The following is a 144,179-nucleotide window of genomic DNA, read 5'->3' on the forward strand; positions in this document are numbered from 1 at the left end:
TAGCGTGGCATCACATACCATCTGTATATTCAACGAGTGATACTGTTTCCTATTGCGGAACACCATCTCAATTGCGCATGGTACTGTCAGCTCAATGTGGGTGCAGTCAACTGCACCTATGCAATTTGGCATGCCTCCTATGGCATGGGAGGCCAACTTGGTGGCAATGACCTCGGGGAGGGTACGGGGTAGGGCTATGTGTTCCGCAACATGGCGCAACAGGGCATCCAGTACCTGTACCAGGATTTCTGAAAAACAGGGTTGTGATATGCCGTGCAGCTCACCGACCGTGTGTTGATAGATGCCAGTGCCAAGGAAATGCAGCACAGACACAACCGTCAGGAGGGGGGGGGGGTGACGGTGGGGGTGTCTATGTGGCTGCTGATGTTGTCCTCAATCATGGCAGTGATGTACAGGATTGTTGGACGGTCCAGCCGGTATAGTGTGTGGATCTGTCCTGGGGTAAGGTTCCAGGGTGAGGCCCTGATGCGTGGTATTGCAGGCTGCCTGCAGGGTTGTGCTGGCTGGACAATGGGGTTTGCCATAGGTGCAGGGTTGGCTGGTTGGCGCCTGCGCCGCCTCCGCCTCCTCCTCTGCACCATTACTGCTATCATGTGCAGTGCTGCCTGTTGGTTGAGTAGGCCCAGTCCAAGTGCTACTAGAGCTGCTGCCTGCATGGTTCTGTGTTGTGTTGGGCTGGGTGTGGCCCTTTTGTAGGCTCCCAGTGTGCTGCTGGGTCCAGCTGGGCTGATTTGGTGCACCTGTGCCCTGATTCAGTTCAGCAGGCACTGTTTAACGTCATGTTCGCGGTGGCGGCGGTACCGCCACCGTGATCACGGTTTTAACGCCATTTTTCTGGCGGTTTCTCCTTGTCTGCGCTAGTTGTGATGCTCGCGGTGTTTCGTATTGCCGGTAACGGAGGGGTTTCCGTGCAGGTGGACTTTACGGGACCCTTAACTCCGCGGTGGCGGTTGGGGGAGATGCTATTTCCAGGGCTGCAGGTCATGATTGTGCGGACGTGGAAACGGTGCCGGTATGGTTTTACCGGCGGCGTTAACTCCAGACCGGTGTACTTGTAATATATGTTTGAATCACTCATTACATAATACATACTGGCTTGTTACTCATTATATTTTCACAGTACCTAACATGACATAAACACGTTGCAGCTATCAGCCATATATATTCTTTTGAACAACCTAACGATTTGGAATTGATGCTAAAAGCATTGTAAACTGTGCTACTTCAACAGTGTCCTCGTGGCCTTCTTGTGTCGGTATATCGACAATATTTGAAGAGGGGGCACTGGGTTTCAGTTTGCAACGTAAAGACATCCTTAGAGTATTGTACATATAGGATACATACTCAAAGACTATGTTCCAGTAAATAACACAACGTTTGTTTCTTATCAGAATGTATTTGTGTTTTAATGATGTACACAAGATACAATCCTCCATGCAGCACAGAAGATAGATGCTTTGTTAAATACATAACAAATGAGTTAAATATTATTTATTGAAAATGAACAGTGCTCGTCACAAAGGTCACATGCCTTTTTTCAATTAGCAAACCTGTTCCACCATTCAGAGAGTGTAGACATAAAGGTATGTGAAAATAAATTGCAAATGGAAAGAAGCAGTCAGTTGGGTGATCCCAAGGTCCTGGGTAGGTACTGAACTACAGGTGCACTAACGCTCAAACTCCATCCACCTGCAAGGCTTCTCGGCCAAGTTGGTGGTCACCACACAGTGATCTGACCAGCGTGCCCTGAAGGAGCCTAGCACCAACCTCCCAGTACACTATGTCATGGGTTATGTGCCCTGCTGTGTGTTCCACTACAGAGGGGAGGAAGGAAGACAACTATTCTAGTTATAGGGACACACTTTGGTGGTCCATAAAAGAGAGATGTACATTTGGAGGGACTTGACCTTCCGTAGCTGCTAGGGGGCCTTGATATTTTTACATATAGAGTGATTGATGTTAAAAGGAAGACTGTTTGCTAAAAGCAGAGAAAGACAGCATCTATTGCTCTCGGCCGTAGACCTCCATTGGAGGGGACACAGTGGACACCAAACCATGGAGCCACTCCTTTTGAGTCATCTACTTCTGTGTGTTACAAAATCAATGTCTAATTCACAGTGGCTAACCTCTGTCTCCTGGTCCACCCAGAGAGCTTAAAGTCACATTTCACCTACCGCAGATCAACAAACATGGAAGAAGACATTATAGGGGCACTGAGTGCGGTGGTCCCTGTAGCGTAGGATGGATATGGGTCTGGGATTGCATTTTTAGCTCATGGTTGAGTATTTTGAATTTGCAAAAACCTTGTCAGGTTTGTTTCAGATTTACCCACCCAGCTAAAAACAGTTTGCTCTTGTGTTTATCGACAAAGATGTACTCATTCTATGTAGTCAACTCTTTGACCCTCATTGATATTATCGCATAACAACCCCTCGGGCCATACATTGGCCCCCTCTCTCTGAAGAGACCTGATGATGTCACCGTGGCACCTGCCACTCCGTGAAGGGGCTCTGTTAATTTCAATCACACATTTCATCTGTTCACTTCTCACAGAAGGCATCTGGTGATATCAGTTCCACAGTTCATCCCCTGTTGCTCTCTTTGAAGGGATTATATAATGCCACCCTCATAATTGCCAACATGACCCATTCCAATCTGTAGGTCCTCATCCAGTTCGGTTTTTCCTGTGCAATCTGGGACTTGTAGTCCGCGTTTCATAATGGGGAAATTGGAACTATACGTTCCAGAATGCAAAGAAAAACCCAGGACCGGATAAGCACCTACAGATTGGAATGGGTCTTGTTGGCAACTATGCAACCTTTGACCTCTCAGGTAAAGTATTGAGCCCATGTCCTGTGTGAGGGGTTATCATTTACGAATCTAGACCCTGGCCTGTCCGCCAGGAGATTCCCTGTGTTGATGGCTAAAGGATACTGTATTTTAGACAATACAATTGTTGGCTCCACAGTTTGTTGCTCACGTAAATTTTAGTACAATACCTTCATACTCACCAACCAGTAAAGTGCGCTCATCACTGGGCTCATGAGTAATATGGCATTGGGACATTGCCTGCTTTTTTAATAGAAATCAAAAGCCACTCATTTGTGGTATGGTACGGTACATTACTTATTAAGAGCAATATAGACCTGGACAAAGCATCATGGTGCTGAACAAGAGGGACAGACCTCTAAAGACACTCAGATTGCAAATAGCACCCCTTCCCATCCAGATTTGTGGCATATTTTCTGATATATCTTCTCGGCCCCTCAGTGGAGGTTCGGCCTCAAAAAGACAATAAGACAAAACTGACAAAGACAGTATGTTTTCTTTACAATAGCTGCCTTTGGCGTCTATTTAGAGATAATTCCCAATGGGCCTAGCAGGATTTCTTCTCTAAACCAATCAGGCCATTGGCTTCTTAGTGGTCCATTAATGGGCACAGAATGATTCTTGCAGTACATCAGTGGCTTCCCAGTACCTAAATACGTTCTGCTGGGCATTAGAAGATACCAATCTGGGATAATTGGACCATTGGCACCTCAGTGATGATATCACCCCTAATTGGAAGGAGGGTATAGGCTCCATACCAAGCAGGCCATTGGGTCTCAGCACAGCGATCACCCATAATGGGATTGCAATTGTATTGTCTTTATACTAATAACGCTTCACAGTTCATTAGGCGCCTCTACTGAACATGAACACATATTGGCTTCATGCCAATTGGTCCTTCAACTTCTTAGTACAAAGTTCACCCATAATATCTACCATATCATCACTATACCAACTGAGCTGCTCAGTGCAGTGGGGATCTTTCATGGGCGCGGGAAGATATTGGGTCTATACCTGCTGGACCTTTGACTTCTTAGTGCAGAGATCATCCATAATGGATATGTGTACATACCATATCTATACCATTCACACCCATGACTTCTCAGTGCTATGATTAGCTCTGATGAGCATGACAGTGTGTCGTCTCCGAACTCATCACACCCTTTGCTGCTCAGAGTAGATATCCATGCTAATGGAGATGACAGGTCATTGTTGCTATATGAGCTGGACATTTGCCTTTGTGGCTCAAAGATCCTCTCCAGTAGAAGGCCTTGACTTATTACCCATTTCAATCTTCTCTGTTTTAAAATCTTTCCAGTAGCTTAGGTGGGTAAATGAATGTCAAATGTGGCTTATGCAAAAAATGGGCAGAGACCACCAACTTTTGCCAGAGCCCAAAAACAAAATCTATGATACTATACTACATTGTCATCACTGAACCAAAGCCTGACTTAATAAACGGAAACACCCTGTTCACTGTGCCAACCCTGCAGGTATAAGGGCGGTGAGTACCTTCAGCATGCTATGCGCGGCGGGGAAGCGTGTTTGAGGATAGACGATAGCTCAACCATACAGGTTGTGTTGAGTCTGGTGAGGCTGGGCCCAGTGTTGGTTGGGCTTATGTGGGAGTTTAGGAGAGCAGTTTGAGCAACAGTAGGAGGCCAATGAGAGCTGAGAAGGAGAAGTTATGCTGGAGGTGACTCCCATGGCTGCATTCAAATTTCTTCAGTTCTGCAGTGATGCTGGGGAAGGCCAGTTTGCCTTTGGTATCACACATGATCTTGTTAGCACAGCCCCTGATGGCGTAAGGAGCGTCAGCACCTGAGAGTAGAAATATCAGTTATCACCACATCAATTATTCCTACTTGCAGCTCTGCATCTGACATGATCCACAATAAAACTACTTGATGCTCTCTGTCACTATGTTCCGTCTGTCTGATCCTCGGGGCTCTTAATTGCTTCTTTGTTACCCGCTGACTGCCCCACCATGCCACTTCCTGATCCTCAATGTCCCAGCCAGCCCCTTAGTACCCACAATATGTTCCTCAGTAGCCCTCACAAAACCCCTACGTAGCATCTGCCTCCTGCACAATACCGTCTGCCTTGTTCTCTCCAGTACCCGCTTGGTGCTCCACAATGCCTCCAGCTTCTCCTCAGTGCTCCCTTCCTGCATCCCATTCCCTGATGTATCGCACTCCACCTCCACTACCTTCTCCTCAGTGCCCTTTGCCCGCATCCCAGTCCCTTCTGCATGCGACTCCACATCCACTACCTTCTCCTTACTGCCCTCTCATTGCATCCCATTTCTTGCTGCATGCCGCTCCACGTCCACTACCTTCTCCTTACTGCCCTCTCATTGCATCCCATTACTTGCTGCATGCTACTCCACATCCACTACCTTCTCCTCAGTGCCCTCTAATTGCATCCCATTTCTTGCAGCATGCTACTTCACGTACACTACCTTCTCCTCAGTGCCCACTCATTGCATCCCATTTCTTGCTGCATGCCTCTCCACGTCCACTAGCTTCTCCTTACTGCCCTCTAATTGCATCACATTTCTTGCTGCATGCCACTCCACGTCCACTAGCTTCTCCTTACTGCCCTCTCATTGCATCCCATTTCTTGCTGCATGCTACCTTCAATACCTTCTCCTCAGTGCCCTCTAATTGCATCACATTTCTTGCTGCATGCGACTCCACGTACACTAACTTCTCCTCAGTGCCCTCTCATTGCATCACATTTCTTGCTGCATGCGACTCCACGTCCATTACCTTCTCCTTACTGCCCTCTCATTGCATCACATTTGTTGCTGCATGCTACTCCACGTTCACTACCTTCTTCTCAGTGCTACTTTCTTCCATCCTTGGCCCATCTTCATGCCACCCCTTGTCTCCTGCCAATTCTTTGACACAATCACTTCTCCTCAGTACTCCTGCCCACTATTCTCCACCTCCAGAGTGCTCTGTATTTCCCAAATGTGCAGCTCCTCAGGGCCTATTGTATTAACTACTACATGTTTCACCTTGCATTGTCATCCTTGCCTGCTTCGTAATACTGTGGACCGGCTCCTGCTGCACAATGCCTAGGGCTGCTCTTCAGTGCCCCTAGTGTTCACACCTTTGCCCCCTGCCTACTTACTGCCCTGCTGATCGTCAATACAACATACAGCCATATCATCTCTCTGGTGCCTCAGCCCAGCATCTCACAATCTTCTCCTCTGCTTCTTTGCTTGCTCCCCCGAACCCACTGCATGCTCCGCTATGTTTCCTGTTACCCCCGAGTATCGCCTGCTCATTCATTCCCTGTGCTTCCAATAGACCACATGCCTGTATCTCCTTTCCCAAAGCAAGGCTATTGGAATACCCCATTCCAGCTACCTCATATTGCTGTTTCCGCTTCCTGATGCTCCAGGATGCTCTTCTGTGCCCTTTGTCTGCTCTTTAAGAACCTCCCGCTGGATCCTTCCTGTCCCCTATCTGCCCCATAGCATCTTTTCCCTGCTCCCATTACCTACATGATCCGACATTCCACCGGATCCTCGTACTAGACTGAATATGTGTGCTGCTCCCCGCCTGCTCCTCTGGGGTGCCACGCCTACTCCTCGGTGCCCCCTTCTTGTTCTTCAGAGATCACTGCATATTCCCCCATGACCCTACCTGAAGCTCAGTGGACCTTCCCGCTCCTAGCAGTGCATCCTGGTTGCTCCTGGATCCCTCTGCCTGCCCCTTGGCTCCCCCTGTCTGCTCCTCTAGGTCCTGCAGTGCCCTTAAGGTTGTCTCTGTTAGTGACCTGGTAGTGTTACCTGTTGCCACTGGCATCCCGTACTTGATGCACTGGTTCTCCACTCCCTTGCATTGCACTGTGCCCTGGCCTGTGCATTCTTCTGTGGACGACGTGTAGCAGGCTGGGCACACAATCCCATTGGCTTCTTCGTCTCTGCGTGGCACTAAGGGTTTAAGAGAGAATAAGTGTTAAGAGAGAGGCAAAGTGTTAAGAGAGAGTAGCTTCCCCTTCCCTATACAACGGTGGCTCACAGAGCAGGGCCGCCACCTTCCGATACTGCTGCAGAGCATTTTGTACAACATCAAAACTAATTGTACACTGTGTCTTTCTCACGACCCTTCCATGGGGCTGTCACGTTGCTGCCCCTTTATCCCCTCACACCCAACTTTCCTGTCCGTAAGGACATTCTGTATAGCATTATTTATTTGTCCGTAGAGATACCCCCATGGATTCCTGCTTCCTGTTTCATACACATCAGTTTCTTCAGAATTCTATGTCAAGGCCTTAGGCTCGCAGTATGGTTATTTCTTTACTTCACAACTTGAGGCAGGAAACATTTCCACAGGGAAATCAGGAGACGCATATTTCCCCATAGTAATGCATTGGGGCTACAGTTATTTTAGGCGGGACTGTGAAAAATAGCAATATTTTTCACCTAAAAATCGGGAGTCTCCCGCCTAAATCGGGAGTGTTATATGGTGGGGGCTGCCCAGGGCCCCCACCGGCACTCACACGCAGGCATGCATGCACACGCTAGGGACCACACAGGACGCGTGTGTTCTGCTCGGGTCCCCGGCTACAACTGCCGGCGGACCGTCTTTATTTTAACAGCGCATGCGCAAACCTCTTTGCCACTCGCGCATGCGTAGCAATGTGTATACACTACGCAACATCCCTACTTTTCCCACAAACAAGAAACAGTTATTACAGGTGCATTCAACAATAACAGTTCAAACTTATACTAACAGTCTTCTACCTGTTACTAGGCAGAGTCCATAATAAAGTCTTGGAATCTCTGCGGCGGCTTGCGCCCCGCCCGGCTCGGGTACCTTCATGCCTCCTCTGGGGGCGTCTCTAGTGTCTCGGGAGCCTCTGGTGGTCCATGGTTCCTTGGTGGAGATCCTGTGTTGGCCCCTTGTCCCGGCGGTTCGCTCACTTCGGGGTTGGGTGTCACCTCAATCCGCTTAAAGAACGATGCATTCCTCCTGACCGTGCCTCAGGCATTGGCTGCTGTGACCATGGACCCCTTGACGTGGGTCACCCCCAACGGCTGCGCTTCGTAGGGTAATGATAGCTTCCCTTCCGGCCTCTGGTTCCGAACCAGCACAGTGTCACCCACAGCAATCGCCTTATCCGGCAGGTTCCGCCTGACGCTCTCCCGCTCGTTCTGGGTGGCACTTTCTGCTCACACCCGGTTGTTATCAATCACCCCCTGGCAGCGGCCTTTGACTTCAGCCTGTAGACCCCTAGGAGCCCGTTTGAAGAGGGCCTCTGCTGGTGCGACCCCCGTAGACTGATGCAGGGTCGTGCGGTATTCGCGCAGAAAGTCAAACAGGTTGCGTCGGAGTTCCTCTCCTCCATTCAGCGATATTCAAAACACTTTATTCAGCATCCACATGAAGCGTTCCACCTCACCATTTGCCCTCGGCCAGAGTGGTGTGACCTTTCGATGTTTGATCCCCTTTTCCTCACAGTACTGAGCAAATGGCTGCCTCTGGAACGGCGCTCCGTTATCCGAGCAGATCTCGACGGGGAACCCATGGGTGGCAAACATCTTCTCCAGGGCCAGGATGGTGTGGTCACTGGCCGTGGATTCCACCAGCTCCACCTCGGGATAGCGTGACCACTGGTCCACCACTGCCAAAAAGTACATTCCTCGGCCTGTGGACCCGAAGTCCGCATGCACCGTCCCCCACGGGAGTTTACTTCTTTCCATGGCCTGGATGGGCGGCTCTCTCTCCACTGAACTCGCCGCCTGGCAAGGTATGCACGCTCTCACAAATTCGTCCACCCTGCTCTCTAGGTCCGGGAACCACACCTTCAACCTGAGGCGTGCCCTTGTCTTCGCAGTTCCTTGGTGCCCTTTGTGGCCGAGCTGCAATACCTTGCCCAACAGTGCTCGTGGGACAACGATCTGGTGCCCCCTCAACAAAGGACCGTCATCCAACACCGACAGCTCGTGGCATACCCTCCAGAGAGCCTGCAGATCCTTCCGTGCCCCCCAGTCTCTCCTGGCGTTGTTCAAGTGCACTTCACGCCACTCTCCACTGGCCACGGCTTCCTTGATTATCAGGAATATCTCATCCGCATTTGACTCATCCGCAATCTCTTGGCGTGCCAGGGCTACCGGCAGCGCCGTCTCCACCACTAGGTGCACCGCCTCCATGCAGTCTGCCACCTCCGCAGAGTCTCGGGGGCGCCCCCCCCCCGGGTGGCGGGACAGATAGTCCGCTGAATTGTGTGTACCGGGACGATACAGCAACTTGACTCTGTATTCCATGAGCGAGAGCGTCCACCTCTCGATGCGCGGCGGGGGCTTGGACGATGCCCCGGACATGATCGGAATTAGGGGCTTGTGGTCTGTCACGACGACTACAGGCTTGTCTAGAATGTAGATCCGAAAATGCTTACAGCCCCATAAGATGGCCAGGGCCTCGCGCTCAATTTGCGAATATCGCCTCTCAGTCTCGTTGAGCGCCTTGCTGGCATAGGCAATGGGTTGCATGGTCCCTTGCGGGTCCGCCTGCATGAGGACCGCCCCCAGTCCCACCGGGCTGGCGTCCACCACGATCTCCGACTCCCGGTCTGGATTGAAATACGCCATCGTCTCTTGCACCGATAGGGCGTTCTTGATGTCGGCGAACACTCTTTGCTCTTTCTCCATCCAGGTCCAGGCCACATCAGTCCTGGTCAGAGCCCGCAAGGGTTCCGACAGCGAGGCCAAGTCGCGAATAAATCGTCCACAGTAATTGACCATGCCCAGGAAGCTCCTAATTTCCGTGGGTGACTCCGGTGGGGCCGCCTCTTGAATGTCCCATACCTTCTCGGGGTCAGGTGAGATGCCCCCGGCGTGGAACACAAACCCGAAAAATTCTATCCGGTCTTTCAAAAATTCACACTTTTGCCGGTGCAGGGTTAGTCCCATGCTTCAAAGTCTCTCTAGAGTGCTCTCCAGGCGCTTCAGGTGCTCAGCTTCCGACCTTGCGAACACCAGGATGTCGTCCGACATGTTGATCACCCCTTTTAGCCCCGACAGAACTCCCTGGATGGCGTTCTGGAAAACTTCCGCTGCCGACGAGACCCCGAAGCTGAGCCTCTTAAACTGGTACAGCCCCTCGTGAGTCGTAAAGGTGGTAATGTATCTTGACTCGGGGTGAAGCTCCAGTTGATGGTAGCCGGACCTCAGATCCAGTTTCAAAAAGACTCTAGCCCCCTGTAGCTCACCGACAATGTCATCCAGGGTGGGCGTGAGATGCCGTTCCCTTTTGATTGCCATGTTCGGCGACCTCATGTCCACACAGATGCGGACTGCTCCTGGCTGTTTGGGCTTTGGGGCGACCACAATCGGAGAAACCCTGGCTGTTTGGGCTTTGGGGCGACCACAATCGGAGAAACCCAAGGAGTCGGGCCTTCCACTCTCTTAATAAAGTATAGGTCAACGAGTGTCTGTAGCTCCTTCTCCACCTGTGCCCTCAGGTGGAACGGGATCCAGCGATGTTTGAGTGCTGTTGGCCTCACCGACCCGTCAATGTGAAGCCTGATGGGATCCCCTTTGAGCTTCCCGATCCCTTGGAAGATGGTGTCAAAATGCTGCAGTAGGCACTCTAGGTCCGTGTGATAAACGGCAAGCATGAAGTGCACTATATTTAGGGCATCGGAGGCGGCACAGCTTAGGGGAGAGTGCGGGCTCACGCTTGTCATGAAGAACCTCACCTTAATCTTGCTCTGTCCATGGGACACTAGCGCCACAAACACTCCCTGGATTGGGAGTGGCGTGTTTCCCCCAAAAGCATATATCAGCGCCTTGGACTCAACCAACTCAGGAGGGCCTGGGAGAGCTTCATAATGTTCAGTCGCTAGCACACAAACTGACGCCCCCGTATCTTTGAGAACTGGGGTCGGAACCTCCCCGATGTTTACTGTGCATGTCGGTTGTCGGCTTCCTCTGGGACCAGTGGCGATGCTTGAGATGAAGAAGATCTCCCCTTCCTCTTCTTCCTCCTCTGCAATGTTTAGGTCCTGCAGGCCTTGCTCGACTGACGACACTCCCTCACTCTACGGGTGTTGCTCCCTCCAATTCTCGCTGGTCCCCTCGATGCCGCTACCGGGGTGGATGCCCTGCACACCCTTGCGTAATGTCCCGGTGTGCCACACCGGCCACAGACACGCGTCTTTGCTGGGCACTCCCCCACATGTGGCAGGTCATAACCACAATAGGGGCACGACTGTGCGTTGCCAGGCACAGAAGGACCATCCCCCCGCCTTGGTGTCCATCGCGCCCTCCCTGGGGCAGAGCGCCCAATAGCGAATGCTTCTTCGCCCTTGCCAGGGGGTGTGGCCACATCCATCTTCACCCCCCTGGCCTCCGCCAGTTCGTAAGCTCTCCCTGTGTCAAGGATTTGCTGTAGGGTCAGACCAGGCTCTCTCAGTTCTTGCCTCCTTAGCTTCCCCAAACTGCACCCTTGCAGTAGCTGGTTCCAGACCATCTCCTCCTCATTCACCCACCTGCAGGAGCTTGCTAGGTGCCTCAGCCTCGTACATAACTGGTCCAGCGACTCCTCTTCTTGCTGCTTTTCCACACACATGACAAATCTGCCAAAGTCTACATTTGTCATGGGCAGAAAATTATCTCGGAGGGCCTGCTTCACGGCATCATAAGTGACTACCGGGATATTGAGAGAATCATAAATTCTGTGGACCTCCGTGCCTGCAGAGTACACCATGATGGCAATTTTCGCGTTGTCATCCTCCTCCCCAGAGGCCCTGAAAAACATTTCAAGTTTCTTGACCTATAGGAGCCTTTTCGGCCCCATTTTGGATGGTGGACCAGTAGTGTCAAATTCGGGCATGGGGGCTAATGTGCTGTGCATCCTGCGTGGGACAGGCGCAGGGGCGCCCTATCCTTCTCCTTCCTCACCCATGATGAAGGCCAGGCAGAGTACTCACAGATTGTTGCTTCTTGAATGTGGAGAGATGACCCAGGCACCATATGAGATAGTGGGAGTCCAACACCAATGGATACACAGGGAGAACCCTGTGGGTCTAGGCATGGAAAGTTCTAGGCACCCCTTTTTGTTCTTCTTGTCTTCTACAGTGTTTTTTTTGTTGATGCCACAGCCCTGCAGTGAGCTAGGGCTGTGGAAAGTTCCAAAAATGTGCTTATCAGGCAATGGGGATTGCAGCCGGCGCACGAGCACCCTCCTGGGCCGCAACCGCTGCGATCCTCAATGGAATCAAAATGGCCACCGGCCGTACGCGCAAGTCCGTGTCGACATGGAGCAACGCTTCCATCTCCGATGCCTTCGGAAAGGTGATGTAATGCTCCGGAGTTGTCCTTGTCGCCAATGTGATATGGTGCGGGCTGCCCAGGGCCCCCACCGGCACTCACACGCAGGCACGCATGCACACGCTAGGGACCACACAGGACGCGTGTGTTCTGCTCGGGTCCCCGGCTACAACTGCCGGCGGACCGTCTTTATTTTAACAGCGCATGTGCGAGTCTCTTTGCCGCTCGCGCATGCGCAGCAATGCGTATACACTACGCAACAGGGAGGGTTGGCATGTATGCAAAATAAAGCTTCAACCATAAAAACTTAACAAAGAAACACAATTAAAGTACTCTCTTTTGTAGTTTAAACTTGAATGCTCTGAGCTAGTGCTTCACATGACTTCCTTAAGCAATCATGAGGACTGCAGCGACATAACTCATCAAGTCCATTCCTTTCTTTGTTGCTGAAGCAGCAGATAAGTACATAAGTACAGCACTGCACAGTGTGTGAATTCTAGTCAGAAAGCACGAGCCTTCATTAGCAGCGTGTTAGAAGCTTAATGTTAGATAATCTTTAGGTTGTGAGGCATATTATTTTTTTGTCTATTTACAATATATGTATTTCACAGGTGTCTGGCTCTCCCGAGCTGGAACATTTCATTTCCCACCACGGACATAGGAAGTGAGGGGCACCAAGCGTAACGGTCCTGATAACAGTTCTGGCACCGTGTCCCTGTGTTGGACCACGTGTGTTGTGTATGCATCACGTCACCCCACATGCGGGACGTGACGCACAGGAAATAAAGAGCCAGCAGGCAGGATAGTTCCGCACTAGCCCTCACACTGTGTGGACGTGTCTGATTTTCATGCACCACAGCCCTGAAGACTTCGCATGGCGCACCAGAGCTCCCTCGCACCACGGGGAGCTCCAGCTCATATCTAACAGCGTGCAAACACAGCCTTCTATGTAGAGCGTCAGGCTAAGAACCTCCTCAATTCGTGCTCCGGCAGAATATATAGACAAATAAGTGGCCCCCCAGGACACGGACTGCCACAAGCCCATTTAATGAGCCATCATAATGGTGCTCCAGCTGACACAGAGCATCTTAGGACAGCACCACTTACAGGCCGCTGTGCTCACAGTAGCTGGGAGCAGAACTCAGCAATATATATATTTGGTTCTCTCCTCACTGAGGACACTTACAGGATCAGACAAAAGTCCAACTGCTGCAGCCACCTCGCCAGGCGAATCTGTGATGGCAAAGCCACGTTCATCCATTAACTCACAACACTGGGAAGTGCATACAATGTAAGGGGCAAGAGAGCTCCAGCAACAGCGAGTCACCAAGGCTGGGAAGCTCTAGCTCCTTCAGAGACTCTGCACTTGATCACTGGGTGAGGAAGGCAGTTTTCACTGGGCTATGGCCCCTTAACAGAAAGGTTGGCATCTCGGAAGACTGGATCACCTTTTCCCAAGAGGACAGAGGCAGATCCAAGAATTCCCAAGAAGGGAAGACGGGGAAGAACAGAAACCTGCAGAACCGCGCAGGGATACTAGACCTGCTATCTCTGCTATTTCCTGTGAGTGAATAAGAACCCATTGCCGTAGCAAGGCCAAAAGCAGACTGTCAGAGGTACTCTTGAGCTCGTAGTGTAGTCATGGAATTCTTCCTGCCAATGTACTAATCTGATTGAAGAAACGAACAACCAGAATTGTCTATTTGCGGGAAGATGGAATGCCAAGCGATTTTCCGGAACAGCAAGAGTGGACAGGTGCAGCCAGAAGTACCGGTGGAGACCCAAACTCCCTGCAAGAAAAGCAATAGTAAAAACAAAGAAATCCTTGGTAAGAGCTATCAACACTGACCTGGAATAGTCTGACAGGTCTTTGGTTTTGATAGACAAGAGGTAGGCAGCCAGCAGGGGTGTAGCTGCAAAACAACCCAAGACAAGGTCAACTACTAATCTACAGGAATGACAGGAAAGCGGTGGTGATAACAAGAGGCTTACCGTATTGGCAGTCTTAAGGTTGAATAACGGAAATTCCGAATAAATGTCCAAAAACAGGATAGCTGGTCCAGAAGACTGTACAGAGTCCAATATCCAAGGAACCCTAGCCCGACGGCATGAGGACGCCTATACGTACGTAAAGACAGTCTCTAGTTCATGTATGCACTGAATATAAAGTCCCAATATTAGTCCATTAGCTAGCAGAGAGCAGAATCCAAGGTAAAAAAAAGAAAAAGGAAATAATTCCTGGAGCACGGTTCATATGAGAAAACAAGATCCTTAAGAAGTCCGAGGTCAATAACCAGATCAGTCCGCAAGGCGCAAAGGGAGGTGACAAAGCAAATCGTGTAGCGGTCCGAGTTCAGCAGCAAGCCGGGCAGCAAAGTACCATGGCAAAAACAGAGCAGTTCCTGAGGCGGTCCGAGGTCGAGCGGCCAGAATCTTTAATGCAGGTAAGACGGGAAGCGAAGCAAAAACAGTAGGCGGTCCGGGTCAAAGCAAAGGAGATCAAGACAGGGGTAACCGGAGCAGGAGCAAGGTACGAAGAGTCAAAAGTAGCGCCACTAGAATTTGTCATTCAGAAGCACCGAAACAATGAAAAGGAGGAGCTTAAGAAGGCCTGTCAGCTGGCAGAAGCCGGAACACCATCAGCGTGCAAAGCGGGACCAGGAAGCACTGGCAGAAAGCCAGCATTTCCATGACAGCTTCCAAGGTTTTAAAAAGGCCAGTGTTATTACTCGTCTTGTATGCTCTGCCGGCAAAATTATTGGAGGGTTGATGTTGGATATTGCGTGACATACGCCCCGGAACAATAGAATGAAGCCGAAACCTGACACAGACCCTTTAGCCCAGAGGAAGACTTTTAGGGTGAAGGATCCTTCATATTGCCTCCCTATTCGAGTGACGTGGAACCTGAACATATCCTAAGACTCCACAAGTTCAGCCCTAAGCAAGGAGGATCAACTGTCCAAGAAGGGCAAAAAGCGCAAGAGTAGGAAGGAGGACAAGGGACATGGGCTGTCTGGTGATGAATTTAACCCAGACTTGCTTGTGCACCTAAGGTCCTCTGAGTATGAGCCATCCTTTGCACGCCTCTGCAAAAAATAGCCAAAAACAAGCTCAAGACCGAATGTCCCAGACCATTGCTACAAGGTAAGGAGGCAGAGACACCTCAGATAGACTCCAGGATGCTGATCCTCATGGGGATGTACGGAAGAGACATTAAAAAAAGGCATAGACAGATCCTGGAGAACATGCCAGAATAAACTGCTGGACACAATACGATCTCTGGCAAAGATCCTTCAGATGGCTGAAGAGGCGAAGTAAAGCAGCATGCCGATCGCTCCACATATACCCACAGGATGGGCCCAGAGAGCAGTCTGTCTAATCGGCAATGCGAATTATGCTATAGCAGTAGAGCGCAGGACGTCGATTCTAGTCAAAATTGATCCCAAACTGGGAGAGTTAGCCTCCTCTGAAGCCACAGTGGCAGCGAAAGGACAGCTTTTCAGCAAAGCCTTCCTCAAGGACATGGCTACGTGCCTATGCTGCCTTGGACACAATGACAAGGCATTGTTGAAAAGAGTCTTCGTCCCTAAATTTTTATGAAGGGCTGGCAGAGGCTGGGGCCATTCTGCCAGCTGTGGGGCAGCTAAAAGTCCCTATTATAAGACCATGTGGCGAGGCCAAGACAGGAAGCCAAATCACTGTTTCCCCTCTGGGGTAGGAGCAGAGGCAGAAGATGGAGAGGCAGCAATGCACAGCAAGCCACCACCCCAGATGAGAGTAAGCGAAGCAGCAAGCAGAGTGCATGCAAGCACAGGGGTTCCCATTATTGGTGGCAGACTAGCAGCGCACCTTAAAACCTGGCAGTCTTACCAAAGACGCCTGGATCTTAGAGACAGTACAAGGGTTTCACCTAGAGTTTTATCCGGAACCCATTCAAGAGCACCTTCCGGTACCAATTTTCCTCTCTCCGAAGAGGATCAGGAGTTGATGACAAAAGAAGTCAACGACCTGCAGAGAAAGCTTGGTATCACCCCAGCCAGATGCGAGTTGGACGGGTTTGTGAGAAACCTCTTTCTGGTCAAAAGAAAGCTCAAAGTAAGACCCGTCATCAAGCTCAAGACCCTCAATGCCTCATTGATACATAGACACTTCAAGATGCATGGTATTGACCTCCTTTGAGATGCCCTGCAAAGAGGGGATTGGCTTGTCCTCATAGACTCCTATTTGGCAGTACCATTTTTTCAGCCATAACTGCGCTACCTGTAGTTCCCCTAGCAAGGACGCTGCTGGGAGTTTACCTGCCTCCCGTTAGGGCTCTTTTCAGATCCTTGGTGCTTTACCAAACTGTTCAAACCAGTAGGCACCAGGTTGCACAAGAGGGGAGTCAGGTTAATAGTCTACCTAGCCGACATCTGCATTATGGCACAGGACAAGCAACTACTTTGCTCTCAGGTGAAAGAGACGACCTATCTCCTATAGGAATTAGGATTTCTGGTGAAAAATTGTGATGAGCCCCACTCAGAGGTTAGAATTTCTGGGGTTCGTAATAGACGCAGTCCGAGTCCAGGGAACATTGAGTCTCACTTTGAGCAACATCAATGCCAGCAAGAAGGTGATCAGAGTGATCTTAGCCAGGGATAGCATATCCCTGAGGGAACTGGCATGGATAATCAGGCGCCTAGCTTCCTCCATTCAGGCAAACTTTGCAGGGCCGCTCTGGTATTGAGCCTTGCAGCGCATCAAAATTCAGCATCTGAGGAGGGGCCTGACCTACGATCAGAGGGTACCTTTGTCTCATTTAATTTAATTTATTTGTGCTTATATAGCACTTTACCCCAAAGCGCTTAACAATGTCAAAAGCCAACAGGCAGGGAACGGTACATAATAATGAAAAAGAGTTGTGAGTCTAGAAATTACCCTCCCATGACATAGGTGGTATATTTTGTTGGCCGAAAACCAACTGCATCATATGTTCAGCATTATTGGTACAGACTCATGAGCGTAACCAGGGAGGGTCCATATTGTAGGAATAGAATTCGCCATTTTGAGTAACTTTCGCTTTCATGCTTTTCTGTTCAAACTGCTTTGCTGTAAGTGAATTCTATTTTGTTCTTGCTCATGCATAGAGCAAGGCCACAAGTTACATGTTGAAACACAGCACAGACAACCCAGACAGCAATGCCTCGTTCTCCTCCCTCACAAGTCCTTGGAAGTAAGCAGCAAGGCATTTAATCATTACGCAGGTGCCAGCTGGTCCCGCTGGTGCGGCAGAAATGGGAGAAATTAACAATGAATGGCTTGAATTATGCTCTCTTTTGCGGCCCCCCTTCACTGAGCCCACGAATAGAAACTAGAAGATAGTGAGGCCTGGAATGTGTCTCTCCCCTGCATGCAACTTGCTTGTAAGAACAAGAGCATTATGTTCCCTAAAACGAAGAATGGTGTCTGCGACTTCGCAAATTGCAAACTGTTGCTGAATAAATGTCTGAAGGGTGTCATATTCGTCATAATTATCAATCATTGAAACAATTGCAAAGAAAGATACATTATGGGCGGTTTTGAATGTGTTGCTACTGATAATGAGATGATCATTTTGTATATATGTAACTGATGTAGAATGCTCGCTCTCTTGCGTCCCAGAAGGTCTGGATGACACACGTTGTGGGACGTTAGACCCAGTCGGCCGACTGAGACTATTTGCTTTGCAATAAACCCTAGATTTTGGGAATCGAACCTTGGGTCTGGTGTATTAGTTTGTGTGAGGTGATTGTGCCTTGTTTCCATACGGGAGGGTCCCCTAGGGGCCCCATCAGAGTGACATCTGTACATCGAGGAAAGAAGATGAGATTTCAAGTGAGAGCAAAATAATTCAAATGAATCAAGAGAACAAATAGATAGAGGCAGAGAGATCCCGAGTTTTGGGGCCAGTAAGGAGAAAGAGCGGAAACATGATTGGGCATAGGGAGGGTGAGGAACTGAGATGAGGAAAATGGATTGGGAGCAGAGAAGAAGTGGTGGTTGGTACCAAGAAAGAGGGGGGAGCTGTGCCATAAAGGCATTCAAAGACAATAGAAAGAAAATGATATGGAAGACGATGTTCAAAGGATAACCATTGAAGAGAGTCAAGAGCAGTAGAGATGGTACTACGATAAGGAAGAGAACAGGTAAGATAGATGGATGAGTAGTAAATCGACCGAAATGGGGCAAGAGAAGGGACGGGGAGACTCAGACTAGAAAGGATCCGTAATCGAGTTGGGCCAAGATGAAACTGGAGACAATAAGTTTGGTTGCCCTAAAGGTTAAGAAGGGGAAAGCTTTACATATATTGAAAAGATGGAAATGGCAAGGATGTGAGAGGAGAAAGACAAAAAAAGGGTAAAAAATTACACCAAGATTCCAAGCAAAACTGGATAAAGGTAGCTGAGTTGGGGGTAAAGAATGGAAGGGGGAGGAATAGGAGGCAGAATGCAGGAAAAAGGAAAGAAAATAGAATTTCCATGTTAGATGAGTTCAGATGTAAAAATTGGGAAGACTTGATAGAGGAAGGACAAGAAGAGAGTTGTGAATGCAGGAACTGAGATTATAAGAAGAAATAATAGCCGATAGAGGAATTGTGTATAGAGAGAATCATAAATGGCTGAGAACGGACCCACTGGGGATCCCAAAGCAAAGAGGGAGAGAGATGGACGACTGTCCAGCACAAGACACAGAGTATGTGCTGTGAGATGGATAGGAACAGAACCAATTGTGAACAGGAAAGAATGTGGTGATTGACAGTGTCGAAAGCAGCTGAGTGGTCAAGTCAAATAAGAAGAAAGGAGTTCTTAGTGTAGCGAGTGGAAAGGAGGGAATCAGTTACAGAAAGTAAAGCCATTTTGGTTGAATAAAAAGGTCAAAAACCAGATTCCAAGGGAGGGAGTAAAGAGTGGAGATTTAGAAAGGAAAGAAATTGAGAGTAAACAATTCTTTCAAGGATTTTTGTAGAAAAGGTAGGAGAGAGATAGGACCAAATTAGAGGGTTCAAGAGAGGGGTTTCTCTAAGACAGGAATGACTGTGGCAGATTTAAAGGAAGTAGGAAAGGTGATAGACAAAAATGAGTTGTTAGAGAGGTAAGCAAAGGGATAAGAGGAGGAAAGACTTTAGGAATAAGAGGATGGGACGGGTTCCTTAGAATCAGCTGTAGAATTAGTACGGGCAAGAAAAAGAGAAGTGTCAGTATCAGTGAGGGTAGAAAAGGAAGAGATAGAAAAGAAGGCAGAGGAAAGGGGCAGGGGATGTTGAAAGTTGTACCTTCAGAAACTAGTGAACAAGATGATCCAATATGAACTACTTTAGTAGTAAAGTAGGTAGCAAAGTCATCAGGAGAGAGAGGAGGAAAGGGAAGGATCTGGTGGGGGAGAAAGAAGGTGATTCAGTTCTGAAAACAGTCTTCTGGGGTAAGAAGAAAGATTAGTAAGAAGATTAGAGTAGTAGTGTTGCGTTGCAGATAGTAGAGATTTGTTGTAGAGAGTGTGAAGATAGGTGAAAGACTCAAGATCTAAAGGGGAATGAGATTTTTTCCATCGACATCCGACCTGTCAGAGCAGAGTTTGAAATGAGCGACGAGAAGGAGTGAGGAGTGAACCTGGGTTGGGGAGTCTTTTGAGAAGGGGAGATTGGATGAGACGGGTAAAGAAGATCCAATGTAGATTGAAGACCAGAGGAAAGAGTGTCCACAGCAAATTCTGCTGAGAGGGCAGAGAACTGGGGGAGTGAAGGAAGAACAGAACTGAGGGCGGAGACAAACATAGATGGATTATAATTCCTAAGATAACAACGAGAAAACATTAAGGGGGAAGGAGAAAGAGATATAGATTTGGGAAAAGAGAGAGAAAAAGAAAGAAGGAGTTGGTCAGACAAAGGAAGAGGAATAGCAGAAATAGTAGACTAGGCAGGTATAGAGGAGAAAATCAGATCCAAAAAGGAGCCAGATTGGTGAGAAGTGGGAGTGGGCAACTGAAACAGATGATAGGATTCAAGAATTGGGTTAAGAGCACAAGAATTATGAGCAGTTGTAAGATGAAGATTGAAGTCACCATGCATGAAAAGGGGTGAGGACAGAGTTGTCCTGGTGGTTTCAGTAAATGGAAACCTGGAACAGGAAGGCCATTTTCGGGTGTTCTCCAGATCTGATAATAGAGTTGGATTCCAGCATGCAAAGTTGAGGAGCCCGCTGCAGAGCGATCTGACCTGAGCGAGATGGTCGACGAAAGAAACTGAGCTCCACATCAATTGCTGCTGGTTCCTTTGTGATTAAGATCTGGACCCAACCTCCTGAAGATGGACAATGTTTCAGCCGTGTAGTACACCAACTGGCTCCGAGGCACCAGGTTCAGGATGCTAGCGTAACTAGCCAAGGAGTTCTCGTAACTCTGTCTGGAAAGGACTGTAAGCATGACCGCAGAGTACCTGCGGGGCCTGGCCAATCCATTGGCGGACTGAAACTCCAGGTACCTCAGAGACTCCAGCTAATGGCAGCTACACACGTCAGCGCTCTGCAAGTTGATGGAATTGGGGGGACCTTGGGAGACAGATCATTTTGCGAGCAGAGTGAACTGCAAACTGTTGCACTTTTACAGTTGGAGACCGGACTCAGAAGCATCAGCAATGGATGTATTTCTGCCAGCCTGGGGCCCGCAGACAGAGTACGCCTTTCCCCCCTTTGCTATGATCACAAAGACGCTGGCAAAAACGCAGCAACAACAGGCAAGTCTACTGATTTATTCCAGCCTGGAGGGGACAAGCATGGTTTCCTGATCTTTTAGAATTATCGGCCACCGACCTACTCCTTCTCCTCCCATCGACAGGGCATCTTAGTGGATCCGGAGTATCTGCCACTTCCGCTGGTCCATCAGGGATCGCTAAGGCTAATGGCTTGGCCGATTTCAACGGTGTCTAGCGAAAGCCAGGATTATCACAGGACACTGAGCACTTCATTGCGGAGTCCTGGGTCCCCAAGACAGCTAAGTCCTATAGAGCAGCTTGAGCCAGATGGCATAGCTGATCTATGGCTAGGAACGTTCATCCCGTTAGTGCTGATGTGATCCATGTGGTGACCTTTCTGGCCACCTTGGCACCTCAGGGAAATGCGTACAGGACAGTGAACGCTTTTAGGTCAGCGATTTCAGCTGGTCATGAGCAGGTCAGAGGTTTTCCCATGGGGGAACACTCATTGGTTTGCAGACTGTTTAATGGGCTCAAATGCCTTCGGCCTCCATCCCCATAATGTACATTATTATGCAATGTGAACATCGTTTTACAGCTTTTCCAGAGGTGGCCAGACAACGCTGACGGTCCAGGAAAGCTCTGGCAGCGTAAGTGGTGACCCTCTTATGTTTATTGTCTTTCCAGTGAGTGCCAGATGTCAGTGCCTTGGATGCCAGATGTCAGTGCCCTGGAAATAGAATGCAGGATGTATTCACCTGAAGGGATAACCTTCCTCATCAGCAGCAGGACACAGGCACGGATTAAGACAGTGACCTATCCAGAGTTCCTGGCACAACCCAACCTTTGCCCTTTCAGGAGCCTCAAAGCTTAGGAGAGAAGACAGCAGCTCAGGCTGCTTGGGAAGAGTCATATTTACATTGCACTTCGCAACCCTTTCCAAGCGGTGGCAGTAGCGTCTCTTGCCAGATGGATTAAAAGGTGCATGCAGAAAGCTGGAATAGACACCATGTGTTTTGATGTGCACCCAGCCTCAGGGGCGATGGCTTCCAAAGCCTTCACCTTAGGAGCCCACCTGGAATACATTCCCAAAGCCATGGACTAGTCAAATGAATCGGTATTTAAGACTTTTTATTTTAATCTCATCGACAAGGTAACCTCGTTGGTGGTAAGTAAGCTTTAAACAAGCATAATACAAGCCTTCTGTCTTGACATAGAATTCAGTGTTTCCATACTAACGAACAGTGAAGTCATGATTCTATTAAAGACACAGAGGCGGAGTATTATCCCACCCACGCAATTGCTCGACAAGTGAATAGAAAGAACAAGCACAATAGGCGAGGCAAGCATAAATGGTGAATGCAGTGGCTGCGAATCGTAGCAAGGTTATTTAAAAGGCATGTTGCTATATTGAGTTTGCCCACCCAGGAGAGTAACAAAGAATACTTTCTTTGCTTCTGCATTCCCTGCAGCTGTGGACGCAAAGCTGGCAACATTCCTTGCACAACCCAAGCATAGCCCTTTCAGGAGCCTCAAAGCCTATGAGAGAAAACAGCAGCTCAGGCCGCTCGGGGAGAGTCAGATTTTCATTGTACTTCGCAAGCCTTTCCAAGCGGTGGCAGTAGCGACTCTTGCCAGATGGATTAAATGGTGCATGCAGCAAGGTGGAATAGACACCAAATGTTTTGGTGTGCACTAAGCCTCGGGGGTGATGGCTTCCAAAACCTTGGTTTTAGGAGCCAGCCTGGAAGACATTCCCAAAGCCACAGACTAGTCAAATTAATCGGTGGTCAAGACTTTTTATCTTGAACCGATCGACCACGTAGCCTCGTTGGTGGTAAGTAAGCTTTAAACAAGCATAATACAAAGCATCCTGTTTTGCCATAGAATACAGAGTTTCCATACTAACGAACAGTGAAGTCATGATCCTATTAAAGACACAGAGGCCGAGTATTATCCCATCCACACAATTGCTCGACGAGTGAACCGAAAGAACAAGCACAATAGGTGAGGCAAGCATCAATGATGAATGCAGTAGCTGCGAATCATAGCAAGGTTATTTAGAAGGCATGCTGCTATGTGGGTAAACTGGAATCCCACTGCGTTTAACCCAAACAAAAAGTCAATCTATATGCCAGCTGCAGGTCCAGTATAATGGTTATACCCTTGACCACAGAAGATAAACTAAGAAATATGAATACAAGTAACATGCACTTAGCACAAAGTAATTTTATATGCTGTCTTGAGTTTCAAGAGCAACCCGTTAAACATTTCAGTCTTGAGCAACCTACACATGTTTCAACACATCGGGGGTCATTCCGAGGTTGGAGGTAAGTATTGGTTTTTACCGGCATGACGGAAAGAGCGAGTCCGATCTGGTACCACGCCGCTATTTACAGGCTATTCCGACCTCGCGGGCACGAGCTTTCCGCCATGCCGGTAAATCACCTAGCGGCATACCGCTAAAGGGCCCGTTAAACCCCTTACCGGCATAAAGCGAGACTTTCTTAACAACACCGCCATCGAAGCTTTGCCGTCCGTAATTAGCGGTGACTGTAATTTACGGATGCCGTAAATTATGGTCACCGCTAATTAACGGATACGGAAATTACGTCATCGCACAGGAACGGGAAGGAGCGCGGCGGCCATCTTTAAAAACACAATCCATTGCCATCCTCTACAGGCAGCACCCTTGGGACGAACCTGAACCTCGGAAAAGGCCTACACAACCGCCAGCTATGCCCAAAGCACCGAAAAAGTCAGCGGACCCCCTCCGCAAGCATCGCTTCAGCCCCGAGGAGCTGCAGGCCATGGTGGGCCACCTGGAGGAGCACGCAGACGTAGTGTTCAGCAGCGACATGCGGAGGCAGTGGTCCGGAAAAAAAACATATGGGCAGAACTTGCTCAAAGGGTGAGCGCAGTAGGCTCCAAAGTCAACACCGCCAATGGCAAATACATGCTGAATACACTTCCAAGCCCCATCCAATGCACCTTGTCATACTGCCCTCCACCCATTCTGATAATGGCAAGACAACTGCCACCAAGGGACAAGTGCTACCACACAATGCCCACCAACCACAGTGCAGTAACTAGCACATCCCAATAAGCACACTGTGCAGCAGGCTTGGCAGTGTGCGAGTCAGACTGCACATGACCAGGCCAGGATTAGTGACTCCCACACCTGCGTACATATCCGACACATCCGTAGAAACCAGTGATGTAGTAACGGCCAAAATGCCACCAATCCAAATGACTGAAATGTGAATGCTGCCATTAATGACATTAGCGTCTCACACAACCACTCATGTTGTACCTTTGTTCTACACCCACAGGCAGTGAGCATGAGGGCGATGAGCCTGAGAGAAGCCGTCCCACCACATCCAGTGCCAAAGGCAGGGACCACCGCGTACCGGCCAGGAAGGATAAAACTACCACAGCTCCTCCAAGGCCCATTGAAGTTGCACCACCCCCATCCCTCACTGCATCAGCGCCTGCAACAATCACCACACCAAGGTCAGAGGAGTCCAGCATCTCTGGGGAGGTGGCAGCCACGGCCCCTCTGCAAATCGTGGACAGCCCCTTGTCCATCTGTGGGGCGTCAGAGGAGGACTCCTACCCCACTGTCTACACCCCCGAGCCCTGCAATGTCCCCCAGGTGTCGTGCAGGGACTCTGGGGAGGGTGACACACCAGTCCGAAGTGCACGTGGCGATGCACCGGGAGACGCAGATCCCGTGCCCAGTACCCCATTTGAGGCCCTGTCAGGGCATGTCGACCCAATCCCCTGCAGGGATGATACGCCATCCCAGGAAGCACTACGTGCAGGACAGCTCACTGCCCTCATCACTGACTTCAATGAGGACAACCGCCAGGGCAGGTTGGAGTTACTCGAGGAGCTCCGGGAAATGCGTCAGGTGTTCACGGAAAGCACCAACCGTGTGTGTGAGGCACTTGGACACACTGCAGACGCCCTTGCGGCAGCACGTCCCATTCATGCGACTCAGCAGGAGGACACCCCCTCAACCAGTACCCCCACCCCGGCAAGCCCAGCGTGCCGCTTGCTGCGTTCTCAGCAGCGCAGGAACATGCCCCCCCCCCCCCCTGGGCACCGGGAGCATGGATCAATAGACAATGCTGCCACATGTGGCCTCAATGTGCCACACGGGACTACTGTTGCGGAGTTGGGGGGGGGAGGGTGAGGGTGTGTATGGGAGGGGGGTGAGGGTGTGTATGGGAGTTGGGGGGATGGGGGTGAGGGTGTGTATGGGAGTTGGGGGGAGGGGGGTGAGGGTGGAGGTTTTGTTGATCACGTGTGAACCTACTAATACAATACACCGGTTGTGCATAAAAAATATCAGAGTGGACATTGATCAATGTGCATGTGTCTTTTAATGACTCACAGTGCATGGTGTACATGTATCCCCACAACCAGTGCCCGATGCCCTGTCATCCTGACACCCTCAGCTGACCTGAGTGTCAGAAATATTGTCCAATCAATGATTGCCACACGGCACATCCCTCCTGTGCATCTGCACTGTGATGCTGTCCTGCCAATTCTTCATCCACCCGCTCATCATCATCTGGTGGTAGCAGTCCCAGGTCAGGGGGCAGTGGCACGTTCCGACGGATGCACATATTGTGCAGCTTTACACATGCCATGGTGATCCTGGCCACCTTCTCGTGGCTGTTGATGAGTGCTCCACCCGAACGGCTGTGGCAACAAAATGGTGCCTTCAACAGGCCAAATGTCTGCTCTATGGCCACCCGGGTACGGGTATGGGCTCGATTGTAGTCCTCCTCATGCCTGTTCTGTGGGTTGCGGATAGGGGCCATGAGCCACGGCTTCGAAGGGTAGCCACCATCACCTGCATGGAAGGGGAATGAAGGTAAGTGTTTGTACATTGATGGTGGCGAACTGTAGCAGTCTTGCATGGCAGCTGGTGATTCCTGGCCATACACACATGTCCCTGGTTGCATCAACCCCATTACTGGCCCGGCTATGTGTCCTGTGCCATGGAATGATGGAGGGGTAGCTTCTTCAAGATGGCTTATGGTGTGCACTCACATCTTGTTGCACGTGCACCGTATATGCGTGCAGCAGTGTTGGCCTGAATTCATTGATGTGTTGGGTTCTGTGAGATTTGGTGGCAGGGGGTGTTGACTGTAGTCAGTAGCATACTTGTCTTACTGCACTGATCAGTACCATGTTGACTTACACCACTACTATGGGTGTGCCAGTGACACGCTGCTGTATCCCTGTTGGGCTCACTTCTATGCACTCCCAGGGACACGTCTGTCTTGTGTGGTGGGATGCAGGAGGCTGCAGGATGCCCTTACGGTGTGTGAGGTCCGCCGATGAGTGGTGCTTGTGTTGTGGTATTGGGCCAGGTTACCTGTCGGACGAGTAGTGTTGTATTTTCTACATTCTAGCATCGCTGTGAGGTTAGGCAGTCATGTGCCATATCGATTGCCTTGGGGCACTGTGTTCTGTGGGGTGCACATCGTGCACCGGCGTCAACATTCCCACACAGGTGTAGTATGCACCCCCCCCTTTCCCACCAAGTTGGGGTATGCATCCACCCTACTCATGGCCACAATGCGCTGCCATGGCCCAATCAGGTGACTCACCAAGCAGCCAGGCACGTTGTCCAGCATGTTGCTCCATATAGCGTGGTAGCGTGGAGTTCTGCAGGACCAGAGGGTCATGTGTTGATCGGGGGTATCGGGCACAGCAATGTGTGATGGCTTTACTGGCATTTCATACCATCTGGACGTCAATGGAGTGGTATTACTTGCGGTTGCGATACGCCACCTCCATTGCATGTGGAAAGAACAATTCCACGTGGGTGCAGTCGAGGGCACCTATGCAATTTGGCATGCCTGCCAGTGCATGGTAGGCAACGTATGTATCCAATATCTCCTGGGGTGTCCGGGGTAGGGATATGTAGTCCCTTGTGTGTTTGATGAGGGCATCCAGCACTTGGTTGAGTATCTGTGAAAATATAGCCTGTGGTATGCCATGCATGTGCCCCACTGTATGCTGCTACGTGCCTGTGGCAAGGAAGTGGACAACAGACACTACCCTGAGTAGAGGGGGGATTGCAGTCTGGATTTCTATGAGGCTCACTATGTGTCATGTGTCAGGTCCACTATGGTGGTGATGGTGTCCCGGTCAAGGCGGTACAGGGTGTGGATCTGCTCTGGTGTGAGGTTGAAGGGGGAGGCTCTGATGCGAGGGATTGGGGGCTGCCGGCGTGGTAATGGTGGCTGCACCGGTAGGGCATGCTGGGCCTGTCTCACCCTCCTTCTCCTCCTGTGTATCCTCTGTGGTGGGGGCTGTGGTTGTTGTTGTTGTCATTGCTGCCTTGCAAGCAGGGCCACCAGCTCCAGTAATCCTGCTACAATTGGTTTCATCTTGGTGTGGGAGGGGGTGTGGTGAGTGGGTGTGCTCCTTTTGTGCTGTGCCAGACTCCATTGCCTCCACCTGTGCTGATTGAGTGCACCTGTGCCTCTTGGAAACACTGCTCAGGGTTGTTAACACCTTCTCGGCGATGCCGGTATTTACTCCATGCCGGTAATCTTTCACCCCTTTAGCCCGTTTGCTCCACAAATGATCAAAGACTTTGTCTCAATCACCTGCCCTTGTAACTCTGAGCTCTTTAAATTCCCTTTCCTCTGAACCTTTTCCCTGCCTCCTTCAAATATGAAATTGTCCTACCCCTATTCAAGAAGCCTTCTGCTGACCCAAACATCCTGGCAAACTATCGCCCATTATTCAAATGTCCTTGAGTGGCTCATCGCCAATGGGATCGATAAGTTCCTTGAGGATAATGGCCTTGGGGATCCACTTCAATCTGTTTTCCATAGTAAGCAATCCTCTGAGACTACTCATGCATGTCTCCAACGTCCTCTCTGATGCTTAACACTTCAAACTCTCTTCTTTACTCATTATTTTGGACCTCTCTGATGCTTTAAACACTGTTCCTCCTGACTCTCCAGTATGTTGAGTTTAGCAAATCTGCTCGCGCCTGGATCGCCTCCTACCTGGAAGATCGACCTGTTACAACCTCTGGGACTTTGCAGACTTCTGACCCCAGCCCTTTCACTGACCTCTGCTGCTTGCCCTTTATGCCTCCACCCTAGGAAGACGTATCTCATCCTTTGGCCTTCAATACCACCTCTTTGCTGCTGATATCCAAATCTTTCTCCCCTCTTCCTCCTTCACCCCACCCATCTCCGAATGGATTACCAACTGTTTTATTGCAATTCATCACTGGATGGCTCTCTGCTGCCTCATGATGAACTTTTCAAAAACAGAAGTTATTTTTCTTCTGCCTTCCCGTGCCATCCCTCACCTCCCTTATATTATCCCTCCCTACCTGACCTTGTGGCTCCCTCGCCCAACGCTTGCAGCTTTGGGGTCCTCTTTAATAGCAACCTCTGGCTGCAAAAGTTCTTCACTACTGCCTCTGCTGCTCGTATTAACCTTCATAACATTTGGAAAATTCAGCCATTTCTTGCTAACCACTGTACCAAAACTCTAATCTCCACCCTTGTGCTCATCAAACTGGACTACAGCTTAAGCCTACTCCTTGGTCTTCATCTGTACTTTTTCCTCCCTCTAGTAAAAGTCCTCAATGTTGCTACCCGCACTCTCTACAACCTACCCAGATACTTCCCCACTTATACCCACAGAGAAAATGCTGGTTGGTACTCCATGCACAACCTCTCCTTTTCTTGTTCACAAAGCTATCATCGGTCTTGCTGCTGAGTACCTGTCTGAATGAATCTTTTACTTACCGACTTGTTCCCTGTGCTCCTTCGATGTACTCAACCTCACTGTTCAGTGTACCCCTATGTTACTCCTCTCGCTTCCACTCTTACTTCCTTCTTGTCTGCTTCACAGGAACTCGATCGACATCAGAATCAAAGCCACATCAACAGTGTATTGCTTCAAAGATTGGCTTAATCTTCACTTACTTGGTAAAGAGGGAGTTCTCCCTACCTGATCCACCACTCCCTCCAATGATGGTTAATAATGTAATTGTTTACATTTATATAGTACTCACCATTCATTTGAAGCACTTTCTCCCTTAGGTTAATGTTTCCTTTGTATGTCACTTGTTTTATGCATATATTTCTTTTGTTAGTTTTGTTTTCTATCTGGTCCATGTCACACTTTTTTACACTCTCATAAAGTGGCTTACCACTTCTCCTTATCTTTGTGCTATTGTACAGGCACCCTTTGGGGGTATTGCCTCTGCCATCTGCAAAAGTGGTATTGCAAGTCTGTTCCCCAATTGAATACAAAAAGGAACAGCCCTGAAGTGGATCAACTCCTTCTTGACAAGTCACAACACACACGTGAAGATGTTCTCTTTTATTTCTATATCCACAGCTCAGGTATGTGTGGTTCTGCAACGATCATCCTACCTGCCCTTGTGATTTAATGTCAATATCTTGCTACCGGATGCAGTCTTTCGAGCATGGACTCAAGGACGTACTGTTTGAGTAAGCCTGAATCTCTGCTGTCCCAGGGTAATTTATGATCTGCTGCTCTCCTATACGTTTGATGTTGTTGTTTGTTCTGTCCACGCTTCTATGCCCATGGGCCTTGGTCAAGTGTGTTATAAATGAAATAAATAAACAAATCAACACTTAAAGCTACAATTTTATATGTATATTCATGACACCGAACTCAGAATGAACCTTGACCACAGCTCACCTATTTCTCCAGAATCTCAAACTGCCACGAAGTCCTCCGACAATTGCTGACACTACCTAAAAACAACAAAAACAGAAATCCTCTTCTGCTGTCCATCCCAAGCATCGGACATTCCTAGATTCAGGCCCAATCCCTGCCCTACCCCTGATGACAAACTTGGAATGTGGGCATCACCCTAAATCCCTAACTCCCAATCGAACATGGGGCTGGACCTGATGACATAATCCCACCAAAGCCTATGTGTGTGGGAGGGGGTGAATGGGACAGGAAACAAAGTGGTGCTGTTGTGCACATACCTTCACCTTTAATATGGATATAAAACCCACATAAACATACATCAGTCATCAGCATCCAATGTCATAGTTGATACCTAATGAATACCTTGATTGTAGGTGATGCGTTGATCCCTGGCCTCTCGTCAGTCTGGTGTGGTCAGGTTGCAACCTACTTGGCGGTTCTCGCAAGACACTTTCAGGTCAGGTGCTCAGGTATTCCACCCCCTTCTAGTCAGCCTGGACCTAAGGGCATTCAGTGGCCAGTTCACGCTTGCTGGCCACATCTGAGTGATCCCCAGGGGCTCTGAATGCCCTGCTAAGTGTCCTGAAATGTGATGTATTGCAGCCTCTCTGAAATTACCATTGCACCTTTGGTGGAGGTAATGATATGTAGTTTATTTATATAGCACCTATACACAATGTGTTTCAAAGCGCTTCAAGGCAAGGGAGAGAACAAGGGAAAATACAATGACATTCTTAGAAGCCATGAACAGTAAGGATGTGAAATTAACTATCGTACTCGACTTGGCGACAGTTCAGATAGTGCAAGAGCTAAGACATAGATAAGGGAGGAGGAGAGTGGGAAGGAAATGGAAACAGACAGGCGACTACTGTACTAGTCCTGACGACATTTCTGGTAGAGCTGGAAATTAACAAAAGGTGAGGTAGAGGGGTGCAGAAAGGGAGGGTAGGAACAAAACAAGCAACTGATGTACTAGGCCTGATGACATTTCAGATAGTGCTGCAGGCGGGGAGGGGGGCAAGTAAGGGGAGAGGGAGGAGACAAACAAGGTTGCTATCATACTAGGTCCAAGGACAATTCTGATAGAGTAAGTGTATAGGAGAAAGTAAGGGGAGGAGATAGGAAAAAGGAGAAAGGGAGAGGAGGAGAGTAAGCAGTGAAGAAGAGTGGGGAAGCAAGAGGGGAGAGCAAATACAATTGCAGAAGTCAGTAGTAATACAATGTTGCGAGAGAACAGCAAATGCAAGCCAGGATTCAAGATGAAGATGAAAACGGCTTGATTCAAGGCCACCATGACTACAAGATGTAGTGGAAGTCCAGCATGAGTGTTGAGAAAGGGTGACACACCGCGAGTCAATGAAGTCCATAAAAGTCAAATCCAAGCATTGGCCACAAGACGGTGATGGTGCAACCAGAATGTATCAGGGCAGACTCCTGCAGAGGTAGGATGAAGGTACAAAACCAAAAACTACATTTCCCAGCACGTGGGGTCACCTCAAATACACAGCTGTTCTTTCCTTGGTGGGGGGGGGGCTCTGGAAATAGAGTTGGACTATTTTGGAATAGGACTTGATCCCGGGACAATAGTTGATTCTTTAGCTTGTTTTCTTGTCCTCATACCTGCTTTGTTTCTTCTTATGTATTCTTCTGTGAGCAAAGCCAGGTTCATTTGCCTTCCAATGGGCAGTAACTAACACAGACCCACAGAGTGTCTCAGGAACTGATGGGATGAGAATTCACAGTGATGAGGGGAAAGTGGTCACCACCGGTGTACGTGGTTCTTGGGGGCGACTGCTTCACCACACAAGGAGACATGTAGCACTGTGTCTTAGGTACCACTGCGCAGGTCGATGTCCAGTGGTTGTGATTTTCTGAAGGTCAGGGAGAGGGCTAGTCTTGCATTACATGGGACCGCCTCTTGAGCAGTGGGCATCCATACATACATGCCTGTGGGACCTTGAAGCTTGAGGTAGCAATGTAACCCCATGTGCTATGTATTGCCACTGTTTGTTCCCACTTAGCAATTTATTGGGCCACAATCCATGTCACTGCAAGCAGGAGCTCCAGGGAGTTGCCAGGATCATGTGACAGGTGAGGAGATGTGTGGCCTACAACACTTGTAGAAAGAGTTGCATCCACACCCTCTTCTTCTCAAAGAAAGACCAGCTACATCAGGTCCAGGGTTCCGTTGAGGTGAGAGCGGACAGTTCATGTGCCCAAACCAGTTGGCTGACCTGCTCACAAACTATCATTAAATGTTTAAGGACCAGACTATCTTTTCTGGAGGACAGAGGGGGCGTGGGTCGGTGGGGGCTAAAGATGTTGCTGGGTTTCATTGCCAGACTGCCGAATGATGGACCTTTGCATATCCTAAACAAGCATTCTTTCACTTCTTCATGGTTATCGTCTATGGTGTGGGGATTTGGTGGAGAAGTGGGGGGTGTTGACGTGCAGGGTGTGGCGGACGTCGTATTTATTCATATTCAGATTAGCCATTCTAATATTTAAATCAGTCTGCCCACAGCAGACCACAGAGCAGAATGTAACACCTCATACCAGGTAGGATAAACCATCAAAGCCCCTCTCCCCACCCCCCAAATCCCCCCGTTTTCGCGAAAATGGCTCCTATGTTGGTTTTAGGGTTCTTGGCTCAGAAGACTGGCACGCAGAGCCCAGAGTGGTATGGTCTACTCTGCTGCATACTTCCGTAACCTCGAGTGTATGTTCTCCGCTTTGGACTTGCAGAACCACGTGGTATGGTCTCTGCTTCAATCTTGCAGACCCGATAGTGTTAAGGTCTCTGCTCCATACTTGCAGACCAGCCTTGCAGAGTGCTACAGTCTCTCCAGACTGCTCCCAAAAAAATCAATGCAAATTCACGTTTGCGGATGCACAGCAGCTAGTGTCTACAAACCTTACAATAATCCTTTAGATTTACATTTTGCTCGATTATTCCCTAACTGCATTGTTTTGGATGTCCAGCTCTCTAATTCGCAATTGCTGCCGAACTGATTTAGAATTAAAAACGCTCGCAGAAACGTATAAATGTATCAAGTCGTAAGCAATGTGGGCCGCACGCGCTGCACAATGATCACGCTGCTACTGCGACATGTCCAGGAAGCGCTTCTCCTGTCATCTCCTCCTTAAGCAAATTGGTCGGACGTCCTGCAGCTGTCGGATCTCGTTTCCAGGCGGCACGTGGCAGTGCAGCGGTATGGCCTGGGCCAAGAAATGGTCTCGGGCACTGTGGTGTGTGGTCCATTTCAGTGTGGGCCTGTTGTCCCTTTAAGGAAAAGCAGCATGACTGTGTCATGACGCGCCTCAAATAAAAGGGGCTCTGCTGGCACGTTGAGGTGAGTGCAGCAGAGCCCCAGGAAGCGGCAACTTGTGTCTGGGTCGTTCATTGTTTACTGTCTGCTGTGTGACCATGGTCTAGTCCTGCAGCCCCGGCCTGGGTGCCCCCAGAGCCGAGGCTGCCACATCCAGGGTGCCCCCCAGCCAAGGTGTGTGGTGATCTGGACAAAGCAGGGTGTCCCCTGATGATTGTCTGCTGCATGCCTGCTGTCATGGGGGGATAGCTCAGGGGCGACGTGCTCACCTTTGAAGCAAGACGGCACGGAGCAAAACAGGTTCGAACCCCGGGTCCGCGCTTAGAAACCTCCGGGTATTAAGTGCGTTATAAATAACCTCTCATATCCTTGTTGAGTCGGGTGACCCCGACAATTGGTGTGGCCTGCCCCGTTGACCCGTGGCGGACCAGCAGAGGCACTAATGAAATAGTGGCCCACAATTGCGAATGTCTGGCTATTCATTCCTTTTGTGACATTTGAATAGTACCTAAGGGGGAGTTTTTCAATAAAATGTGATGTAAATTGTGCATTTTAAGGAATATTTATTCAGCAACACTTTGCAAAACTACTAACTAATAACCACATAACGAAGTAGCTCATCACAGTGGCCCACTTTGGCCAAAAAGTGTTCCAGTTTGATGCAAAAAACTGGCCCACACCAGCATTTCGCGTTTTTGGTTTGCCCCCTGGCCTATATAGGCCTTCTGAGCCTGCTGGTAGACTGGCAGTAACCGGAAGGGAGGCTCTGCTTGCAGAAGCGCGTGTCAGCAGCTGGCCCTCTTCCTATACGATTCCTCATGCACAAGCCATTAATTATAGATGCAGTGAGACAACAGCAGTGCGTCCCGTGTCCCTGAAATCAATGCTGTTAGATTCCGAACTGGGATAGCGGGACTCTCCTTGCAAAGCTACTGAGGTAGCAAAAGTGAACACAGGAGACGGGAGCTATGTTGACTGAACGCATTCTGCAACGTCCAACTCTCATGGAGTGGAGCCTTTATTAACAGGCTGTGGCATAATACCATAGGCTGTGTAGTGTGGGCTTCTCCTTGCGCTTGGTTCCTACCTCCTATACTATGGAATTACTTAGACAGTTTTGTTGTGGACAAATGATTGGCCGCAGGCATTTATTTTCTACAGAAAATACACAAAAAAGAATCATGATAACATGTGTGTGTGCTTTTTGGCACACCGTGTCCAGGGTTGGAGATGCCAGCCTTCTCCTTGGCCAGTTTCGGTTACCCTCGGGCATCTGTTCCTGGACACGTGCTGCCTACGACTTTCTTCTACCATGTACCGAAGAAAGTACTCAGCGTTCCAGCTCCTCTTTTGTTCGTCTCCTTCTTTTCGGAATTTGCAGGGTGGGTTGGGTGGAAAATGTTTCTTTCTCCCTTTTCCAGGTGCCAAGAAGCTTACCCGAACGAGGTGAGCTTCTTGCCTTGTTTGTGCGTTCCTCACTGATTTGGGCCATACTTATACTCCTTCTGCCTTTTGTTATTCTCGTGGGGGCCGGGCCTACCCCGGCCCCCCTGCTGGTTCCCCTCACACCTTTCCTGGTGTTGGGGGCTGCTGCCCTGTCACCGCTGGGGCGGTGGTGCCACCTGGCTGCCCCTCCCCTTGCCTTTTCGCGCCATCTCGCCCCCACCCTGTGCCTAACCCCCCCCCAGGTCCTCCATCGCCTGGGGCATTCGAGTCTGTGGATGATGCGTGCATGTCTTTGTGTGTGTGGGGGGAGGTGGAGGAGTTGGGGGGGTGGCAGCATGCAGGAAACAAAGTGATGCGGTGGTGCGCATAACATCACCTTCAACATGGATTTAAAACTCGCGCTAACATAGCTCAGCCACCTAAGCCTCGATGGCTAGTCTTCAGGGTTTAGGGTCGTAGTCCTACAGTCACTAAGGAGAGACTATGCGATCTTCATAGATGGTACCTTGATCCCTGACCTCTCAGCAGGGTGATTGGCTCAGGTGCAGTGGCGTGTCCAGGATCTTGAACTGGGGTGGCCCAAGTTGGGCACTGACTTATGCAGAGGTGCCATGAAGTACAAGCGCACACACACATAATGATCACAGTTTAGTATAATGGGGTGGCACCTGGAGTGGCCAATCAGATTACAGGGGTAGCATGTGCCACCCCAGGCCACTCCCTGGACACGCCACTGCTCAGGTGGCAATATATGTGCAGATCGCCTGTAATGCTTTCTGGACTGATGTTGGACTGATGTTGGGCTCTTCGGTGTCCGGCTACTCAGGGTATTCAGCGGTCAGTTCATGCACACAGGGCACATCTGAGTGAACCCCAGAGACTGAAACGTCAGTCTATGGATGCCCCTCTAGTCTCTTAAAATGTGATGTTTTGCATGTTCTCCACCTACTTTTGTCTGTGCCCCCTTACTTTTATCTATGGCCCCGTCTGTGCCCCTCCTAAATTTGATTCCTGGCGACGCCACTGGTTCCCACTGACCTTTAATGGAGGGGACTGGGTTTTCCTTTGGGGTGCCTGGTTCTTATTAAGACTTGATCCCCTGGCTGATGGTTGACTCTTTGGCATTTCTTTTTGTCATCCTGTGTGCATTAGTCCTTTTTTTTTCTCCAGGACTCGTTGGTGTAGTTGAGACCGGAGGCCGGCGCATGACGGGGAATTCTGGGTCCCACCAATTGGAGGCATGTGGGGCTGTGTGATAGTTTCTCAGGGACCTGTATAATTAATTAATCAATCTTTTATAACACACTTATTGCCGTTGCGAGGGACCCAGATTCAAACCTGTGTTGCTCTGCATTGTCTTGCTTCCAAGAAAAACGAGTTGCCCTTGAGCTATCCTCCCAGTATACTTCTAGTTTGAACTTTCATTCTTGTTCCCAAGTTATGTGGATGATTTTATCCAGGTTTATCATGAACCGGTTAGCATCTCTGTTGGCTCACGGCCAGCACATGGTGACGCAGGTATGCTTGATCCCGACACGGTGAAAGAAATAGAATTTTTGGCCTCAGAAAGGTGCTACATTGTACGGTTTACTAGCTTGGGTAAACTGGAAAGATGGCTTCCAAGCTGGTTCTTTTTCCTGAAGAGTCCATGACTACTACTAGTGGGTGTGTACTTCCAGACCTTGGAGCAGAAATCTGCACTAGCCTTTTCCCATGGCATGCTTCCTCTCTCTCATGGGTGCAAATGGATGGTGGGAGATCTGCCGCGACAGTGGCCTGATGTGTGACACAGGTGCCAGTTACTTCCTCTGCCTGCTGATCAATTCCAGGGAACTATGCTTTTTCCCTATTTAGCAGCTTTGGTCTTAATGTTTACTTGGGGCCCTTTGTTGGTGAGCAGCACAACCATCTGTGAGGTAGTCATGGTTTCAGAAGCTAGAACCAGACACAAAGATATGTTTCAACACCTTTATTAAGGTTTGAATGGGGGTTAGAGACTTCCTAGCTGTCCCTAAATCTATAATGGGAGTAGTCTCGACCATTGAATAAAAGTAATCCGTTAGCCTAAATCTAGTCAAAAGACAGCAATGTCTATGTCTGAAACCAATGCTTGCCCTCACGCTTTTACAATAACTAAGTGGTGAGAAACAAGTCAAAACAAAAGAGTGTTTCAAAAGTAAGTCAGGATGGCATTGGAGTCCCTTCCCCAAGCTTGAGCAATAAGAGTTCTTCAAGGGCTTGGGCGGCTCGTTCACACAGTTCAATGAGGCACAGTTCTTCCAGGCCTGCCTCACCTGGCTTGAAATTCACCAATTCAACAGCATACAGTTCACTCAGGCTTCCCTCGCCTGGTTTGGCACCAGTGTCTCCCAAAAGCACAGTTTCCTCAAAAATGCTTTGCAATGGAGTTCTATTCCGGACCAGTTCAATATTTGTTTCACACTGCTGTTCCCTTTCCCAACATTTCAACAATGCTCCAGTAGTTTACGTGAAAGAGACCTTCGCAAACGCACAGTATTTACCAGCCCTGTGCGGGACCATTCTGCTACTAAGACCGTCTCTACAGTTTATGCTTCTTGCATTAGTTGCATATTTCATTTGGTTGTGCCCCCAGCACTGTACACAAATCATGCTCTTTATATTCAATGGTTGTGCCCCTGGCACTATACACAGTTCACGCTCCTCATCCCCAAAATTGCACTTGGTTATGCTCCCGGCACCATACCCGGTTCACATCTTTTTGTGGGTCCCAGACCCTTCTCTTAATTCTTGTTGTGGGTCCCCAACCCTCTTCTCAGTTCTCATCGCGGGTCCTAGACCCCCTATGATGAGTTCACAAATATCCCAATTCTTATTGCACTTTTGCTCGCCTTTTTTACAGCTTCCCTTCCCTTAGGTAAAGCTGCTTCCATAATTCATAATTCTCAAAAAGTCTCTTTATTCAAGTACACTTGCACGCGACCTTGCCGCTCGCCGTCCCTTTGTTTCTTCTGAAACTGTTTTAACAATGGACAATTGAAGCTTCACCTTTTATCGCGTCTCTCGCCATACACGTGTTCCTCACCTTGCAACATTGTATTTCTTGCGCTTCGGCCTTTCACAAACCGGGTTCCCTTCTGCTTTGACCTCACCGGCTGTGTTTCCGTTTGTTGCTGGATACGTGTTGAGGTCAGGGTCTCCTCCACTTCCCCTCTGACACTCCTGGGTTTTCTCACACGCCCAGGAGAATGAGCACCTGCACCAGAACTCCCCTTTGGAGTCAATTTCCCCCAAGTGCTCCCCTTCTGGCTCCTTGGAGACTCTGCTCCCTCGCCACAATTGCTGCTGCCTTTTTGCCTCTCAGGCCCTTAGCATGTCAGCTTTTCGCTCTCCCTTGACTGATTCCGGGGTACCCAGGCAACCCTGTTTGCTTGTCTGCTCGATCCCCAACTCGTGTTCGCTCTCAGGCTCCAACTCGTTCTCTGTGTCTCCATGCTCCATCTCTTACACTCTGGGTGGCCGTCAATGTGTTTCAGGTTTGTGTGATTATCATAGAGTGCCTGACCTTGCCTGGCCTTATTACTGGGACAGGCCCATTGTCTATCACCAGTAGTAATCTTCACAATCTCAGTCTTCGTCTTCCCAGTAGTTGGGCTGACACAGAAAGGAGGGGAATTATGTGAGTTGTAGTATCCCATAAAAGCAGAGGAAATATGGGGCAAACGGTTGCCGGGAGATGGGGGATACCATGTCTCACCTTAAGGTGTTTCCTCCACAGGTTTTGGCTGAGACCCTTCCAGCAACGAGATTGCTGTGAGCGCTGCTAAATTGGCTATTCTAGGGTGAGACATGGACCATTAGGGCCCATTCTGTGTTAGAATTGTGAAGAACTGTGGATGAAAAACGAGCGTGGGTGCTGTAAACCTCACGCTCTGTGTGGCTAAGTCAGTGCACGTTAACACTGCCCATAAAAATGGACCAAAACACTTTTTTGACCCACCCTCGCATGTCGGCTTTGTGAGCGTGAGACATGAACCATCATGGCTCATTCTGCTTTAGTAAAATTGGAAAGAATGAGAAACGAGCGTGGTTGTTTCAACTGCACGTTACATGTCCTAGTGGGAGCATTTCAGCTCAGCCCACAACAATGAACCAAAAAGACATGGTTTGAAACGGCAACCTATGAAAGATTTATTTCACTTTTGCATTACACTTCCTGACCGAGTCTGGACATTGTTGCACACACTGGGAACCAGATAAACATGGATTTAAACATCGTTCTATGCCAATTCAGTTTGCATGATGCTAAGCAGGCTTCTCTGTTTATTTTATACAGAGTGCAAGGCGGTCTGTCTTCAAAAATGTATTTATTTTATTCATTTATTTATTTATTTGGATTTATAAAGCACCATCGGCCCAGGGGCATCGTGGCGCTGTTACAGGATACTTAACTTGAAGCAGCCAGACAGTTTACATATTTTTACATAAGCGCATCAACACGGCGTATTCACCACCTACACACCCTGGAAACACTCTAAAGCAAGATGACGGGTAGGGATCTAATATGTGTATGCATATCGCTGCCCTAAGTGCCGCCACAAAGCGTGGTCGAGTGAGAAATGTAAAATATACTGTACATGATGTCGAAAGATCTGCTGATTGCAGATGCGGGCGCATAAGATGAAATATACCAACAATGTACCTTTGTTTCTCTTGCCCCTGCACAGGAGTAATTTTGTTGCTCGACCGATAATATATTGGCCTTCCGTGTACCTTTGACCGGAATCTACTGCCTTCTAAAAATTCCCTACTACACCTGCCTTAACTAAAGGTAGCATTTTTTCTTTGAATTACTATTACACAGCGAAATGCAATTCATGTAACAAGAGTTTTTTTTAGACTTAAACCAATCTTTGGTAATTGTAAAGTGTCTGTTGTAGGTCATGTGAACAGTGTGGTCACCATCTGATCTGTCCTGTTAAAAACAGTCGTTTGTCCTGAAGACGGCTCTATAGAATAGCAGATAGTGTACACGTGGGTACAGTACAACACAAATTAAGAACCGAAACATGTGTCGACAATGTGGATAGGGAAACGTCTGAGTTCCAGTTATCCTGTGCTCTTGTTAATGGCCGAGACTTTTCAACCCCTTCTCTGCCTAATGTCTATGAACATGGTATGAGCTCAAGTAGATACTAACCCCAAGTCACAAGTATCAATGTGCGCATACCTGCTAGATGAGCAGAGTCATGTAACATTTGTGTTTGTTCTTTTTAGTACTGTATGATAATGCACATGGATGTTTTATGTTGATTGGTTAAGCCTGGTTCTGAGGCTCTCTATGTACAAAAGAATAAAAACAGTGTTATTTTACTAAAATACATATGAGTGACCCAAGGCTAGTAGGTTTCACTCTTTGTGTTTTTTCTTTTGAGCTGTAAATTAAAGTATAAGCTCACAGTTTTGTAATTCAGAAACTGTGATCATTTGTGATTATTCGACAGTAAGGGAGGGGTAATCAGTCTCCAATAGATATATATGTGTATGACCTCTTCTACACTTGAGTCTGGTTCCCCGATAAAAAAATAAACTACTGGAAGTACCTTTTGTATTGCTATCTGCACCTCTGTTGACATTTGAAAAGGTGGAAGGGCTTGAACCCCCAATCTACTACTATGATAGCCCTATTGATATGGGTGTAATCCTTGCTCCATGGGAGTTGTGGGTGGTGCTCTGCTGGAGTTTGCAAACCTATGGCCGTTTCTGAGTTGGTCTGTCTGTGTGAGGACATTACCAAGGCTGCAAGACGTGACATCAATGACACTCTTAAGTCCTTCTTAATGTCAAATGATGCTGTTGTAGTGTTGGAAATGCGGCCATCCTGGGTCTTCTGGAAAGCCTATTGGTAGTAGCCACTCCAGTCCCACACAGTGTAAGCCTTGGTAAAGTGATGTGGGGGGTACAGAAAGAGTTTCCAGCTTTGGGATAATATTTTCCCAGGGAGCTGCACACTTTTGGGACAGATTGCGAGGCAGGTCTTTCCTTCATGCATTTCCCTTTCCTCAGATCGGCCGTGATGTGCTGGTGGAAGAAATGTATCCCAAGCACTTTTGGTGGTTTGTTAAAGCATTTGCACTTTTCTCGATGCTGGCTTAAGCCACCGGCTTTTAGTCTCTGCTTTACTGCATTTAGTAGCGGCATGTGCGGCATGTGTTCTGTTGTGGTTTGCATCAGGATAATCCCACTTCTGTCGAGGATGCCAGCTAGGCCACTAAGTGCATGGTGTATCATATCTTGAAAAACTTCTGCGATGCCAACATTCAGGTGCCAGTACCTCCTAGAGTCTCATGTGTGCGCAAAAAGGTATTGATGTGGTGTTATTCATTGGTCGGATTCTCCTGGCCATAGCCTGCTTTCAGATCGTTTGGAGAAGCCGGTGCCAGCTGTGAGGTCTGTGATCAGGTGAGCTGTGTGCATGATGCGTCTTTCTCTTCGGATTGTCTGGCCACGTAGGCACATGTTGACACAGATGCAGACTTGGCCTCATTGTTTGGCTTTCCTAGTGGCCACGAGGAGCGAGACTCATGGTGTCAGGTCTTGTACCTTTCTATTGTTTTGGTCTTTTCTAGGGCTGCCTGGTTTTCCTTGACCTTGGCCCACATATTGAATTGTACTCAGCTGTGCTTCATGACTCAGGGTTGAATCCTCTTGTCAATGTGGGTCTTGATGAGGCTGGCCTTCATTCAGCTGATCCCGTTTAAGGTTCCCGTGGGATTCTTCAAGTTCTCATCTGATGCAGAAGCGTGGACATTCAAGATGAACCTGATGAGGTCCAGGCTTTCTACTGCTGTGCCGGACTGGGAGCCAAAAGAAGCCCTAGAATTGGTTTGCCAAGTGCACCTATATTACACTGTGTGGGCGATGGGTAAGTGGGAGAGAGGGCAAGGGGAGCAGAACACCAGGGTAGCCACACAAAAGAAGCCCATGGGGAAACCTCCAGTGTTTCCTGATGGCCAGTCCACCTCTGGCTCCTGGGGGGCATGTCGGACCCTGTCTTGGTGATGAACACCTTCTCACTGACCTGGTAAGCCTTATGAGATAGTTCGAGACAAAGACTAGGCAGCAGGATCAGAGCGATACATTGCAAGGTGAAAATCTTGACTTTAGTGGTTGAAGCGATGGTGCCAGGATAAATAGTCTGAACCTTTTTCCAGCATTACATTGACTGAAGGCATCGTAGGTTTGTCTCCCCTTCCCTTTATTCTCATTATTGGTTGTACTATTAATGCAATTATTTATAGTTTCTGTATTTCACCCCCCCCCCCCCCTGTTTTCCCTGCGGGCGCCTTGAAACAGTTTTGCTGATTGTATAAGCGCCTAATAAGTGAACAATAAATAAATAAAGAATTAAATGATTCATTTTGCCATGGCATCAATGTACATTTGGCATTTTGAAGCAGTGTGGCGGCCTGTGTTGAGGTTGTGGTCTACAGTGTAGACATGCAATATACCCCCCCCCCTTCTTCTTCTGAAGAATGACCAGGGGCCTCGGGGCTTTCTAGGTGGTCATGAGCCGTCTTGGCCGTCGAGGGTGGGATCCATCCGCTTCAGTGTCCTTGTGCCTGACCCGCGGCTCTGCAGACTGTAGCAAAGTGGTAGCGCATGCAACACCGGCAGCATGTGCGACCTCAGGTGGCACCAAACAATATGGTGCAGCCACTGCTTGCAGTATTTGCAGGGCCCAGAGGCTTCTTCTCTTCTTCTATCGGACGCACCACTTCAGCCAAAACATAAGTTGATCTATTTAATAAAATGCTTTCATCTAAAAAACGTATGCATTCAGCTTGGATGTTTAATACATCAGTTCATTTTTTTGAACGTGTATAGGCGTGCTCTGCTTTTATATTGCTGCTGCTTTGTATCGTGTACATGTATTATTGTCTGTTTAGGTTGTGTCTTTTTAGGTCTATTTCATATGATTATTGGAAAAACACCATCATTTCTTCATATGTCTAATGATCATTATTTTGTGAAATGCGTGATTTATTGTCTACCTTTCTGGTTAGATTCGTTGCGTTGTAGGGTACCTGTAATGTGAGAGAGTGTGTTCAGTTACTCAAATGTATTAAAGGGTATTGGACACAACAGAGCAGTTGTGTTAAATTGTTTGCCTATTGTTATTATTTTTCATTAATGACTTATGTGCAATAGCTGTCGTCTTTTCGATAAACTGTATGCATTTCATTTTACAGTGTCTTTTAACATATTGAAAGAAAGTTCTACTTTGCTAAATTTGGGTACATTTTGCATTGTACCACATCATAGGCTGCGAGCCTTCTACCTCTATGCTTAATGTAAGTTATTGTTCATATATCTACTGCTCCCAGTTTAGGCAAACCCTGTGTTTAATGGTAATCCCCTCTCCTCTGACACTGATGGTGAACCTGGGCATGCGTAGCAGTCCCCGGACATTAAAGCCTCTGTCTGGGCATCCAAAACTCTCCATGGCATACACTGACTGTACATTGGCATGGAATCATTAACCTGGGCATCTGCAGCGGGTAGTGGCATTTGATGAATAGTCATATAAGTATGCACATGGGATTTTGAAGCTGCTCAGGACACGTTTTTTACAGGAAATTCCATATATAAGTATCAATCTATGTATGATATGATGTGATGTGATATGCTATGGCATTTGTAGCGCTCCTATACGCAAGTGTTTCAATGCGCGATATGAGGATCGGAGGATGTCCCTGGCAGATGTTGACTGTATGTGGACATAGGAGCCCCAAAATTGTGACCTAACGATATATTCTTGTTAAGTGTAAAAAGGGGCTCTTCAACTAATTTCAGAAAAATAATTACTTGAAACACAAATGAATCTCATATTATTTGCCACAGATAGTGCACTTTTATAGAACAAAAAGAGAACAAAGTAATACTGTCAGAACAATATGATATAGGAATATGTATTAAAAAAATGGTTAATCAAAAGAAATTCACAAAAAAGTTAATCCAAGTTACAAAGTTAGTGAATTGTTAACAAATCGATCAATGATCCGAGCCACCAAGAAGACAAGAAAATGGCATTCGTACATCAACACTCATATATCATTTACATGCAAGAAAACCAAATCACCCCTGCAAAAATAACGCTACATTCAAAACAAATTCACGGTGTCTATTAAAAGCAATAAGACCAACAATAAATGTAGAAAGGTTGGGAGAAATGCAGCCTCCAAATTATTAGAAAGAATGTTCAAATATAATTGGAAAATATAAGCTGAGTCCGCCCCACTTACTCGGGCACAAAGATGAATGCGTGGTGTACAGAATCATGTCTCTTGAAGAGAATATCTCAAGGGCTGCAGAGATCAGCAGCCCAAATACCCCTAGGGTAGCGATTCAATCCAGGGTGTGGTGTGTTGGCCTCGGCTTAATGAGAGGAATGTCTCTGAAAGTAGTGTAACTGTCCTAGCAAGGCGAATCTCTATGCTCACGGGACGGAGCTGCGTTCAGAGTCACGATAGGCAATTACAAGGCCATGTTGGCCATTTTTGACGTCATTATTATTATTTATTACTTATCACGCGCAACACGCCCAGGGCCTTCAGTGCGCACACGAAACCTACACAGGTAACAGACTAGAGACAAATAAATTCCAAAGGGATAGTCAATTGCATGTCTGGGGTCAAACCTAATTCATTCAGACCACAAACAGGAAGGCTAAATGCCAAATGACATATGATAACTGCACATGGGCATGTAAGGCTCACTCTTGCCATGAGAAACAACTGTTGCTAGCATGTGATGATTGTAGACGTGCATGTAATGCTGATAGGTCAATGTAATGTGAAGAGCGCAGCTGATTTTGCAGGGCTGTACATCCTTGCTGAAAATTGACATCACTGGACAGCCCAGGGCCTCGACAGCCCAGCCTCTATGCCTTTGATGCTGATTGCCTATTTGTGGAGCCTGGGTGCAGGTGTGAGGTTTCAGATGTACCGCGAGGCTGGCCCTGGCCATGTAAAGCTGGCCCTGGCATGTGGAGTTTATACATGGCGGTGTCAATCCAAGCCTGGGCAGAAGCACTTTCGCTGGTATATTTGGTGGTGTCTGGGATGTGCATGAAAAGGTGATGAGGTATCATTTGTTACAAATGAAAGGATGGTATTTGAAGAAAAAGCAAGTGCATTTTTAGAAACTACAAATTAGTTATTGGGCACTAATTCGTTTATATGCTAGAAATGGAAGGCTAAATTTGAGGACAATTCTGTATATTTAGAAAATTACAAGCTAGTTTTTGATAGAAAATAAGCAAATTGCTTCTAAAAACGAAGATGTTGTTAGTGGCCAAAATGTGAATTTTAAGAAAAATGACAGGCTGATGTTTGCAGTCAAAGTACGTTTATTTACGAATCAAAGTGGTAATGCCACCATAAAGTTCTACTTTGTTGAATACGTATTATTTCCGTCATTGCCAGTTTACATTATGGGCCTCAACACGAGTTTGGCGGTAACCCTTAAATCAGGTGGTAGCACTATTACCGCCGGATTTATTTCTCCCCAGCTCTGAGCTGGGGTGAAATCTGCCGAAAATGCCCGCTATTACCACCGGCGGGAAATCCGCCGGCGGTTAGAGAGCGAAAGTTCCCCATTGAGCCCAATGGGGAATGGGGAATTCCCGAATGGGCTCAGTGGGGAATGGGCAATACCCGTTCCGCCAAACACGTGATCCCGTGCTATTAGTGCCGGGGGGTTTGGCAGTAGGGCTATTAACGCTGGCGCTAATAGTGCCAGCGTTACCGCCCAACTCGTGATGAGGCCCTTTGCCTGGTTAGCATGCTATCCCGGATTTCCTGCAGAACCTCTGAGCACAGCATAACAATGTTAAGCTCTTGGAGCAGATGCCCATCTGGGATGCCACGCCCTGTTTCCAGCATGCACAGTCAGAGCAGAGTGCGTTTTCATAATGCTGAGTCTGCATATTATTTGCAGTTCTTGTTAGGCTCCACTTCATGGCCAATGGCCAAGATGTTCTCTGAACAAATGTGACAAAGTGTCGCCCCCTCCACGCATTAAAGTAACTACGAGAAAAGGAGTTTTTTTTACCACCACTGTCACCATGACAACAGATAAAGATGGATGTTTACTGCATTACAAAAATTCAACATAACAAGAATTATGTCTAGGATTTTTGGCCTCACAATGTTACATACAGTATTTGCCGTTTGTATAATGAGTGGCAAACAACGAGTTTATACCTGCAGGTACCTATTTATGTGTTGATCTGCATGTTCATATCATGTCACACTAAATAACAAACCCTCACGGAAACTTTCATATCCATCTGAGTACTTTTAAACACAGTCCCGATGAAGCCCAAACAATCGCTCAAAACACGTGTTGCGTTTGTCTGACTGTAAATGGACCTTGCACATGGCAATGTAATTGTAATTGTTTATTTGTAAAGCGCTTATAAACAAGTGAAGTGCTTCAAAGCGCTTCAAGGCGGGAAGGGAACAAGGGGATATCATTGTCATTCTTCGGCCTTGAAGATTCCGAATGATCTAACAGCAAAATTAGCATACTAGGCCAGGGCATTTCTACTAGTATAAGTGCGTAACAAAGAGTAGGGGAAAAAGAGGCGGGAGCAGGGGAGGACCATACAAGACAAACACGGTTGGTCTTCAATGCGCCTATGCATGCAGGCATAACCAGCTAGGGAGGGGAGATAGTGGAGGACAGGACAGAAAAACATGCTAAGCCTAGTACATTCAAGGTCGTGCAAGTGCACAGACAGAAGTGTGAGGAAGGGGGAGGGGGACAAGTGCGCCCAGTCCAGCAGGGGCCAGGGTTAAGTGCAAAGTGGGTGCCGCTCTCATGGAACGTATTCCGAGTGCAGTAATGCAAGGCAGAGTGCGGAGGCCCGGGGGCAACTGCAGGACTGGTGGGGGAGCGTGGTACCTGTGAGGCTCTGGAGGTGCACCAGGTGACCAGTCAGCTGATTGAGCAAATTGGGGAAGAGAACGTGGGAGGGAAGCAGGAGAGAAGAGAAGGAGGTTAGCAAGGGAGAGGGAGAGAGGAAGAGAAAAGGAACGTCTTGAGGAGGTTCCGGAACTTAAAGGATAGTTCCGGGACTTTTTTTTTATTGTCCCTACGGGTCGGCCATGTGTTTGTAAGCATAAATCGGTAGATCGTAGGAAACTTTCCTATGGACCTTACCCGACTTTTCGCCCATTATCGCACTCGAAATCAGCCGCCATTTTGTGATAATCCTATCATTCCGCCGCATCGCCCTGGCTCACCTGCCTTTGCGGCACTAAATCAAATCCCCCACCCCTGAGCCTGACATCAGCAGACGCGTACTGCCCATTTCAAGCACGTCTCGTGTCAACAATCGCTGCGCCTCAGCTATTGACGTGTTGCCATGGAAATGGCAGGACGCCTCTTTCCCCAATAAGTATAAACAGACCGTTTCACAACATACAGCAGCAGATTTTCGATTCCATTCCTCTCTCTGTGTTACTTTGAGTATTCTGTGACTCGTTTCAGTGCTCTGGTCAGCTACCTTCGCCGCTTGTAGCCCGTGTGAACACCTGTACCATCTCTGTAAATTATTTTACTATCTTTACCGCACAATGGCCACAATAATGCCGTATATGTATGAGCCCGAGTACACCGAGGAGGAACTACTGGAAAGGCAAGCACGCGAAAACGATGGGGATTCGGACGGCAGTTGGGAGGACCAGTCAACGGATGAAGAGCCTGGACCATGTCGCATGGACGGCGTCTCCACCTGGTGCACGTGCAATCGGTGCGAGCTAATGCCAACTGAGGAGGAGAACTGCTGCTGCCGTGAAAGTTCCGGGTGCTTGGCCTACATTTCGGAAAGCGAGCAAAGTCTGCAGGAAGGCGAGCAAAGTCCGCAATGCATCACCGAGCTGCCAGAGTTCAGGGAAGCCTGCCTCTCACGGACAGTGTTGAGAATGATGATGGTGCTTATGCACGAACTTCGTGGCACTGTTCGTCCGCGTAATCCGAGTAACGAGTAAGTATACTCTGTTTGTGATGTCAGTGATGCCACCACTATTTCATGGCCGTCTCCCACATATAAAATTACATTTACATATCATTCGAACGCATGTAAATTGGTTCCATATAGTGCATTTTCTAGATATAATTTTTTTCTAAGAAAAATGACATGTGTTACCTGAATCGACATTGATAAGAAAGTTTGGTCAGTTTAATACAGTTTGCATCTTTTTTTTTCACAGGTGGTACAGGCTGGTGGCCTATCGTTGCTTCACTTGGTGGCTTCACGGGAGGCTCGGACACCGCGTTCGGAGAGTAATACCTGCCTGTGCGGTACTTGCCATTAGACAACATTTCCCCAGTGACAGTGGACAATACCGCGGATTTTCCCTCGATGTGCTGCAACCTCAACTTTACAATGTGTAATGTTTATTATTTATGTTTAACTAAAATCTAAAATAAAGCCCAACATATATTTTAACAATGGTTGTTTTGATTTTTTAAATGAATCTAGTGTATATTCTCCTGGGAGGGTGAGGTATTTATAAACTCACCCCCCTGCCTTCCATGTAGTAGATCCTGCAGCCATCCTCTTACATTCAGTTAGATGGCCTCTCCTTGGTGAGGCCCTGCGGCAAACGGGTCTTCTCTGCACGACCACCGCCCCGATCCACCCCCCCCCCCCGCCCTATCAAAGGCAGTTCGCACCAGGGTACTTGCGCTGCTGGCAAGTGGAGCTGTCAGGGAGCGATAAAGGCCAAGAGGTGCCAAAGACCATGTACACTTCAAAGTGGTCTATAGAGCATGGGTTGTTGTTCCCATGTCTACCTCCAGACCCTGTGTCTCCTGCCAAACATCCCCCCTCACGCTGGACGCCCCCCTGCAATCCACATAAGTGTGTCTCCATTCACGAGTCTTCCTGTGTCTTGTCTGCACGACCACCGCCCCGATCCACCCCCCCCCGCCCTATCAAAGGCAGTTCGCACCAGGGTACTTGCGCTGCTGGCAAGTGGAGCTGTCAGGGAGCAATAAAGGCCAAGAGGTGCCAAAGACCATGTACACTTCAAAGTGGTCTATAGAGCATGGGTTGTTGTTCCCATGTCTACCTCCAGACCCCGTGTCTCCTGCCAAGCATCCCCCCTCACGCTGGACGCCCCCCTGCAATCCACATAAGTGTGTCTCCATTCACGAGTCTTCCTGTGTCTTGTCTGCACGACCACCGCCCCGATCCACCCCCCCCGCCCTATCAAAGGCAGTTCGCACCAGGGTACTTGCGCTGCTGGCAAGTGGAGCTGTCAGGGAGCGATAAAGGCCAAGAGGTGCCAAAGACCATGTACACTTCAAAGTGGTCTATAGAGCATGGGTTGTTGTTCCCATGTCTACCTCCAGACCCCGTGTCTCCTGCCAAGCATCCCCCCTCACGCTGGACGCCCCCCTGCAATCCGCATAATGCCACGACATATACACGTCATTCATTCACAAACACACCCCTGTTTCGAATTCTTTATAACCCACTTCATATTTCTAATGAGAACTTCTTTGCGCTTTGCTAGTCAACCCGTGAAGGTGCTGGTTATCTGCTCTTCGTCTCTGTGAACTTCCGTGACCACTTTGAGCAAACTCGTCAGTTTGCAACCTGTGAACTGCTCCCTGTTCTACGACAAGAAACTACTCTGATCCCTGCATCTAACTGTTTGTTCGTCAAGGTAAGTCCATGTACCATAATCATTTTGCGTCCAATTTTTTAATTTATATCTATTTGCTAGTAGTCATCAAATTGCATCCATGTTTTCTTTTCGTTCACGACAGTACATGCAAGGAACTAGTCACATGTTCTGAGTTTAGTCAAATTACTTTTTCTATTTTTTGAAAGTTATTGAAATACTTATCCGCATGTGAATAACGTGTATAGTTCCAAGAACCAAAACGGACCTTGCATTGAACCTTTTATGTGTCATTTAATGTTTTAACACATTGGTATTCATAGAGAATTGTTGATCTTTACTTTTCAGAACTTTCCATAATGCCTGCCTGTTCCATTGGCGGTTGCCCTTCGAAGACTCATAACAAATCTGAAGGTACTATAATGCATGTTTTCCCTAAGACAATAGATCAGATAAGAGAATGGGTCCGATATTGCGGATATCCAGCCTCTGAGATAGAAAGTAGAGTCCTAGAAGTCTTTGCGGACAAGAGGGGTGATCGATACCGCATCTGCAGCAGGCACTTTAGCCCAGACATGTACTCCACATCATTGCTAATAAAGAAGAAAACACTGCGAGCGAGGCGAAAATTGCTCTCAACCGCTATTCCCACTCTATTCGTCCACATCCCTCCACTGGTGAGTCAAGTTTACGTATTTGTCTCTCGGCCTTGCGGTAGTGTGTAGCATTAGCTAACAATAATTTCCCCATTTATGTATCCACTCAATATGAAGGCGGAAGATTCTCCATCCGTGTCGTTATTGCAGTCATCAGCCACTTCAAGCGCCTATCGGGTAATCTTACTTAGCTATTCTGACACTGACTTGTTTTAGGCATGTAAATCAATAGTTTTAATTGATCGTGTAATTATTTTACCTAATGGTACACCACAGTACTCGTCCTCTAGTCTTTGTTTTCAGTTATAATTATTGTTATCCAAAATAATGCAAGTACTGTCTTTCAGGGAGATGCTGAGGAGTCCAACGCATTGACGACAACCGTAGATGTCACTCAGATGCTCGAGGTACGTTTCCGGACAGTTCCATCGATGGAGATCATCAGATCTTGCATTCTTGTAGCGTGATTGTTACACACAATGTTTCTTTCGTTTTTAGCCATTGGTATGTCCTTCTGTCGTCGCCCTCCTATGTGTCTTCTTTTTTCAATATTGTGTTCATTACTAATGAAAGTCCTATGTTTCAGGGAGTCGATGGAGCATTAGTCCAAGAAGAAGGGGGAGCATGCAGTTACGGGTCGGCGCAACAGCTTGCAGAAGTGTGCACCGCAGTTACAGCGTCCCTTGATGTTCTTATGCATTTCGAGGTATGGATACTGACAGATCAATCATGCGAGATCAAATGACGTGATTACATCCGCTATACTTCCTTCTTTATTAACGCAAGTACTATGTTTCAGGGAGCTGACGGAGCTTCTTCAACAAGAACATCACCCCTAGTAGTTGATGCAGATCTCTGGGTGGTGACACTTCCAACGATGGAGCAAATCGAATCATATTTAGATATCCATTATTTATTTTAGACAACTGATCATTTGTGCAGGTCTATTTAGATGAGCCGTTGACGCCTGCAGAAAGTTTATGTTCTTTTAAACAAAATAGAAAACCATACTAATGCAATTACTGTGTTTCAGGGAGTTGCTGAAGCGTCATCTTCAATAATATCATCAATGGAAGTCTATGCGGAGCCCGAGGTATGGATCTTGACAGTTCAATCTAACTAGATCAACAATGCGTGAACTATTGTCGTTTGAATGTTCTACACAATGCGTTCATTCGTGTTTTGCTATTGAGATGTACGTATGGGTATTGGTCCCCAAGTACATTTTGTGTTTTCAATATTATTATACATACTAATGAAAGTTCTATGTTTCAGGGAGTCGATGGAGCCTCAGTGAGTGATGGATGTGCTTATCATGAAAATATAGTCGTTGCAGCGCGAGAGGAAGTGGAGACATGCACACACGAGTCGGAGCAACAGCGTCCAGATGTTGAAGTTCGAGGCAAGAAAGTTTCAAAGAAAAGAAAGCAAAAGAAGGTTAGTGTCCTGTTCACTATATTATGTTGTCTTTCACTGTCAATAGTTCAATACTGTAAGTTGTGTTTAAACTGAACATCCCTTTTCTAATCTGTCCTCTAGTTGCGAGTGGGTGTAAGAACTAGATCTACACAGACAGTGAAGCGAACGAGAGATGTTGCTTGTCAAACCTTTTGGCAGGGACTTGAGACTGGAGATGCATCGTGCCAATGGGAAGAATATGAAGTGATTGACAACGGAGCTATACCACCACCAGCCATTGATAGTGAATGTCCTCCTGGTAGTTTGGATGCAGTCGGAGATCAATTCACAGAATCCACACCCGCAAAAAATAAGAGCGCGCGAAAGTTGAAGACATTGTTTTTTCCTCCCATCTCCGGACAAGGAACAGATGTTGCAATGGAAGCGAATGAAGTGGACGACAATGAAACACCATCAATATCACTCAGCATAGCGGAAGATGATATCAGAGATTGTACCTTTCATGCGAGTGACATGTCCTCAACGTTACAGGCCGAACCAGCTGGGACGCAGAGTGACAGTATAAGGAAAGAGGCCAAATTCATTGTATTCGATAGCTGTTTGATGGATATTATTATGATGATGAAATGTGGGCATTGGGTTGGTGGGGAAGTATGTGGGGAGCCATTGATTAATGTGACTCGTGCAATTCGAGGCACTAACCTTAAAATACATGCCACCTGTACACAATATCATCCGTTCGCATGGTCTGCACAACCCATGCTGGGGCAACTGCCAGCAGGCAATCTACTTTGTGCAGCGGCTGCACTTTTTAGTGGTTCAAGTTTTAAAAAGTTAGAGTCTTTCTTTCAGTTTGTGGGAATCCATTTCATTGCGAAAACTCAGTTCTACAAATACCAAACCGATTATCTATTTCCAGCCATTAGCGAAGCTTGGAGAATGGAAAAAATGTCTATTGATAGTACATTCGCGGGCAAACGGTTCAGGCTAGCCGGTGATGGACAGTGCGACAGCCCAGGATTTTCAGCCAAGTACTGCACCTACCACTTTCAGGACATGGAAAGTAAGAAAATTGTGAGTTCGGTGGTCGTGCAGGTGTCACAAAGTACATCCTCAGTGGCCATGGAGAAAGTTGGCTTTGTAGCATCATTGCAAGAACTACAATCGCGGGGAATGGTGATCGACCTGATAGCCACGGACAGACACGTTTCAATTGCCAAGACAATGAGAGAAGAGTACAAAAATATAAATCACCAATTTGACGTATGGCATCTTGCAAAAACAATCAATAAAAAATTGTCGGCTGCAGGAAAAAAAAAAGATATGCAAGGTATTTCACAGTGGTCCAAGTCAATCAGCAACCATCTTTGGTGGAGCTCAAAAACATGTGAAGGGTCGTTGGAAATTCTACTGGAAAAATGGCGGTCAGTAATGTTGCACTGTAGCAACGTACATCGATGGTCGACAAATGAGCATTTCCACAAATGTGAACATGGCCATTTGTCCACAGAGGAGGCACGGAAGAAGAAGTGGTTGATTCCTTCATCACCCACTCACAAAGCCATTGAAAAGATTGTATTTGATAAAACTATAACAAGAGATTTGAGGGGACTCACGGAATTCTGCCACACAGGAGATTTGGAGGTGTTCCACAATATGTGCCTAAAGTACAGGCCCAAAAGATTGCATTTTGGCATGGAAGGCATGATAAATCGGACTCTTCTAGCGGTCTTGGCACATAACCATAATGTTGGCCGTCAACAAAGTAGGACGACCGGAACTTTAGGGACGCAGAGGCAGGTATGCTGTTCCCGAGGGAGGCACCTGCAGAAGATAAGGATCTACCCCCAAATCTCTGTTTGGAGAAACAGGTCATCCGCAGGGAGTTGGAGGAAGCCGAGCAGAGGGCTCTGGAGGGGGAGTATTTAGGATGAGAGCATTGTAGGTTGTAGGGATACCTGCCCCAGAAAGCCGTGTGGACTATGCAGAGGGACTTGAACTTGATCCTTGCAGCCATGGGGAGCCAATGGAGGGATTTTAGCACCAGAGCGATGTGTTCCCTGGGCTTGAGGCCAAGGATAAGTCATGCGATTCTGTTCTGGATAAGTTGGAGAGGTCGGAGATTAGAGGTAGGAAGATTGAGAAAAAGACTGTTACAGTAGTCCAGTCTGAAGAGAACCAGGGCTCTGTAGACAATGAGCCTCTGGGCAAAGGTGATAAAAGGCAGTATACCTCTGAGGATGTGCAGCTGGTAGTGGGACATTCTGGACATGTCCGAGATGTGAGAAGAGAAGGAGAGAGTAGAGTCAAAGATAACCCCCAGATATTTTGCCTCACTAGCGGGTGAGTGTGCAGGACCAAGGGTAGTCGGCCAGAGTGAAAGTAGGAAAACGGGAGCAGGGGTCCCAACGAGGATGATCTCTGTCTTAGTGGCATTAAGGCAGAGATCATTAACAACACACCCGGACTGGATTGCGGACTGGGAGTGGGAGGCCGAAGTAAAGGGAGATGGCTGTGTGTGTTGACAAAATTTAGTCCGTTGCTTGCAGGGATAGCTGAACACCCTGTAGAACCTGCAAACACTATGAGGCGTCCTCATCTGAGAACAAACAAAAGCTGAGATAGCTACAGGCTCTAACCCACTGTAGAGGTCTTGAATCTCAGTCTAGCTCTCTGTGCCATACCCGATGCCAATCTCCCTCTGCGTATAGGTCTGATCATACCTATAAGGGCAGTAACATCCGCAATGCCAGTCAATTCTCTTCTGAACAAGAGTACCAGCAACTATTCCAGACACAGGCATTTGCCTCCTGTGGCTTTTAAGCCAATGTATTGCGGCAATTGTGCTGTAACATGTAGCATTTGATCCTGGTTTTTTGGAAATGCTCTAGAAGGATACAATCGCCCCCGGTCTATCCTGGGAGTTTAAGGTATATATCATGAGTGGCCCCTCAAAGCTGCCTGTCCATTCCTAGACCATTTCTGTTCAGCTCTTGATGTAAAATGTGTGATTTTGCACATTTCCTAGGAGAGAACCTCTGTATCATGGGGGTCAGGAAGTGCTAAGCCTTTCCTTCCTATGTGCAATTTTGGGACAAGTACCACACTTATACGGATTGTTGGCAGTGGCGTAACACAAAATGTGGGGGCCCCCTGCAAGCCATGCTGAGGGGGCCCCCCAACTCAGCAACAAATCACGGGTTGCGCCACACTCTGGACCGGCCTAGATTGTCACGCTTGCGCATTACGCATGAACGTGCTGCTGAAGGGGTATGCAGCACACTGCACTAGGAGAAAGATATAAATATGTGTTTTAATGCAATATACAGCAAACATTCTGAGATAAATTGGCTATAAAGCCAGAGTGTTTGCAATTGTTTTGTAGGGTAACACAATCCATTACATGCAAGTCACCAACAGCGCACAGGAACATTAATGCTTTGCTATTAAAAATGCCATGCCACGCCACATTGAAAACATGTCCCACTGGCTGCACAATGTACACCAGCATAGACACGTAATAACATTACAGTAAAGCATGCCAGGCCACATTTAGACATACCTAGAGTGGTTGCACCAAAATGCCACTCCAAGCAATAACACTCATCAAGAAGAGGGCACACATGAAAGCGTGTGTCTCCGCGGCCTCTAACAACACGGCCAAACTCTTTAAAATCTGCAAAGAACTGGCCAATCCTGTTGTGGTCTATACCCCTCCTGTTCCCCCTCAGGCCCTCTGTAAAGCTCTGGCCTCTCACTTCTCTGCTAAATCTCAGGACATCCTGTCCTCTATCTCCTCTTCCTCTCTCGGCCTCCTTTGGCCATCTCTACCTCTCCTCCTCCTTTTTCCTCTTTCTCTCTGACAACACCTGACAAGGTTTCTAGACAAGTCCGATCTGTGAAAGTGTCATCCAAACAGGTGCTCCGCTGCTCCTCCAGAACCGTCAAAGACCATATTGACTCCCTCACTCCAGCCTTGGCCGATTTCTGTAATCACTCTTTCGCCACTGCAACATTCCCCTCTCCCCTTATGCACTCCCTTGTGCAACCACTCCTCAAGAAGCCATCTGCTGGTCCTACCTGCCGGGGAAAAATTTGGCTCAATCTCCATCACCCCTTTCCTGAGCAAACTCTTGGAAAAGCTTGCCATCTCCCAGCTTACTCTCCACACTGAATATGTTGGTTGTCTCCATGACCATCAGTCTGGCTTCAGATCTGCTCTCTAACATTGATTCCAGCATTCCTTCTGTTCTCATCCTTCATCTTTCCTCTGCTTTCGACAGGGTCAACGTCACCATCCTGATCAATCGACTCTGTGAGAACCTGGGCATCACGGATCAGACCCTAGAGTGACTGACCTCCTTCCACTTGGACCGCCCCTCCACTCCCAGGTCCATCTTGGTCCAATTCTCTCTGCCACCTCTCTCTACCTGTGGCGTTCCACAGGGCTCTATCCTCTCACCCTGGTTTTGCAACCTCTACTTGGCCACTTTGGCCTCCCTGATCTCCCTGATCTGATAACTTTCAGTGTTATGCGGATGACTCGGCTTTCTTTCAGGCTCCCCTCAGCCTCCTCTCCTCTCCCGCTCATTCCTGACTGTCTATCCACGATTCAGATTGGTGCGCCTCCAACGATCTCTGCCTTAATGCCAGTAAGACGGAGATCCTTCTCATTGGGACTTTTGCCTCTGCGTTTCCTCTCACACTACAGCAGACCGCCTTGGGCTATCTTCCTTGGCCTTCCTGCAAGGCAAGAAACCTTGGTGTCATCTTCAACGCCACACTCTCTTTCTCTACTCACATCTCGGACATCACCAAGAAGTCCCACTACCAGCTGCTCCTCCTCAAAGGGACTCTTCCCTTTCTCACTTTCCACCAGAAGCTCACAGTCTCCAGAGCCCTGGTTCTCTGTAGGCTGGACTACTGCAACAGCCACTTTCTGAATCTGCCTTCCTCTAGTTTCCGTCATCTGCAACTAATCCAGAACAGGACTGCAAGACTTACCCTTGGCCTCAAGCCCTGGGATTGTATTTCTCCAGCCCTGAAATCTCTCCACTGGCTCCGGTTGGTTGCAAGGATCAAGTTCAAGAACCTTTGCATTGTCCACAAGGCTTTCTGGGGCCGGGGCCCACACTAAATCCAATGATCTCTTCCAAAATACCTTCTTTCTCTAGCCCTTAACTCAGCTACCTCCAACTCTCTAAGGCTTAGACGTTTCTCCAGGCAGAGAGTGGGGGTAGACCTCTCTCCACTGCTGGTGCCTCCCTCTGGAATGGCCTCCCTGCCCCTCTCAAACTTGAGCCGGACAACCTGAAGTTTCGGAAGCAGATCAAAACTTTCCTCTTCTCTGCTGCTTTCTCTCTCTCTCTCTCTATCCCTCCCCTGCTGACCTACCTGTCTGCTTTACCGACTGGCTGCTTGGCTACCCTCAGAGTCTCTCTGAGTTCAGGCTCTTCCTTGATTGGTCACCCTTGCACTGCCTCTGGGCGTACCATGCACTTAGGGGCTGTAACCCTGCAGTCCCTTGTTCTCCTTGCACAACCAAAAGCCGCTCTGCCCTGGCTGCACTTACTCAGAGCATTGCTACCCTGTTTTCCCCTCCCCTCTCACTTGCACTTCCATCCCTCCCTTCCCCCCTGCACTTCTCGTTCTCGCAATGACACAAGGCCTAGTGAGATTGTTTGTCTTGTCCTCCCTCTATCTTCCCTCCCTTTGTGTACACTTGTGTACAGGCGCGTTATAAATGACTTGTATCATATCATTTTATCACAGATGCCTAGAAAAATATACAATGCCGCAGTAAGAAATGGCTAGACTGGCAGCACCCAAATGCCAATCTAGCCAGGTAATTAAAGTTAGCAGGACTGCTTTATCAGAAATGTCCAGTTAAAAGAAAGTCATACCAAACTGAGGAATGACTAGACTGGCTGCACCAAAATGCCTCTCTAGCCACTAATACCACATATCATGCCTGCTTAGCTTGGACATGGACATCCATTATGATTTATCACACAATCCCGCCCCCACACATCCCCTCTCCCTGCCACCTACTACCCCAACCTCCACAATCAGCTCCTTTGCCCAGAATTACCTCCACTTCCCTCTTCCTTGTCCCAGAGCTTACGTATGAGGCTCCTTGTCTCATAGGTAAGTACTGGGATGAGGAACAGAGGGACTAGGAGTGATGAAGATTACAGGTATCTAAATCGGCATTACCTCCATGTACCTATACCTCTTCCCAGTACTTGTGTAGGAGGCAGAGTGCTTCACACACAAGTACTGCCTCATAGATAAGTACTGGGACGAGGAAGAATAGGGCTAGGAGTAAGCAAGGCATTAAACACAAGTAGTGGCGCAACACCATTGAGTTGACTGGGCTTCAGCACTACCCCCCCTGAAATGTTGGGCTCTATTGACTCAACCTGGCTAACCTTTAGAGCAGTTGCCGGACCGAACAGGACACAGATATTAAACGGCACCTGCTTTTTGCTGTTAACAAGAACCCAGCAATTACCAGCGTAAAGCATTTCACTGTTAGTACCTGCATTCAAATGCCACATTGTTTAGGCAATTGAAATTGTGATGTGGGTTTAGTACTTGCATGCCAGGGGAGTCATTGGAAGGGTAGAGAGGGAACAGGAGACTTAAAGGAGAGAGTTAACTGCTTGTAACATTGAATCTGCACTAGAATCGTGTCATTTAAATGCGTAAATAAGTTGGATGCCCCCAAACAAATAAGTATCCCCATCCCCACTGCCTGTGAAGTTAGCGCCTCTCCCAACATTTGAAGGGCTACCCCCCCGGAAATGAAGGTTTTGTTGTGACCCTGTACACAAGCACACACACCATTCACCATATACACACCCAGTCATCCATACATTTAAGAGTGCACCCTTTCACCATACACTCACACAGGCAGCCACCTATACATTTAAGTGTGCACCCTTTCACCATGCAGGCACACCCAGACAGCCACGCATACATTTCAGTGTGCACCCTTTCACCATACACACACAGGCAGCCACCTATACATTTGAGTGTGCACCCTTTCACCATAGACTCACACACGCACACGTCATGGAGTTGAGGGGAGCCGCCCTATTACTTCAAAAAGAAATTGGGGCTCATTACGGGTCCAGCGGTAACCGTGCCGGTGCTACCGGCGGGTTGCCGCCTGACCCGTAAAAAATGACTAGCACCTGACTTCTCGGTCCCACCGTGCTATTTCAAGTCCGGCGGCCGGGAAATCAGATGCCGGTAGTTTTGATAATCCTCAGACTCCACGGGAATGGGTACACGGAAGCACCTGCACCATTGTTAACAGTGCCGGTGCTTCCGTGACGGGTCTGCTTACCGTGGCTGCTGTGCCTGTCAGGGTCAGACCTGTCGGGCATGGCAGCCCCAGCAGGCAGACCTGTAATATGCCCGTCTGGAAACAACAGTGCCTGTAAGCTTACCAGCACCATTGTTTCCGAACCGGCATGGTCAGAATGAGCCCCATTGTTTCTTTTTTAAGTCACTGGGCCTCATCACGAGTCTGGCGGTAACCCTTAAATGCGCTGCATTTAAGGGTCTGCCAGATCATGACCTTGGCAGATTTCCCCCAGGCTCAGAGCCGATTTTCGGGGCTATTACCGCCGGCGGGAAATCCGCCTGCGGTAATAGTGCGAATTTTCTCCATTGGGCCCAATGGGGAATGAGGAATTCCCGAATGGGCCAAATGGGGAATGGGCACTAACCGTTCCGCCAAACCCGTGATCCAGCGCTAATAGCGCCGGGGGGTTTGGCGGTAGGGCTAATAGCGCCGGTGGCAATACCACCCGCATTACCACCCAACTCGTGATGAGGCCCACTATAACTTCATAAAGAAATTATTTCAGTTAAGGACCGAACCATAACCAAAAATAATTTCTTTATGAAGGCTGAGTGACTGCAAAACAAACTATTTCTTTTTGAAGTCATAGGGCTCCCCCCGCCCCATGACATGTAGGCCTCCAGTCTAGGGTCTTCCATGTCATGGGGTAGAAAGACCCTAGGACTTAAAAAAGAAAGTTTCTTTTTGTAGTCACTCTGCCTTCATAAAGAAATTATTTCTGTTTCAGAAATGTTCTTTATGAATGCAGAGTGAATTTCAAAAGAAACATTTTCTTTTTTTAGAAAACAATATTTTCATTTTTTATTTTTTTTATTGGGGCCCCCTCCCAGGACATGTGCTGGCGGGGCCCCCCACACCGCGGGGGTTGTGGGGGCCCCTGTTACGCCAGTGATTGTTGGGGGTAGTAAATGTGTTACTCCTAAGTAACTGTACTGAAAACCCATCATTCTGCATACCCTCAAACTCTGAACCAAACACATCCACATCTCTACCGCCACCCACAAACCGCACCCACTTCACAACACCCAGCACAAAACCACATCCTACCTCAACACCACATGACGGCTACCAACTGAAAACACACCTACGCTCAGTGACCAGTTTCTCCGAACTGAAGCTGCCAACAGCGCATCAAAGCTCTCTTGCTCATCTCCCTCTTGATCCCACTAACATACCCAAACCCTCCTTCCATTGCAGATCCGCTACAGCGCCAGGAGGCCACGCAAGTGGCAAGAGTGTGCGGTACACGACCCATTAACATTAACATGGGGTGAATATGTGCTGGCAGCCCCCGGAAGGTTGCTCAGTCGTGACTGAGCAGCGGATACTTGTACTTACCGCTGACGGGCTCCGGCGTGCAGCGGTCTGTGTTGCAGCACTTGCTGGTGGACATAATCTTCACTTGCTCGTTGCTCATGCTGGACAGGAGCTTGCAGTCCTTGGACTTTCCACAGGACTTGGCGAAGCTCTGGGTCTTCTCCTTAGCTGCATTGGAGAACACATTACAGCCAAGGTCACACAATTGAAGGCGAGCACCACCAGTGTGTCACACATATATATTGGAGTAGTGCAGAGCAAAGGTGTCACACAATGGTAAGATAGCACAGCCAAAGTGTCACACAATCGAGTGGGTGGAGGGGGCTGAAGAGACAAGATGTTACATGCGAGAAGTGTGCAAAAGGTGGTGTAGGTGTCACACAATGGGATGATAACATAGAAAAGATGTCACAGAATCGAGAGGGCGGCAGGGGGCTACAGAGACAAGATGTTGCACATGGGAGATGAGCACAAACGAGGTGTCACACAGTGGGCCGATAACACAGAAAAGATGTCACAGAATCAAGAGGCCGGCAGGGGGCTACAGAGACAAGATGTTGCACATGGGAGATGAGCACAAACGAGGTGTCACACAGTGGGACTATAACACAGAAAAGATGTCACAGGATCGAGTGGGGCTGGGGGTGGGCTCACAGCCAGGGGTGTCAGAGACCAGGGAGAGAGCACAGGCAAGGTTTTATAGAATATGAACTGTGCACAGACACGGTGCCACAGAATGGAAGGAGAGTACAGCCAGAGTGTCACAAAATGGGGGGTTTGCAAGGACAAGGTGTTACACAAAGGGAAGCTGGGACAGATGAGGCATCACGGAATCGAGCGGGAGGTGTGGGGTGCTGTCTGTGCACTTGTCAGTGGCCACACCATGGAAGGCGAGCACAGCCAGAGTGTCATAGAACAACGTGTCACCCAATGGGAATATAACAAAGACAAGGTGTCACAGCATCGTGCAGGAGGAGTGGTTTGCACTACATGGTGCATTAGAGTAGAAGGCAGGCACAACCAGGGTGTCGTGGAACAGGAAGAGAGCACAGAAAATGTTTCACGGAATGGGAGGTGTGCACTGATAAGGTGTCACACTGACAAGGTGTCACACGTTGGGAAGATAACAATGCCATGGTGCCACAGCATTGGGAGGAGTGGTGTGCACTGCCTGGGTGCCACCGAATGGCAGCACAGCACGACCAGTGTGTCGCAGAACATTAAGAGAGAACACTGATTTACACAATGGGAGGTGTGCATAGACAAGGTGTCACTCAATGGGTAGATAACACAAAAGTGTCATACAAAGGGAGGCTATTGGAGAAACGGTGTCCCAGAATCCAGTCAGAGAAAGGGTTGAAAAGGAAGGGTGTCACAGAACAGGAAAAGATCACAGACACGGGGTCACACAATGGGAAGGTAGCACAGGGCAGGTCACACAGAATGTGCAGAGCCACAGAATGGAAGGGGTGCACTTTCAATTTCTTTTCAAATGCACAGGGAGCATTAGTATTGTGTGATGAAATGGAAGTAAAGCACAGCAAATGTGTCGCAAACTGAATAGAGGAGCCAGCCAGGGTGTCACGGACTGAGATGAAAGAATAATCAGGCTTTCCCATCCTGATGTGCAGCACTTCCTGCCACTTCAGCAGGAGCATGCACATGTCTCCCTATATGGCATGACTAATACCCAGACCCAGCCCTACACATGCACATTGCTCCCTTATTCCAGAACTAAAATCCAGCCCTGCCCATGCACATTGCTCCCCATATTACAGAACTAATACCCAGCCCTGCCCATACACATTGCTCCCCATATTCCAGAACTAATACCCAGCCCTGCCCATACACATTGCTCCCCATATTCCAGAACTAATACCAAGATCCAGCCCTGCCCATGCATATTGCTCCCCATATTCGAGAATTAATACCCGGCCCTGCCCATGCACATTGCTGCCCATATTGTAGAACTAATACCCAGCCCTGCCCATGCACATTGCTCCCCATATTCCAGAACTAATACCCAGCCCTGCCCATGCACATTGCTCCCCATATTTCAGAACTAACACCCAGCCCTGCCCATACACATTGCTCCCCATATTCCAGAACTAATTCCAAGACCCAGCCTTGCCCATGCACATTGCTCCCCATATTCCAGAACGAATGCCCAGCACTGCCCATGCACATTGCTCCCCATATTCCAGAACTAATACCCAGCACTGCCCATGTGCATTGCTCCCCATATTCCAGAACTAATAGCAAGGCCCAGCCCTGCCCATGCACATTGCTCCCCATATTCCAGAACTAATGCCCAGCACTGCCCATGCACATTGCTCCCCATATTCCAGAACTAATACCCAGCCCTGCCCATACACATTGCTCCCCATATTCCAGAACTAATACCCAGCCCTGCCCATGCACATTGCTCCCCATATTCCATAACTAATACCCAGCACTGCCCATACACATTGCTCCCCATATTCCAGAACTAATACCCAGCCCTGCCCATACACATTGCTCCCCATATTCCAGAACTAATACCCAGACCCAGCCCTACACATGCACATTGCTCCCTTATTCCAGAAATAATACCCAGACCTACCCATGCACTTTGCTCCCCATATTCCAGAACTAATATCCAACCCTGCCCATGCACATCACTCCCCATATTCTAGAACTAATACCCAGCCCTGCCCATACACATTGCTCCCCATATTCCAGAACTAATACCCAGCCCTGCCCATACACATTGCTCCCCATATTCTAGAACTATTACCCAGCCCTGCCCATGCACATTGCTCCCCATATTCCAGAACTAATACCCAGCCCTGCCCATACACATTGCTCCCCATATTCCAGAACTAATACCCAGCCCTGCCCATGCACATTGCTCCCCATATTCCAGAACTAATACCCAGCCCTGCCCATACACATTGCTCCCCATATTCCAGAATGAATGCCCAGCCCTGCCCATGCACATTGCCCCCCATATTCCAAAACTAATGCCCAGCCCTGCCCGTGCACATTGCTCCCCATATTCCAGAACTAATACCCAGACCTGCCCATGCACATTGTTCCCCATATTCCAGAACGAATACCCAGACCCAGCCCTGCCCATGCACATTGCTCCCATATTCCAGAACTAATACCCAGCCCTGCCCATGCACATTGCTCCCCATATTCAAGAACTAATACCCAGACCCATCCCTGCCCATGCACATTGCTCCCTATATTCCAGAACTAATACCCAGACCCAGCCCTGCCCATGCACATTGCTCCCTATATTCCAGAACTAATACCCATACCCTGCCCTGCCCATGCACATTGCTCCCTATATTCCAGAACTAATACCCATACCCAGCCCTGCCCATGCACATTGCTCCCCATATTCCAGAACTAATACCCAGACCCAGCCCTGCCCATTGCTCCCCATATTCCAGAACTAAGACCCAGCCCTGCCCATGCACATTGCTCCCCATATTCCAGAACGAATACCCAGACCCAGCCCTGCCAAAGCACAGCGCTCGCTATATTCCAGTACTAATACCCTGCCCTGCCAATGCACAGCACCCGCCATATTCTAGAACTAATACCCAGACCCAGCCCTGCCCATGCTCATTGCTCCCCATATTCCAGAGCGAATACCCAGACCCAGCCCTGCCAAAGCACAGCGCTCGCTATATTCCAGAACTAATACCCAGCCCTTCCCGTGCACATTGCTCCCCATATTCCAGAACTAATACCCAGCACTGCCCATGTGCATTGCTCCTCATATTCCAGAACGAATACCAAGACCCAGCCCTGCCCATGCACATTTCTCCCCATATTCCAGAACTAATACCCAGCCCCAGCCCTGCCCATGCACATTGCTCCCCATATTCCAGAACTAATACCCAGCACTGCCCATGCACATTGCTCCCCATATTCCAGAACTAATACCCAGCCCTGCCCATGCACATTGCTCCCCATATTCCAGAACTAATATCCAGCCCTGCCCATGCACATTGCTCCCCATATTCGAGAACTAATACCCAGCCCTGCCCATGCAATTTGCTCCCCATATTCGAGAACTAATACCCAGCCCTGCCCATGCACATTGCTCCCCATATTCGAGAACTAATACCCAGCCCCAGCCCTGCCCATGCACATTGCTCCCCATATTCCAGAACTAATACCCAGCACTGCCCATGCACATTGCTCCCCATATTCCATAACTAATATCCAGCCCTGCCCATGCACATTGCTCCCCATATTCGAGAACTAATACCCAGCCCTGCCCATGCACATTGCTCCCCATATTCGAGAACTAATACCCAGCCCTGCCCATGCACATTGCTCCCCATATTCCAGAACGAATACCGAGCCCTGCCCATACACATTGCTCCCCATATTCCAGAACTAATACCAAGACCCAGCCCTGCCCATGCACATTGCTCCCCATATTCGAGAACTAATACCCAGCCCTGCCGATGCACATTGCTCCCCATATTGTAGAACTAATACCCAGCCCTGCCCATGCACATTGCTCCCCATATTCGAGAACTAATACCCAGCCCTGCCGATGCACATTGTTCCCCATATTCGAGAACTAATACCCAGCCCTGCCCATGCACATTGCTCCCCATATTCCAGAACTAATAACCAGCCCTGCCCATACACATTGCTCCCCATATGCCAGAACTAATACCCAGCCCTGTCCATACAGATTGCTCCCCATATTCCAGAACTTATACCAGGACCCGGCCCTGCCCATGCACATTGCTCCCCATATTCCAGAACGAATGCCCAGCACTGCCAATGCACATTGCTCCCCATATTCCAGAACTAATACCCAGCACTGCCCATGTGCATTGCTCCTCATATTCCAGAACGAATACCAAGACCCAGCCCTGCCCATGCACATTGCTCCCCATATTCCAGAACTATTGCCCAGCCCTGCCCATGCACATTGCTCCCCATATTCCAGAACTAATACCCAGACCTGCCCATGCACATTGCTCCCCATATTCCAGAACTAATACCCAGACCCAGCCCTGCCCATGCACATTGCTCCCATATTACAGAACTAATACCCAGCCCCAGCCCTGCCCATTGCTCCCCATATTCCAGAACTAATACCCAGACCCAGCCCTGCCCATGCACATTGATCCCTATATTCCAGAACTAATACCCAGACCCAGCCCTGCCCATGCACATTGCTCCCTATATTCCAGAACTAATACCCATACCCAGCCCTGCCCATACACATTGCTCCCTATATTCCAGAACTAATACCCATACCCAGCCCTGCCCATGCACATTTCTCCCCATATTCCAGAACTAATACCAAGACCCGGCCCTGCCCATGCACATTGCTCCCCATATTCCAGAACGAATGCCCAGCACTGTCCATGCACATTGCTCCCCTTATTCCAGAACTAATACCCAGCACTGCCCATGCGCATTGCTCCTCATATTCCAGAACGAATACCAAGACCCAGCCCTGCCCATGCACATTGCTCCTCATATTCCAGAACTAATGCCCAGCCATGCCCGTGCACATTGCTCCCCATATTCCAGAACTAATACCCAGCCCTGCCCATGCACATTGCTCCCCATATTCCAGAACCAATACCCAGCCCTGCCCATACACATTGCTCCCCATATTCCAGAACTAATACCCAGCCCTGCCCATGCACATTGCTCCCCATATTCCAGAACTAATACCCAGCCCTGCCCATACACATTGCTCCCCATATTCCAGAACGAATGCCCAGCCCTGCCCATGCACATTGCCCCCCATATTCCAGAACTAATGCCCACCCCTGCCCGTGCACATTGCTCCCCATATTCCAGAACTAATACCCAGACCTGCCCATGCACATTGTTCCCCATATTCCAGAACTAATACCCAGACCCAGCCCTGCCCATGCACATTGCTCCCATATTCCAGAACTAATACCCAGCCCTGCCCATGCACATTGCTCCCCCTATATTCCAGAACTAATACCCAGACCCAGTCCTGCCCATGCACATTGCTCCCTATATTCCAGAACTAATACCCATACCCTGCCCTGCCCATGCACATTGCTCCCTATATTCCAGAACTAATACCCATACCCAGCCCTGCCCATGCACATTGCTCCCCATATTCCAGAACTAATACCCAGACCCAGCCCTGCCCATTGCTCCCCATATTCCAGAACTAAGACCCTGCCCATGCACATTGCTCCCCATATTCCAGAACGAATACCCAGACCCAGCCCTGCCAAAGCACAGCGCTCGCTTTATTCCAGTACTAATACCCAGCCCTGCCAATGCACAGCACCCGCCATATTCCAGAACTAATACCCAGACCCAGCGCTGCCCATGCTCATTGCTCCCTATACTCCAGAACTAATACCCAGCCTTGCCAATGCACAGCACTCGCTATATTCCAGTACTAATACCCAGACACAGCCCAGCCAATGCTCAGCGCTACCCATATTCCACAACTAATACCCTGACCCAGCCCTGCCCATGCACATTGCTCCCTATATTCCAGAACTAATACCCCAACCCAGCCCTGCCAAAGCACAGCGCTCGCTATATTCCAGTATTAATACCCAGCCCCAGCCCTGCCAATGCACAGCCCCCGCCATATTCCAGAACTAATACCCAGACCCAGCCCTGCCCATGCTCATTGCTCCCTATACTCCAGAACTAATACCCAGCCTTGCCAATGCACAGCACTCGCTATATTCCAGTACTAATACCCAGACACAGCCCAGCCAATGCTCAGCGCTACCCATATTCCACAACTAATACCCTGACCCAGCCCTGCCCATGCACATTGCTCCCTATATTCCAGAACTAATACCCCAGCCCTGCCCATGCACATTGCTCCCCATATTCCAGAACTAATACCCAGCCCTGCCAATGCACAGCGCCCGCCATATTCCAGAAATAATACCCAGAACCAGCCCTGCCCATGCACATTGCTCCCTATATTCCAGAACTAATACCCAGATCCAGCCCTGCCAATGCACAGCGCTCAATATATTCCAGAACTAATACCCAGGCCCTGCCATTGCACATTGCTCCCCATATTCCAGAACTAATACCCAGCACTGCCCATGCACACTGCACCCATATTCCAGAACTAATACTCAGACCTGCCCATGCACATTGCTCCCAATATTCCAGAACTAATACCAAGACCCAGCCCTGCCCATGCACATTGCTCCCCATATTCCAAAACTAATACCCAGCCCTTCCCGTGCACATTGCTCCCCATATTCCAGAACTAATACCCAGACCCAGCCCTGCCAAAGCACAGGGCTCGCTATATTCCAGTTCTAATACCCAGCCCTGCCAATGCACATTGCTCCCCATATTCCAGAATTAATACCCAGCCCTGCCCATGCACATTGCTCCCCATATTCCAGAACTAATATCCAGCACTGCCCATGCACATTGCTCCCCATATTCGAGAACTAATACCCAGCCCTGCCCATGCACATTGCTCCCCATATTCGAGAACTAATACCCAGCCCTGCCCATGCACATTGCTCCCCATATTCCAGAACGAATACCCAGCCCTGCCCATACACATTGCTCCCCATATTCCAGAACTAATACCAAGACCCAGCCCTGCCCATGCACATTGCTCCCCATATTCCAGAACTAATACCCAGCCCTGCCGATGCACATTGCTCCCCATATTGTAGAACTAATACCCAGCCCTGCCCATGCACATTGCACCCCATATTCCAGAACTAATACCCAGCCCTGCCGATACATATTGCTCCCCATATTCCAGAACTAATACCCAGCCCTGTCCATACAGATTGCTCCCCATATTCCAGAACTTATACCAAGACCCGGCCCTGCCCATACACATTGCTCCCTATATTCCAGAACTAATACCCATACCCAGCCCTTCCCATGCACATTGCTCCCCATATTCCAGAACTAATACCAAGACCCGGCCCTGCCCATGCACATTGCTCCCCATATTCCAGAACGAATGCCCAGCACTGCCCATGCACATTGCTCCCCATATTCCAGAACTAATACCCAGCACTGCCCATGTGCATTGCTCCCCATATTCCAGAACTAATACCCAGACCTGCCCATGCACATTGCTCCCCATATTCCAGAACTAATACCCAGACCCAGCCCTGCCCATGCACATTGATCCCTATATTCCAGAACTAATACCCAGCCCTGCCCATGCACTTTGCTCCCTATATTCCAGAACTAATACCCATACCCAGCCCTGCCCATACACATTGCTCCCTATATTCCAGAACTAATACCCATACCCAGCCCTGCCCATGCACATTGCTCCCTATATTCCAGAACTAATAACCCAACCCAGCCCTGCCCATGCGCATTGCTCCCCATATTCCAGAACGAATACCCAGACCCAGCCCTGCCAAAGCACAGCGCACGCTATATTCCAGTACTAATACCCAGCCCCAGCCCAGCCAATGCACAGCGCTACCCATATTCCACAACTAATACCCTGAGCCAGCCCCATATTCCAGAACTAATACCAAGACCCAACCCTGCCAATACACAGCGCCTGCCATATTCCAGAAATAATACTACAACCCAGCCCTCCCCATGCTCATTGCTCCCTATATTCCAAAACTAATCACCGGATCCAACCCAGCCAATGCACAGCGCTCAATATATTCCAGAACTAATATCCAGGCCCTGCCATTGCACATTGCTCCCCATATTCCAGAACTAATACCCAGCACTGCCCATGCACATTGCTCCCCATATTCCAGAACTAATACCCAGCACTGCCCATGCACATTTCGCCCAATATTCCAGAACTAATAGCAAGACCCACCCCTGCCCATGCACATTGCTCCCCATATTCCAGAATTAATACGCAGCCCTTCCCGTGCACATTGCTCCCCATATTCCAGAACTAATACCCAGACCCAGCCCTGCCCATGCACATTGCTCCCTATATTCCAGAACTAATACCCAGCCCTTCCCGTGCACATTGCTCCCCATATTCCAGAACTAATACCCAGCCCTTCCCGTGCACATTGCTCCCCATATTCCAGAACTAATACCCAGCCCTGCCCATGCACATTGCTCCCTATATTCCAGAACTAATACCCATACCCAGCCCTGCCCATGCACATTGCTCCCTATATTCCAGAACTAATACCCATACCCAGCCCTGTCCATGCACATTGCTCCCTATATTCCAGAACTAATACCCAGACCCTGCCCATGCACATTGCTCCCCATATTCTAGAACTAATACCCAGACCTAGTCCTGCCCATGCACATTGCTCCCTATATTCCAAACCTAATACTCCGACCCAGCCCTGCCCATGCACATTGCTCCCCATATTCCAGAACTAATACCCAGACCCGGCCCTGCCCATGCACATTACTCCCCATATTCCAGAACTAATACCCAGCCCTGCCAAAGCACAGGGCTCGCTATATTCCAGTACTAATACCCAGCCCTGCCAATGCACAGCGTCCGCCATATTCTAGAACTAATACCCAGCCCTGCCCATGCACATTGCTCCCCATATTCCAGAACTAATACCCAGCACTGCCCATGCACATTGCTCCCCATATTCCAGAACTAATACCCAGCCCTGCCCATGCACATTGCTCCCCATATTCCAGAACTAATATCCAGCCCTGCCCATGCACATTGCTCCCCATATTCGAGAACTAATACCCAGCCCTGCCCATGCACATTGCTCCCCATATTCGAGAACTAATACCCAGCCCTGCCCATGCACATTGCTCCCCATATTCGAGAACTAATACCCAGCCCCAGCCCTGCCCATGCACATTGCTCCCCATATTCCAGAACTAATACCCAGCACTGCCCATGCACATTGCTCCCCATATTCCATAACTAATACCCAGCCCTGCCCATGCACATTGCTCCCCATATTCCAGAACTAATATCCAGCCCTGCCCATGCACATTGCTTCCCATATTCGAGAACTAATACCCAGCCCTCCCCATGCACATTGCTCCCCATATTCGAGAACTAATACCCAGCCCTGCCCATGCACATTGCTCCCCATATTCCAGAACGAATACCGAGCCCTGCCCATACACATTGCTCCCCATATTCCAGAACTAATACCAAGACCCAGCCCTGCCCATGCACATTGCTCCCCATATTCGAGAACTAATACCCAGCCCTGCCGATGCACATTGCTCCCCATATTGTAGAACTAATACCCAGCCCTGCCCATGCACATTGTTCCCCATATTCGAGAACTAATACCCAGCCCTGCCCATGCACATTGTTCCCCATATTCGAGAACTAATACCCAGCCCTGCCCATGCACATTGCTCCCCATATTCCAGAACTAATAACCAGCCCTGCCCATACACATTGCTCCCCATATTCCAGAACTAATACCCAGCCCTGTCCATACAGATTGCTCCCCATATTCCAGAACTTATACCAGGACCCGGCCCTGCCCATGCACATTGCTCCCCATATTCCAGAACGAATGCCCAGCACTGCCCATGCACATTGCTCCCCATATTCCAGAACTAATACCCAGCACTGCCCATGTGCATTGCTCCTCATATTCCAGAACGAATACCAAGACCCAGCCCTGCCCATGCACATTGCTCCCCATATTCCAGAACTAATGCCCAGCCCTGCCCATGCACATTGCTCCCCATATTCCAGAACTAATACCTAGACCTGCCCATGCACATTGCTCCCCATATTCCAGAACTAATACCCAGACCCAGCCCTGCCCATGCACATTGCTCCCATATTCCAGAACTAATACCCATACCCAGCCCTGCCCATGCACATTGCTCCCTATATTCCAGAACTAATAACCCAACCCAGCCCTGCCCATGCGCATTGCTCCCCATATTCCAGAACGAATACCCAGACCCAGCCCTGCCAAAGCACAGCGCACGCTATATTCCAGTACTAATACCCAGCCCCAGCCCAGCCAATGCACAGCGCTACCCATATTCCACAACTAATACCCTGACCCAGCCCCATATTCCAGAACTAATACCAAGACCCAGCCCTGCCAATACACAGCGCCTGCCATATTCCAGAAATAATACTACAACCCAGCCCTCCCCATGCTCATTGCTCCCTATATTCCAAAACTAATCACCGGATCCAGCCCTGCCAATGCACAGCGCTATATATATTCCAGAACTAATATCCAGGCCCTGCCATTGCACATTGCTCCCCATATTCCAGAACTAATACCCAGCACTGCCCATGCACATTTCTCCCCATATTCCCGAACTAATACCCAGCACTGCCCATGCACATTTCGCCCAATATTCCAGAACTAATAGCAAGACCCAGCCCTGCCCATGCACATTTCTCCCCATATTCCAGAATTAATACGCAGCCCTTCCCGTGCACATTGCTCCCCATATTCCAGAACTAATACCCAGACCCAGCCCTGCCCATGCACATTGCTCCCTATATTCCAGAACTAATACCCAGCCCTTCCCGTGCACATTGCTCCCCATATTCCAGAACTAATACCCAGACCCTGCCCATGCACATTGCTCCCTATATTCCAGAACTAATACCAATACCCCGCCCTGCCCATGCACATTGCTCCCTATATTCCAGAACTAATACCCATACCCAGCCCTGCCCATGCACATTGCTCCCTATATTCCAGAACTAATACCCAGCCCTTCCCGTGCACATTGCTCCCCATATTCCAGAACTAATACCCAGCCCTGCCCATGCACATTGCTCCCTATATTCCAGAACTAATACCCATACCCAGCCCTGACCATGCACATTGCTCCCTATATTCCAGAACTAATACCCATACCCAGCCCTGCCCATGCACATTGCTCCCTATATTCCAGAACTAATACCCAGACCCTGCCCATGCACATTGCTCCCCATATTCTAGAACTAATACCCAGACCTAGTCCTGCCCATGCACATTGCTCCCTATATTCCAAACCTAATACTCCGACCCAGCCCTGCCCATGCACATTGCTCCCCATATTCCAGAACTAATACCCAGACCCGGCCCTGCCCATGCACATTACTCCCCATATTCCAGAACTAATACCCAGCCCTGCCAAAGCACAGGGCTCGCTATATTCCAGTACTAATACCCAGCCCTGCCAATGCACAGCGCCCGCCATATTCTAGAACTAATACCCAGCCCCAGCCCTGCCCATGCACATTGCTCCCCATATTCCAGAACTAATACCCAGCACTGCCCATGCACATTGCTCCCCATATTCCAGAACTAATACCCAGCCCTGCCCATGCACATTGCTCCCCATATTCCAGAACTAATATCCAGCCCTGCCCATGCACATTGCTCCCCATATTCGAGAACTAATACCCAGCCCTGCCCATGCACATTGCTCCCCATATTCGAGAACTAATACCCAGCCCTGCCCATGCACATTGCTCCCCATATTCGAGAACTAATACCCAGCCCCAGCCCTGCCCATGCACATTGCTCCCCATATTCCAGAACTAATACCCAGCACTGCCCATGCACATTGCTCCCCATATTCCATAACTAATATCCAGCCCTGCCCATGCACATTGCTCCCCATATTCGAGAACTAATACCCAGCCCTGCCCATGCACATTGCTCCCCATATTCGAGAACTAATACCCAGCCCTGCCCATGCACATTGCTCCCCATATTCCAGAACGAATACCGAGCCCTGCCCATACACATTGCTCCCCATATTCCAGAACTAATACCAAGACCCAGCCCTGCCCATGCACATTGCTCCCCATATTCGAGAACTAATACCCAGCCCTGCCGATGCACATTGCTCCCCATATTGTAGAACTAATACCCAGCCCTGCCCATGCACATTGTTCCCCATATTCGAGAACTAATACCCAGCCCTGCCCATGCACATTGTTCCCCATATTCGAGAACTAATACCCAGCCCTGCCCATGCACATTGCTCCCCATATTCCAGAACTAATAACCAGCCCTGCCCATACACATTGCTCCCCATATTCCAGAACTAATACCCAGCCCTGTCCATACAGATTGCTCCCCATATTCCAGAACTTATACCAGGACCCGGCCCTGCCCATGCACATTGCTCCCCATATTCCAGAACGAATGCCCAGCACTGCCCATGCACATTGCTCCCCATATTCCAGAACTAATACCCAGCACTGCCCATGTGCATTGCTCCTCATATTCCAGAACGAATACCAAGACCCAGCCCTGCCCATGCACATTGCTCCCCATATTCCAGAACTAATGCCCAGCCCTGCCCATGCACATTGCTCCCCATATTCCAGAACTAATACCCAGACCTGCCCATGCACATTGCTCCCCATATTCCAGAACTAATACCCAGACCCAGCCCTGCCCATGCACATTGCTCCCATATTCCAGAACTAATACCCAGCCCCAGCCCTGCCCATTGCTCCCCATATTCCAGAACTAATACCCAGACCCAGCCCTGCCCATGCACATTGATCCCTATATTCCAGAACTAATACCCAGACCCAGCCCTGCCCATGCACATTGCTCCCTATATTCCAGAACTAATACCCATACCCAGCCCTGCCCATACACATTGCTTCCTATATTCCAGAACTAATACCCATACCCAGCCCTGCCCATGCACATTTCTCCCCATATTCCAGAACTAATACCAAGACCCGGCCCTGCCCATGCACATTGCTCCCCATATTCCAGAACGAATGCCCAGCACTGCCCATGCACATTGCTCCCCTTATTCCAGAACTAATACCCAGCACTGCCCATGCGCATTGCTCCTCATATTCCAGAACGAATACCAAGACCCAGCCCTGCCCATGCACATTGCTCCTCATATTCCAGAACTAATGCCCAGCCATGCCCGTGCACATTGCTCCCCATATTCCAGAACTAATACCCAGCCCTGCCCATGCACATTGCTCCCCATATTCCAGAACCAATACCCAGCCCTGCCCATACACATTGCTCCCCATATTCCAGAACTAATACCCAGCCCTGCCCATGCACATTGCTCCCCATATTCCAGAACTAATACCCAGCCCTGCCCATACACATTGCTCCCCATATTCCAGAACGAATGCCCAGCCCTGCCCATGCACATTGCCCCCCATATTCCAGAACTAATGCCCAGCCCTGCCCGTGCACATTGCTCCCCATATTCCAGAACTAATACCCAGACCTGCCCATGCACATTGTTCCCCATATTCCAGAACTAATACCCAGACCCAGCCCTGCCCATGCACATTGCTCCCATATTCCAGAACTAATACCCAGCCCTGCCCATGCACATTGCTCCCCATATTCAAGAACTAATACCCAGACCCATCCCTGCCCATGCACATTGCTCCCTATATTCCAGAACTAATACCCAGACCCAGCCCTGCCCATGCACATTACTCCCTATATTCCAGAACTAATACCCATACCCTGCCCTGCCCATGCACATTGCTCCCTATATTCCAGAACTAATACCCATACCCAGCCCTGCCCATGCACATTGCTCCGCATATTCCAGAACTAATACCCAGACCCAGCCCTGCCCATTGCTCCCCATATTCCAGAACTAAGACCCAGCCCTGCCCATGCACATTGCTCCCCATATTCCAGAACGAATACCCAGACCCAGCTCTGCCAAAGCACAGCGCTCGCTTTATTCCAGTACTAATACCCAGCCCTGCCAATGCACAGCACCCGCCATATTCCAGAACTAATACCCAGACCCAGCCCTGCCCATGCTCATTGCTCCCTATACTCCAGAACTAATACCCAGCCTTGCCAATGCACAGCACTCGCTATATTCCAGAACTAATACCCAGCCCTTCCCGTGCACATTGCTCCCCATATTCCAGAACTAATACCCCAACCCAGCCCTGCCCATGCGCATTGCTCCCCATATTCCAGAACGAATACCCAGACCCAGCCCTGCCAAAGCACAGCGCTCGCTATATTCCAGTATTAATACCCAGCCCCAGCCCTGCCAATGCACAGCCCCCGCCATATTCCAGAACTAATACCCAGACCCAGCCCTGCCCATGCTCATTGCTCCCTATACTCCAGAACTAATACCCAGCCTTGCCAATGCACAGCACTCGCTATATTCCAGTACTAATACCCAGACACAGCCCAGCCAATGCACAGCGCTACCCATATTCCACAACTAATACCCTGACCCAGCCCTGCCCAATGCACATTGCTCCCTATAGTCCAGAACTAATACCCCAACCCAGCCCTGCCCATGCACATTGCTCCCCATATTCCAGAACTAATACCCAGCCCTGCCAATGCACAGCGCCCGCCATATTCCAGAAATAATACCCAGAACCAGCCCTGCCCATGCACATTGCTCCCTATATTCCAGAACTAATACCCAGATCCAGCCCTGCCAATGCACAGCGCTCAATATATTCCAGAACTAATACCCAGGCCCTGCCATTGCACAATGCTCCCCATATTCCAGAACTAATACCCAGCACTGCCCATGCACACTGCTCCCCATATTCCAGAACTAATACTCAGACCTGCCCATGCACATTGCTCCCAATATTCCAGAACTAATACCAAGACCCAGCCCTGCCCATGCACATTGCTCCCCATATTCCAGAACTAATACCCAGCCCTTCCCGTGCACATTGCTCCCCATATTCCAGAACTAATACCCAGACCCAGCCCTGCCAAAGCACAGGGCTCGCTATATTCCAGTTCTAATACCCAGCCCTGCCAATGCACATTGCTCCCCATATTCCAGAACTAATACCCAGCCCTGCCCATGCACATTGCTCCCCATATTCCAGAACTAATATCCAGCACTGCCCATGCACATTGCTCCCCATATTCGAGAACTAATACCCAGCCCTGCCCATGCACATTGCTCCCCATATTCGAGAACTAATACCCAGCCCTGCCCATGCACATTGCTCCCCATATTCCAGAACGAATACCGAGCCCTGCCCATACACATTGCTCCCCATATTCCAGAACTAATACCAAGACCCAGCCCTGCCCGTGCACATTGCTCCCCATATTCCAGAACTAATACCCAGACCCAGCCCTGCCAAAGCACAGGGCTCGCTATATTCCAGTTCTAATACCCAGCCCTGCCAATGCACATTGCTCCCCATATTCCAGAACTAATACCCAGCCCTGCCCATGCACATTGCTCCCCATATTCCAGAACTAATATCCAGCACTGCCCATGCACATTGCTCCCCATATTTGAGAACTAATACCCAGCCCTGCCCATGCACATTGCTCCCCATATTCGAGAACTAATACCCAGCCCTGCCCATGCACATTGCTCCCCATATTCCAGAACGAATACCCAGCCCTGCCCATACACATTGCTCCCCATATTCCAGAACTAATACCAAGACCCAGCCCTGCCCATGCACATTGCTCCCCATATTCGAGAACTAATACCCAGCCCTGCCGATGCACATTGCTCCCCATATTGTAGAACTAATACCCAGCCCTGCCCATGCACATTGCTCCCCATATTCCAGAACTAATACCCAGCCCTGCCGATACATATTGCTCCCCATATTCCAGAACTAATACCCAGCCCTGTCCATACAGATTGCTCCCCATATTCCAGAACTTATACCAAGACCCGGCCCTGCCCATGCACATTGCTCCCCATATTCCAGAACGAATGCCCAGCACTGCCCATGCACATTGCTCCCCATATTCCAGAACTAATACCAAGACCCAGCCCTGCCCATGCACATTGCTCCACATATTCCAGAACTAATGCCCAGCCCTGCCCATGCACATTGCTCCCCATATTCCAGAACTAATACCCAGACCTGCCCATGCACATTGCTCCCCATATTCCAGAACTAATACCCAGCCCCAGCCCTGCCCATTGCTCCCCATATTCCAGAACTAATACCCAGACCCAGCCCTGCCCATGCACATTGATCCCTATATTCCAGAACTAATACCCAGACCTGCCCATGCACATTGCTCCCTATATTCCAGAACTAATACCCATACCCAGCCCTGCCCATACACATTGCTCCCTATATTCCAGATCTAATACCCATACCCAGCCCTGCCCATGCACATTGCTCCCCATATTCCAGAACTAATACCAAGACCCGGCCCTGCCCATGCACATTGCTCCCCATATTCCAGAACGAATGCCCAGCACTGCCCATGCACATTGCTCCCCATATTCCAGAACTAATACCCAGCACTGCCCATGCGCATTGCTCCCCATATTCCAGAACTAATACCCAGACTTGCCCATGCACATTGCTCCCCATATTCCAGAACTAATACCCAGACCCAGCCCTGCCCATGCACATTGATCCCTATATTCCAGAACTAATACCCAGACCCAGCCCTGCCCATGCACATTGCTCCCTATATTCCAGAACTAATACCCATACCCAGCCCTGCCCATACACATTGCTCCCTATATTCCAGAACTAATACCCATACCCAGCCCTGCCCATGCACATTGCTCCCTATATTCCAGAACTAATACCCCAACCCAGCCCTGCCCATGCGCATTGCTCCCCATATTCCAGAACGAATACCCAGACCCAGCCCTGCCAAAGCACAGCGCACGCTATATTCCAGTACTAATACCCAGCCCCAGCCCAGCCAATGCACAGCGCTACCCATATTCCACAACTAATATCCTGACCCAGCCCCATATTCCAGAACTAATACCAAGATCCAGCCCTGCCAATGCACAGCGCCTGCCATATTCCAGAAATAATACTACAACCCAGCCCTCCCCATGCTCATTGCTCCCTATATTCCAAAACTAATACCCGGATCCAGCCCTGCCAATGCACAGCGCTCAATATATTCCAGAACTAATATCCAGGCCCTGCCATTGCACATTGCTCCCCATATTCCAGAACTAATACCCAGCACTGCCCATGCACATTGCTCCCCATATTCCAGAACTAATACCCAGCACTGCCCATGCACATTTCGCCCAATATTCCAGAACTAATAGCAAGACCCAGCCCTGCCCATGCACATTCCTCCCCATATTCCAGAATTAATACGCAGCCCTTCCCGTGCACATTGCTCCCCATATTCCAGAACTAATACCCAGACCCAGCCCTGCCCATGCACATTGCTCCCTATATTCCAGAACTAATACCCAGCCCTTCCCGTGCACATTGCTCCCTATATTCCAGAACTAATACCCATACCCCGCCCTGCCCATGGACATTGCTCCCTATATTCCAGAACTAATACCCATACCCAGCCCTGCCCATGCACATTGCTCCCTATATTCCAGAACTAATACCCAGCCCTTCCCGTGGACATTGCTCCCCATATTCCAGAACTAATACCCAGCCCTGCCCCTGCACATTGCTCCCTATATTCCAGAACTAATACCCATACCCAGCCCTGCCCATGCACATTGCTCCCTATATTCCAGAACTAATACCCATACCCAGCCCTGCCCATGCACATTGCTCCCTATATTCCAGAACTAATACCCAGACCCTGCCCATGCACATTGCTCCCCATATTCTAGAACTAATACCCAGACCTAGTCCTGCCCATGCACATTGCTCCTTATATTCCAAACCTAATACTCCGACCCAGCCCTGCCCATGCACATTGCTCCCCATATTCCAGAACTAATACCCAGACCCGGCCCTGCCCATGCACATTACTCCCCATATTCCAGAACTAATACCCAGCCCTGCCAAAGCACAGGGCTCGCTATATTCCAGTACTAATACCCAGCCCTGCCAATGCACAGCGCCCGCCATATTCTAGAACTAGTACCCAGACCCAGCCCTCCCATGCCCATTGCTCCCTATACTCCAGAACTAATACCCAGCCCTGCCAATGCACATCGCTCACTATATTCCAGTACTACTACCGAAGACACAGCCCTGCCAATGCACAGCACTCACTATATTCCAGTACTAATACCCAGCCCTGCCCATGCACATTGCTCCCCATATTCCAGAGCTAATACACAGCCTCAGCCCCAACCCTGCCCATGCACATTGCTCCCCATATTCCAGAACTAATACCATGACCCAGCCCTGCTCATGCACATTGCTCCCTATATTCCAGAACTAATACCGCAACCCAGCCCTGCCCAAGCACATTGCTCCCCATATTCCAGAACTAATACCCAGACCCAGCCCTGCCAATGCACAGCGCCCGCCATATTCCAGCACTAATACCCAGACCCAGCACTGCCCATGCACATTGCTCCCTATATTCCAGAACTAATACCCAGATCCAGCCCTGCCAATGCACAGCGCTCGCTATATTCCAGTACTAATACCCAGACACAGCCCTGCCAATGCACAGCGCTCGCTATATTCCAGAGCTAATACCCAGAACCAGCACTCCCAATGCACAGCGCTCCCCATATTCCAGAACTAATACCCAGACCCAGCCCTGCCCATGCACATTGCTCCCTATATTCCAGAACTAATACCCCGACCCAACCCTGCCCATGCACATTGCTCCCCATATTCCAGAACCAATACCCAGCCCTGCCAATGCACAGCGCCCGACATATACCAGAACTAATACCCAGACCCAGCCCTGCCCATGCACATTGCTCCCTATATTCCAGAACTAATAACCAGATCCAGCCCTGCCAATGCACAGCGATCAATATATTCCAGAACTAATACCCAGCCCTGCCCATGCATATTGCTCCCTATACTCCAGAACTAATACCCATCCCTGCCAATGCGCAGCGCTCACTATATTCCAGTACTAATACCCAGACACAGCGTTGCCAATGCACAGCACTCGCTATATTCCAATACTAATACCCAGACACAGCACTGCCAATTCACAGCGCTCCCTATATTCCAGAACTAATATCCAGACCCAGCCGTGCCAATGCACAGCGCTCACTACAGCGCTCACTATATTCCAGTACTAATACCCAGACCCAGCCCTGCCAATGCACATCACTCGCAACATTCCAGTACTAATACCCAGACCCAGCCCTGCCCATGCACATTGCTCCCCATATTCCAGAACTAATACCCAGACCCAGCCCTGCCAATGCACAGCACTCGCTACATTCCAGTACTAATACCCAGCCCTGCCCATGCACATTACTCGCTACATTCCAGTACTAATACCCAGCCCTGCCAATGCACAGCACTCGCTACATTCCAGTATTAATACCCAGTCCTGACCATGCACAGCGCTCGCTATATTCCAGAACTAATAACCAGACCTAGCCCTGCCCATGCACAGTGCTCGCTATATTCCAGTACTAATACCCAGAAACAGCCCTGCCAATGCACAGCGCTCGCTATATTCCTGAACTAATAACCAGACCCAGCCCTGCCAATGTACAGTGCTCGCTATATTCCAGTGCTGATACCCAGACACAAGCCTGCCAATGCACAGCGGTCGCTATATTCCAGTACTAATACCCAGACACAGGCCTGCCAATGCACAGAGCTTGCTACATTACAATACTAATACCCAGACCCAGCCCTGCCCATGCACATTGCTCCCCATATTCCAGAACTAATACCCAGACCCAGCCCTGCCAATGCACAGCACTCGCTACATTGCAGTACTAATACCCAGCCCTGCCCATGTACATTGCTTGCTACATTCCAGTACGAATACCCAGACCCAGCCCTGCCAATGCACAGCACTCGCTACATTCCAGTACCAGTACCCAGACCCAGCCCTGCCCATGCACATTCCTCCCCATATTCCAGAACTAATACCCAGAACCAGCCCTCCCAATGCACAACGTTCCCCATATTCCAGTACTAATACCCAGACCCAGCCCTGTCAATGCACAGCACTCGCTACATTCCAGTACTAATACACAGCCCTGCCCATGCACGTTGCTCGCTTCATTCCAGTACTAATACCCAGACCCAGCCATGCCAATGCACAGCACCCGCTACATTCCTGTACTAATACCTACACCCAGCCTTGCCCATGTACATTGCTCCCCATATTCCAAAACTAATACCCAGACACAGCCCTGCCAATGCACAGCACTCGCTACAATCCAGTACTAATACACAGCCCTGCACATGCACATTGCTCCCCATATTCCAGAACTAATACCCAGACCCAGCCCTGCGAGTGCACATTGCTCCTCATATTCCAGGACTAATACCCAGACCCAACCCTCCCAATGCACAGCACTCGCTACATTCCATTACTAATACCGAGACCCAGCCCTGCCCATGCACATTGCTCCCCATATTCCAGAACTAATTCCCGGACCTGCCAATGCACATTGCTCCCTATATTCCAGAACTAATACCCAGACCCAGCCCTGCCAATGCACAGCGCTCGCTTCATTTCAATACTAATACCCAGCCCTGCCAATGCACAGCACTCGCTATATTCCAGTACTAATACCCAGCCGCTCGCTACATTCCAGTACTAATACCCAGACCCAGCCCTGCCAATGCACAGTGCTTACTACATTCCAGTACTAGAACCCCGACCCAGGCCTGCCAATGCACATTGCTCCCCATATTCCAGTACTAATACCCAGACCCAACCCTTCCCATGCACATTGCTCCCCATATTCCAGAACTAATTCCCGGACCTGCCAATGCACATTGCTCCCTATATTCCAGAACTAATACCAAACCCAGCCCTGCTAATGCACAGCGCTCGCTACATTCCAGTACTAATACCCAGAAAAACTGAAACACTTGTGTATAGGCGCGTTACAAATGCCTTATCATATCATATCAGCCCTGCCCATGCACATTGCTCCCCATGTTCCAGAACTAGTACCCAGACACAGCCCTGCCAATGCACAGCGCTTGCTGCATTGCAGTACTAATACCCATACCCAGCCCTGCCACTGAACAGTGCTCGCTAAATTCCAGTACTAATACCCAGCCCTGCCAATGCACAGCGCTCGCTACATTCCAGTACTAATACCCAGACCCAGCCCTGCCAATGCACAGTGCTCGCTACATTTCAGTACTAAAAACCAGAGCCAGCCCTGCCAATGCACAGCGCTCGCTACATTCCAGTACGAATACCCTGACCCAGGCCTGCCAATGCATATTGCTCCCCATATTCCAGTACTAATACCCAGACCCAGGCCTGCCAATGCACATTGCTCCCCATATTCCAGTTCTAATACCCAGACCCAACCCTGCCAATGCACATTGCTCCCTATATTCCAGAACTAATACCCAGACCCAGCCCTGCTAATGCACAGCGCTCGCTACATTCCAGTACTAATACCCAGCCCTGCCCATGCACATTGCTCCCCATGTTCCAGAACTAGTACCCAGACCCAGCCCTGCCAATGCACAGCACTCGCTACACTGCAGTACTAATACCCAGACCCAGCCCTGCCAATGCACAGCGCTCGCTACATTCCAGTACTAATACCCAGACCCAGCCCTGCCAATGCGCAGCGCTCGCTACTTTGCAGTACTAATACCCAGACCCAGCCCTGCCAATGCAGAGCGCTCGCTACATTTCAGTACTAATACCCAGACCCAGCCCTGCCAATGCACAGCGCTCGCTACTTTGCAGTACTAATACCCAGACACAGCCCTGCCCATGAACATTACTTCCTCTTTTCCAGTATTAGGACCCAGGTCTGCATACTGTTCCGCCCCCGAACTTTAGGAAGTAGGCTTGCATATTGTGCCTGCCACCGAACTTTAGGAAGTAGGCTTGCATATTTAACCCACCCCTGAACTTTAGGAAGTAGGCTCGCATATTGTACCCGCCCACGAACTTTGGGAAGTAGGCTTGCATATTGTGCCACCCCCGAACTTTAGGAAGTAGGCTTGCATATTGTGCCCACCCCCGAACTTTAGGAAGTATGTTTGCATATTGTGCCGGCCCACGAACTTTAGGAAGTAGGCTTGCATATTGTGCTGGCCCACGAACTTTAGGAAGTAGGCTTGCATATTGTGCCGGCCCATGAACTTTAGGAAATAGGCTTGCATGTTGTGCCCACCCCCGAACTTTAGGAAGTAGGCTTGTATATTGTGCCGGTCCACGAACTTTAGGAAGTAGGCTTGTATATTGTGCCGGCCCACAAACTTCCATTTAGCAGGGTTGATTATATTGTGTTAGCTTGTACTAATGTTCCAGTTTACTTTCTGTGGCATGTTGGCGACCACTGTTCGGTGTTCTCATACACCCAGATGTTTTCTGCCACACCACAGAACCCATTAATGAAAGAAAGAAATCGCATGTATTCTTGCTTTCTTCCTGGTCGGCCATGGCTACAACCTTTGCAATGGCTTTCCTCGGGCAGTGCCCCTCCCCACCTCTTACTCACGTGTCCTGGTCTCGGTGAGGGTGAAAATACAGGTGTCCTGGGAAGCATCGCAGGTTTGGGCAGCGCCCGTGCAGCTGTCGCCGTTTGCATTGGTGCAGGTGTCGCAGATGAGGGAGTAACCTGCAGGAGGAAGAGATGCAGGTGAGTGAGTGCCTGACTGACCTAGTGAGTAGGTACACTTCTCATGAGTATAACTGCGTGCGTGCCTCTCTAGGAGCCCATGCCATCTCAGGTGACAGAGGGGCCCAGCAATGTCTCTGGGGCCACTGGAGAAATAGCGACTATGAGTCAGAATTGAAACTGACATGAGAAGGCATGGCAGCCTGAGACAGGGGGTAAGTTTACATTAAGGTGGTATAATGGTTATGAGGTGGGAGGTAAACTGACATAAAGGCAGTGTAGCTGTTCTTGGGCGGGATACGGTCACAGACATATAGAAGAGGGTCTTTGATTTAAACATTGAAAAGAAAATGGCGATTTTGCCTTCTAGGCTGGGACTAAGGATTTTGCTAGGCGAGGTTCTGCTGTGCCTCTTGCTCAGGTCTGGGACACAACACCTGATAAACATCCAAGACAAATGTACCAGCCCGAGTGAGGCGAGTGTCTGCTCCTCCCACTTCCATCTTGGCAGAATGTCATTCTGGATAATAGGCCACAAGTAGCATGAACCAGAAAAAAAGGTCCCTGATACTACATGATTGTCTGCAATTTTTATTCTAATTGTTATTATCATTGAAACCAGAAATGTTGCTTTATTAGGTTCAAAGTAGTACACCTTGGAAGTCAAAAAGTGAAGCAGATTGAAGAAAAGCAATGGGTCTGTGTGTGCCCTGATGTGCATCCCCCACAACTGGTTCCTGCCCCCTCAGATTCACAGAATCAGCTCATTCCCCCACCCCAACTTATTTCTTACAGGGCGAGTTGATGGTGGGGGGGGGGGGTAGGGAGGAGGGAGACTCTGTCCTCCACCCTTCTCCAACTTCTTCTCTCAAAGGGGCCCTCCGCCCCATCCCTCTATCCCCGACAGTTTCCTGATACTCAATCTACTCCCACACATGGCTTCCTCACGCCCCTCAATACCCTCACCACTCCTCACTGTGCCCTCTCCATCCCCATTGCCCCCACCAGATTACCAGGTCTGTAGCATGCCACCTAACCCCACTAACCCCATCCTCCCCTTACCTCTTCCTCCTCGGAGGCCCAATCCTCTTCTTGCCAAACACTGGTCATAGAAAGTGATCGTACCATGCTTTCTTTGACTCTGTGATCGCGGTACAGACTCGGCGATGGGCAATGAATCCAGTTACCCAAAATTGGTGAGGATGTATACAGTGAATCCATCTTCGCCGAATATGGGTAATTCCAAAAATACATTCCAGCACATTGGGTATATTTCAGATTATTATTGAATTTATAACCAGCTTTATGGTTTCCCTGAAGAAGCTCTTATGAGAGAAACTTGTGTTGACAGATTTAAAATATGTTTTCACATGTACAATGACAAGTCTCAATAATCACTGTTATTGGAATATTTTTCTGAAGAGGATGTCTATGAAGTGTTTGTATTACACAGTGTTATTGAAAAGTTAATTGTATCAGGAGTGACTGTATATAACATTACATGCGTATTAGTAGAGTACACCTTCACCCCCACAGGGGCACCCTGGCGCTTTTGACAGATAACAGATGTATATTGTTACCCAAATGAATGGTACTCATTTTATCGACCTAGGAAAGATGAGGGGCTGAGTGGACCTGGCAGAATTCAAACCTGTGACCGTGAGTTCAAACACAGGACCCTGTAGTGGATGCATTAACCCACTGAGTCACAGACCAAGCTAATATAGTGTTTAGAGTGCACTCATCCTACTGAGTCTTGGTACATTTGACTTGTGGCTTTGACTGTGGCCCAGGGTAGCCAGGGGATGCCCTTGGTACACCCTGGAGGTTGACACTTCCCGGTAGCCTGTTGAGGATGCAGCAAGGAATCACCATTGTTGCAGAGCACATTGTTGACTGTTTCTGAGTCTAAGGTCACAAGGTCCTTCGGAGGTTTGGAGAACCCAGTTGCCACATTGACTCTTCATGGAGAGGGACCCTAGAAGGGACACACTTCTTGAGGTCCCTTCTTTTGTATTCTGGAGAAGCGCTCAGACACACGCTCTGCTCCTGTCCTGGTGGAGGATAGTGAAACAATGACCAGTGGAATGGAGCCCTCCTTCCATAGCTCTTGTTCGCGTCTCACAAGACCCCTGTGTGTGCTTGAGATTGCTCCCGCTGGGCTGGATGAAGTGCGGAGATTATGTGACTGGCCTTGATGTTGTTCTCCATGCAGGCAGTGCGTCCCCTACGCACAGCACTCCATTGCTTCTCTGCTAGATTGTCACTTTCTAAATCCCATGCATACATACAGGCACTGCGTTCGGTTGGGCCTTGCGCCAGCTGCTCTAGCAGCACTGGTGTAGGGGGGCCACGCAGCCCCCACAGTGTGGGGGGCCCCGCCACCACCTGTCATGGCAGGGGGCCCCCACAAACTTAGAAAAAAAGAAAAAAATGAGAGAAAATAAATAAATTGTTTCTTTTTTAACTATTTCCGTTACTAACAGGTATAATTTGTTTATGAAGTCAGAGAGTGCCTCCAAAAAGAAACTATTTCATTTGGAAGTCCCTGCCCCCCATGCCCCATGAAATGGGAGACTCATCACTGTGGATCTCTGTGGATCTCATCACTTGCACCAAAAACACTGAGTATCTACGCCATCCTTTCTTGAAAACCGCATGGATTTTAAAAGTCTTTTAACCCAATTCTAGCTGTAGTGACCTATGGTTTCATTGGCTCGCATTGAGTTTTACGTGAGCTGTGCCTATCCTCTTTTTAGGGGCAGCAACGATCTGCGGAGATGCATATTGAAGAACTGGAATATTATCAACACAGAAGATTTCTCAATTAGTAAACCTCGGTTTGCGTTTCGTCGTATGCCTAATTTGAGAGACAAACTTGTACATACATATAAACCAGTGGGCAAGGATAGGTCCACCAACCAATCGAGACTGTGGAATTTACCTCCGGTGGTAGGTCACTTCAGATGTGGTAACTGCTCTGTGTGTGAATTAACATCTAACATGAAACAGGTAGACCTCAAAGGGAGAATATGGGAATTGAAACACTTTACAAACTGTAACTCTAAGTGGGTAGTGTATGGCATCAAATGCCCATGTGGCCTGTTATATATTGGCAAGACGAAGAGACCCATTCGTCAGAGAATCTGTGAACACAGATCCTGTGTGAAGAACCAGGTACCCGATAAACCTTTAGTGGCCCATTTTAAAAGCGCCCACCATTCAGTACATGACATCCACTGGTTCATTATAGAAGTAATAAATGTGCAACCAAGAGGAGGTAACAGAGATCTAAAGCTAAGACAAACAGAACAGAAATGGATATACTCCCTAGACACTGTAAGAAACGGATTAAATATCTCCATTGAGTGGTCCCTTTTTATACATCACAAAAGGTGAACAAGATATATGAGTCGCAAGTTCTTTTACAATATGTACCCTGTGAAATATGTAACATTCTATAAGGGTCTCTGTGGGAATAAGTGATTAGTATATAACGGCGAGAGAGATGGATAACAGCCGGCATATATGCCCACGAGGGGAGATAGATAGAGAGATAATGCACACATTGAATAAATGAGGTATCCACTAAAAGGGAATTTAATGCTGTTACCTTTGATCATTTTTGGTCCAACTAGAACACGCCTCGGGCGGCCCCTGATATAGAGAACCCTATTGGGCAGTAACAGTACCCACACGGGACTTAAGATCTAGTAAAAGGTGAATATCCAGCTTGCTTAATGTGTAATACTGGTATATTGCGCATTTTTGCTTTATTTGATTATCAGCGACACTAAACCAAAAGAAAGTGGTATACCTTTAAGAGAAGGGTTGCGGATCACGTGATATCACGTAGATACGCGCGTAAAATCATGTGACATGACCACTACTTAAAATGGACCAAATGCGACAGTAGGCCCGCAGCTTTATCGAGCAGCAGACGTTCATCGCGGCACGCCCGGCTTCAGATACACTGTGCACGGGACAACAGCCGGCATAGATGTACCCATGAGGTAAGAGAGAGGGACAATGGACACATTGAGTAATGCGGTATCCATTAAAAGGGAATTTAACGCTGTTCCCCTTTGTGCTGGTTTATTTAGAACACGCTTTTGGCGGTTCCATGAAGGGTGACGAGAGATAAAATCCCCCAATAGAAATAAAGGAAATTTCAAGACAGTGGACTTGATCACTCGGGTAAGCTTCACTCAATTTTAAACAAGAGAATGTTGAGGTGATCACCGATATTCCTGTGATAAGTAATGGTGGCTTCTCTCCTCCTGTTACAGAGCTAAGCTACAAACTAGTAGGGAGACCACCCTGGCTCGTGACATAGAGAACACCATTGGGCAGTAATAGTGCCCACACGGGACTTAGAGGAAGTAGCCCGATCGGAAAGAAATTGAAGATCCAGTAAAAGGTGAGCGTTCAGCTTGCTTAAATTAATAATTGGGTGATAGGTAAACATATAGGGACATTTGATAGGAATATTAAAACATATCCCTCCCCCCCTTTTCAGCAAAAGTTTCTTATGTCTGTGCTGGAAAGAGACGGTCAGCCCAAGGAAATTAAGCTTTAAAGGCTAAAATGCATGTTTGCAGACACATGAAATGGAGAGAACAAACCATATTGAATATGAGAGAAAGTGTAGTAGTGGATAATTTAGACCACTTGAGTATTAATGCATCCCTGCTGTCTATATTGGTAATAGAGATGAAGTTGTAATAGATGTATCTGATGTATTTTTTGCATAAAAATGTTTTACTTGTTTATGTTCTAAAGTGGAAATGTTTTATTTGTCTTTTAGAAAGATTGTACATTACGGCAAACCGTTAAGGGTGTGAAAACCAGAATATGAACAAAAACCTAAGTGCCCTGAAGACAGCACCAGCAGGATTTGCAATAGGGATTACTTGCCTTGCCTATTCTTAAAAGATATATTCCCATGCTGGTCCTAGAAACACATTTCTATAAAAGTGTTGGCACAGTCCGTTTGGCCCAGAGAAATTGGGAAGGGCTTAAATAAGAGCGGGGTCTTTTCTATAAAAGAGAATACACCCCAATAAGGCATAGAAAAGGTTTTTTTAAGCATATAGTTCTATGCTGTTAGTCGCAATGAAGAAAGATGTACACACAAAATTGATTGTTGAATTGATGTTTGGAACATTTTTAACGTTGTATATTGGAATTGTCAAATTGGTATGATAAATATTAAAATATGTGTATTTTCTGATAATTAAATGGTGAAGTGCCCTTTTGTTTGGGTTTAAGAATGCAAAAAATTAAGTACATATACATCTAAGTTGACTCACTCTGTCCGGCAAGGGAAGGAAGCTGATTAGTGGGATTTCTTGTAATTGGTGTTTCATTGGCTCGCATCCATTTGAACTGAATCGGACATTTAGCGACTAGGCTTGACTTGGCTCCTGAGCCATCTCCATGGAGGCTGGAGGGACCTGAGCTGATCCAAACCTCTATTCGAATCGGCATTCCAGTTCAGCGCTTCAAGGCTCCCCGTCCCTAGAATGCATATTATCAGCTTTCTGATGTACACTGAATAACCCAAGGTTTCTAAACATAGCTACACTCCCACTGTTCGCAGTTCGTTCACTTACACAGTTGCCAATATGATCCATTTCAATTTATAGGCGCTTATCCAATTTTTTTCCCTCTACATTTGCAAAGAAAAAAAAGAATCGGATGTGAACCTGGAAATTGGAATGGATCATGGTGACAACTATTCACTTATTGAGCAGCCTGTGAAGTCGATGTCAAGCTCATTTTCATGTTTCTTGTTCGCAATTCTTTTATTCTTGACAGCACAACGACGCTTCCTCCCAATTCAATCACATTTCACATATAAGCTACCACCCCCTTATACATGCATGCAATAACCAGCATGGGGCTGACTGGAGAGAGAGTCTTGTTTTACTAATTCTGAATGCAATCAGAATGTAAATGATGGAGAGGTCAATTTGCAAACTTTATTTTTGCGGAAAAGCTGCCCCTTTCGTGGTGCCCTTCAAAACCATGGGGAAATGGGAGACTTGGGGGGGGGGGAGTGACCCCCCAAATAAAAATAAAAAAAATCAATATTTTTTTCCACTGTGAATTCATTCTGTTATTTCATTCATTACATTCAAATAGAAGTGAGGTAAAAGTGTGTTGTTTGCATCCTTTTTTTATTTTTGAATTTATAGTATGAAACAGTTCATTATAATTTTTCGTACAAAAACATTGAATAAAACATACAATAAATACGATAAAATACTATAAAAATGTTAGCACATTAATAAAGATAACACAAAAAGAATATTCAATCATAACGCATATATATGCAGTAAACATAATTTTAAAAAAAGTCCTCGTCTGTCTCCCATTCGGCCCATGTAGACCAGGTTCATGATCCTTCACATCGAGACCACCAACGGAACGCGCAGTTTCACACTGCCGCTCGACTAGGCGACAACACAGCCAACGTAACTACCAAAATCACCCACTCTGGAGAAATAGCCAGCACCATAGACAAGCTGAACCCTGAGAAACAACGCAGCCAGAATCCTTCACGCCGATCTGGTGTAGATCCGCCATGTGAGGGCCATAATGTGGTCTACAGGTGCTTAATAGCGAGGGACAAGATGCTACAACGTGCGCCTGGCAGTCTCCATCCCATTGGCATCGCCACAAAGAGGGCAGGTGCGATTTTCCCTTTGTAAACCCATCCAAGCTCCACCAGTTGCTAGAACATTTAGGTTATCAAACCTGATCAGCATGCATACCCTTCTCAGTTTAGGGGAGGGGAAACGATGAATATGTCTGCGCTCTCTTGTAGGGAAAATACAATGCAGCGAAGGAATATAGCGATTTCAACCTCCCTACAAGGTCATGATCATTTGCCCAATCCCATTGCGCTGCGCAATTCTTACGAGATTTCAGTAGGGCATCTTGACCTTCATCCCACCCAATTTGTTCGAAAAAACGATTGTTTACCCTTTTAAATCCCCTCGGCCGCGAGGACGTCTCTATCTCCGGAGCTTTTTTAAGAATAGCAGCAAAGAATGATTTGCTTCTGCTGTCATAATTGTAATGTAAAAGTTACCCCTGATGATCTTTATACACACTGCTAGGGGGGGGGGGGGTAAGCCCCAGCGCCATTCTAACAGCTTCAATCAGGCTGCTATTTTATAGTCTCAGTATCTTCCACCAAATAGCACCCCCCCCCCCCAGAGCTTTGGCCCATACATGGAACTTAGGCACTGAAGCTTCCGGGGTGTATAATATGCCTGCTACTAATTTCTGTTTATAAATCTTAATGATGCCAATTAAGCTGTGACCCACAGATCGTCAGAGGAATTTCTTGATCGGCAACATAGTAGATCATCCATTTAATCTCTGTTTCCGAAGAAGCTCCTCCCCCCCCTCTCTTCTCTTCTATGTCGTAACCCAAATAGACCAGGTTGCTGACTCTCTCAATGCTACCTTGGCTCTTATGAATTGCTTTCCATTGTCTCATAGGTGTACCGAAGCACATGAACTTAGTTTGGTACATGTTGACCACCAGCTTGTTACGTGCATATGTCAATACTGCCTCAGAACTCCTACAGATACCCACATATGTCGTTGTCCTATTAAAAACGACGATGTAATCTGCGTATGCTAGCCATCCAATTTCCGAGTGTCCCAGCCTAGGCGTGAACACCCTTATACCACTACGGGCTTTACCAAAATCAGACATAAACCGATTAAAAAGAAGAGGCACAAGCACACACCATTGCCTTACCCCCCCCCCTTTGTAATTTCTACAAGTTTCGATAACTCGCCCGCTTCGTTAAGTCTGATCCGAGTTCTGTTTTCAGAGCGCAGAAGCTTACAAGGAAACAAGACCTGCTGAGGCACCAAGTTCTGTTATCTTCTGCCACATAAGCGAGCGATCCACGGAACCAAATGCCGCTGCAAAATCCATAAGGGCGTAGAGCGGCGGGGCAGTATTACTCCTTGCTTGCTAAATTAACATATTCACGACCAGAATATTATGTGAGGTAGATAGTCCTTTTCTAAACCCGGTATGGTAGGGACTCAGTACCTGAGTGCTCTTAACCCACATGTTCAACCCTCTAAGGATAACTCGCGAGGACACTGTAGACATTAAATCCAGTAACGATAACAAGCTGTCATTTGCTGGATCCGAGGTCTTACCCTCCTTATGAACCGGGACCAGGAGGGACCCTCTCTATTATCTAGGGATAACACCCAGATGGTTCAGGGCTTCAAACAAACCGCGCATGATGCCAGCCACAGCCCAGGGCTGGCTTTCATAAAATCATTCGAGACTCCTTCTGGCCCCGGAGCGCGCAACCCCTTGAGCCCCTGAATAACCTCTATAATGCTATCATGGTCACGTGTGCTCGGGAGGATAGCCCAGGGGCAACGTACTCGCCCTGGAAGCAAGACGACACGGAGCAACCCAGGTTCAGTCCCCGGCTCCGCTCTTAGAAACCTCTGGATATTAAGCGAATCATATCTATGCCATGCTGCAAAGGCGTTACTTTATCCCCCCAAAATATGTTCGGAAGAAAATGACAGCAGTTATCCTCATTCATCACAATCTCCGGCGTCAAACCATCTTGTCTGCTGAATTTCCTAAACACTGCCCATAATTTGTTCACGTTACCCTCATTCAGTATGGTGTACATACCTTGTGATTACTACATGATAGCGTTTCACGCAGTTGTTCTACTGCATTACATCTATTTGATTATGCTCATTCTTCTCCGCGACGGGGAGTAGGGTGCCACGAATTTTCCTCACCACTTGCCTTAGTTCTCTTTTCTCAGTCTGGATGATTTAGTGGAAAGGATGATTTAGTAAGATCGTTATTTTTGTTCTCCCTTGCTCCCCTCCCTTTGCCTGGTCGCGCTCTGAAACACTTGTGTATGAGCGCGATATAAATGAAATATTCATATCATATCACGGCTTGCCGCCGTGCCCCACTGCTTCACAAATTTACTACTACGGATAGGGGGGAAATGCGGAGTGATATTAGCTACCCTTTCCACCAAACTATCCCGAGTGTCAAACGTGAACTCCATGCCCTTTAAGGTTGACATAAAGACGGTGATGGCACTCAGGTTCACGGCCGTCCAGCCTACCCCTTTTTCCCCAGGATTATTGACGACCGTACCTACCTTGTCATATCATATATCATATATCATATCATATCCTATTATGCAAATGTGTCATAATTGAGAAAAAAACCAAGATGGCGTGAGCACTAAACGAATGAAATGCCACTTCCAGACCCAAGCGCGTATTCATTAAGGCCTGGTTACCAAACAAGGAGTCGGTTGCAAATGATGCTGCATCGCGCCTCCATGTTGGCGCCGCCGGGATGTCGCCTTCTACACGCCCATTTATTCTAGAGAATTCCAGATCATTACAAAACTTGCGTTTCCACCGCCTCCCTTCCTCTCCGCCATACAAATGCACTGCAAAAATACACTTTGCACGGTTCCATGAATCAAGGTTTGTGTCGGCAGTGCAAAGTCACTATTCAGCACTGCAAATTCACTTTGACCCGGGCAAATATTCCATGAAGCGGGCCCTGAGTGTCTACAGCAGCACTGATAGAAATGTGCACAAGGCAGTCCTCAAACCCGGCATCCACAAATGCTTTTGCTGGAGCTGCATAAGCTGTGGAATTATTTATTTATTTATTTATTACATGTATAAAGCGCACAAAGCCATGGTAGACTAAATATTATCTTCCCGAGCTCAGTGAGGCATTCTTCTGTCACCAGTGATCGTGAGGTGGCATGCAGTCTGTTTAGTGACAACCACATTTCACCTTGCCAAATGAGTGTAAAATGCATGACAGTGCTGTCAGGTAGAGCCTAGCATTGCTATGACCAGCCACTCCAGAGGACAGTTGACAGAAGGATTCAGACTGATTATTGGGCTGATTTGCGTACGAGGCCAGGAGGACATCTCCATGCAGTGGGAGCCTTGGATGATGTGCAGAACACAGTGGGAACTAGACATTGACATCCACCAAAGTGTTAGTGGCAGCAGTGCTGGGAATGGATAGAACATACTCTGGGATTCCAAAAGGGGAGGAGATCCCACAACGATAAGCGGTGTGGTGTGGATTCATGGCGAGCAAGTCACAGAGCACTAAACATTGTTAAAACAAGCATGACTACGATACAAAACTTTGTTTTATAGAGTTGGCTTGAAATGTGTATAAATTACACAATTATTCAACCTAGCAATATGTATATCGTTACATGAATATGCTGAGCAAATAGAGTATCATTGTAGCTTTATTTTCCCCATCCCGAATGGAAGCCTACACTTACCAGCATGCAAAGTAATGTGAACCTAAGCTAATTTTCAATCTAGGTTTAAACTGTACGATTAAGACTTAATGAAACACATTGAAAGAAATCGAATGTTGTGATCACCTGCTTGTTGTCATTATTTCACATGCAGGTTTATGCACCTCCTCCATTTATAATCTCCTGCAATGTGTGCGCTCCAGCGGACACTAAGGAACTATGAAATGGAAAGTTTACATGAGCCGTATATGTGGTTAAAGAATTCGACAGTATTTTTTTTGTCAACCTTGAAAGGTCTGAACTAAAGGAATTCACCTCAGTAATGGAATCCAAGACAACTGGTGGGCCGAGTTGCAAGACAAATGAGTTTCATTACTCTGTGGTTGTGTAATCGTTTATCTGCGCTGCACAACATGTACCCTCGCCTGTGTGGGGCCAAGCGGCAATCAGATGCGCAGTGTGCAGTCTATAGATTAATGTCAACCTTGGGTAGCTGCTGCTGACTGTCTCCTTCAAAGCCCACCTTTTCAGTAGGAGAAGCTTGGTTTATGGGTGGACATACATATTTGTTACAGACTATTTTTGCTGTGCTTTCCTCTGTGACTTTTGGCTTGACTAGAGAAACAGTTGGGTTGCCCCAAATGTGTTACTTTTGACGTTTTTAATTTGTATTCACTTCATATAAAACTGGCTAAGGGCCATATTGGTTCTGATGTCTCCCATTTTTAATCCTCAATCTGTCAATTGAGACTGGTAAAACATGTTTCTATTTTTATGAAGCCATTTGTTTCTACCTTAGCTTCTTTAACCCTATACTGTCTTGACCTGTTGTTATTTGATGCCTGCATTTTTCAACATCCCTGGCGCTGTTGAATCTTAAATCCTGCCTGCATTGCATACAAGTGACCCAAACATACCTAAATAGGCTTTGTCCTTCCCCTCTTTGCAAAAAGGTGGAGAGTGCATTGTGGGCGATCATTGTGGGCAAGTTACCTTTCGATGAACTCCCTACTTTAAGCTCCAAGGTTGTTCTTAGCACCACTTAGATGCTATATCTATTCCTTGCCCCATATAGCAGGGGCATCACCGATGGGGAAATGTATAGGTTTCCAGGATGCACTGATCACTCTTGTTTGTTGCTTTTCCAACACAGAATTATTAGCAAGACAAGCTGTTGACTTCCAACGTTGAACAGTGACATTAAAAGATTCCATTTCTGCTCCAGAGCTGCCAAGGCCACATTGGCTACTCGAGGGAGTGACTATCTGGACTTTCAGTTTAGAATTTCAAAGGGAGAGGAAAACTCACTCCATGACTTAGAAGTCACCTAAAGCCACGGGGGGTGACTGGTCTGGGTGCCTGTTTGGCAGCCTTGGCAGTCTTCCAAAAGTAGGATGAGTTCCACTGTTTGCAAGAGGATCTATGGGCGCACCCAGAAGGCGGCTCCATTGGCAAGCGTGAACTGAGAGGCCCTGCAAAGATGATCCTGGTTTGAGGATGATCCTGGTATGAGGCCCAGCAAATATGATCCTGGTATGAGGCCCAGCAAATAGGATCCTGGTATGAGGCCCTGCAAAGAGGATCCTGGTATGAGGCCCTGCAAAGATGATCCTGGTATGAGGCCCTGCAAAGAGGACCCTGGTATGAGGCCCTGCAAAGAGGATCCTGGTATGAGGCCCTGCAAATATGATCCTGGTATGAGGCCCAGCAAATATGATCCTGGTATGAGGCCCAGCAAATATGATCCTGGTATGAGGCCCTGCAAAGAGGATCCTGGTATGAGGCCCTGCAAAGAGGAACCTGGTATGAGGCCCTGCAAAGAGGATCCTGGTATGAGGATGATCCTGGTATGAGGCCCAGCAAATATGATCCTGGTATGAGGCCCTGCAAAGATGATCCTGGTTTGAGGCCCTGCAAAGAGGATCCTGGTATGAGGCCCTGCAAATATGATCCTGGTACGAGGCCCTGCAAAGAGGATCCTGGTATGACGCAAACTGGCCTCTAATGACCAGGGACCGGAAGTGTTCGCAAAATCCAGACTCAACCTTTGTTCTCTGACTGCCCACCAACTCTGTCCTTCATCTAAAGTCAAATTAGGGATTTCAAGTGTCACTATTCACAAAGGGTAGTGAGATCGAACAGCCTGGCTAACCACTTATAATTGGGCGGGCAGGTAGTAATATACAACATGACACTGTAAACAGCATTCACAATAAAGGAGGGTCATCTTAGTCAGGTTACTCATAAATGCAATAACATTTATTACCAACCATAATAGCCTCACAATCAAATACAGTGAAAGGGGAAGGAAGGGACAAACTGGCGTTCGTTTGCTGTAACCGTTTTAAGACACTTACTGTAGCGACTATCTAGTACAGCTCGCCCTTGAGTACATGTGGCAGTCAATATTCTTTTGTGGAGGGGTGAACAGGAATTCCCAGTAACCTTGTCCGGGGAACACTTAAATGAAGAGGACATTTGGAGCTTTGTAGATCTTACGCACTGCGCTAGTCCAACTAACGGCCAAAGTTTGGCGTGGAATAAGCTGGGGGCTCTTCCTAGCAATTTCCCTGGAGAAGAAAGGACGTCTCTTACTTGATCAGAGTAAAAGCAGGGGAGGAGGAACGGCTGGAGCTCGGAGCTGAGGGCGACAGGGCTTCCATTAGGCCCAGCATCGGAGGTGTTCTTCTGGGTGACAAGAGTGCCCTCATGGACTCCAAGAAATGATCGAATACAAAAAAAGAGGAAGAAATTACCACTTTTTTTAACGAATTTATTTTCGAAATTTTTGGTGTTTCTTTAATATAGGTGTGGGGTGGGGGAAGGGTATTAGTAAAGGATGGGGGGTTTGGGGACTCACCGGGGGCGAGGGCCCCCCACCCCGCATTAACAGAAGAAAAAAGATTCTGTCATTTTTACTTTCGATTTTTTTTATTCAGTCATTTCATGGTAAACCAGAAAATGTGACTTACTAAGGGCAAAAGTATTCACAGTATTCACACACAGGCAGAAGGCTGCTCTGCAGACTTTCTCTGAGAACATCGTTTTATCAGGACAGAAAGGCCACAAAGACAAGCAAAAGCCAGCAGCCCCAGAGCTTTCACGAGGACAGGTTTCTCAACAGCAATTGCATGTTCTCGCCAGCCCATCTCCAAAGTTACACTGGCACCAGGATTTGTAGAAATCAGAGATAAATGTCCAGCCGTGTTGGTGTGGACAGGAAACAACAGTGCTGTGCAACTCGGGGTGAACCTGAAGTCCTAGCTCAGAGTCAGAGCTTTATGCTACAAGTGGGTAACATCACTGTTGCCCCCCAAACCAAGCACACGCAGTTGATGTGTTTATGCTTCCATTGCCCCCGAATCCTGACTGAAAATAAAAAGGTGTGGTGGGCGGTGGCTATAACAAGGTTGCTGTAGCCCATCTCAGTGCAGCTGTGTACTTCTGTGAAAGCCAGGACAACATAGGAACTTAGCCAATGAAGCAGTCCAAACAGAGGCGGGATCACCATAGGTGGCCAGGACTGACCCTTCGCTGATTGTTGTCCACACAGGGGTGTAGCTGGAACCAGCCTTGAACTCCACCCTCCACATCTGTTCCGATTCAGAGTGTAATTTACAAACATCTCTTGTATGAAGAGCCTTACATCTCATTAAGCCAGAGTCACACACAGCATCTGCCCCATTCATTCTGTGCTCAGCCTCAGCCACTATCACGCTCTAACCTCTTCCAGTGAAGTCTCAAACAACATCCGCTCAGGTTTGTAGGGTTCAAAAACCAGCCAAATCACATCAATATACTTGGCCCTATGGTTGCATTCTAGTAACCCCTCTAATTAGAAGGCAAATAGCCAAACAACTTATTCCCTGGAATGGTTCCAACTTAGGAGGGTCTATAGCCACGTTTTTAAAAAATTAGTTTTATTGTTGCATTTTAGTACCCATGATACCTTACACAACATCACCATCTATACACAAAAAATAACACCACAAGATAGGAGCCAACAAATATATACAAAAACAGCAGCATAAAAAAGCACACAACAGCCAAGTGTTAGCTCACTGTACTTTTCACAGAAGAGTAATATCCACTTGCATGTTGGCCTTGACTCACAAGCACAGTCCACCACTGAAATGCCAAGCTACTCCCTCTGGACTACAGCAACCTCAACGTGTTTCACTCGTGTTAGGCATCCTCAGTAAAGCGATGCTGTGCTTCTCTAGGGCCAAGAAAGCAAGGGGACCACGCCTGGATTACCCTTTTAACTTGGGTGAAACCCCAAGTGTTGCAAATAATGTAAATTGTGAGCACTCCGCCTCCTTCACTCAGAAAGAAGATGGCCAAACTGCCTGCTCCCTGGAATGGTTCCTGCTGTGGTGGGTCTGCAACCACATTACGAGGAGATGTGCCTCGCACTGCGGTGCTAGGCTGTCCTTATGGGTGGGATCAGACTGGCTTGCAAATAGATACTTCTCCTCTAATATCCCACGGTGAGCTAGAGCGTGGCCGTAGACCCACCTAGGGAGAACCATCCCCTAGAACAGGTTACTTGGTGGTGTTCGTTCTCCAAAGAGGGCACTCACATTTTTGCAATGTTTGTATAGATCAATAACCAACTACATGTTTCTGCTTTTACTCGGCATGCCGGCCTACCACTATCAGTTTAGTGCCCCCAGATATATGAATATACACTGTAGCTCGTGCAGAGGGCGTCATAATGTGGCACAGAGTCCAGTACAGCTGCGGCTGCACGGTCACTTGCTCCCTGTCACCTGTGTTCAAAATAAAATGTTTAGGGTGTTGGGGGAGACGTCTAGAGGGTTTTTCACCTCAGCGTTCTTTCCCTGCCGAATTGAGGCGCTGTACTGTCCGGGAAAAGACCGTCTACATAGCTCTCTGTGAAGGTTGTCATTGATGACGCGGACAAGCTCGAGTTTCCAGAAGGCCCTAAAAAAACATCACTTGAAAATAAAATCTTATGCAGAGAAGGAGCTGCAGCAAAACGGATTCATTCGAATGTAATAGGGGGTGGCGGGGGGTTGGTGGTCGCTCCTTTACCCAGTACGGTTGGAGCTAGTCGCCTTAAACTCTGCGTACATTCGAACATAGTTATTTTACGGAGTCTTGCCCAATTTATGAAAGGGCTGAAAGGTATATGAAAAGGATGCCTGAAACACTTGCCCGCAAACGGAAACCGCTGCCTCAAGTTGAGAACACTACTTAGTCCTATGACTGCTAAGACTAACTGCATATCACAATGCACGCTATTCCCTCAAGACTGATAGAGAAATACAGATAGAGTACAAACGGAGGCCACAATGCAATCTTTCTAGGATGCAAAATACATATGTTAGCCAGAGAGGGACCTCTTGTTGGACAATAGGAATACATATAATAATTGCGAAGAAATGACCTGGAATTGTCTGAGTGGAGCACTGAAAACGTACTCCAGACAAGGAATTTTAATTGTATATCATAGAGTGTATGCAATTTTACACAAATTGGGTCCACTAACTTACAGACCTGGAGTGTGTCACATCTAACATTGTCCTTCAACTGATGATTATAATGCTGAATGGTAGTGATTGGCATGCCTGATGGTAGTTTTTCGAACATTTTTCTTAAAAAAAGGGCTTTATTAGGGCAACAAGAAGGTGCTTCTAGTGCTAGATTTGAATAACTGACAACAAATGGTGTGACGGTTCTCCATCTGCAACAGATATAGGTATAAAAGCTCTCGCTTTTTTTATTTGTATTGATTAAAATGATGTATTTAATTATGTTTCTGAAAGGAAGGCTTGCTAACCAGACTCCTCTTTCATAATACCCCATGCTAAAATGATAGTGCCTTAATATGCCTTTGCTGAGACAGTCTCCTGACACCCCTAGCGCCAACGCTACAGTGTCAACAGGGCCGGTTCAAAGGTCATATGTGCATTTCTGACAGCTGTTGGGAAGCAAAGTTACAGCAGTCGGAGGTGGCTTTTTCATTGTCTGCACGCATGATTCATATCCTAATAATTGTAACCTAGTCAGCCCGATGGCTCATGAAACTATAAATATAAGACATGCCTGGTTGTGGCACGGTGGCTGCTAGGGTGACTGTAAAACAAAACATTGAGAACAGAGTTTTTTTGTTTTTTGACCAATGAGAGCGTCCCCTGTTTAACGCACTCAAACGTTACTGTGCTCTCTGGTCTACGTCGTTAGGGTGCTGCAAAGTAGCCTTCTTGCACCTGGAAATGAATTAGTTTCTCCTTGTACATAGGTGAACAATCAAAAAACACTTTAAAATGTATATAAACAAAATGGTATTATTAGTATTCCTTACTCTTATTCTTTGATGAACACATACATCTGGGGTTAACACATTGACCCTTTCTTTACATAAAGTGGTCAGAACTGCATGCAGAGTTATTTCACAGAAAGTGCTTCAGACAGTGCACAATCATTTGAGTGTATAAATGACAGAGGTCAGTTCTATTAATCTGATGTACAAATATATACTCTAAGCGTTTTTCTAAAACACAATATTAAATATACTATTTACATCCTCTCACACTTCAAACTCTCATTCATCCATAGCATACTTTTCCCGACATGTTTCGGACGAAATTCTTCAGGGGAAAACTGACTTCAATACAAGAATATGATCAGTTTGCCATTATAACTGTCGGGTGCATGCGTTAGCTTCTCTTTATTATTCATATGGCACCTTCCATAATGGTATAAGTTTAGCTTTTTTTTTTTTAAATCTAGCTTCTATTCTCTGGGGTGTTTTGCTTGGCTTAGTGCGGGCACGGGTTATTGTAAATTTGTCAATCTGATTGAAAAAATATTCTGTTGCATCAATTTTGGGCACAGATTTTCTCAGTGAGTCCTTTGGTAGTTGTAGCCCCTGCGTTTTATATTTGTAAGTAATCTGAAAAGCCAACAGGCCAGGATTAACTTTGTATTTTACTATATTTCTAAGTCTTTGCATATTGAAGTTAACTGAATGACCCTTTTTAGAATGTATTTAGTATTATGTGTATATGAATCTATTGTCTTATGATATATTGAAACTTGATGCTTTGCCTATATTATAATTCTAAATATGTTTCTATTTGATACTTTGTTGATGCGTTTACGTATAACAGTGGTATTGTTAAACCATGTACACTATACATTTAAAAAATGGGCATTAATTATAAATCAAGCATGACAAGTGTTATTATTACCTGGCTAGACTGGTATTTTGGTGCAGCCAGTCTAGCTATTTCTTACTGTGACTTGGCATTTCTGGGCATCTATGAAGAAGTAACCATGATGAGTGTTATTATGGGGCTGATTCATGGAATTATTTGCACTGAGAAACTGGGATTTGTGCGCCATTCTGCCCGCAAATCCCTCTTTAACAACTGGGGATTTGCAGGCAGAATGGCGCACAAATCCCCGTTTTTTGGCGTAAATAATTCCATGAATCAGCCCCTAGGTATCTAGACTGGTATCTTGGTGCAGCCAGTTTGGAGACATTTTCTTATTGTGGCATGGCATTTTTAATGGCAAATCCGACAGGAATATGTCTTTACATGGGAGTAGTGCCATATATTGTTAGAGCCACCCTAGACATGTTTTCTTATAGTATGATTACTGGAATTATGAGCAAAGCAAACATGAGTATGTTTTTATATGGGAATACTGGCATACATTGGTGCAGCTATTATGGACATGTATGGACACAGCCAGCGTAAAAATGTTTTTAAACTGGCATATTTTGTGGGTAAAGGCATCATGAAAATGCGTTGGGAAATGCTCCTGTGCACTCTTGGTGAGTTGCATCTATTGGATTTTTGGATTGGAGTTACCCTACAAGAACAATTTCAAACTGTCCAGCTTTTGTAACCAATTTTTAACAGGAAGTATGCTGTATAATGCGCCATTTTAACCTATTATTCAAAAACGATTCTTGTGGGGAAAACAGAGGGAGATGGGGAGAGGAAAATCTCACCCCTCCAAATTCCCTTTGGTTGGTTCTAGCTGTCTGGCTACACTCGGTTGCTCTGACATATTTGTAGGGAATGTTTATGCCCCTCTAACTAAAAAATTCACCAGCCGTCACTTCATGAATGGCTGATGGCTGAATGAGTATGGATGTGTGCATTCATGGCTGGGGCTCAGGCAAGGGGCATTGCAGCACAGACGTTTTCTTGCACATTTTGCTGCCATTTTGGGCAAAGCCCATATGATGAATGTTATTACTTAGAGGAGGGTTTGGGGTGGGGAGTTTATAGTCCAATGGGGCAGGCAGGCTGGATATTTTCTTTCTGTGGCATAGCCATTTTTACTCACATAAGGGGCAAGGCCATTATGATGTGTGTTCTTATATGGTGGGTGGAGGCATTTGTGCAGCCAAACAAGGACATGGATCCTTACTGCTAGTATTCTTACATGATGTACAGGGGTTGGGCAAGCATTTGTACAACAGCAATGACATATTGTCTTCCTGTGGCAGCCGATTTTTACTGGCATTTAGGGCAAATCCAACAAGAGAATGTTCGTACATGGGGATACTGGCATATACTGACAGAGCCAGCATGAGCATATTTTCTTATGGTATTATTACTGTGTGTAATTTTACTGGCCACGCACAGAGTTGACTGGTTAATTTGGTTGTCGGCATTCAGAAGCCAGCCCCAGCACCCATTGTTTGTACACTAGGTTACATTTTTAAATGTTCATTAAAACACATACTTGCATCTTTCACATGATACAGTGAGCAGCGTGCCCCTGCAGCAGCATGAGAAGCATGAGCATCATGTGCATTGTGCATGCATAGTGGGCCACAGAGTATTTCACGGCCCGTGCTTTAGTTGCAGCACTTTGTGGGAGGCCCTCAGCATGGCTCGCAGGGGAGCCCCACGTTTTGTTTTACACCACTGGCCTTATAGTATTTTGAAGGGGCCCTGAGACCCCCTGGTCCACTTTAAAGGACCATGGTGACATTTACGCCGCCCCCTTCTTACCTTCCAAAGACATATTCTTGAAGCCATTAACATTGCTACTGACATTTTTTGCCTGAGCACCCCTGCTCATCAACCCAGAGTGCCCTTGTACATCAAAATCCACATTCACTGTGTTTCTCTTACAGTAGTGGGTTTTAGTGTTTTAAATTAGTAGATTGCATTGATCCCTAATGTACATAACCTTGCTTGGATATTCTTTTGTAGAAGAGGTACCAAGCAATATTCACACACCAACTGCACATTATGAAATACCCGGAACGTTCACGCCAAAATATGTGACGAATGATGAGCAAACAAACCAGCAGAGAGCCGCAGTTGGGCTCTGTCCATTACCTGTCAGAAGAACAGCACCTATTGAAGTACAGACACCTAAGAAAACCTGGGCAGTGAGGTACCCATTGAGAAAACCGTATCGACACATGAGACAGAATGACGATTGTCAAAATGCAATACCTGAACGGACTGTCTCACATATAGAAGATATAACGACCTGAGAATGATGAAAAGAGATGAAACACCATGGATAAGTGACATCCCAAGTCTAAAGTGAAATGATTGATGTCAAAATGTCAGAAATGTATGCCATGAGCGTGATGAAGATATTCAGCCAGTTTAAATGTGTACATATGCACAGTAACCGCAAGAAGCACAGAAAATCGTGAGGCTTGATTATGCTTAGTAGTAAGATAGATTGCGGCAAGCGCCACCTATACAGATCTACCTCAAAAGGAGCACTTTATATAAGTATACTTCCAACTATGCACAGGAGCAGAATCGACCAAAGGTTACTAAAGGTCTCAAGAGGAGAGCTTGACAGCGAACAAATCAAGAATTAAAGACAGAGAGAAACTCAGACGAAGACAACCATGCCAAGAAGCCAAGATCGTATCGGCTGAAATAGACCCGCAGTGGATACAATTAATGAAAAGAAGAACAGAGTATCCTGTGCAGAAAGGTCAAGATAAGCCACAGATGGCAGATGGCTGACAGAATTAAATCAAATTCACGAAATTGCATGGAGAATAAGACGATTTCACGGTATCGAAATCATGTGACCAAGCAAGCAGAAGCAGCACGCATGCATGGACTCTTGCCATGCCCACACGCCTTAACTTTCCCAGACCAAGAAGCAGACTCGAGGCCAAAATACAAAGAAATAATTGACACGTGATCACTGAAGTGATGATTGATTGTTGCAATAATTGGAGGGAGGCTGGGGGTGCAGACAAACTCCCTGCACCTGGCTGGCTATTCTGCACACTGCTAAGCAAGTGGAAAAGTATGAGTGGGGTTGATGCCAACCCAATCATAGTGGACCAAGTAATCTGGGGTCCTGTAATTAGTAGAACCAATGGGACGTTCTACTTTTAGTGAGGTCTACGGTAGCCATTTTGAAGGAAGGGCTTAGATGCCACTCCAGACATTGCTTATCCAATCCCCTCACTCCGTTACCATATACATATATAGTACCTATATTAAAGTTACCTTCTTAGAACTAATCAAGTTGTATGCTAAGTTTTGAGATATTTCACGTCAGTGATGACGGGTTTTTGGTATAAATGATGTGTTTTTTCTGAAATTAATTGGAGTTGAAGCCAGAAGGAAGATCGAGCGATTGCTGATATTCATAAACTCCCTGTTTTTTGTACTTGTCATTAAACGGACTCCCTTTGCCAAACTATCGAGTTATCATTATTGATTTGATGCGAGAGTATTAATCTGCATCCCCATTCAACTCGAGGGTGCTGCTACTCATCTTAAAGTGCTGTTTGGGAAACCCCCAGTCCTATGGGCCGGCTGGGGTCCCTACTGCACACTTTTATTTTGGAACCGCCGTTTTGTATTGCAACTTTTAACCCCAAAACCCTAGGAGAAGCTATAGCCTGCCCTCGGCCCACGTTACCCAAAGAGGCAAAGGATTTGTGCCTGTCGAACTGTGAATGCTTCACCTTTATCACTGGGATCACTGCTGGTTTAGTAATAGCTTTGGCTGAGAAGGCGGTTTAGCCACTACTCATTCCTGTACTCCTGTAGAGTTGTAGTAATTTCGTCACAAATGGGGAACAGTTCTATATCTGGGTGATTGTAGTATGATTCACGATGCTTGCTGTCAGCCTACAGGGTGCCTTCAAACCCTATGATCCTTATTATGTGGATGTGGGGATGCAGAAGAAATGCACACGACGACTCCCTAACAGATGAACGAGTCAGGGTTGTGACGCGGTGCCACTGCACCAGGTGGGGAATCCTGAACCTTGTCCGTTGGGTTAAGTATTCCAATCCCTGCAGTTTGGCTTCATTGCTACCGACTGCACCCACTTTTCTTGTGCTAGGGAAAAGCAGGCATATTGCATGGAATTCAGTGGCACATTGGCACCCTACCACGTTTGCCACAGAGCCCGCCATAGAAGACCATTGCCGTGTGCAAGCGTGCATGGCAGAGATTCTGTGTGACTCGTTAAAAGGCATGAAAATGCAGGCATTTCTAATTCTCTTGTGCCTTTCACAGCAGAGCGCAATGAATCAGTGGCGGGTCCAGGGAGGGGCCTGGAGTGTCACGTGCTACCCCTGGAACCTGATTAGCCACCCCAGGTGCCACCCCATTATGCTAAACTATGATCATTATGTGTGTGTGAGCGTTCGTTCTTCATGCCACCCGTGCTTAAGTCAGTGCCCCACTTGGACCACCCCTGTCAAAAGAGTCTGGACAGGCCACTGCAATGAACCCCTTTGGCCCCATCTTCAGCCGTGTGCAGAATATCCACACAAAAAACAGACTGTGTGGACCACACACGTGGCCAGGCGCTCTCAAGGGGGGTTTCAGTCCCAGGAGAATGGGCCCCTAGGCAGTCAGAGGACTAGTAGGTGGCAGTGCCAACTTATCAATAAAAAGGGGGAGGCTTAACAAGAACAATGTGCCAACTGAGATGAGAGTTGATTTATTCTGTCAGGGAAAGAAGTGCATAGTTGGTGACTGCCTGGCCCCAATTGGTATGTCTCATAAGGGTTGCAGCATATGTCATTGGTGTTGTTTCTAAATGGGTGACATTTGTCTTGAGTTGTGCTAGCAGCCGTGAAATGAATTGTTTTGTTTCAGAGGTTTGCTGGTGTTGATGCAGGATAATCAGTCAATTTTTGAAGTAGCGTCCCCTCTGTTTTAAGCACCCCCTGCCCAAGAGCAAGATTTCTGTTGCCCAAGTTAATCCGCACATGGCGGCCCCCTTTCTTGTGTGATATTCACAATCCCACTTTGATTTTTCAAAGTTTTATTATAGCCATACGAAATGTCTTATTTCAGGTCCAGGTTGGGCTTTTATTCCATGTCTGCAAGCTATCTTTATCACATTCTTACTTTCTTTTTTTATTCGTTCTTTTTGGTTTTGATGCTTACGTTGGAACTTTGGCGCCGACCTGTTACCAAAACAATGCGAGGAGGGAAGAAGCAAGATGTGTTGAGGGGCAGAATATTTGGTTGGCATGGTAACCGGCAATGCTTGTGGCAGGCATTCACTGGTGCACCTGTTGTTATTGTTTGTGGTTCCCCCATTTTAACCACTGAGGGGTTGTTTTATTAAATGTGCGCCATACATGATTTGAGATGTAGTAAGGTTGCCTTCTTCTGTAAGCCACAAGCATGCGGTCTCATTAGGCTTCTTGAGTTGGAGCCTAGAGGAGGATTGCACCAGAGACGGCCCCAGCACAGGTGAGAGTGGGTGAACCGAAGAGCCCCTTGTTTTTATATGAGTTGATTGCATGTACAAAAATCCAGCTTGATGGAATAAGGTGGCCCATTATAGGATCAAGACGTGGGTAATGTCTTCAAAGTCCTATTTGCCCACAGTGAAATGCTCAGTGAAACTTCGAGCAAGCTGTGGCTGTTTAGTGGGAAAGTTCCACTTCATGTCCCCTTTCTATGCCCATGTAATGTGTGTGTTCCTCTTCTCTTTCTAGGTGACGGTAGTCATGGACCATCTTGGCACATCATTGAGGGAGGTGGCGCAGGAGCCAGCGACAGGAGTGAACGAGAAAATGGAGGTACCTGGAGCGTTTGGAAGCCATGGGGCACTGAGTGCCATCCCCTGCACTCCTCCCACAAGGATTCCCGAGCTCTGACCTCCCTCCCTTCCGGGGATGGAAAAATATATATGTATCGAGGGTTAAGGTGTGTTGGGGGTGGGATCAGCAGGGGAGGGGTGGTGAAAAAGGGGCACACATTTAAAAAAAAAAAAAAAGAAAAACGAAAATATTTTTGTTGTCAAAGTGAATTTCCATGTAGTAGTTCCCTCTGATGTAACAATATACACAGATCACCTTCCCCGGGCAGTGAACCCCACAAGCTGCCATAGTCTTCTTCTACCCACTGCCCCCCACCCATCCGCCGTGCCTACAAACTGCTGCTCCTTTTAGGCCAGTGCACTCAGCACCAGTAAAACGTAGACCAAGACGGATTCAACGTGTCAGAAGGTGAAGCTTTTCAACGCCCAAGAGCCCCTCCTGAGCATTCTCATGTGAGAAGTCAACCACACGGTAACCGGTGTGGATAAGGGTCCTTTGGGGTGAGGATAGCCAATCAAATGAGGCAAAAGCAGTACAGCTGGTGACTGTCATCGCCTGAGTTCCGTCATCATCCGTGGGGCGTGTCACTTCCCCCCACCCCCCAGGCGCCAGGCATCATCGCCACGAGTTCCATTCACAAACGCTCTCTGTTGCTAGTACTCATTCCTGCCTAGTACATTCTGTGGCCCCCAATAACTTTATTTCCCCCAGCGCATGGCGTTTCCTCTTTCTCTCCACCGCCCCATAGGTGGTTGTTATTACCACCATTTGATATCTGTCATACCGTCCCAAGCTCCCTCAATGGCAAATGGTGTCCTTATCAGGACATCGGCAGCACTGCCTGACAAATGCCTAGCTAATACCTGCACAAAAGCGGAAAATGTTGGCTTTGCCAATGCGTGTTAATTGCAGTAGCTGTACATTGCTTAATGTGCGGTCCTGTGTTCAGTTATATTGCTTATGGCCTACTATAATTGAAGGCCCTTACCAATCCACAGTGTGACCTATTAAGATTGTTGGGCTCAGACATGGTAAACAAAGTACAGTCAGGGTTTGCTAAGTCCACTCTAAGTATTTTCAGCACTCTTGGCTGGGCCCCAGACTGGGCACATGGTTACCGGGAACTCTGTAAGGAGTTCAAGGGAAAAATGCTGGATTGGGACAGGCTAATGGATCATGCCCATCTCCAGAGCCTGAAGTCTTATTGGTTTACATCCTTTGTTCTATATACCCCTGGGAGAGCGGAGCGTTATTTTATGTTGTGCCCCTCTAAAAGTGTCTGCAGGTTTCTACTGCTTTCCTGCATAAACAAATGGCCTGTTCTGACGGACACTCGCCCTGCCAAGAAATTGAAACAGCCTGAAAGATTCTGTCGAATTGTGAAAAAGCCATGACTGCCCTGAAACTGGAAAGCACATATTGACAGAGGGCCCCATTATGCTTCCCATGATTGAGCAAAATTTGGGCGCTTATGTCCACAACTTGTCCTCGCTCAGTGAGAGGGTTGTTTGGCTTCTGTGTCTGAATACGGAAAACAAGAGCCTGCAGTTGACCCTCTATCGTGTTTGGATATCATTTGAACAGCTGGTGGCATCTTATGTAGAACCTCAACATGGGTAGGGTCATTTCTGTTGATGATCAGGAAATTCTGCTGCCATGTGTGGGATTATATTGCCAGGATGATTCTCTTTCCTGTCTGGGTGATCGAAATCCTACTTCTGCATGTCTGAAAGTTTGCTTGCGTGCCTGGAATTCTTGATTGATTGATTGTAAATCCTGCTCAAAATTATTTATGTATGAATTTCTGAATTTTGAATTCTGAATTGTATTCCGTATCCCACATATTCGAATCTGGAATTCCGAATTTTGAATTGTACTGCATTTTAATTCTTCGTATTTTGTATGTGTATCATTATGTTTTTATTTTCCTTAATGCGTAAAGTCTTTGACTCTACCACATTAAAGTATATATAAATAAATATTGCTTATTATTTGCATTGGTGATCATCCTAATGGCGACCTGTCTGTGACAAGCAGAGAGCAAGTAGCCCTTTCTTGTGGGAATTGCTCCATCTTTGTGTCGGTGCATTCTGTGTTGGACCAGTACTCCCATAACGGAGTGTTAACTAAGACCCGCTGCGGAGACAGCAGTGGCTCCCGGTCCACCATGGGCACAAGAGCTCCACTCCTACACCAAAATCACACAGTTTAAAGCTGGGCGAGGTCCTCCTGAAAACCAGTGGACCCATATGCAGGCAGAGTGGTAACATGACCTGGGTGGCAATATGCCCCATGCTTCCCCCACCCCCAGGTAGCACGCGAACACATTGGGTAAGTGTTGGCAATAAAAGGCTGTAGGTTTTTATTGCACAGTTATGGTCATGACAAAACATAATCATAATTACAGTAACCATAATATGCTGTACTTTTGGGCATCGGGTCCTGAGGTTATCCCCACTGGCCCGTGCCGTCATCCTTGTCCCACAACAGTGTGGTCACCGTATAGTGACATGTCTTCTTTCTCTTTCTTCTCGTCCTTTACCTTAGGGTGGGAAGGTTCTGGGAAAAAGAAGAGACTCTGAGTGCACAAAGGACTCTTTGGTTTGGATCCCCGTGCAGGGACCACAAACTGGTTCTGTTTTCTTCTACCAAGCAGTTCCTTATATAGGACCCAGGGGCTGTCTCCTGGTTCCTTCTGTGTGGGGGGGGCTCTGGTGCCAGCCCCCTGGCCGGCTGATGCCGACAACAAATTGCACCTTATGGTGCCTAACATCTGCTCCCCGCCTACTTCCTGTTTTTGCGGGCCCTGGTGCTTGCAACCCTGTGGGCGGAAGGCAAGGTGTTGATTAACACCTTGCCCCTCCCTCCGTGTTTTCCGGTTCCGCAACAGTGCATCGCCTTTGTAGTTTGGTGGGGTAGAGGGGGAGCACTGGCCCATTTGTTGGGCTGCTGCTCCCCCTCTCCCCTGCCTGGCTGCCATGGGGCACAGGTTACCAGGCCTCGCCTGGTGCCTGCAGCGTTGCCCATATCCAGTGGACCCATATGCAGGCAGAGTGGTAACATGACCTGGGTGGCAATACGCCCCATGCTTTCTTCCCCCCCAGGTAGTACGCGAACACATTGGGTAAGTGTTGGCAATAAAAGGCTGTGGGTTTTTATTGCACAGTTATGGTCATAACAAAACATAATCATAATTACAGTAACCATAATATGCTGTACTTTTGGGCATCGGGTCCCGAGGTTACCCCCTCTGGCCCGTGCCGCCACGACCTGGATGGGTTACCAGCTGTCCAGGTTCTCCCAAATGTTGTTGCTCGTTTTCCCACCCCCTGCTGACTTGTCTGTTCCCAATAGTTTGGGCTAGTCCCTTGACTGTGCCTGGTACTCGCCCCTGTAAGGGTTTATCATTAACGGGGTGCGTTAATGCTGCAAAACCGTTCTCCCGCTATTTGCCCGCACATTGCTGGCTTGTAGTTTTGTGTGGCCCAATATCTTGCGCTGGCCTCTTATTTCCCTTTATACGGCTGCCTAAATTTGTTTCTTTTTAGAAAAACAATGAAAACCAGATTGTTTAAGAATATTAGGCCTTGGCTACCCCTTTGGTGGGATGGTTCCCGCTCCAACTGCTCGCGATCTTAAATGGTGCTGGAGGGTGACCATCCGGAACTTCTGTGCCTTGATGTATTTGTTTAGCCGACGCAAGTCCAGGATGGGACGCCAACCTCCTTTCTTCTTTCTGACGAGGAAGTATCTTGAGTATACTCCGGAGCCCCTGAGCCTCTTGGGAACAAGCTCGATAGCTCCTTTCTTGAGCATCGCCCTTACCTCTAACAGCAGTTGAGGGATGTGGTTTTCCTTCCTGGCCACGGGCGGAATTCGGGGGCACTTCTTTAGAAATTCCAGTGTGTGCCCGTGGGCCAGGGCATCCAGCACCCAACGGTCGGTGGAGATGGACTCCCACACGCTGACGAACTTTGTCAGCTGGCCTCCGACCGGGGTGCTTCGGCCGGTTCAGTCTTGCTTGGAAGCAGCCTTGCCGCCTCGGCCTCCCTGGCGACGACGGCGAGATCCACCTGACTTGCCTCGTCCCCTGTAGGCTTCTTGCGACGAGGAGCGGGCCGCCTGACAGTAGGTCGAGGAGCCACCGCCAAATCCTTTGAAGGCACCTTGCTTGCCTCCGGAGTTCCGAAAGGGCGGCCTCCACTGCTGCAGAACTCCCAAGGCCCGAGCCGTCTCCGTGTCAGTCTTGATGGCCTATAGCGACTCATCCACAGTCTTTCCAAACAGATTGTTCCCGTCGAAGGGCATGTCCAAAACCTTGGCTTGCACGTCCTGGTGGAAATCCGTCGCCTTGAGCCACCCCCGCCGTCGAAGGCAAACGGCGTTGCCCAACTGGCGGAAACCGCTGTCGGCAATGTCTGTGGCCACAGTTATGGCGTGGTTCGATGCCAGCTCACCCTCCTGTAGGATCGTCAGGGACTCTGCCCTCTTGTCGTCCGGGAGTAAGTCCAACAGGGGGGCGATCTTGTACCACAATTCCCTGTTGTAGCGGGCCACAAATGCTAGGGCATTGGCCGCCTTAATCGTCGTCACCGCCGACGAGATGACTCGTCGTCCCACGGGGTCCAGCTTCTTTCCCTCACCGTCCGATGGGGAATTTGAGGATGAATCCGATCGCCCCCTGCTTTCTTCGTGGCCGCTGCTGAGACGACCGAATCCGTGGTTGGCTGCGCCCTACGGCACAACGGGGCGGCGTCAGGGACCCGGTACTTCTTCTCGTACCGCTCCCTCTTGGCAGGTGTCATGGATGGGTTCTTGAGGAGGGTAAGTCCCTCGTCCCAGATGTCATCCAGCAACGGCACAGCGAGGACCGTCTTCCTCTTGGCCTCGCGCCGTTGGTAGAGGAAGCCTTCCTTCTTCTTCTCCTCAGGGCAGAGCTGAAAAAGCTTGGATGCCCTGGCAATCATGGCATGGAAGGAGCCAATCTCGTCGGGCAGGGACGCCTGAGGAATCGGAGATGGGAGGCCAGTCCCGTCGTCACCGCCGTCGTCATCCATCCCCGTCGTGGCCGTGTCCATTCCCGTCTCGTCCCTCGGGATGGGGGAAGGCGACAAAGGCTGAGAAGGCTGTGAGGGCTGAAGGGGCACTGGATGAATTCTCCTCCTCTTGTTCGGAGGGCTTCCCGGTGAACCCGGCACAGCTGGGTCGTCCGTCGGGGGTAGGGGCAGTCTCGTCCTTATCTCCGTGCATGAGGCTTGGATTGCCGTCAAAATGGCCGCCGAGTTGTCCTGAGGCTCGGGTTGCGACGGGCGTGCCGGGAGTGACGGTTGTTCCTCCACGGGAACCTCGTCGTCGTTGCCACCCTCGCTCTAGTCGTCCCCCTCCTCGGGATTCTTCCCGTGGGGCTGGGCCTCTTCCAAATTCTCAGCCAGCTCATCCTCGGAGGTTGTGTCCGTGTCTGTAACGGACACCGCCCCCCACCCCTCTTTTTCCACCGGGGTCTTCACGGGGGTCTTCTCGATGGGCTTAAAAGAGGATTCCCTCCGTGGAGGCAGGGAAACTCTGGGTCCCGAGGTCGCCTCCACTGGGATATCCTCCACAGGCTTTGCCAGGGCCGCAGCGACTCCCTCGATAGAGGCCTTAGCCGGGTGGATCAAGGCCTTCGCTGCCTTGGGCGCACTTGAGGCCCCACCTTAGGGGGAGGGTCACCGCCTCGCTCCCCCTCTGCTGGTTCCTTCGAGATCAACCGGGGCCTCTCCAGGAGCTTAGCCGGGTTCTCGGATTTTCTCTTCCCCGAGCCAGAGCGTTGGCTCGCAGTTGATGGCGCCGGTGAAGGTGCGCCCTGCATGGCAGCCAAGGAGCCCGACCATTCGGCGCTCCCGGTGCCCGCGGACTTGCGGTGCTTGCCTTCTGTTGGGCCCCCGTCGCCAGGGCGCCCTCACAGGACTTAGACGACTGCTCAGACTTCTTCTCCTTCTCACCTGCTGGGCTCTTGCCTTCCAGCCAGTTGTAGAGGCGGGTCCGGCGATCCCTCATAGTCCGATCCAACATGTTCATGCAAAACGCACAGTCCTTCTCCACGTGCATTTTGTCCTCGTGGAGGCAATAAAGGCATTTTGAATGCTCGTCCTCCTTGAACACATTTTGTAGGTTGCATCCAGGGCAGATCCTGAACAGTTTGCCGGGAGTCGAGCTTCCCTTTTCCTGGGCCATGTTCTTCTAGTCCACGAGGTAGGCCTCAGAAACTTCTGGAATCCTCCAAGAAGCGTAACTCGACGAAAACTTCACCCTTGAGGGGCGTAGGTAAATCCAAAACGGGTCCCCGTTGATCGGAAGTAGAAACCGTGGAGCTTGAGGCTCGATTAAACCGAAAAATTAGATAAATCTCCTTGAAAAAGCGCAAAACGCAGTAAAAGCTTGAGCGCTATAGCACGAGGACTCCCAACACTTGAGCGTGCGGTAAAAATCTGAGGATGGCTGCCAGGGGCGGGGTTTAGGGAGAGGGCAGTCATTGGCTGGGGGCAGTATGACCCAGAGACCAGTGATTGGTTACTACTAAGAAAGACAGATCAGAAACGAAACTGATACTGATTTTTTTTCTTTACTGAGGATTCCCAGCCTGACGACGGGGAATATTCATGAGCATGTGAATCCATGCCAGACCCATGCTGGAGAACAACAGTTACAGGTAAGTAACTTGTTCCTTTTCCGGCCCCAGCCCTCGGTTGTTGGCCTTTTGTTTACTTTGTTTCTTGCTCGTATTTTTCTTTGAGTATTTTTTGCTGCCTTGTGAGCTGTGTCGCCCTATTCTCTAGCATCCTGGTGTACTATCTGCCTGACATGTGATTTTTCACATGTGTTACGGCCTCTCTTTGTGTTTAAATACTTACACCTTATTCCCTTATATGTTCCGATACCTCTTTTGTTTTCCCCCTCTTTTCCGTTCTGTAATGTTTGGGAGGGTGGTGACTATGTTTAGAGATACATCACCCTTACTGTTACCTTAGCTGCCCTTTGTGGCAAGCCTGGGCTTTTATTCTGGCCCCTAGTTTGTGCCCGTTTGTCCTGCTTTCTTGTGTTGATGCTGCTTCTTCCTCTGTCTCGGTTGGATAGGCTCGTACTGTGGCTCCGTTTTAATCAGCTGCCAGGAAAAATGTGCTTCTGTGTTTTCTTTGTGTGGCTCAAAACTGTTCTGCCCTTGCTGTGGTCTGCCACCTTTAACCGCCGGAAATAACTGGTCATCAAAACTTGTGTACTACCTGCATTTTGCTGGAAATCCCAACGGTCTGGAACACTTCTTGTTTGTTGACACCCTAGTTTCAGGGTTTTTATAATCTCGGCTCTCACTTTGGTATGTGTGCTGTTGGTGGAGCACCTTGGGCAACTGCTGGGTCTTGGTCCAGCTAAACTTTAAATGGTGTCCCTTGCATCTCTGAGTGCTGTATTATTATTGCTCCTGATGTATGGTGCTGATTTTCCACCCTCGGACAGGTAAACGGCTGCAATTGGCCCTACCAGGTTTTGAATATTGCGTCGGCAGTCTCATGGGCCAATATTAAAAAGGAGCGCTCTGCTTGTTGTGCTAAAGGCCCGACTCTGGATTTCTGGATGGGTTTACGATATGATATGGATAAATATTTTGATTATTTATTTATTAAAGCTGGTGGGCTGTGTTTGGTACTGCCCAGACTGGCACTGGAACCACAGTCTCAGAGCGGATGTAATAATGCCAATGCTCTGCTTGCTGTGCTTGAGTGTGTGTTTCTTTGGGCCCCTGGCTGGCTGTGGGACCGTCGGTAGGTTTGAGAAATCGTGTGACTTCTGGTGCCCCCCTGTGTGTTTTCTCTTACCTACCTTGCAGTGGTGTTTCTTTGGTGCCGTCTCCCCTTCTTCACATGGCTCCTTACCGCTAGCACCCGATGATCCGAATGCTTCTATGCTCTTTTGCTGTATTGTCGTCGCCCCATTCCGTGCCTGTGGAAGATTCTGTTGCACTACCTCAGTAGTGTTGTTGCAACTGGATCCCTGGATCCCCCGAGGACGGTTTTCCTTAGTTGTGAGATGATGATTTTAACCCTGTTTCAGGGTTCTGTTGATTATTCTGCGTACACAGAAATATTTGGCAAGCTCTGTTTAGATAGCTGCTTGGAGTTGGAGATCTTTCTATGGGTTCTCCTTTTCATGACCTTCTGTTTCTGGCTGGTGCTGATCCGCAGATGGCATGTGTGTTGGCTCTGACCAGGCTTCAAAAGACTGCATCCGCAGGGTCTTTTTTCAGATGTACAAAAATTGAGCGCTTCTGCCAGCTGAGCTGACTGTTTGGTGTTTTTATCAAATGCTGCGTGACTGCTGGGACGTTCTTCTTTGTTCTTGGGTTCCCTTTTTTTCGTCCTGAGAGGAGGCTTGTGCCTAATCTGATCCCTCTTTCAATTGCACCCCGTGCAGGGTACTGCTTTTTGGCTTCATTAACACCTTGCCCCTCCCTCCTTGTTTCCCGGTTCGGTGACTGCACGTCGCCTTTGTAGTTTGGTGGGGGGGGGGGGGAGCAGTGGCCCATTTGTTGGGCTGCTGCTCCCCCTCCCCCTGCCTGGCTGCCATGGGGCACAGGTTACCAGGCTTCGCCTGGTGCCTGCGGCGTTGCCCAGAACCGGCACACTGCCACCCAAGTAGCATCAAAGAGTGAGTGCTTGGCATCCTCTCCCTAAGGCAACTCAAGTGGCAGCATCCTGCCCTTTGATGTGTAAAGGAGACATGCATGCGGATTCTGTGCAGATGCATAGACTATAGGCTTTCATGCCCCAGGCATTGTGCACTGCTGGGTCAGGTGCAGTGAGGAGTGGACTCGTCACGCGCTCATGTGTAGCACATTCATGATGCACAGCACAATGTCTCAGATAGAGAGGGTGCGGGAGGCGGGCAGAGAGAGAGTGAGTGAGAGAGAGAAAGAAAAACATACAGAGTGAAAGATGGTGAGGAGACAGGAGAGAGAACAACACAGTGACAGAGAAAATATATATGGGGAGGGAGGAAAAGAGAGGGGGAATATGAAGATAGAGAGAGGAGAGGCACAACCCCACAGCCAAGAAGTTGACCAAATACGAGAGAGAGAGAACGTGGGGGGCAGTCACGGAAGGAAAGAGATATGGAAGGAGGGGGAGAGAGACGCACAGGCCGAGGGAGGGGAGCGATAGGAACGGAAGAGGGGCAAAAGGGAGGGAGGCAAGGAGGGAGGGAGAGAGAGAGAGAGAAAAAAAGAGAGAGAGAGAAAGAGGGTGGGAGGGAGAGAGAGAGAGAGAGAGAGAGAGACAGACACTGACTATGAAGGGGCCATACAAATCAATACAGATAGGGTAGAAGAGCAGGACGCCAAAGCGGAGGTCGAGTTAGAGAGTGGGACGCAGAAGTAGATAGGAAGGTAGGCGTATTGTGTTCTGTTTACTTGTATGGAGTTGTTTATAGCGCTTGTGCTATGACACGGCGCTCAGGCGTATAGATAGCAATGCAGGAACGGCGAGTCTTTGTAGATCCTTGAGCTTGGCATGTGGGCGGTAGTGAATAGGTAACACTTGCGCGAGCCTCCGCGGATGCGGGGTAGGGGCATAAGTTCCAGGTGGGAGCATCCTGGGAGAGCATTCCGCTCCCGGCAGCCCTCTCGCTTTCCGGACCCATTCCATGTGTCGAGGATAGCGGTTTGGGATGCTCGTCAGCCATCTGGGTGCCTAGCATGACGCAGTCATAAATTACACATACATTGCCTATTCACTTAGGCCGCCCGTCCTCTTCTTATCTGTTCTTCTCTCTCTCCCCTCCTTCCCGTCAGTCATTGCTACTCTTTGGTGTTCTCTCTTCACCTGCTCTTCTGACCAGGCTGCCCTTCACCAAGGAATCGTTCCGTTTTTTCGACTCTCCTCTCCGACTCAACACTCCCTTGCTTCTATCCGCCCCAACTCTTCTCCCCGTTCCCCTTTCTCTTCGTTCTCTGCTCTCCTCCCAAATCTGCATCCCCAATGGCTGTTTTGCTTCTTGGCGTGACATTGTGCACCCTCACCCCCACTGCTTTTCCCCACATGGACTTCTCTCCCTGCTCTGCTGCTCTCCCTCGTGGACTCCCTGCCGTCACTCACGTTCTCCCTCGTTCGAGGGCCTCCCTTTGGAGCTCTACCAATTCTCACGTGTCTGTCATTTCTCCCTCTCAATCTCCCTTCACCCTATCTGTTCCCCATTCCATATTCACTGTTCGCTGTCTCCCCCACATATCCTCCCTTCTCTGCTCTTCTCCCCTCTCCCTTCCCTCCCTTCTCCCTCGCCACTTCCCATTTATCTTCCGCAGCTCAGTGTCCCCCCTCGCGTCTTTCCTTTCCTCCCCATCTCCCTACATCCCCTCTCACATCTCTGCTCTCCTCCCCTCTCATATCTGCTGCCCTCTCCCTTCTCCGCCCTTCTCCCTAGATTCTCATCCTTTCCCCTCTCCTCTCACCATTTGTCGTCTCCCTCTCTGCTCTCCTCTCCACCTCACATCGCCATTCTCTGCCCCCCACACAGCTCTCATCTCACATCGTTGCTCTCCTGCCCACCTCTTTTCTCCTTTCTCTTCTCCCCTCGTCCCTCTCCCATCTCTTCTCCCCGTGTCACCTCTCCCTACTCTGTCCTGCTCCCGAGATTTCCTCTGCCTTTTTCTTGTCTCCCTCACAGCCTTCTTCTCTCTGTATCCCCACTCCCGTCTCTTTTCTCCCCACCTCTCTTCTCGCTGCCCCCTGCATCTCGCCTCCCTTCTCCGCTCTTCTCCTTATATTTCCTCCCTTCTCTGCTCTCCTCCCTCCCCGCATCTCATCTCCCTTCTCGCTCACCCCCTTCTCTGCTGTTTTACTGATGCCACCTACCATCTCTGCTCTCCTCTCCACCTCTCCTCTCCCTTCGCTACTCTCCCCCGACCTCTCGTCTCTGCCCTTCTTCTCATTCTCCCCTTCTTTGCTCTTCTCCTTAAATCTCCTCTCCCATCTCTGCTCTTTTCCTGATACCCCCCTCCCATATCTGCCCCCCTCCCCAGATCTCATCTCCCTTCTCTGCTCTCCTCCCCACCTCTTTTCTCTTCTCCCGACGTTCCTCTCCCATCTCTTCTGCCCCTGTCACCTCCCTCTTCTCTGCTCTCCTCCCCACCTCTCATCTGCCTTCTCGCTCGCCCCCTTCTCTGCTCTTTTCCTGATACCCCCTCCCATCTCTGCTCCCCTCTCCACCTCTCATCGCCATTCTCTGCTCCCTTCCCCACCTCTAATATCCCTTCTCTGCTCTTTTCCTGATACCCCCCTCCCATCTCTGCTCTCCTCTCCACCGCTCGCCATTCTCTGCTCTCCTACCCACCTCTCATCTCCTTCTCTACTCTCCCCCGACCTCTCGTCTCTGCCCTTCTTTTCATTCTCCCCTTCTTTGCTCTTCTCCTTAAATCTCCTCTCCCTTCTCTGCTCTTTTCCTGATACCCTCTCTCCCATCTCTGCTCTCCTCTCCTCCTCTCATCACCATTCTCTGCTCTCCTCCCCAGATCTTATATCCCTTTTCTACTCTCCCCCGACCTCTCGTCTCTACTCTTCGTCTCATTCTCCCCTTCTTTGCTCTTCTCCTTAAATCTCCTCTCCCTTCTGTGCTCTCCACCCAGCCTCTCCTCTGCTTCCCCTGTTCTCCTCACCTCTTGTCTACTTTCTCTTCTCCCCTCCCCACGCCTGGCTTCCCTTCTCTGCTCTTTTCCCCACCGTTTGCCCTCCTTCTCTTCTCATTTCTCTGCCCTTCTCCCTGTGTTCCCTGTCCCTTCCCCTCTCTTCTCCCTAAGTCTCATCTCCATCGAAGCTCGCCTTCCCACCTCTCGTTTCCCTTCTCTGCTCTCCTCCCCACCTCCCTTCTCTGGTCCCTTTCCCATCCCATGATCCTTCCTCTGCCCTTCTCCCTATATTGCCTCTCACTTCCCTTCCCTCTCCCATGTCTTGCCTCCATTGCAGCTCTCCTTCCAAGCTCCCATCTCCCTTCTCTGCTCTTAAGTTCTCCCTATATCCCCACTCCCTTCTCTGTCCCCCTCACCACCTCTCGCCTCCCTTCTCTGCCCGACTCCCTATGCCTCTCTATCTTCTCTTCTCTCCTCCCCACCTCATCTCCCTTCTCTCCTGCCCACCTCTCTTCTCCCGTCTCTCCTCCCAATCTCTCCTCTGCTTTCTCTGCCCTTCTCCCAATATCCCCTTGACCTATTTCTCATCTTCATCTCAGTTCTAGCTCCCAGCTCTCCTTCCCAAGCCCCATCTCCTTACATTCCCTCCTCCTTCTCTGCTCTTCTCCCCACCTTTCCTCTTCCTTCTCCGCTCCCCTCGTCCCCTTCCCCCTTCCCCGCCCTATGCCCCCTCTCTCAATTCTCCCCTCTCCTTTCTCTGATCTTCTGGCTGCCTTTCTCTGCCCTTGCTCTGCGCCAACTCAAATCTCGCCATATCCCCTCCCCAAAGCCCCCTGGTCTTCCTTCTGCCACCCGTTCTTGAGATGCAGCTGAGCCTTCAATGCCCACACCCCCCCCCCCCCCCACGGCATGCTGCGGTGCCTGGAAGCGCACCCACTGCGCATACAGTCACCGATTCGAAGACTCCGTCTCGGGGTGCCCTGTCATGGTGTGACGGAGTACGTGGGCTCGGCGCCTTAACCGCGCGTGCGTTCCGCAGCCATTAAATCACCACTTGTGACAGATACACCGAGTCGTGGGGAGATCGCTTCTCGGGGTGGCGGCATGTGAGTCATCAGGCGGCCGCATGCCGTGCAGGCGTTCGAGGCGAGTCATTGGGAGACCAAGTGCTGATAATTCCGCCCTTGGGGGCCATGTACTGCACACACGCCATTGAGCGGCGGGGTGGTCCCCGTCGGACAATTATGGAGATGTGAGCGCGCAGGCAGACGGCTGAGTCCCAGAATGGGTGGCGATGTGTGGGCGAGCGAGTCACAGTGTGTCTGCATGCCGGTGGATGCCCAATGCGGTGACACAGTTTTGGAGCGGCGTCTTCGCGGAGGGAGAAGCGCGCGTGGGCGGACGTGGATAGAATGATTGCGGGTGGTTTGACAGCGCTAATGGTAAAACGAGACGGGATTGATTACGGTAGCGCAATTGCGAAAGGGGTAATTGTCGGCGCTGTGTGATTGTGGTTACTGTGTGAACATTGCGGATGTGGCGATTTGATGGGTGGTGATTTCAAATATGTCACCTTCAATTGTGGTGTTGGTGTGGTGATTGCGGGTGATGTAGTAATTGCGGATCCGGTGATTACGTGTGTGGTAATTGCTGGTGACATAATGGCGAGTAGTGGTGATTGCTAGTGGAGTGATTCTGTTGTAGAGGGCAGTGACACGGCGATGTGGCAGTTGGTGGTCACAGTGTGGTGGCCGGGCATGGCGCGCTGGTTTAGTCAGTTGATAGTGTAGTGGCCTGGGGTCTTTTGGGTCCCGGGCACAGCGGGAGGCAGGGGTCTCACCTCCGGAGATCACTGCGGCGAGGAAACAAGTGATGGCCGGGAGAAGCTTCATGGCGGCGCCGGGCAGTGCTGCTACGTTGTCGAAGGTGCGGGGGTTCAGTAGGTGTATGCGCCTCTGCACTGGACAGACAGAAGCACAGCCTCGGGGTGCAGTGTCGATGCGGAGGCAGAGGGGCGGGGTCCGGCGAAGGAGGGGATTGGATCAAAACGGGGTGGGCACAGATGGCGGGGGGTGGGGGGCGACGGCGGCGGCGAATAACATTACGTTGGAGATTTATTCCGTTTAAGTGTGCGTGTAAAATGGCTTTGTGCACTTCTGGGCTAAGACTTTTCCATCTCAAGACGTGCACAATCTCCAGAATTATCCACCCCTTCACAGACCGCAGCCATCCTGTTGCAAAACCCATAGCTCCCAACCTTTTTTGTCACCTAGGCGGGTGAAAACACCCGATTTTCTTTTTGGCGGGTGAGAGGCCCATTGAAGTGAATGGGCGTATGAGGGACTTGGCGGGTGATTCGTCTGCTTTGAAGGCGGGTGACACCCAGCTATGCAAAACCTGACAAGCGTCGGAAGAGGCGGCCCAAGACGCTGGATAGACAACCAAATCCCTGCGGTCCCCATTCCAGAACATTCGGAATACCCGAAGCCCCATATAGACCCACACAATCCTGCAGAGGCCTCCCCAAGGCTACTCAGAAAGCCCCATCCTCCCACAGACACGAGACACTCGGACACCCCTTAAAGTCATTCAGGGACCCCCAAACGCTGCATAGAATGCGTCATTAAGAGTACACCGACGCCGTACATGAATCCCCTGAAGGCAGAGATCCCTGGAGCCGTGTGGTAGATGCTCTCACGTCTCTGTAGATAGCCACTGACGCCCAGCAGATAACACAGGGCCCGGCAGGGGACAGAGGCACGGGAGAGACCCCGGGGCCCGTAAGAGACCCGAGAGCCCAGCAGAGACCCCCGCCAGGCCGCGCCCTAGGGCCCGGAAGAGACCCCAGCAGAGACCTGTAGCCCGGGACACCAGACCTCGGAAAAGTGCCCAGAGCCCGGCAAGGGACTTGCGAGAACTAGAGACCCCGGGGCCCGTAAGAGACCCGAGAGACCAGGAGAGACCCCAGAGCACGACAGGCCAGGGACCCAGAGCACAACAGAGACCCCAGAGCCCGCCAGAGACCCAGAACCCAGGAAAGACCCCAGAGTTTTGCAGAGCCCAGCAGATAACCCAGGGCCCGGCAGGGGACAGAGAGCACTGGAGAGACCCCCGGGGCCCGTAAGAGACCAAAGACCGCAGAGCCCTGCAGGCAGGGGCTGCAGTGCCCAGGAGAGACCCCAGAGCACGACAAGCCAGGGACCTAGATCACAACAGAGATCCCAGAGCCAGGGGGAAACCACAGAGCCCGGGGACCCAGAGCCCGCCAGAGACCCCAGAGCCCAGGAGAGACCCCAGACTTTTGCAGAGCCCACGCAGAGCCCAGCAGATACCCCCGCGCCTGTCAGGTGACACAAAGCCAGGGACCACAGAGTCTGTAAGAGTCCCCACAGCCCAGCAGAGACCCCACATCCCGGCAGGCCACGGCCCCCAGAGCCCACGAGAGACCGCAGAGCCGGCATAGACTCAGAATCCAGGAGAGACACCAGAGTCCGCAGGCTAGGGACCCAGACTCCAGGAGAGACCCCAGAGCCAGGCAGGATGGGGCACTAAAGCTAGGCAGAAACCATAGAGCCTGGCAAGCCCCGGGGACCAAGAGCCCACCAGAGACCCCAGAGTACAGGACAGACCCCGGAGCCTCTGAGAGAGCTCAGAGGTGGGAAGGAACCCCGGAGCCCAGCAGGTACCCTAGAGCCCAGCAGGCTGGAACCCCAGAGCCTGGGACAGACTCCAGAGCCCGCCAGAGACTTCAGAGGCCAGGAGAGACCCGCGACTCTGGCAGGCCGGAGCCCCAGAGCCCAGCAGTGAACTCAGAGCCCAGGAGAGACCCCAGAGCCCGGGCAAGACCCCAGACCCTGGAAGATTCCCGAGAACCCAGCAGAGATCCCAGGACACCAGAGCCCAGGACAGACTCCAGAGCCCAGCAGAGTTACCACAGCACGAAAGCGGGATGATTAACCAATGAAGCCACACTGGGACCCACTCGAAGCTATGCAATCTTTTAAGCATTGGCTGCAACATTTTGTACCTCATCAGCGTGGGTTTCAAAGATTCTGCACAAGGCCCTGTTCGGGGTTATTAGAGCTATGCATTGTCAATGCGGTTATGCAGAGCTATGTTGTGAGGAATTTGACCATCTGCATGGTGGGTGTCCGCTCACCTGGGCTTTTTTGAAATTTTAAATGAAATTGAAGGTTTGTAGATCAACCTCTGGAAAATGTGTGAGGCTAATCCACACACATTTTCCTATGCTCACCGCAGAAAATACACATAGACCTGTGTACTCTTGGTGGAAAAACAGCCTACAGGCACAGTCCCCCGTGTCATATTTAGTTGGGATATGACAGCTAGGATTACACGATGTCATCTCAGAAGGGGGCAGGCCAAACTTCCCCTGCCATGGCCAGCCAAATTAACTAACAAAAGCTCCATGGATCGGCCCTGTCTTTTTGTTTAGCTCTGTTGCTGGTGGCAGCTTTGCATACTAATCAGAGTTTAATTCAGGCAGGCCCACATAGGGCCTGGCTGCAGAGGCTAACAAAGGAGACAGGAAACCCTGAACACCCTTTCATATGCACCGTGTCAACCTGATGCCAGCTCCCACCTTCAGTATCGATTGACAGGGAAATGCCATGTCTGGGACTGCGTGTTACAGTAGTCATGCCAGCAGGGAGAATTCATTCAGAAGGTATGAGTATGTGGATTGGCAGAGACAAAAAGTCTGGTCTTGCTGCACCTTAAAAGGAGACCTGACGCTTTAATCATGAACCACAGAGAGCTCCATTGACCAGAGAAAATCTTTGATCCACAATAGACAGGAAGATGGGGGGATTTAGTATTACATGTTTTCACCCCTTTACCTTTTCTGTTGAAAAGCACTCTGGTTATGACGTTATGAATACAGGAGAGTGTTGGTGGGGATCCCGGATTGGTTCATTAAGGTAGGCTTAGCCTACACCAATATCTATGGTCCATTTGGCTTTAAAAGAGGGTTGAGCCCCTATTTTGAATAGATCATCAGAAGACTTTGCAAAGAGTAGGATGAATAACTCATTATTGAACCTAACTAAAGGTACAGTCTGCCTTAGAACTTCTGCTAGTGAAGGAAGGCCAGGACCTCCAAGGGGGAAGCAAGTGCCCTCCCCTAAACATCTCCCAGGGAACAGAGGGGGATACGGAATCCAGAGAACACTCCAGCAGCTCCAGAACTGGTACCCAGCCAGCACACAGCGTGCCCTACTAGGATCTGCAGAAAGCTTCCTAGGTGGGAAGTGCCAGAGAGTCTTTGAACCAAACCAAGGACAAGGCAGCTGCCTGCAACACTCTCCTCAGCTTAGGGCCGTCCACCTTAAAGGATGACACAAGCCCAGTGAAGAAGCTAGGAGAAATGCATCGACAAGCATCTATCGATGTCTGCCTTAAAGGACATTTTTGAGCCAGTTGAGCCCCTCGAGCTGCAACCGACTGTACCACTGACTGTTGTTACACCGCAGTGGCTAAAGCCACCTTAGACATCTAGACCAGGGCTTCATAACAGCCGACCAGCAGTAAGACAACGATTCTTGACCCCAAGCCGCCATGTAGGCCAGCCTGCACCAGTCTGTCCTGCCTCGCTCACCGATCTATCTGCCGCCTGATACCCACAGCTGTCTCCCATCTTGAACTCTGTCGCAGAAGCTGCAAAGCGCTCTGAAACCGGCTCGACCCCGTCGAGCACCAAGAACTCCTACAGCTCAAGGTATATTGTGGTTCTGTACCCCTGGTGCTTCTCCAAAGGCCCCTAGTGACATTTTACAGCCCACTGCTCCCTTTGTGCTGAAACCAAGTATCCTTTAACTGTTGCGAGTAATTGCTATACCGACTACCCTCCTGTCAGTATCCATAATGCATCCCTATTCCTTCTTGAAACTGTCTGTCCTCTGCATTCCTTTACAGGGTAGGTTGTATTTTGTAGTGTGCTAAAACTGTCTGTTGTGATAATAATAAAGTAGATATTTGTATACAACCTTGACTGGACAGTCTTTTATCATTGGGTAATAATTGTATTTTCGCTGTGTTGCGACTAACCAACGATCCACAGCTTTTCGGAGATAAGCCTGCCGTTCCGTCCAGGTAACCAAAATTGGACAAAGAGGTTTATAATTTGATTGTGTTTCCAATCTGTTTGGATTCCTTCTGGTGTACTAGAGGTCTGGGACTAATTGATGGTTTAGAAACCAATATTCATCACTGGGCCACTGGTGCCCTGAAAGTTGATTCGTCACATATGTGAATGGCCCATGCTGGCCACAGAGCCTGCACAAACCTGTCCATTGTCCACCGCAATTTGTGGTTCTCTGCGTACAATCTATGCAGGTGGACTGTGGAGCGCACAGTACATTTTATTTTATTTTTATTTCATTCATGTTGTGTTTATGCTTAATCGATGGACCATGAATATATGAAAAACTGCCAATAATAGTACTTGGTGTTGCTCTGGCTTTATGCATGATACATGGGGATCTGCTTGACACTGCACATAAGCCATGTCGTCATTGTGGCTTTTTGCATGATCCATGGGTTGTGGCTCAGTACATGATCCTTTGGGATCTGCAGGACACTGTGCATAATCCATGGGGCTGTGTGTATTATCCGCGTGGTCTGCAGGGATCCGTGTATGATCCATGGGGTCTGCAGCGCTCTGTGCATGATCCATGGGATCTGCCAGGCTGTGTTCATGATCCATGGAGTCTTTAGGGCCCTGCACATTATCCATGGGGTCTGCAGGGCAGTGTACATGACCCATGGAGTATTCTAAGCTCTGTGTATGAACCATGGGATCCGCTGGGCCCTGTGCATGTTACATGGAGTCTTTAGGGCCCTGTGCAGGATCCATGGGGCTCTGCAGGGCAGTGTGCATGATCCATGGAGTATTCTAAGCTCTGTGTATGATACATGGGATCTGCCAAGCTGTGTTCATGATCCATGGAGTCTTTGGGGCCTTGTGCATGATCCATGGGATTTGCAGGGTTCTTTGCATGATCCATGGGCTCTACAGGGCTCTGTACATGATCCTCGAGTTCAGCTGGGCTTTGTGCATGATCGATGGTGTCTGCTGGGCTGTGTGCATGATCCATGTCGTCTGCAGGGCTCTGTACATGGTCCATGTGATTTGCTGGGATCTGTGCATGATACATGGAGTCTGCAGGGCTCTAGGCACGGGATCTGTGAGGCTCTGTGTAAAGGCCTCAGGATTCCGTAGTTCCTGTTGCATGGTCTAAGCAGGCCTCCACAGAACACTGTACATAGTTTGTGGGGGAGAAAAGAGGACGCCGGTGGATGTCTTATATTGGGATATGAGGCGATGGAAGCCTGCACTTGGCACATGGAGGAGTGCAAGGAGCTACAGGGCTCTACATTTGACCCATGAGAATCCAAGGAGCTCTGCTTATAGTTCCTTAGAGTTAACAGGGCTTTGCACACGCAGTCACTGCTGTTACATGGGCCCTCTCCAGCATGAGCAGCTGACGGTACAGAACTCGCCATCAAATGAAATCCTCTCTTTTGGGAGATGCAATCTTTATTTTTTGGCCAATTAGTTCATATGCCCCGAACAAAAGAAGGCATAGGTTGGGCATAAAATACAAGGGACATGTTTATAAACCCCAGGGATTGCGGACTAGTATCTAAGACTCAACAGCAACAGAGAGCAAGTCTGTCGTAACCACCTTCTGAGATGATCACAAGGAAGGGAACAGGCTGTAAGGTCATTCCAAAAAACAAAACCCAGCTCAACCTGATTCCTGACCCAAGTGTGATAAGTGGCCCGCAGGCCTCGCTGAGCACCAGAGGTCAATGACGGAGGCACACACAGTGTTGGCTCCCTGGAAGTCCCTGAGTGCCTTTCTGGGCTTTTTGCCCTTATTTATTCCCTTTGATTTACATACGTCATGGCGCTTCCTATCATGACGCTCGCCAGTGTTCACATGACTACATCACATCCCTCTCCAAATAAAAAGATTAAAAAAAACAACAAAATGAAAGGAAAGACACTGCACCCCGCGTGCTAGAGTTTAAGAGTCACGCTATGTTCCTAGAGCGTCAGTAAATTCCATGTAAAAGAAACCCTGGGAGCCTGGTGGAAGGCTGCGGCTTACTCCAGTGGGAGTACCAAGGCTGACCATCTCGGCAAGGAGTCATTGTTGTGTCGGGTGGTCTTTGCTCACTGTGTTGCATTTCTGGGTCCTCAGAAGGTGTTACTTCCCTCTCCTGCAATGGCTCACTCAGCACGTGGGGGTCTCTGATGTTCTCAGTGCCCACATGCTGTGTCTCTCTCCACATCAGATGCAGCACTTTCCTAAAGTGAGAGGAGTTCCCGGTCACCACTTCTCTCCCCGGTGACTCATTCACCATGCCATGCTCCTTCCCCACAGTTGTCTAGGGTTGAGACTCATAGGATAGAGCTATTTTCCTCGCGGGTGATCTGTTCTTGACTAGTGCCATGTACCCTATCTGAAGCCTGCTCGGGGTGGCGTGCCATGGCCGACTTTCCTGTTCGTTGTCTGCCTGTCATGTTTGTTCTACCCACTTACTGTTAATCGTTTGGGCCATCCAGGTCTGATGAAAGGGAAGACCAACCTGTATGGGGACCCCAAACATTAGGGCGGCCATCCTCACTTGTGTTGACGAGTGGGGGGAATGTCGGTATGACAGAAGAAACTGGCACACTTCAGGTAGGCAGGGTTTTTATTGGTCTTTGTATGTCCTGGCGACTTTATTGATTGTTGCCATACATCTCTCTGTGTCTCTGTTAGCCTGTGGCCAGTACAAGGTTATTCGGTGGTGGCTGATATTTAAGTTGACAATCCTCGTAGTTCTCGTCCTTTGAAAGGTGGCCCATCATCACTAATTCTTTGTACTGCAAAAAAGGTTTCTAGTGCAGTAATTACTGGCACCGCATCTGTGGACCGCACTGGTTCCACCTCCGGGTATTTGGTGAACTTATCCACAGCCACCGGAGATATGTTTTGCTGGCTATTGTACAAAAATTGATGATGACAGCGTCCCACTGTTGCTGACTATGGGGAGGGTTTGCAATGGGTTTGGGGGGACCCAGGCACTGGGAGGCTTGGCATGAAATGCATGCCCAACCAGGGCTAGCCCTTTCTATTGGATGTGGAGCAGCCAGATGCAGAATTTTAAGAATGCTTACATCTTGATGACTCCTTGATGTCCCTCATGTGCTAGTTGTAGTGCTCATTCCTCTATGCTTGTTAGGATCACGATTCAGGGTCCTTTCAGCACTAACCCTTCCAGGGAGAGAGACAATTTGTGGCAGATGCCAAACAGGCTCTGCAGCATTCCGTGAACGGGAACCATGCAATGCGATATTGATGCCAGGAAAGTTCTCCATTCACCGGTAAGTATAGTTTCCTTAGCGATCTACAGTCATGTGTCTTTCTCTGTCTCTTCTATGATGTCTTGCAGTTTCATTGTCTTCAGATGCATACATGCAACAACATGGCAGATGTGTTTGTTGGTTTCTTGTGTCATCTGCGCAGCTGTAGGAGGTTAGGCCATGTGAGCGAATGAGGGCAGGGAGGGGTGTCAGGAAGAGGTTAAAGAGCAGGGGGATAGGGAGGCACCCTGGGGTACTCCATTGATAACATGGTGTGGGGTCAGGGAGAAAAGATGTAAGTGGGTAATTTGCAATCAGTTGGTGAGGTAGGAGGATATCCAAATCAATGCTGTATCCCTAATGCCGAGCCAGTGGAGTCTGTCCAAGAGGGTGCAGTGGTAGATAGTGTCAAAGGCCGCTGAGAGGTCAAGGAGGATAAGTGCAGCACAGCCTTTTGAGTCTGCATTTCTTTTAAGATCATCCCAGATGGAGACTAAGGAATATTCAATTCCTTGTAGGGGTCTGAAGCCAGACTGGGCGTGGTCGAGGAGGAGGTTAAATTCAGTGAAAAGACAGAGCTAGGAGTGTACCATTCGGTCATTTAGTTTGGCTCTGAAGTGGTTGTTACCAATGGGTCTGTGGTGGTCAAGGGAGGGTTTTTGGAGCAGGGGTTTGATGTGGGATGTCTTGAAAGCTGTTGGGAATGTGCCTGAAGTGAGGGAGGAGATAATGAAAGCTCTTGCGATGCTGCCTGCATAGGTCAAGGAAAGAATATCTTTTAAGAGGACAGGAGGGCACAGGTCTCCTGGGTATCCCCAAGGGCAGCTGCAGGCAAGAAGCTTCAGGAATTCGGTGGCGAGATGGGGGAGAAGGCAGAGAAGACAGGGAGGGCTGATGGAGGGTCTGAGGTTGGAGGAGTGTGCAAGCGATTGTGGGGATGGGCCCCTAATTACCTTACCCCAAGGCAGGCCCACCACCTACGAAACAAGTGCACATTTGTACGTAAAGCAAGATTATTGTTCAATCATCTGGGGAGGGGCTAGAAGATGCTGTATAGTCAAACTAACCCGAGTCTCTCCGAACCACCTAAGTTGATACATTATATACATTTTTGCAACAGTCAAAACACTCCCATATATTTTATTACAATTCGCTCCCCCCATGTCATTGGACAAGATCCATACAAAAGAAAACCAATATTTCTCCAATTCTCCCATTCTCATTGGTTGCAGTTATCTTATTTACCATCTTCAGCTCATCTGTACAACACACCCCTTTTTAGGATTTGTCTGTGGCAGGTCATGACATCATCATACAGTAACACATTCACATACAAACATAATTCATTACAAATCCAGCTGGCCTGAGACATTTTAACCCTAAACATCATTGCACATGGTTTGCACTAATACTTCAAACGACATGAGGAGAAGGTCGAATCTCAAACACGCCAACTTACTAGCATCGCCAGAACATTCTAATCTATATGATTACCATTCAGCACGCATTGCACATCCTGAGAAAAAATCAGAAACCATGAATATCGGTCACTCTGGCCTCGAGTGTCACTTCACCCCATGTTTATTGTTGGTCAAAAGCAAATGGCTGGATCCCCCTATATGCTCCCATTTACTTAAAAAAGAAAGATGATATCTGCATTCTGTGAAACTACTGGGCCATAAAATCCCTGGCCGGTTTGTATGCTGACCATCTGCTAAGGTCGGAGTTACTCATTACCTCTCCTCTGGTCTCTGAAACACTGCAAAACCAGTTGTTCACAGATGCTCAGAATTCACCACGTGAACTCCTGACTGCAGAGTTTAATCAATCTATGATGAAAACACACTACATGTAGATTGATACATTCCATGTGTATGTATATCAGTGTTCATGCATGGTTAATGACTATTCTCTCTTCTTTACAGTGGGTTCTTCATGACAAGTCCCCTTTCTCGCATGCGTATTATGAAACTCCTCGTCACCCAGCTTTAAGGCACTTCGTAGCACACCATATCTGGATCGTGTTTATATTTCATTTGGCGATTCTTGCTGCGCATGTGTAAATCTAATATGTATAAACTTGAACATGAAGTAACACATCCCATTCATGTTTAACTACACTGGATACATATATAAAATTGTGACATTGCGCTAACATTGCTGCACACCCAGTCACAAATATGGCATGCACAACGTGAACCCCTCTTCATCATTGGGAACTTTCCTGAAATCCCAACATTTCTCCCTTTAGTTAATACTTTAACTAATAAATCATATTCCTGTTCTTTAAAACCATCTTCTCTGGGAAAAACCCTACAATCATCTCTCATATTGGTCCCAATATGGGCATACTCCTCCACCGAACAAAACTAACTCGCCTCCCAGTGTTAGGAAAGATTTCCCTTAGGAGCAATTTTCCCTCCATTTGTGAACCCCCAAACCTTTTGCTTTTGTTTGGATTACCTAACTTGACTTTTACCGGTGGAACACAGCCTTCAGCTGTGCTCCTCTGGGCTTTAGCTAATTTGTTATGGGGATACTGACACATCTTTCAGGCTGTCAGTGCTGGGAAACTATGTTCCCCTCAGTCTTCGACTATGTTGCCATTTCTTGGTAACTTTTTATCTATGTGCCAAGTACCTTACAGTACCACGTATAAGGGTAATTTTGTTTCATGGCCCTAGCCACCCTCTAAGGATTTTTGGTGTTTGTACAAGTGTGCCTAGGACAAACTGGTGGCAGCAGTTTACTTTTAAGGTATTTTTTCTTTGTCTTTATGGACCATAACGCATTTACTGTGTTCGGCCGAAGACTTTGGCCAGTGCTGAAAATGGCCGTGCCATGAAGTCTTTTGTTCTGTCCTTTGGCCATTTTGTCTCTTTGCCTTCACCCAGGTTGAGAGACCTGGGTATTCCTTATTTGGGCATGCAACCTCCCACGAAAACCACACCTTTCGCAGGCTCCTGCATGTCATGTGTGCTAGGGCCCAGGAAGAGGGTTGGGACTGGCTGGTCACAATCCACACTACTAGTTCAAGTATGTCTGGTAGGCCTGAATGACTGAAACCAACGTGGGCCACAACTGTTCTACGCCTGGCATGCATGCAAGAGAACATATCTTCCATTGGCTATCTGAGATTTGAGCCCAAAACGAATCTTGGATAAGAGAAGGGGCTCTGCCTTCATTCCAGGTCAATCAACTGAAGTTCACACCAAACTAGAGAAGGAGCTAAATAACCTTAACGAAAGAGCAGACTCGAGGAACCGACGGTGACATGCTCGGAAGTTTTGACACCCTGACCGCACTGTTGTCCCGTCGGACCCCTGTTTTTGCATCATACCAAGAAGGCCTGCAAGGGCTCTTTGCCCCTTTGGAGTAGTGGGATTAACTATTCTCGGTACCTCCTGCTTACCCTCGCAAAGAGCCCCTTTGGAGGTGTTCCTGGGCCATCCAGCGAACTGTCCAGCTTGAACCCAGGGTACCGCCCAGAATTGCTGCTATCCTGAGTTGAGACTCAAGACTTTGGGAATCACTTACTTGTGGTCCTGGGCACTTTCCTGCCAAAACCTGTTGTCCTAGCTCCACTGGGTCGCGATTTATGAGAGTGCGCCATGCCATGAGCATTTACGGTCCCTGTGTCGCCATGCTGTGGTGACTGTCACTGTAAGTGCCTGCAGACCTGCCCAACCGTGTCCTTAGAAGTGCTCCACTGGAACTACCCTTCTCCTTTCTTCGAGAGCTGAGAGAAGACTACTGTCCCACCACAGACGATCGTCCCGTCCCGCAGCCCATGAGAACCGGAGCATCTTGTAACTGCGGGGGTGAACCTACTAGCAAAGTGGACTAGACTGGCAAAGTTTGGTCCGGACTGTGTCGAGGGTCAGTGAGTACTTTCATCACTTATCGGTGGCCCCCTGGCACATCCATCTGTTTTTATGCACGAGAATCCCGTAAAAGATACTCAACTTGGCTGAGCTAGCCTGCGCTCTGCAGCTATTGCTAAACTCCAAAAGTCACTCTACCTCCTAAAGGAGTAGGACTTTATTCTTCATCACCACAATCCCCTTCCTGAGCAGATTCCCTGAAGAGAACCCGCTCTTCGCTTTATGCACAACTGCACATTGTTAATGCACTACTGTACTTTGAGCAGAAGGCTCCTCACTTCTTAGGGCTGCACTATATAAGTTAGGGATTGACTACTAAGAATCGCCCAATGCGATATCATTGTTGAACTTACCCCTTTATGTTGCAGGTTGGGGTTATTTCCTCCCCTTTCATCAGCATTAGGCTAAACATATTTTGCATATATGTTGCATAGTGAATAAGCATGTGTTGTAACTGTTTTCTTGATACTGTGGGTTAATCATGCTTTGTTATAAAGGCCTATAATGAATGCATTTTTGATACACATCTGTCTAAGATGTGGAGTTTTACTGTGTGTGCTCATTGTGGGCTTCCGATCACTCACCCCTCCTGAGTCTTAGTCTTGACCGCCTGCCTAGCTACCGTAGATTGGTCTAGTTTGTCCAGAAGATTCCACAGTTCACTAAACTAGGGTGGCCGCCTAAACTTCTGCCCAACAGGTCAGAGTTTAGAAATCCATCTTAACAAATTGGTGTACAGCGGTGGGATAAGATCCGAGGTACCCAGTGTTGAGCACTGGTGAAATCCAGGTTGTACTTACACAGAAAACACAATGACCTTAGTTTAAAATTAAGTGTAAGCCACCTGCCTCACTTATAACATGGAAGCAATTGTGAACGTAACTTTGAGTGCTTTCAAATCAGAAACACTAAGAAAGATATGTGCAGAAAGAGACTTGTCAGCCTCTGGCACAAAAGCTAAGATGCTACAAAAGATCATGGCATGGCAGGAAAACCAGATCTCAGCTTGTCTCTCGGATGACAGTGCAGAAGGCGCTGGGGCTGCTCCCAGTAACTCTGCTGACAAGAGTGTTGCTGCCAGGGGTCAAGTCCTAAAAAATAAAGTGGGGGAACTCAACAAATGCAGTGGGATGTGACGTCGACAGAAATTAGCATATCAAGGTGAAATGTGCACATTTCATTAAATTGGCTTTGCATAACCACCAAAATTGAACAGGACGATTGGTATTTGCCATTCATAAAATCGGCACACACACACAAAACCATGAGAGGGTATTTTCTTCTAATAGTGTTTTTGAAAACTTTAAAAGGTGTGCATGTTTTTAAACTCCAAGAACCAATAGAAATGTTTTCCCTGGGGTTTGCAGTACCGAAATGGCTAATTTCACCTTTAGTTGTCTCTTATTTTTCATCAGGTTATATAGTTTAGTGGTGAAGTGTCTGGCCTACAAATCTACCAACTGCGGTTTGATCCCTGAGGTTGGCCTTAATACATAAATTCAAAGAAGACATTCAATGCTTCACATTTTAGTCGGGGTGGGGGGCTGAGTCCCCCCTCTGAAAAAAGTGGGTGGACTCCGTCCCCCCGCGTGTACCCTCGACTTGAGCCCTGGTTGCTGCCGTCATTAGGGAGGCAGATGATGATAGGAATGATGAAGAGTCCCATGCTTCTTTTGCTGGCTCAGAGGCTGAGGCCTTGCTGGAATTCAAAACACAATAGCTGCTGTTTAAGTAGAAGGAGCTTGAATTCTGCATGGCTAAGCTAGAACTGGAGAAAGCAGAGAAACAGAAGGACAGGGATCACCAGTTGGAGCGTGCCAAGTTACAAGCTGCCAATGGCTCCTCTAGAGGATCTGGTAATAGGTCTAGCTCCTCCTCTCATCCAAGGTTCCCAAAAGATCTGCTTAGTATGTATGATGACAAGAATGACATCATGGATTGGTTGACTGCATTTGAGTATGCATGTGAAGTGCGAGAAGTTGTGGATGCTGATAAGATTGCATGGTTGCTCTGTCGACTTCCCCATTCTGGCTGCAGTGCTATTATGGACATGTCAAAGGCTGACAGAAAAGACTTTGCAAAATTAAAGCAAACTCTGGTCTTAAAGTTTGGAAATACTCCTGCCCAATACTTGAAATGATTCAGAGATTACATAAAGAAAGAAGACAATACTTGGGTGTCATATGTAACTGATTCCTTGAAAAACTTGACTGGCTGGGTGGTAGGTTACAAGGTCACAACCTTTGAGGGTATGATTTCTTTAGTCATTCTTGAACAGATTTGTGCTTCTTGTTCCCCTGAGCTAAAGCAGTACTTGGCTGATTCTAAGGAGATAGATCCAACGGCGTTAGCCATTACAGCAGATTTATGAGTGTCACACAGAGTGTCCCATAAGGACAAGCCTGCTCCTGGTAAGCAGGAGGAGGAGGAAAAAGCACAAAGATAAGGAGAGTGGGGGTTCTGATAAAACCTCGTCCCATAAGGGCCACAAAAAGCATACCAAGTGTCGTGCACATGAGAATGTTCAAAATAGTTGGAATCATATTCCTAAACATAGCTCTGGTTACAATAAGCTCCCCTATGTCCCAAGAAACAGTGGATCTTGTGTGGCTTGTAGAGAAAGTGACCATGTGAAGGGAGACCCCAGATGTAAGGTGAAAACCGTGGGGGTCCACGTTGTGAGTCTGGCCTTCCACTCTTATGAGGAGGAAGAAATGATCACAAGGGCATCCCTCTCTTCAGACTCCTTCCCCATTGGGGTAGAGTCTGAAGTAGAGTTAGGATCCCTGGGTTCCTGTGAGCCTAGACTCTCAGAGGCTTATGCAAGTATTTCTGATAATACCAAGCTTTATTTTAAAGACAGTGGGCCTCATTACGAATCCGGCAGAAGCCGTGCCGGCAAAACCATCAGGCTGCTTCCAGAATTTTTCCGGCGCCTGGCTTGCCGGTAACAGCAGGGGATTCTAACGCCACCGGTCCGGGAAGTCAGGCGCCGGAAAATGGTATTCCCCATTCCCATTTCAGTCCCATAGGACTCAATGGAAATGGGAAACACGGAGGCATCAGCCCCATAAATATCCGTGAAAGTCTGCAAGCGGCTGCCGTTCTGCCCGTCAGGTCAGACCTGGTGGGCGGGATGGCAGCCGCACACAGACTCGGAGTGTGCTGGTCTGGTAACAGCGGTGCTGGTAGGCTTACCGGCACCGTTGCTACCAGACCAGCATGCTCTTCTGGAGGCTCAGTGTGCTAATCAATTGAGTTGACACTTCTGCCCTTAGGGATAGAGGGGCCAGCAGAACTGTGGCAGATTCCACATTGGTAAACCAAGAAGAGCTTACCAGAGCTCTCTTGATGCTCACCGAGGTAGCTGATGCCCCCCTCTCAATTTCCCAGTAATGCCTGTAAATTGATTCATTGATGGCACAGTACTAAGGATACATGTGAGTGTTCAGAGGCACGTTCCTGAAAAGGTTCTGCTGGGAAATGACCTCAGAGACTAAGGTCTTGTGGGGGACACAGCAAAAGGACACTGTTCAAGGTCACCAACAAAGGCTGCCCTGGCCAAGTCCAAGGCTGACCCAAAGACAAAGGGGGAAACCCAACGCTAAGGGAGTCAATAAACCTAGAAGAAGGAAAGAAAATATTCCCCCTAACTCAGCTATCACTGAGGTGGAGGTAGTTGGCCAAGCACCTGAACCTGATGAGGAAGAGGTGCTGCCTGAAATTCTCAACCCACATGACCGGCCTGAACTCCAAAGTTTATTGGTTGAAGGTGGTCCTGATAGGGAAGAGTTTAGTAAGGGTCAACGTGAGTGCCCCTCTCTAGAAGGCCTAAGGAGACAGGCCTGTTCCCAGCTTGAGAGTGAACCTTCTGGGAAACATAGGATTTATTGGGAAGGTGGGTTCCTGCACAGTGAGCCCACAGAGTCTACTGAAGGTGACCATAGGAGGCTGGTTGTCCCCCTTCAAGTAAGACCCTTCCCCCTACAACTGGTGCACGAATTTCCTCTAGCTGGTCACCTTCGGATCAAGAGAACCAAGCAGAGGCTATCCATGCATTTCTACTGGCCCAAGATGGGGGTCCAGGTAGAAGGCCATTGTGGGAGTTTTGCCATTTGCCAGATTTGTATTATGTGTGGCTCAACAATCCAGGCTCTATTGGTGCCACTCCCTCTGGTGGGGGTGCCATTTGATATGGTTGGGATTGACTTTGTTGGTTCCCTTGACCCCCAGACATCCTCTGGTAATAGGTTTATCTTGGTGCTGGTTGACCATGCCACCAGATATCCTGAAGCCATACCACTATAGACTTTGACTGTCAAGTCAGTTGCAAAAGCATTACTTAGCATTTATGCTAGGGTTGGCTTCCCTAAAGAAGTTGTGTCAGACCAAATCATCAACTTTGTGTCTAAGTACATGAAAGCCAAGAGGAAAGAGTGTGAGGTTACTTATACATTTTTATCAGCTTATCATACACAAACTAATGGCTTAGTTGAGAGCTTTAATAGAACTCTCAAAAGCATGATTGGGGCTCTGGAAGAACCTCAAAGGAGAAAGTGGGATCTCCTGTTGCCATGCTTACTATTTGCCTACAGACAGGTACCTCAGGAGGGTGTTGGTTCCAGCCCCTTTGAGCTTTTTTTTGGTCACCGTGTTAAGGGACCACTGGCCATAGTGAAGGAAGGGTGGGAGCTCCCTACTCCTTACATCACTACCAATGTAGTAGACTATGTGCTGCGGTTAAGGAAGAGAATGACCCTTCCGATGGCTAAGACCAGTGATAAGTTGAAGGCAGGTCAGGCTCTGGTGAAATATTGGTATGCCCAGAAGGCTTCACTTATTCCAAGAAGCCAAGAAGTCCTGATTACGAACCCTATACAGCCTAGATCCATACAGGACAAGTGGCCAGGCCATCACACAGTTGTGGAGCAGCTGGGCAAGGTAAACTATTTACTGTACCTTAAGAGACCTGGTCAGGCTGCCAAAGTGTTCCACATAAATAGGCTGAAGACTTTCATCCCTAGGGTTGAAAGAGCAGCACTACCTTTGGCATCAGAGAGGGAAGAAGAGGAATCTGAACCTCTGCCTGACGTGTTCCAAGGTAGCCCTTCAGATGGCTACATTGAGGGTGTCCATGTGACCCCTCACCTGACTCCTGCCCAGCAAGCGGAAGTAAGAACTTTGCTTAGTTAGTTCTCCCCCCTGTTCTCACTGACGCCTGGTTTGACATCTTGGTGCAAACACGAAATTGACACAGGGGACAGTGTCCCTACCAAACGTAGAGGGCAAAGGATGTCAAATAAGGTGAGATCCTACATCAAGATGGAGGTCAACAAGATGTTAGATCTTGGGGTGATTAAACCCTCAAGTAGTTAATGGTCCAGTCCTGTGGTTCTGGTGGCAAAGGCAGATACCTCTGAACTGAGGTTCTGTGTGGACTACAGGGCTCTGAATGCTGTCACCAGGGCAGATGCCCACACCTTGCCTAGAACCGATGAGCTAGTGGATACCTTGGGTGCCTCCAAGTACCTCAGCACATTTGACCTCACTGCAGGTTATTGGCAAATAGCCCCAGCAGAACATGCCAAGGAGAAGATAACATTCTCAACCCCAGAGTGTCTTTACCAGTTCAGGGTAATGCCTTTGAATTAAAGAATGCACCTGCTACTTTTCAAAAGCTTGTGAATCATGTCCTAAAGGGGTTGGATCGATTCTGCTTAGCATATCGAGATGATATAGCAGTTTTCAGTGCCAGCTGGAAAGAACATGTGAAACACCTGCAAATAGTATTAAAGGCTCTTCAGAAGGCCCACTTGACCACTTGGATCCCTCTGCCCCAGGTGAGCAAATCCACCACCGTGTGCCCCTGGAGGCCTTGACTTTACAAACTTTGCAGCCCTGCACCATCTGTACAGCACCTCTGACCCCCCTGCCCAACCCCCATTTCTTGGTAGCCTGCTCCCGCCTCCCTACCCGCCCCACCCCTGATTGGCTGTCCTTTCCTCCGTTCCTGAAGCTAGCACATCGCACTGCTGCGAGGCCCCTCTTTGGATCCCTCTACCCCAGGTGAGCGAATCCACCACCATGTGCCCCTTGAGGCCTGGATTTTACAAACTTTGTAGCCCCGCATGGTCTGTACAGTGTCTCCGACCCCCCTCACCAGCCTCCATTTCCTGGTAGCCTGCTCCCGCCTCCCTGCCTGCCCCCACCCCTGATTGGCTGTCCTTTCCTCCCTTCCTGAAGCTAGCGCACCGCTCTGCTGCGAGGCCCCTCTTTGGATACCTCTGCCTCAGGTGAGCAAATCCACCACTGTGTGCCCCTTGAGGCCTTGATTTTACAAACTTTGCAGCCCCGCGCCCTCTGTACAGCGTCTCCGAACCCCCTCCCGAGCCTCCATTTCCTGGTAGCCTCCTCCCACCTCCCTGCCCGCCCCCCACCTCTGATTGGCTGTCATTTCCTCCCTTCCTGAAGCTAGTACACCGCTCTGCTGCGAGGCCCCTCTTTGGATCCCTCTGCCCCAGGTGAGCAAATCCGCCACCATGTGCCCCTTGAGGCCTTGATTTTACAGACTTTTCAGCCCCGCGCCGTCTGTACAGCGTCTCCAACCCCCCCTCCCCAGCCTCCATTTGCTGGTAGCCTGCTCCCGCCTCCCTGCCCACCCCCACCCCTGATTGGCTGTCCTTTCCTCCCTTCCTGAAGCTAGCACACCGCTCTGCTGCGAGGCCCCTCTTTGGATCCCTCTCCCCAGGTGAGCGAATCCACTACCATGTGCCCCTTGAGGCCTTGATTTTATAAACTTTGCAGCCCCGCGCCGTCAGTGCACCGTCTCCGACCCCCCCCACCCCAGCCTCCATTTCCTGGTAGCCTGCTCCCGCCTCCCTGCCCGCCCCCACCCCTGATTGGCTGTCATTTCCTCTGTTCCTGAAGCTAGCACACCGCTCTGCTGCAAGGCCCCGCTTTGGATCCCTCTGCCCCAGGTGAGCGAATCGACCACTGTGTGCCCCTTGAGGCCTTTATTTTACAAACTTTGCAGCCCGCGCCATCTGTACAGCGTCTCCGACCCCCCTCCCCAGCCTCCATTTCCTGGTAGCCTGCTCCCGGCCTCCTGGCTGCCCCCACCCCTGATTGGCTGTCCTTTCCTCCCTTCCTGAAGCTAGCACACCGCTCTGCTGCAAGGCCCCTCTTTGGATCCCTCTGCCCCAGGTCAGCGAATCCACCACTTTGTGCCCCTTGAGGCCTTGATTTTACAAACTTTGCAGCCTGTGCCATCTGTACAGCATCTCCGACCCCCCTCCCCAGCCTCCATTTCCTGGTAGCCTGCTCCCGCCTTCCAGCCCGCCCCCACCCCTGATTGGCTGTCCTTTCCTCCCTTCCTGAAGCTAGCGCACCGCTCTGCTGTGAGGCCCCTCTTTGGATCCCTCTGCCCCAGGTGAGCGAATCCACCACCTTGTGCCCCTTGAGGCCTTGATTTTACAAACTTTGCAGCCCCTCGCATCTGTACAGCTTCTCCGACCCCCCCTCCCCAGCCTCCATTTCCTGGTAGCCTGCTCCAGCCCGCCCCCACCCCTGATTGGCTGCATAAGGTCCCTTGACCAACCTTTCCAGGGCAGCCCTCTGCCCGTGCAGCCCCATCACCTAAGGACCCCAAGGCAAAGGACGGCTCCAGATCGTATCTGCAGGTATCCGCAGGAGAAGCTGGAAGCCCGCACCCACCAAACGTAAGTGTGGCATGGGTGGGGACTGAAGCAATTACTTCATTCCATACAACCCAGCCACTCAAACCTACAAGCACTATTGTTGTAACTACCTTCAACCTTGACTGTACCCCTAACAACATTAGGGCCCCTGATTAGTGAGCTGAATCTCACACATATATTGAAGGCACAAACCTCACCAGCTCAGAAAGTCTCCCTAGTAGCGTAACTGTGGTCTAGTTCAATTTAAGAGTATACCTAATAGCATAACTGTGGTCTAGTTTCTATTTAGAAAGTGTGTCTAATAACCAATTGTGTCTAAGTTGATTTTAGAAGTGTCCCTAATAGCATAATCTATGGCCTAACTTAGCTTGAAAGTGTCTCCAATATCGTCATTGTATATAAATTGAATCTAGAAAGTGTGACAATAGCATAACAGTGGTCTAGTTCAGTTCACAGAGTGGACAAAATAGCACAACTGTGGTCTAGTTCAATTTAGAGAGTGCGACTAAATAAACAATTGTGTCTATAAATTGAATTTAAAAAGTGTGTCTAATAACCAATTGTGTCTAAATTGAATTTAGAAAGTGTCCCTAATAGAATAACTGTGGTCCAGTTCAATTGAGAGAGTGTACCCAATAGCATAACTGTGGGTTTGTCTAGTTCAACTTAGAAAGTGTACCTAATAGCATAACTGTGGTCTAGTTCAACCTAGAAAGTGTGTCTGATAACCTAATTGTGTCTAAATTGAATTTAGAAGTGTCTAAGCTGAATCTAGAAGTGTCCCTAGTAGCGTAACTGTGGTCTAGTTCAATTTAGAGAATGTGACTAAATAACCAATTGTGTCTAAAGTTGAATTTAGAAAGTGTATTTAATAACCAACCGTGTCTAACTGGAATCTAGAAAGTGTGCCGATAGTGTAACTGTGGTTCAGTTAAATTTAGAGAGTGTACCTAATAGCATAACTGTGTTCTAGTACAATTTAGACCGTTTCAACTTAGAAAGTGGGTGCAATTAACCTCAAGCTGTCGAAGCTGAATTGAGAAAGTGTGTCTAATAGCACTCAGTGTCTAAGTTGAATTCAGAAATTGTGCCTATTAACCTCACTGTGCCATAATTGAATTTAGAAGTGTACTTAATAGCATAACTGCGGTCTAGCTCAACCTAGAAAGTCTGTCTGATAACCTCATTGTGTCTAAAGTTGAATTTAGAACTGTCCCTAATAGCATAACTGTGGTGTAGCTCAACTTAGAAAGTACACCTAATAGCATAACTGTGCTGTAGTTCAATTATAAAACCCATAATATACTCACTGTGTCAAAGTCTGAATTTAGCGTAACTGTGGTACAGTCAATTTTGAAAGTGTACCTAATAGCATAACTGTGGTCTAGCTCAACTTAGTAAATGTGTCTAATAATCTCACTGTGGCAAAGCTGAATTCTGAAGTATGCCTAATAGCGCATCTGTGGTGTAGTTCATTTTAGAAAATGCATCTAATAACCTCACTGTGCCAAAGTCTGAACTTAAAGAGTGTGCCATTAGGACACCTGTGATATAGTTCAATTTGTAGAGCGTACCAAATAGCGTAAATGTTAGTCTAGTTCAATTTCATATTCAAGTTCCAAATCAAATTCTAGTTCAAATTCATTACTATCCCTAACTGTAGTACAGTTAAACATAGAAAGTGTGACCATTTAACATCCGGTGGTATAGTTGAAGGTGGGAACTAAATCATCCTATGCCAACTATAACACAGTTCAAACTTATCCAAGCCACTAGTCCACCGAACCCACCAAGGTCCACCGAAAATGACCCGCTAGCGCCCGCCTCCCTTCCCCCTTGCCCTATCTCCCATCCCCCTTCCACAAACCATCCCATCCCAATCCAGCCCACCCTCCACCTCGCCCCCCACTCCATGCCCTATCCAAACACCAAGCCAGAGGAGCACAATGGCGAACCAACCATCCAAACACCCCTACTCCTCCCATCCCCCCACCCACCCGCCCATCACCATCATACCCGCACACCATGCCCCCCAACTGACTGCCCGCCTAGCCTGCCAAGCACACCCAGCCCCGCAACCACCCACCCCTGGCCCCCATCAACTCCCACCAACATCCCCCTCCAACCCCACTTATTCCCCTCCCTAAAAACCACACACCTCGCCCCGGCAAGAACAGTAGCCACATCGCTTTCACCCTCCGACCCCCCTACCCTCTCTCACACAGAATCCGCAACAAAACCACTGAAGGGGAAATGTACCTGGTCTCTCTCCAACTCTCAGTACTCCTCGCCACTCCTGTCTCGACCCACCACCTCAATTTCCCAATCTCGATCATTACCACCCTCCCCCCTCTCTCACCCTCCATCACCCTGCCTGAAACCCCTCTTCCTCGAGTTCTCACCAACCACAACTCCCCACACCCCACCTTCAAATCCCTCGACCCTAATCCAGCCTACCCGACACACCAGTCCAACCCCTCCCCCCACAAACCCACCACTTCAACCGCCTGTCTACTCTTCCCATCAAATGCCAATCGCCCCCTCTCTCTCACCCCAGTTTCCATTCTCTGCCCTCAACCCCACCCTCCGAGCCACCCCCCCACCCCTCCGACTCACTGCCCCCACCCTTCCAACCCCCACCTCTGCTACTCCCCCATCATCCTCCTGTACCAAAGTAAGATGCATCCTTTTTAATGCCCGATCTGTAGCAAAAAACAGATACAGCAACTTTGACCTCCTTGCCTCTGACAAACTGGACCTGGTCTTTATCGCGGAAACCTGGTTCTCTGACGACTTTGCCCCTATCGCCTATGTAGCCTTCCCCCCGACTACTCCCTCATCTCACTGAACCGACCCTCTAGAGGAGGAGGACTAGCAATCGCCTTCAAGTCACACTTCTCCGCCTCAATCATCGACAACCAGCCAACCATTCCTTCCTGCGAATCACTTCTCGTAAAACTATCCCTCCCACCTTGTTCCCCCACAGCTTCCTAATCATCTTAGACCCCTATGACAGACAATTCTCAAACAACCTCTGCGACTCGATAGCCACCCTCCAACTAAACCATCCTACCCTCACCCTTCTAGGAGATTTCAATATATGGCTTGACATCCCCACCAACCCTATGACCCACTCCCTCGTCCACTCCCTAGACGCAATTAACCTCCATACCCACATAAACAGGCCAACTCACTATAAAGGACACACCCTTGATGCCATCTTCATCTCCCATGTCCAGATACATCTAAACCCCCCACCCCTATCATCTGGTCCGATCATTTCATTGTCCCTTTCACCATTCACTCACCCACCCCGCCCCTGTACACAAACCAGAACCTCCAATTCTACGCAAATGCTGGAAGAAACTAAAAATCCTTCCCGACCTAGCCGATGCGCTCCTTCAGTCTCCTTCTGAATGAACACCTAACCTCCAACGCCTTTGATTTATGGCTCAATACCTCATTAACCCCGCTCACCCCCGCTTGCAAACCATCACCTCGCCATGGCCCTTTTCCTAGATGGTTCACACCAGAACTGAAGACCACAAAACAACTATGTAAATCCCTAGAACGCAAATGGCGGAAAGACCAAACCTCCCTGAGCAGATCCACCTTGGGCAGGCACCATCGCCACTACAAAGCTGAAATCTGGAAAGCAAAAAAAGCCCACTACAACTCACGAATCCTGAAATGTGAAAACCCCAGCAAAGAACTCCACAAAATCATTTCCGAATTCACCAAACCATCATGTACCACCCCCCAGCCGACCCCCTCACAATCACTCTGTGACTCACTATCTCTCCACTTCTACACCACTGCTCTTGAAAGAACAAACTCTCTAACCAATAAACTATCCCTCTTACAACCACCATGCAATACACCCACCCTACCTGCAATCCAACCGCATGGACACACAACCCACCCGACCTTCGACTCTTTCACTTCAATATCAACTGACCAATTTCTCAAACTCCTCTCTGCCCGCAAACCATCCAGCTCCCTGCTGGACCCCTGCCCAGCCACAACCCTCAAAGAAATATTTGCATCTACCTGCGCAGGAGAACATGCAAGAACCATCATAAACGACTTCCTCTCCTCGGGAATTTTTCCCGATGCGTTCAAAACTGCTCATGTCAAACCTCTTCTAAAAAAAACCTTCCCTCGACCCTCTCGAGCCCAAAAACTACTGCCCCATCTCAAACACCAGATTTCTTGCTAAACTCATTGACCGAACTGCCTACTCCCAACTAAATGCCTTTGTCGAAGCCAACAATCTCCTAGACCCCGCTCAATCAGGTTTCAGACACCGACATGGAACTAAAACCATCCTAACCTCATTCTGGGATGACCTTAAAAACACTGCAGATTCTGCAGGATGGGCCGCATTAATCCTTCTTGACCTATCTGCCGCCTTCGACACAATCAACCACTCAATCCTCCTTGACTGCCTCCACTCCCTAGGAATCCGTGGAAACGCTCTCAAATGGATAGCATTCTTCCTCAAAATAGGAACCAAATAACCCTTCTCGCCGCCTATGCTTCGCACGTCCGACCGGTCAATACCAGAGTTCCACAAGGAGCATGCCTATCAACCCTCCTGTTCAACCTCTACATGTCCACCCTCCCACGAATAATCTGCTTGCATAATATCCTGTGCTACAACTACGCCAATGACACACAACTAATCCTAAAACTCCTTAATTCAAATCCCAACTGCCAACCCGACCTCGCTGCCTGCCTCCTCAACATAGATAATTGGATGACCACAAACCACCTCTTGTTAAACCCCTCCAAAACCGAAATCATGATATGTGGCAATACCAAACTTCTTCCGCACCCCCTACCCTGGCCATCTGCGATGGGCAATTCCCTGACCCCCTCAAACTCAGTAAAAAACTTTGGATGCACCCTCGACTCGGAGCGAGAGGGTTAGGTCAAAGTCAACAACATCTCTAAGTCCTGCCACTACCACCTCAAAACTCTTAGGCACATTTTTCCATACCTCTCCTTTTCC

General features: G+C 48.7%; 1 protein-coding gene across 1 annotated transcript; it reads right to left on the bottom strand.

Moving 5' to 3' along the window:
* Positions 1-1,397: 1,397 nt before the first annotated feature.
* PINLYP (phospholipase A2 inhibitor and LY6/PLAUR domain containing) lies at positions 1,398-120,225 on the bottom strand. The gene is made up of 5 exons (XM_069640869.1): positions 120,049-120,225; positions 83,044-83,163; positions 59,830-59,976; positions 6,653-6,796; positions 1,398-4,671 (listed from the first exon to the last, which is right to left on the bottom strand). The coding sequence occupies exons 1-5, from the start codon at positions 120,098-120,100 to the stop codon at positions 4,481-4,483; spliced, it is 654 nt and encodes a 217-aa protein (XP_069496970.1). The 5' UTR covers positions 120,101-120,225; the 3' UTR covers positions 1,398-4,480.
* Between the last annotated feature and the right edge of the window lie 23,954 nt (positions 120,226-144,179).

This window comes from Ambystoma mexicanum, chromosome 1q, assembly GCF_040938575.1.
Source record: "Ambystoma mexicanum isolate Mex_15411 chromosome 1q, UKY_AmexF1_1, whole genome shotgun sequence".
NCBI lineage: Eukaryota > Metazoa > Chordata > Amphibia > Caudata > Ambystomatidae > Ambystoma > Ambystoma mexicanum.

Coding starts and splice junctions, on each gene's coding strand:
- PINLYP (XM_069640869.1), bottom strand. CDS start 120,100: ATGAAGCTTCTCCCGGCCATCACTTGTTTCCTCGCCGCAGTGATCTCC. Junction 83,164..120,048: donor CGCCGCAGTGATCTCCGGAG/GTGAGACCCCTG, acceptor TTCCTCCTGCAG/GTTACTCCCTCATCTGCGAC. Junction 4,672..6,652: donor CGGGATGCCAGTGGCAACAG/GTAACACTACCA, acceptor TTCTACTCTCAG/GTGCTGACGCTCCTTACGCC.